Genomic DNA, 123,333 nt, shown 5'->3' on the forward strand with positions numbered 1-123,333 from the left:
TTCTAATCCACTCTCCTACATTCCATCTTTTCATTTCCATTTCTTAAATTAAATCTATATTTACCCCCGTATCATATATATTTGCACTTTTAGTCCCCCTACTTATGGATCCAATATTTTTAACCTTTGTTTTGTACTAAAACAAATTTTTTTTCCATTTGTTAGGACCCATCACCATTATATTTTAGTTATTTTTTTGTCCCCAAACTAGCAATGATCACATGAACTTTAAATTGTTAAGTTTAATTTTTCTTATGTTCTCTATGTTTGAATTATTAACGAAATTTTATGTATTTGGCAAAAAATTGCTTCTCAAACTACTACTTGTCACTATATTTACATTAGAAATGAAATTTTGTCTTTCTAAGTATTTTTTGGCTAGTCCCGGGTAACTTTAAATCCTGCCTCCGCCCTTGGTGATGGGTGGGGGAAACAGGACCTTGCATTCCCATGGTTTGGATGGATATGCATGTTACTTATTTTTGAAGTCATTGGCTTGTGCATGGCAAATCTGTTTTTTTTTTCTCTAAAAAAATGTTATTTTTTACCACATTATGTTAACTTGATATTTAATCAAAGGTTGTCCGATAATAATTTCATTTTGTCATACTTGTGGGTATAAAACTACTGGTAATTAGGACTATTACCATGTGTTATCTAGATGAGTTTATGTTTTCCAGGTCGAAATTCAAACGCATATAATTTTTGCATATGATATACCATTGCATTGACAAACTATAATGCCTTGCGAGTTGATTGTATCTCAAGTCCGAATAGGACTAATTCTATATGAAGTGTTTCCTGGACTCGTGGGTTACTTTTTATTGAAGTCCATACTTGTAACGCCCCAAGCCTTAGCAGTTGCCGATATTGTCCCCGCTTTAACCACCTCACAGGTACGGGGTTTTGTCCTTAGCGAAGACACCACAAGCCTACCCAAAAGGCCTCGGTACTTACTAAGCTTGAGCTTACACATATAGCCCAGTCTCTGGACACTCTTGTGAGCAATGTGGGACTATTACAATCCCCCACTCTCAGCGAAGAGCCGTCCTCGGCTCTGATACCACTTTGTAACGCCCCAAGCCTTAGCAGTTGCCGATATTGTCCCCGCTTTAACCACCTCACAGGTACGGGGTTTTGTCCTTAGCGAAGACACCACAAGCCTACCCAAAAGGCCTCGGTACTTACTAAGCTTGAGCTTACACATATAGCCCAGTCTCTGGACACTCTTGTGAGCAATGTGGGACTATTACAATACTCCATTGAGACCATCTATAGCAATTATATTCGCAATTGACTTAAACAGATACTTACAAAATCTATAATTGAAAGAGACAGAACATTTGTTCAGACAAATGCTCAAATAGAATTTCAACTCTAACTTTATATTTTGAGTGTCATTGACTCCATGCTAAATAACCCAAAAAATTCATATTTTGAATTAAAACATGCTAAGTGACTAAGAAAAAACCTGATCACAGTCCAAAATTGATTCATTCAATTCTCACTAATTACAGAGAAAAATAGTCTGACTAATAAGAGCTGACTACATCTTCTCCGTACTGGCGTTGACTCTATTTTTGGGGCTATTTAGCAATGGTCACTTAGGGGGGGTAGTGGATCAAGACATTGGGGGACATTTTCATGTCCCCCAATGTCCGTGTTATTCGTTGGGGACATTTGAAATGTCCCCAAATGTCCGTGTTATTGGTTGGGGACATTTTAAATGTCCCGAAATGTCTGCGTTATTGGTTCGGGACATTTCAAATGTCCCGAAATGTCTCCAAATGTCCGTGTTATTGGTTGGAGACATTTCAAATGTCCCGAAATGTCCGTGTTATTGGTTGGGGACATTTTAAATGTCTCAAAATGTCCGTGTTATTCGTTTGGGACACGAATTTGGGGACATTTCAAGACAAATTAGTTTTGGGGACATTTGGAGACATTTTAGTGTAAATTTGGAGAGCTTTTGGAGAGAAAATGTCTCTCAAAATATGGAAGACATTTGAGGAAACTTGGGGACATTTCAGTGAGGAAGAAAATAAAAATAATTATTATTATCAAATTAGATTAAATAATATATAATAAATAACATATAAAATATTATCATATTATTAAATTATACTATTATACTATTATTATCTTATTATTATATTACTATATTATATTATTATTATATTCTCTTATTATATTATTGTATTATTATATAGTATTATATTATAATATTATTATTCTATTATAGAATAATGATATTATTATCATATTACTATATTGTGCTATTATTATATTATTATATTATTATAATATTACTTTATTATTATATTACTATATTTTATTATTATAGTAATATAATATTATTATATTATATTTTATTATTATATTAATATTTTATTATATTATATTTTATTATCATATTATATTATATTATATTATATTATATTGTATTATTATTATATTATTATATTATTATATTATTATTATATTAAGTTATTTTATTATTATATTATGTTATTTTATTTTATTATATTATTATTATATTAATGTCCACAGATATCTACAGATGTCTATCAATGTCCACAGATATCTACGGATGTCTACGAAAGTCTACGAAAGTCTACGAAAGTCAAAAAATATATTTCAGATTAGTGGTACAAATATATCATTTCATATGATTATATAATAATGATAATATTAAAATAATAATAAATGTCCAATTGTCCATCAATGTCCTCAGATATCCACGGTTGTCTACAAAAGTCTAAAAATATATTTTTGAAATATGAGTAAAAATATATTATTTCATAATTCATATGGTTAAACAATAATAATAAAATTAAAATAATTGTCTACCAACTGTCCTTCAATGTCCTCGGATATCCACAGATGTCCACAAATATCGAAAAATATATTTTTGAAATATGAGTACAAATATATTATTTCATATGGTTAGACAATATAAATGTCTACCAATTGTCCTTCAATGATGCGATAATAATAATAATAATAATAATAATAATAATAATAATAATAATAATAATAATAATAATAAAAATAAAGATAATAATAATAACAATAATAGTAATAATAATAATAATAATAATAATAATAATAATAATAATGATAATAATGATAATAATAATAATAATGTCCACTACACATTTGGTCTATGGATTCAGTATGTTGAAATGTCCCCGGAACATTTTGTCCGTGAACCAAATGTCTTGAAATGTCTCTTAAGACATTTTGTCTATGAATCAAATGTCTTGAAATGTCTATAAAGACATTTTGTCTACGAATCAAATGTCTTGAAATGTCTATAAAGACATTTTGTCTACAGACAAATGTCCCGAAATGTCTTGAAATGTCCACGGAACATTTTGTCTCTGATTGTCCCCTAATGTCCCCCAATGTCTTGATCCACTACCCCCCCTTAAGTTTACCATAAATTTCTTCATTTGCAAAATTCTATATGGATTGACCCCACCTAACCCTTTTTAAATTAAACCGCAGATTACGGGTCTTTTTTAAGACTTTCCTCATAAGCAACGTTAGAGAATACTCCATTGTGAACAGTTTCTCTCTCTAACTTCACTCGGGCTAGGTTTTATGCTCTTCAAACCGCACCCCACCGTGACGCACCGTCCTTTCTCTCTCTCTCTCTCCAAAATGTTCGCAACAAGTTCGCGCCCTCTCACTTTCTCTCTCTAAAAATATATTAGGAAATTTACAGAGCAACCACCCCAAAAAGCCGAATCGAAGAAGAAACCGCTACGAATTTTCCGTAAAACGCTTCAAACAAAATCACAACTCTCCGTTCCATTTTATTAATCGTTTTTTTCTCTTCTGGGGGATCGGACATTGATATTGCGTGCTTGAGAAGTAATAAGTTTCTATACTAGTAATTTGATTAAAGTGGATTTTTAGGGTTTCAGAGTTGATGCTAGGGTAACTTTTGGTATTTGACGATGATGAAGACTGATGATAGTTCGGATTTTTGGTCTAGTAGTGATTTTTTAACAACAAATGACGATTGGGGTGATTTTTCTATTGATATTGATGCATTAAATGCAATTCTTGCGGAAGATTTTGATCCGCCTACTACTACTAAACAATCACAGGTATGTTTTATTCGTTTCAAGTTTAGGTTTTCTCATGTTCTTGAATTTGAGAAAGGGGTTTGTTGATATTTGGGTGGGTACTCCATAATTTGGATAAGAACTATTTTAGGAATTTGTATTTAGCTGGATCTTATCATTGGTTTAGAAAAAATAGCAATTCCACCTTGTTTAGAACTTGACAAGTAGAGATTAGTTAATGGGCATTTGGAATGACTTTCATGGATTTCCTGTCTCAGTCATTGCTTTCTTGGCTTTTGGGTGTTTACTTTTCCCTGTTCTTGTATTCCAGAAATGATTGTTTCGTCTCCGCAAGATGATAAATTTTAGCATTCAGATTATTCAGTTGTTTCTATAGATACTATCTGATACTCTTAAGAATAAGGTTAGAAGCCTAGAACTATATATTATAGCACACTTAAGAAGCTGATAGCATTGACTGCTATGATGCTATTCACAGAGAAAGCTCATCAAGGGTCGTCCTCGAAACTTTAAGAACCAAGGTGCTTTAGTCATGCCACTTGCTGAAAGCTTATTGAATTCCTTAAGCCTCTGTAGGCCAGATAACGTTTATGCTAGTTTAAACAATCACTGATCATTCACTGTTTTTTTTAACTTCAAAATTCAAAACATCATAACTATCTATCCAAACACCGTACTAGCCGATAGTAATTGATAGGGACTTGTCAGCTTGTCTAGTGGGATCTTATCCTTTATAGACCAGTCTTATGAAGCCGTATGACATATAACTTGATCTACTTGCTAATAGTTCACAAATCATAGACCGAGTAAAATATTGTTCTCTAAACTTGGAAACTGCTGTCCTAATTCGTACTGTGTAAAATTATGAAAACCTCAAATTATATTATGTGATAATTAATCTGAACAGCTGCCGGTAAAATTAGGGAATAGCCATGCCCACTGCATGCTAGTCTGTTAGTTAGAGAATCTATCTGATCAAACTATATGCTGTATTTTCTATGGATTTTATTCATATTAACCTCAACTTAATTTAAGCTTCGTATATCAAACACCAACGTTACCCTTTTAAAATAACGAGTTTTGGAGGTCGGATATGAATCTATGTGTACACGATTGTTATGAGATTGCATTTGCATATAATATATGAGATTCAACCTTTTACCGTGCTTTATATGTACACTAAGGTGTAACCTGTGCCCATAGGGTCCGGACAATTCTATCTTGCACGTTACACTATTTACTGAAGTCAAGCAAATTCTACGTTTGTGCGAATTATCTCCCCAGAGTGCATTAAGGGAGCGTGCAGGTGTGCAACTACCTCGACTATTCACTTAAAAGAAATAAGCTATTAATATAGACCAAATCACTCTCTCTCTCTCTCTCTCTTCTGCCTCTATCCCCTTCACCTGAGTGAGAGAGAGCGGGAGGTACTGAAGTAGCGAAAGGGGGGAGCAAGAGAGAGGAAGAAGAAAGAGATGAAGGAGAGAGCGAAAAAGTGTTTCACCAGTAGATAGTCGATTGATGAATTTTAAGAAGGATGGAGATTGATGTCGTTTTAAAAGAAAAAAAAATGAAAATGAAAATCAGAAGTAAAAAATTTACTGACCCATATAGGTCATCTTTAGGGTCGAAAATTAAATTGATCTTTTTGAGAGAGGTCCACGTTGTTGGCATAGCGATTGGTTCACCCATCAAGCCAATGCTAGCCAACGTCTGATGCTAGGTCGACGTCAGACGTGGGTGGTCAAGAATGTTTATAATGCTGTTGACTTCGATTAGGTTAAGTCATTTTCACAGAGTTTGGACTTCATTCTTGTCTTCCCTGCGCAAATGACCGAAACTTAGGAGCTTCCTCCATTTGAATTCCATTTTTTTGTGCAAATGAGAGGAACATTCAATTTGCTCAGAATTGTTGAAAAGGAAAAGAAGATCATTCGGTTGTTTTTGGATTTCTGCGACAGTGTGACTTTATTTCTAAATCAATCAAGAAAGACATTGTTGTAATACAAGAATCTAATTATATAGGCATTTGCAATTCATACACTTCTATTTCGATTAAGTTTTTTTTCCCGTTTTAATTGCAATATTTTGAGTTGTCGAAGGTTGGTGGTACCTGAAGTCTACTCGGACTTCGGTTGCAACATTTTTGTTTTTTGAAAGATCGATGAGAAAGGGAGAAGAAAAGAAACCTTGAGTTCGACCTCTTTCATTTGAGAAGAAAGATGGGAGGAGTGGGGTTCAACTGACTAAGATAGGAAATGAGAGAAAATTTTCTCATTTTGGGTTTTACTTATGTTCATATCTTGATCGTTGAATTATATTATTGTTTAAGATTACTAATTTCGTACTGGATTTTAAATTTTTGTGCTTAACTTGTGAGAAAAAAATATCTGCATTTAGGATTTTACCCTACGTTATAATCTTAGCTGTTGAATTAGATCGATGGTCAAGATTACGAATTCCGTATTTGGTTTTATCTTGTTGTCCTTAAATTTTTCTAGAAATACAGTCAAGTAAGCTAGATTTTCAATGATAGGCGTCAAAATTTTTTTTTTTTGGAAATTTTTAAATCAAATCTGAGCCAGTAGGTATGAAGGATAAAAAGCCAAACCTATCTTATTCTTTTTAATTTCACAAAAAAAATTTAAATGTAATAAAAATATGACCGATTAATATAATTTGTCCATCACCTCTGTTATGATCATGTAGACCTTCCACTTTTAATATTGGAACAGTGTTCTCTCAAAATGACTTCTTATCAATTATATCTGCCCCGGATAAGCATCATCATTGTCAGCTCTTCTTAATGTTGGATGATGAGTAACCTACAATGTTATTTACAGAGTAGTCCAGATGATTTATCATGTGATAGTTTCCAAGCCAATTCAACTGCTGGTGACGCCAACCACGAGCGAGATTTCCATCCTCAAAATGGTAAGTTGGGTTATCATTCTTTTGCCTTGGTTGTATCAGATATCTAAATAGTTTTGTCTCATGAATAGTGAAATTGATGCTGGTTAAATTTTCCTGATGGCTTTTCTATGATAAGAGTTTTCATTGCTTGTCTTTTTATTGCATTCAGGTACTCAAGAAAGTGAAGAGGCATATCAAGTTGCACCAGTTTTACCAGTATCTTCTCTATGGTGTCCTCCAGAATACCCGAATCCGTCTTTTCAAAACATTGGGATGGATTCAGAATGCTTCTCCGTATCTCCTGGAAACTTTGGGGGTATGATATTCGATAATCGGAAATTGGAAATTTCATCGCATATTCAATCACCTGTTAATAGTTGCTCTGCCAGTCTTACTGATTGGTTACCAAATGCTCATTTGGAACATGACATTTGGTCGGGTGAAAGGATCGGGGCTTCTATGATCGGACCATTATATAACAACAATGATAGTAAAAGATCAAACAGTACACCAAGTTGTAGCGCCACATTTAATTTTGCTCCCGAAGATGCTAACAGATCTCTGGGTTATATTGACCATGCGAGTCCCGTGCATGCGGGGAATGAGAACAACAATGCTGAAGAATTTGGGCAGCTGGAAAGAGATGTTCATCTCAGATGTAAGTCAAACTATGTCATAGAATCATTCAATGTGTGTTTCTATTGGTTTTAGTGCATCTAAATTTTGAGTTGCAAAATAACTTAGGCTCGCAACAAACTGCAGGTCCTTCAGAATTCAGGAAGATGGAGAAATCAGGTTTCAGTTATGAGAATTGTAATACTATTAATGGAAGTTGTGCTGAACGTATGGGATCACTCAAAAGAAATCCATTTACATCTCAATACGAGTCTCATTTTGTGGATGCACATGTGTCTGGAGAAAATCATCTCGATCCTGATATTTGTGACAATTGGTGTTCTGGTATCAAATCTGAAGATGGAATTTTCTTCCCAGATTCATTTTATGGTCTCCCAAGCACAGTTACTAGCAATGGAGCTTCTGTTGCTCCTGGAGAACTTCTACCAGATACTCATGATTTTCCTTTCGAGGCAGTCAAGAGAGAGTACATGTTTTATGCTAAAGATGCAGTGGAGGATACTGTGCTTGGGTATCAGAATATTTGCATCAAAAGTAAGATGGATCGAGAATCAGAAGAAGCAATAACTAGCACATCCGTCCAAGATGGGGTTGAGATCGAATTCACTGATGGAAATAATAGTCAGGGTACAACTGTCAAATGCGAAAGTGCTCAATGTTCGGTAGTGAGAACAAATGGATTTCACACTCATGATGCCTCAAAACAATCATTGTCGGTTAATTCATCATCTTCAGCGAGTAAGAAGAACATGAATGCTATGGAATGTGGAAGAGCAAAGAAACTTCGTGCAGCATTCGTCTTCAACGAAGATGTTAATGGCTATTGTTCACCAGCTGATATGACGACTCTGTGTGGTGATGCTGGTGATGGACCTTCTGATTACCAGGTCTCTAGTCACTTATCAGCTGGGATTCTGCCAATGACTTCAAGTAGGGAACAAGCAGTTTGCACCAAGAATTTAGAGCAGAAACTGTTTCCGCCTAGGAGCTTGATTTGCCACTCTGTAGAAGTTGTTCAGAGCAGCAGTTCAACTAACAAGATCTGTATTGATGATGATGTTGACATATGTATCCTTGAAGATATTAGTGACCCTGCACAACCAGCTCCAGTTGGGGCGCATGGAAAGTCCCTTGTTACTGCACAGCGGCCCGGCTTCAGCGACCCGCTTTTGGGAACGGGAGGCACGAGGCTCAAAATGAATGATGAAAGGCTAACTTTTCGGGTTGCGTTGCAGGTGATCCTTTGTTTCATTACTCACAACTAGTCATACTCTTTTTTGTATCTTATTGCTTTTAACGTGTAATTTCTACCGGCTCCAAGTGTTTATCTAGTGTGTCTTGTGAAATCTCTAGATCCATTTGATGTGACAAAGTGTCGAAGATATCGTGTTCAAATGCATTGGTTTGTCCTCCTTGGTTGAATTTGTAGGGTGAAGTGTAACTCTTACCATTTAGGGGGCTTGTTTACATTCTGCTCCTAGATTTCCAGATTTGACTTTTATCATGCTTGGATCCAAAATTATTGTCATCTTCTTCAACTAGATCATTTTTTGCGCAGGGGAATTTTGTGTTTTCCTATGATTTTCCTTCTCGTAGCTTTTGTCATTTGAGACAAGATCATGTTGATTCATCTTGAAGACCTGTTTCAAGAAAAAAAAAATCTTCAGTACCATTATAGCAATATGTTGTACTATAGTCGTTTCTTAGGATATGTTTGGTGGAGGATGCATTGTTTTTCCTGTTTTCATTTTGAAGGAGGTAATTCCTTGCTGTGAAAAAAATTGCTGGGGTTTTGAACTATTGTGAGTTGTTTGCAGGACCTCTCTCAGCCCAAGTCCGAAGCTAGTCCACCAGATGGTGTTTTGGCTGTTCCCCTCTTGCGACATCAGGTATGTGTTATGTTCTTGTTTTCAATGTTGTCTTGGACGTTTGGTGGAAATGTTTTTTATGCTTGGAATACATACATGGCGGAGGCACGTAAAATTGTGTCTTGTGGGCTTACTACATGTTATGGTCTTTTCACCGATCTACATCTCTTATTTCATGCAATAGAACCAATATATTACTGAAGTATCTTTTTGGTCAGCGGATTGCGTTGTCGTGGATGGTTCAAAAGGAGACATCCAGCTTACACTGCTCTGGAGGAATTCTTGCAGATGATCAGGTTAATTTAACTATTGACCCATACTGACAGTCCCCGAGATTGCGTTGTCGAGAAATTTGACTGTTTCATCATCATCTGTCAGGGGTTGGGAAAGACAATATCAACAATTGCATTGATACTGCAAGAAAGATCTCCATCGTCTAAAGTTAGTGCCATATCTGTCAAGGAAGAGGAATCTCAAGCTCTAAACTTGGATGAAGATGAGGGGGGTGTTATGGACCTTAACAGAATAAAGCAAGATAGAGATTCTGGTCATGCTAAGGTTAGCAAAAATCTAAAATGTGAGAATGTTTCTATACTTGCGAAGGGAAGGCCAGCTGCTGGAACGTTGGTTGTGTGTCCTACAAGTGTTCTTCGGCAATGGGCTGAAGAATTGCATACCAAGGTTAGTAAAGAAGCTAATCTCTCTGTTCTAGTATATCATGGAAGTAATCGCACAAAAGATCCTTTTGAGCTGGCCAAGTATGATGTTGTGCTCACGACATATTCCATCGTGAGTATGGAGGTTCCGAAACAGCCACTTGTCGACAAAGATGACGACGAGAAGCTGAAATCACAAGAAGATGGAATATCTCATATGGGCCTCTCTTCTAGTAGAAAACGGAAGTATCCTCCAAGTTCAGAGAAGAAAAATCATAAAAATAAGAAGGGTGTGGATCGTGGCTTGCTTGAGGCTGTTGCTCGCCCTCTGGCAAGGGTTGGATGGTTTAGGGTAGTATTGGATGAAGCACAAAGCATTAAGAATTATAGGACTCAAGTTGCTAGGGCCTGTTGGGGGCTTCGAGCTAAAAGAAGATGGTGCTTGTCTGGGACACCTATCCAGAATGCAGTTGATGATCTTTATAGTTATTTCAGATTTCTCAGATATGACCCTTACGCTGTCTATAAGTCATTCTGCTCTACCATAAAGATTCCGATTAGCAGGAATCCAACAAATGGGTACAAAAAACTACAAGCTGTTCTAAAGACGATAATGCTACGCCGAACAAAAGGTCATATTGAGTATATGATTCTTGCATGTTATCTTATAAGCTATAGTTTTTTTCTAGTTGCCATCTTTTAGCTCAGTTTTTACCAATGCTTCTGTTACGAAGTCGGTTCTGCCCATTTCCTTCATCTCTTTCCATGTTCTTAAAGTTTAGGTGGATCTAGACATTATACTTCATCGGATCCTCAGAGGGCCTTTTGCGGAGGTTCTGATGGCATAAAAACATAATTTTCTTACAGCAGTGTAGAGATCGAATTGAAGTCTTGCATCTTTATTCTTTAGGAAGCCCCTTTATATTGGATTCAGTATTATTTTACATGTATCATTTATTTGTTATGAGGGAACTACGGATATATTGGTTATCTTCCTGATTTATAGAGCTATGAAGTAGATTTATCTGTTTGGGATCTGTGCATTTCCCACAAAATGGGTTAGACTTCTTTCCATGAGGCTCAGTGTTCAGATAGTTGACGCTGTAACCAACACACTTCTAATTTATTATCATGTTCTAATGACATTTCATAAAAAAATTTATTCTTTTGCAGCATGGGTATTTGTTCTTGCTGCGAAGTTCTGTTGAACTGATAATTGTAATGATTGTATCTGAAGCTTTATTTATTTAGCGAGCAAATTTTAAGAACTTTAGGACATCGAAACCATAGATATGTTGTTTCCTTAGATGATTAGGATGTCAGGTACTTAGATATATAGATTTTACCTTTTCTTGATTATTCAACAATTATCTACCATATTCTTGACACCCAGTCTCAAGGTTTTATTTCTTTTCTCCTACCAGGTGTTCCAACAGATTGGCAATGTTTGATACATTTGTCAGTTGAGCTTGTTTTCATCTGTTGTTGCTCAGTTTTCGTTTGCTCCTTTTACGGGAAACGAATCGCACAAACAATATTATTGTGGCTGGCAATTAGGAATACACGTTGTTGTGAATTCTATTTTATTGATTCTTTTGTTGTAATTATTTTCTGCAGCATCAGTTATTGACGGGGAACCAATTATTAACTTACCGGCGAAAACTATAGAGCTTAAGAAGGTGGAATTTTCAGAAGAGGAACGAAGTTTCTATTCCCAGCTAGAGGCCGATTCACGTGCTCAATTCAAGGTAAGAGAGTTTTACGTACACTATCCAGAAGTAGTGTGAGTGGCTCATGATAAATTGTTTGTTTGACCACTTGTCTTTTAGTCTTAAAACTGCAATGTTCTTGTATCTAAACTGACTCCAATATGTACTTTTGTTGCTTCAGGTTTATGCAGCAGCTGGAACTGTCAAGCAAAATTATGTTAATATTCTATTGATGCTATTGCGCCTCCGTCAGGCTTGTGATCATCCACTTCTTGTCAAGGGATATGATTCAAATTCTCTTTGGAGATCCTCAGTAGAGGTGGCAACGAAACTTCCTAGGGAAAAGCAAATGGATCTTCTAAATTGTTTAGAAGCTTGTTTAGCAATTTGTAGCATTTGCAATGTAAGAAAACTCAACTTTCTTCCCTTGAGGGGTACTCGTCTTAGTTTATTTTTTCGAATTATTCAGTCGTAGTTTTTATTTATAGGTTGCCTATAGTCTTAACTATCAATGGAAATGCAGATTAGATGGAAACAAAAAGAAAAGATCAAGCCTGATATTTGCGCCACGGGTATTGATCTTAAGTGGATGATGTCTTAGATTTGTTCTCCATTACTCTTTTGGCTGTCTGTTCTTGACTGCTCCTTATAACTTAATCATCAACGAAATGCAAATAAGATTGCAACGAAAAGAAAAGATTAATTTTGATATTTGCACCATGGGTGTTGATCTTAACTGGCTGTTGTCTTGGATGTGTTCTCCACTCCTCTTTTGGATGTCTGTACTTGACTGCTCTTCATCACAGCATTGTCAAGTTCAAGATGAAACTTTTAATCTTTTTTGCTTTATTTTTCATAAGAACCACCAGTTATACAACGTTTACAAGTTGGTTGTTCCGGTAATAAAGCGATGCTAGTTTCCATTAAGATGCCTCCATTAATAGGCATTACGTATTTTTCGAGAAAATAAGCATTGTTTGCTGATAGTCTGGAACTTTATTTTGATAAGGTACACCTTATGGTGTGATGTTCTTTTAAATTTATATCTAGCTTCAACTGTAGCCAGTCATGATCTCTTGGTACCGTTGGCTAGCTGTCCTGAATTTGAACAAACTGATTTTACTTCCTCATAAGATGTAAATATGATATCTGTTGTCAGGAACCTATGTTTTTTCTACGAACAATTTTCTTAAATGGGCGACCTATTACCGTATTATTTGGTAGAATTAGTTTGATTAGTTTTTGACTTTCCGTTGGATAATGTTTAACAGGATCCTCCTGAAGATGCGGTTGTTACAATATGTGGCCACGTTTTCTGCAATCAATGCATTTGTGAGCACCTCAGTGGTGATGACACACTATGCCCTATGGCTCAGTGCAAGGGCAAACTCAGTGTAACGTCAGTCTTCCCGAGAGCGACACTAAAGCATTCTCTGTCTGACCAGCCTGGTCCTGAATGTTCTGTTAACAAATCAAGTCCCCAACTTATGGAAACCCTTGAACCTTGTTCCCCGGGTATCTCAGATTCATCCAAAATTAAAGCGGCTCTTGAGGTTCTTCAGTCACTATCGAAACCTAGGCATTCTGATTTAAAAGACAGCTCATTGGAATCTAATGATGTGGTTGTTTCTGATTCTCTTTGCGTGGAATCATGCAAAGATGTAAAAGTTGTTGATGTTAAAGAAGGTAAAAAAGATGAACTAGTCACCAAATTACCGGAGAAAGCAATTGTCTTTTCCCAGTGGACAAGGATGCTGGATTTGCTTGAGGCTCGTTTAAAAAATTCTTCTATACAGTACAGAAGACTTGATGGTACAATGTCCGTTATTGCGAGAGATAAAGCCGTCAGGGATTTTAACACTCTTCCAGAGGTTTGTTTATGATTCTTTCCATCATTCAGGAATTATTTTGTGTAACTTCACAGAATTTGTGGATTAAAATTTGTGGATTAATAGAATCACATGAATATGTGATACAATGAATATATGCTAAAGCAATCGCAAAATTGTTTTGGCTTGGGCGACTTTTAACACGTGATATTTCGTAAGTGGGAGAAACTTCTCAACCGAACTCCGATTATTTTTCCTAGCTGCCCAACACATTGAGATATCCATTCTTTTTGCAGGTTACTGTTATAATCATGTCATTGAAGGCTGCAAGTCTAGGTCTGAACATGGTTGCTGCCTGTCATGTTCTTCTTCTCGACCTTTGGTGGAATCCTACTACAGAGGATCAAGCAATTGACAGAGCACATCGTATTGGACAGACCCGTCCTGTTACTGTTTTGCGGTTAACTGTTAAGGATACAGTTGAAGATCGAATACTAGCTCTTCAGGTAATTTATGCTCTCTTCGTTTCTGTTCTTCACAGCTTAGGACTTGATACACCTCAAAGGGTTCTTTTTCTTCTACTTCTTATTCTTTTTTCTTTCTTTCATCTTAACGTTCTTTCCTTTCAATCAAGACGTATTTGTATTAGCTCGTTAAGTTGGTAGTTTTATCAGTATAACAACAAGACATGTTTTCTTAAAATTGATGGTAGAAATATATGGAGCATTTGCAGGAAAAGAAGAGAGTGATGGTTGCATCTGCATTTGGAGAGGACGAGGCAGGTGGCCGCCAGACCCGTCTTACCGTTGACGACTTGAAGTATCTGTTTATGGCATAGTTCTGCCTATTCTCAACTCAGTTTTGGCACTTAATTGTTTCATTCAAAATCTAAAGAGGATCACAGAGACCAACTAGCTCATATGCTGAAATTTTTTCTTCGAATTTCGAAAGCAGCAGGTTGTACAGGTGATATATCCCAATATACCATTCTTTTCTGCTGTGAGCAGCAAAAGCTAGAAAGATAAACAAGAAAACATTCATTAACAATAGATTTAGCTGAAGACAACATGAAAGAAGCGAGCCGATGATGTGAATACATTATTTGAAGAATGGAATTTGCACAGTTTTTCATTCTTATGTTTTGTTCCATAGCAATTACTCTTTCTCTCTAACCACATTGTTTAGGGTTCTTAATAGCATAACTTTTTTCCTCTAACGTTGTAGCTTTTAATCCTTTTCATTCTAAAGGTGTAAATCAGAGACAGTACATTCTCATTCTGATTAAAATGGAAATTTAAGTTTTGGAGATTTTAGTGGAAATCAATATTGACTTGTTCTTGTATATTGTGAATTGCATTATTAACCGTATGAGAGTGATTTCCACAAGACAATATTCTTCAATTAGGGCAGCAATATGAGGTGATCAGAGTTATGTCTCCTAAGTGTTCTCTCTCTCTCTCTCTCTCAAACTGAGAAGAAAAGTTGGAATCCAAGTCAGGGTTCAACAACAACAAATTTTCTTAGTTGTTAGTTTCATTCCACCTCAATCACCACAATCACAACCACATTGAACGTGTCTAAATCCACAGTCAGAATCCACAAAATTCTCCATAAACAACCAACCTATTTTCCAACCTATGATGATGTGATGTCCCATAGACTAGATAGACAAACACCTTCTATAATAATCAAATGCCAACATGGATGTCCCCTTCTCTCATTGCATGCATGTCATTTCCAAGGCATGACAAATGTCAAGAATGGTCCATCAATATTATTGGCCACTAGATCTAAAACAAATACCAATGGGGTTGATTGTTTTAAGTTCTCACCCATCACATGACCAATATGTAAGCAAGTTGATATTGGATATGATTTGATAGCAACATGATCTACTATAACACATTTGTATCAATTGTGACTTTTGGAATACACAAAGGGAGGCATGAGAATCAAAATGGGGTGATTGAATAGTTTTGGCTCTTTATTTTTCACGTAGATGCAGTATCTTCTCGGTGTCGATGTCTTAAAAAGGAACGGTATGGATTTAATACCCCAGTCAAAAGGGCAAGTTAAATAACCGTATCCCGTAAAACAGTCCTCTAGTACTTAACTTGGTGGCCATAAACAAATATTATCTAATAGCATTTACTACCGAAATTGCTAAATCTAAATATTAGAGTAAGGGAATTGTTAACAGGTTAAGTAACACGAGAGTTACGCTTAGCAAAAAAGGTATCTACAGGATTTCTCAATATCACTATTAGTAGTTGCCATCGAAGTATATCTAAGCCAAAACAAAAAGTTAGGAGCGATATGGGTGTTGCGGCAAATAAAATGGAGGAGTCCATCCATCCATCCATTCATGATTTGGGGAAACATAGGTATAGCTTAAATTCCCATCCTCAAGGACAGAAAAAGGGAGTACATAGTAACACAAGTGTAGAATCACATTATAAATAAATATGATTAATGCATTAATCTTGAAAGGTTAGGTTTCCTAAAATCTCTCCCTCTCTCTATAGATGATGAAAATATACTTTACAATCTAATAATTAATTATAAATATGTATATAATATATGATTCTAGCAACCCACAAACATAACAAATGGAGCCTCCACTTATCCACTCACTTCTACCCCCTACAAGAAAACATGATCTCCCCATTAATCTTTCCATAAATCCACCTCAGATGCCACAAATTGCCAACCCCATCTTCCTATAAATTAGCTAGATGGGTGTTTTCTTGGAACATCAAATATGAAGACTTTTGTATTAAAGAAAGGGGTGGGTTTTGCTCTAGTAGTGGTTCTTGTAATATTTTTGTTGGAAAATCTAAATGTTGAGGCAACAAGACATGGAGGAATAGGAGGATCTCATGTGAATGATGGGTTATTAGGAAATGATGAGAATGATCTTGTCACTGAGTTGCCTAGTCAACCAGTTGTGAGTTTTAAACATTATGCAGGTTATGTTAATGTTAATGAAGAAAATAGTAGGGCACTTTTTTATTGGTTCTATGAGGCAACCACTCAAGCTGATAAAAAGCCCCTAGTCCTTTGGCTAAATGGAGGTGAGTTTTGTTTTCATTGGTTGATTACTTTTTGAACACTTTTGAAGTTTCATTTGGTATCAAGAAGAGTCTAGGGCTAGGATTGTAGTGCTATGTTCACCCTCTACTATGTTGAACAACACTAACATGACTGAGAAGTTCAACTATTGTTTGGGCCTTTCTTTTAGATCATTTCTGACGCAACACTCAATCTAAGAAATTCTAAGTGACGTAGATTTTTTTTTTTAATTTTATCTAATGCAAATCTGATTTGAATCTCGAAGATGATGTAGCGGTAGTTAATCTTAGAGATTTCAAGAAGAATCTTCTTGGGATATCTCTAATATCCAACTCAACATTTTTAATATTTAAACCAATAAAACAGTCTTTCCTAAATCTATAAAATAGCTAATTGTATTTCTACCAAATAAGTCGTGCCATATAAGTAAATAAAGTAACTTTAGACGTTTGACGATTACATACCATAGGATATATTCAGCTAAAGGTCTTATATTTCTACCAAGATATAATTCCTTTAACGAGTGTGATTGTATTAGATACATTCAGTTCGATTTAGATTTTAGTTGTTTCATTATAATGACATGTCAACACCAATCACACTCGCTAGTTACGTATTTTATAACTTTTTTAGGTGTAAAAACTGGTTGTTAACATATATCAATACTAATTATTTTAAAAATTTCAGGTCCTGGGTGTTCTTCAGTGGGGTATGGTGCAACACAAGAGATTGGTCCTTTCATTGTGGATAAAGATGGAAATGGACTCAAGTTCAATCCTTACTCATGGAATAGAGGTCTAAACATAACACCAACCTACCAAATGTTATTTGGCCCAAAAGTGGGAGTTGTCACAGACCAAAGGATAATGCGTCCTCCGATTGGTCTGGTCTTATGTAGAGAGAAATGTCATATCAATGAGACCCAACCACATCGGCCTTCTGCTTTTGGGCCCCAATTTCGAGCTAAATATTATTTCTCATATGTACATATATGACCAACTAATAGTATGATGTTTTTTCAAATGCAGAAGCCAACATTTTATTCCTAGAATCACCAATTGGAGTTGGCTATTCATACACCAATACAACTTCTGATTATGCTCAAATTGGAGATGCATTTACAGGTAATAAACTAGTGAATTTTTTTGTATCTATTCTTCATAAACTTTTTTATATATAACTAGTTTCTAATGAATAATTAACACATTGTTAATTGTTTTAATTAGCAAATGATACCTATAATTTTCTTCACAAGTGGTTCCTCAAGTTCCCTTCATATAGAAACAGAAGTTTCTTCATTGCTGGAGAAAGCTATGCAGGTAAAAGTCGTAAACCCTAAACCTACTTTACAATGGGTAGTCTCTGATGATAATCAATTTTCTTCCATGACATGAATCAAACAGGAAGATATGTTCCTGAATTGGCTGAGGTCATATATGACATGAACAAGAAGAATCCATCTCTTTATATAGATCTCAAAGGTTTCTTATTAGGAAACCCGGAAACATCGGGCGGGGATGATTGGCAAGGTTTGGTTGATTATGCTTGGAGTCATGCTATTGTGTCTGATGAAACTCATAAAATAATCTTAGACAATTGCGATTTTCATCGAGACGATACATGGGATAATAAAAAATGTAGTCATGCAGTTGATGAAGTATTCAATCAGTATAAAGTGATTGATATTTATAGTATTTATACTCCAGTTTGTAACACTTCTTCTACTCATGATTCTGGATACAAATTCATGTTTCATCCGAAGTCTAAGATGGTAAGACAACATATCATTGGTGTTCAAAATTAATTAGGGTAAGTTATAATTAGTGTTGTGAATTTGATGAAAAAGAAATATGGGTTTGATCATATAGATACCAAGGATAATGGGTGGGTATGATCCGTGCCTCGACAACTATGCGAAAACATTCTACAATAGACCGGAAGTTCAAAAGGCTCTTCATGTTAGTGATGGTCATTCTCACCTCAAAAATTGGAGTATATGCAAGTAATTCTCTATCTGGTGTTTTTCTTTTCTTCTGAATCTAATTCGTCTCAATCTGAATTGTCTAGCTCAAACGGACTCAAAATAAGTCCAAATCAGCCACACGGACGAGTCAGATTTCATATCTGACTGAAAAAAAAACACTATTTCTCTAAATTGTCTAAGAAAATTTTGTGTGGGTGCAGTCAAACACTGTTTGAACATTGGGGAGAATCAAAGCCAACTGTTCTTCCAATATATAAGAAGCTTCTTGGAGCTGGTCTAAGAATATGGGTTTACAGGTAAATATTAATTAGTACTAGTTTTCTCAAATCTCATACTTAATTTATAGGGATTGTTTATATAATAATGGGATGCATAAACAGTGGGGATACAGATGGAAGAGTTCCAGTGTTGTCAACAAGGTATAGTTTGGGCTCTTTGGAACTACCAATCACTAAAGCATGGAGGCCTTGGTACAACCAGAAGGAGGTAATATCATCTAACTCCTACTATTACCATTTCACTCAACCCCAATTTTTAATACTCAAAATATATGTGATCAATGTCAAATATTTTCATGTATTATCATGTACCTTAAAGGCACACAATATAAGGACCCTTTAAATATTAGATGTTATATTCCCATCGGCCACATAATTGCTCGTGTCTGTCTTCTTTGAACCGAAACTAGTTATATGTAAGATCTAAGTATGAAAACTTCATAATGTTATTAGTGGGTTTAAAATAACCGCTGTAGTTGTTTTGAGCCCAGACTGGTCCTGTCTAAATATCCTGACGTCCTTTTAAATAATACGTAAGAGCACTTTTGCTTTTAAAATACCATAAAGATGAGTTAATATAGTTTATGTAAGTGCAAACCCAATCAATTTATATGGTTTTGTTTGTTATGGATGATTACAGGTAATAGGGTGGGTGCAAGAATACAAGGGAGGACTTACTTTTGCAACATTTAGAGGAGCAGGTCATGCTGTTCCTATTTTTAAACCAGCAGAGTCTTTGGCTCTTTTTTCCTCTTTCCTTTCTGGAAATTCTCCTCCCTCATCTGCCTTCTAAACTACTCCTTTTTTCATAATAATAACCTAACCCTAAGTTGTTCATTCAAAATGTTAGGGACAAATTGATTTCATAATACAATGTTTATTTACATGCTTCTATATATCATACTTGGTTGTGTAAAATTTTTGTTTTCTAATTACAATTGCAAACAAGAATGTAGAAAAAAACGTCATTGATTGTTGATGAAGAAATATCTTATTTGGTGAAGAAAAATGGTTGCGGAAACGAGAACAAGATGAAAATTGAAAAATAAGAGAAACAAAAAGAAGGATTGGATAATGAATCATTCAATTGCATGTGTTTCGACCCTCATTAGACCCCTTGTTTGGATTTTAGACTCTTAGTAAAGCTTTGTCTTGGATTCAGTGTTCTAAGTCTAGCTCAGATCCAAAACTCGTGTCCAGTGACACGGTTGCGAAGATTAAATTCTAACTTCTATTAAATAAAATTGATAGTTTTTAAATCTTCCACGCACCACCATAACCACAATGTGCAAGGGTACAACCTGGCACGTACACTTTAAAACTTGGCAAAGTTTGGAGCCATATATCGTACACTCTAAATGAATAAATACTACTCCACTCTAAATGAATAAATACTAGAAAATTGGCAGAATAGATGCGGAAAGTTTGCTAGAGTTGTTTAGAAAGAAAGTGATGGCGCCCGACATTCATTTTTGTGGGCAATTTCATTCATGACTCCATCATTCTGTAATATGTTATCAGCATAATCTACTCAACCATAGTTGTGCCAGTAATAGTCCATAAAACTAGTGATTGTATTGTTTTTGTGGTGGAGCCCCTACATATATTTGTGTGTTATGGTTTCAAAATTCTCAACCATTACTTAATCTTGTGGACACTACAATTTTCATCATCCTCAAACCCAATTACTCACTATTATACATCGCAAGCCACCATTTTAACCAACAAACAACTTAATAGCCGCTCAAGACATACCACTGGCTAAATCTTCATTAGTTGTTAAAGATCTAATGGTACATAAGCTTAGTCGCACTTTAATAAATTGCTTCGCAAAACACTACATCACAAGGTAGTTAAACTTATAAAATTGCTCCTCTCTGTACTAAAAATTGACTATTTTCTCTCTCTCTTTTCTCTAGTTTTCTTAGCCACCAACCATGGCTTCTGTAAGTAGTAGCTTCACAACCCAGAGATTTAATCCCACCATAAAACCCATTAGAGAATTAAAACCCATTCTTAAAATCAGTTTTCCTATAAAGGGTTTTTGTGGTTCTTCACTTGAAAATTTCTACAAATCTCAAAACCCAAAAAATTGGATTTCCTCAAGAGGAATTAAACAAAGAAGAAATTGGGTTGTTAAATCAGTGAAAGATGAAGTAGATGTGATTCCAGTACAGAGTATTGATTCAATTGACCAACAAGATGGATTGGTAGCTTTAATTGAAACAGAAATAGAAATTGAGAAATCAAACCAGGTTGATGTGTTTGTTAATGAAGGAAGAGTTCTTTCATTTGGAGGTCCTGGGGAATTAGATGGGTTTTCTTCTTCTTCTTCTTCTTCTTCTGAGGGGAAAGAAGAAGATGAAGATTCTGAGAAATTGATAGATAGGTCAATTAATGCTACAATTGTTCTTGTTGCTGGGACTTTTGCCATTACCAAATTGGTCACAATTGATCATGATTACTGGCAGGTGATTATTCATATCCGGGTTTATTTGTATTTCTTAAGTTCAATTTTAAATTTGATTTGTGAGATATCTATTATATCCATGTTGGTAATTAATTGAAACCCTTGTTGTTTCCTCTTAAAAAGAACTCTCAAATTGGTTTAGGGAAGTTGAAGATTGATGATAAGAGTTAACATGCTTAGTTTGTTTGTGAATTTGAAGTTCATAACTTTTTATATTTTAGTCACTTATTTGGTCAGTGATTTAGGATATTCTTCAAATACTATGTTGGTTTTAGGATTATGCAAAGGAGTTTAGGTATAGGCAATTGCTTATTTGTGTATTTAGGATTGTTTGCTTGTTAGGGTTCTAATTCTAGATGGTTGAAGCTCATAGTAAGCTGTTGGCTTTGTTTTATAGACTAAGAGCAAGTCCAACCCCAGCCTGTCTTAGGCCGAAAAAACCACTTTTTCACCTAAAATTATTGGCCTCAGCTCAGCCTCTAAAATTCAGCTCCAACCCCAGCCTCTCTTGAGGCCGAAAATTTGAATTTGAAATTTGAATTTCCCTCTTTTCTACCATATTAAATATTATTAACTATCCAACCACCATATTAAATATCTCATATTTCTCTATAAATACATCTCCCTTTCTCTACAAACTCATCAAACTTCATCTTCTTCTTTCTCTACAAACTTCATTTTTTTCTTTCTCATCAAACTTCATCTTCTTCTTTCTCTACCATGGATCCTATGAATATTATGAATCCCATAAATCCTTTGAATCCCATGAATTCCAATTTTAATTTATTAATGTTGATGTTTGAAGAAGATGAATGGGCTCGACAAAGAGATGACGATGATCGTAGAATGTTAGAAGAAATGGAAAATAACACTACACGGAAACGTTCTCGTCATGTTGGTTCTGTTATTGGTCACCAAACTATAGATCGTAATAGACAACTCGGTCATGAAAACATCATGAGAGACTATTTCAATGAAACTCGAACTTATGATGACACATTGTTTCGCAAACGCTACAGGATGAATCGTCCTTTATTTTTGCGTATTCTCAATGCTGTTGGGGGGTACAACCCCAGATTTACTGAAAGAGTTGATGCATTTGGGCAAAAGGGTTGCTCACCTCATCAAAAAATAACAGCTGTAATGAGGATGCTTGCATATGGATGTGCGGCCGACGCACAAGACGAATATTGTCGGATTGGTAAGTCTACTATCATTGAATCTTTAAGAGAATTTCTAATCGGAGTCATCCATGTGTTCGGCCCTAGATACTTGAGAGATCCGAATGAGTTAGATATATCTAGACTCCTAGCACTTGGTGAATCGCAAGGATTTCCTGGAATGCTAGGGAGTATTGATTGTATGCATTGGGAATGGAGTAAATGTCCCGCCTCATGGCACGGATCCTACACTGGCCATGTCAAAGCCCCAACTATCATCCTAGAAGCAGTTGCATCGTCAGACCTCCATATATGGCATGCATTTTTTGGGATGCCCGGATCCTGTAATGACATTAATGTTCTTGAACGTTCACCGGTTTTTGATCAACTGTTAAGCAATGAGAGTCCCCCAGTTAATTATGTAGTTAATGGCACACAATATAATATGGGTTATTATCTTGCTGATGGGATATACCCTCCATGGGGTACTTTAGTTAAAACTATTGCTAATCCACATGGTCCAAAAGAAGCATATTATGCCAAAAGACAAGAGTCGGTTCGAAAAGACGTTGAACGAGCTTTTGGTGTACTGCAAGCTCGTTGGGGAATTATTCGGGGACCGTCACGTTGGTGGGACGTAAAGACCATGAGTGACATTATGAAGGCATGTATCATAATGCATAACATGATTGTTGAAGACGAAGGTCCAAATGCTACAACCAATATTGAGGGATGTGAAATGGCTCCGATAGAGCGTGGAGAAGACTTATCGGACGAAGTGCTTGAACGTGTAGGTCGAATTAGAAGCCAAGATACTCATTCCCGGTTGAAGGCAGATCTTATCGAACACTTATGGAATACGAGATCAAACGATGACAATGAATAACTTTTGGTCGTTGGATTATTAGTAATGTGTTTTCTATCGTCGGATTATTAATTTTGTGTTTTGGATCGTCGGATTATTAATGCAAAAGTCGGTTTGTATTAATATAATTTCATTATTAAAAGTTGTTTTGATTTTTGTTATTTTTTAGCTTTTTTTAAATTTTATTTTAATTATTTAATGTTTTTAATTTATTTTTAAAAAAAAAAAAAAAAAAGGGGAGATCTGGCCGTTGGATAAACCAACGGCCAGATTTGAGGCCCCAAGTGACCGTTGGAGGCCCCAACGGTCACTTGGGGCCTCCCTTCAGTCGCCCCTAATGTTAGGGGCGACTGAAGCTCCGACCCCAGCCTCCGCTCCAAGCGGCTGGGCTTGGAGCGGGGGGCTGAGGCCAATAATTTGAATTATTGGCCTCAGCCCGGCTGGGGTTGGACTTGCTCTAAGGTTGTGTTTGATAGATGGTTGTAATTTTATTTCTGAGCAAATGTGGGCCCATTAACGTAAAACTGTGGCAAAAGTGTTGCTTTTGAACACTTTTGTGGAGTACACTTCTCTGATTGCCCCATGGAATCAATTTTACGGAATTTGTTGGAATATAGACACTTCCACGAACATATTTCCTTGCTATCAAACACAACCTAATAGATGTGAATCTAGTCACCTGAAGGACTTTTAGTTTCTTATAGCCTAATCGGTATCTTGGATGAAGAGCTTCAATAGTGATAAGAATGTATCTTGTTGTGTTGCTTACTTCTTCCCGATGTGTTTTTTAGGGATGGACACTTTACGAGATAATAAGATATGCTCCCCAACACAACTGGTCGGCTTATGAGGAAGCTCTTAAAACTAACCCAGTCTTAGCTAAAATGATGATAAGTGGGGTTGTCTACTCTCTAGGAGATTGGATTGCACAGGTAAATTCCCTCATCTCAAACTGAAGTGTTATTTCTTGGTCATTTCAAATTTGTTGCTTTTGCTCATTTCGTACTGTTTTATACTTTTATAGTGCTATGAAGGAAAACCACTTTTCGAGTTTGACCGAGCACGTATGTTTAGATCGGGCCTTGTTGGTTTCTCGCTTCATGGCTCCCTTTCTCATTATTACTACCAATTTTGTGAGGTTGGCATCTTTTGTTGGAATTTATACTTTGTGTACTTAAACCTATTTGCTGGTGTCGACTTGAAATCTGACACAAATTCTATTTGGTCCAGGCTGTTTTTCCTTTCCAGGACTGGTGGGTGGTCCCTGTGAAAGTAGCTTTTGATCAAACTGTATGGTCAGCTGTTTGGAACAGCATATATTATACTGTATTAGGGTTGCTGCGTTTTGAATCCCCTGCCAGCATTTTTAGAGAACTAAGTGCGACGTTTTGGCCCATGCTGACTGTAAGTTCTGCTAAATCCTTGTATTTTTCTTTCTGTCTCAAGCTTTCTCACAATGTTTGAATGCTTAGATATGATCCTTCGTGTTCTCTCTATGGGTACATAGGGTCAAGGACCTTGTTAAGTTGTGAGCATCCTCAATATATGTTTTTCACTTCAACTCCTACGATCCGAGAAGCTAATTATCCCCAAAGGATAAGCTGTGTTATCTTAATTTGCTATATATTAGCATACGGAGTGTATAGATTGCTTTCACGTCAAACCATATCATGTGAAGATGCAAGGCTATCAGCTCGGACCAAATCATCACAGATCAACTGGTTGAGCCCAGGGTCATTGAATTGTTTTTCTTGTGAAGAGCTTAGGGATGAGGAATTTGAATTCTTTGAACTTGCTTAAAAGGGGGAAATGGAGACTGAAGGATGAAAAATCGTCTGAAGCTTGCACTGGCCATAAACAATTCTTAGTGTAAATCTTGAACATGTACCCTTGATTTACTCAATATTAGCCTTCCATTCAGGAAACCCTTTTCAGTCCAGTCAACAGGTATATACATGCTTAGGAACAATTAAATTTTAAGATAATTAAAGACAGAACGGATAGTACTTCGAAGAGACCGAAAGATTACTTTTGGGGTGAATAAGTCATTAAGTTGTATAACCATCGTTCTATAACCATTAATTCTCACTGTTAACATGGTTCCTTGGCATGTTCTGCTTTGACAGGCGGGATGGAAGCTCTGGCCTTTCGCTCACCTAATCACATATGGTGTCGTTCCACTAGAACAAAGGCTTCTTTGGGTCGATTGTGTGGAGCTCATTTGGGTTACTATATTGTCTACGTAAGTACATAACTTATACATTATATATATATATATATATATATATATATATATATATATATATATACGACACACATATCGTCTCAACCCCACATCGAACAATTGATTCTGGCATCTAAGTATTCCTTGTTTTCCCCCTTTGATAGTTATTCAAATGAGAAATCGGAAGCAAGGCTAACTGAAGAAGTGGTAGAGATAAACTCAACATCTCAACTAAACGATCATTCTGAGGTAAACCACCGAACTATGTCATTCTACTCCTTGGATATTGCAAGTAGCAATTCATGATCAACAAACTATTCAATAAACTGTCAACAACCCTTTGTCTGAAGTGGTTGTTACCAAGTTGGTTTTCACCCCTCTAGGTCTTGGATGCCTGACACGGACTCATACCCCTTAAAGTATGCTAACATTTCAAAAACAAAAAATGATTAAGATTTGAATAAGAGGAACCTTGTTCACTAATTTGCTCTCATTCTTCGGCTTCTTCTCAGGCTCAGCAAGAGTAAAAAAACGTGCAAATGACCCATTACTAAAGCTTGAATACGTCTGCTCAGAAGTCTAGCCAGAGAGTAAATACACTTGTGCCGATTGGATAGACAGGGAGTTGTTCGCCGCAAAATGATAATATGGTTCAGAAATGAGCTCACAACGATCACCAGTTGTACCTGTATGTATGTGATTGTAACCCTAGATATCAATATACTGTAAATCTTTTCCTTCGATTAGTGCAAAGATCTGTTCCAAATATTCGACCTGTAAACTTGTTTCAAATGTTATACTGTAGTATAACATTTTTATATGCTCTTTTACTGATTTCTTGATAAGGTGAATAAAAGTTCTAAGTAAAAAATTATAAGAACATAGAAGAAGTTATGAAACCCCAATGAAATAAGAGAATTGGTGCATGAGATCCTACTTGGGCCTACTCATGGAATTTCCATCACCATGGATTCCATCAGACGATGGAGCCATTAACTGTCCTTGCCCAAGCCCAAGACCCTTGGCTGGAGTGGTCAAGAACTTCGACACTAACCCTAATGTCAAGGCCTCAAGGGTTCGAGGTGCAGTGGGTTCAGACTTCCTTCAACTTGCTGACTTATCCGCAAAAATCCCATCCATGACCTAAAATACAATTGTTGTCATCGTTATCAGTCATGTTCAGTGTCAGTTTTCTAGGTGGTGGTGGTTATAAATTTACGCCGGTTGGTGCTCAAATCTGGCAAATATGACATCAATCCTGTTCGTCACTTTCCTTCTAGTACTGGTTGATCATCTCCTATCTATCGGACTTTCAGATATTTGGATGTTAAATAGAACTTTTATGAAAAGTATCTGATGAGTTCCTTCCTTAGATCTGTTTTTGACAGACTATGCTTCGGACGAAAAAAAAAGTACCTTATATTGTTGTATACTTTTCTCGAACATTTCCTAATGAAATAGTATATTTTTTTTTTGACAATTTCAAAATATAGCCTAAGCACTAAATGAATTTATTTATTTAAGCATGTCAATAAAAAGGACAAATGAGATTTTATGTTTAATTTAGGAAAGCTCTATTAAATAGTTTCAAGGGATCATAAAGTGATAAGATGATATTTACCAAAATTCCTTTTATCAACATAAACCATGGGCAAGTACCATAGTTTGTTAGGTAAGTGGAGCTTTAATATTGTACCCAAATAGTGCAACTTTAAGATATTTTTTTATGAAATTTTTCAAAAATGAAGTACATGTCACCTACTTCTACTTGAGTTAACTCTTAACAAATTGGCCCTTAAAAATTAAATATTGGAAGTTTAAAATTATTTTTACCCTACTATATTTGCAATTTAACGGTTCTTACTCATTTTTAAATACCATATGAGAACATTTTAATAAACATATCCTAAAATACTCTTTTAAATTTGATGTAGAATTGCAATTTTTTTGGACTGAACTCGACTAATAATGGGATGAATAATACAGTTGTATAATATATATATATTAAGAACAAATAATGAAAAGTACTGTATACGAATAACAACAAAAAAAAATAGAGAAAATGATTTTTCATTGAAATAATGAAACATGAAAAGGATAATAATTAATTTGTTGGTGAAGTGAAAGCATCAATCATGTGAGATTAGGATAATATTGCTTTATCATATCTTATATAACCATCAAGAATGAATATGAAATCCATTAAAGGCATTTTGTTTTCTTGTTCAAGAATGGCAAACAGATTTTAAGGTATCAAATATAACTTTATTATTTTCTTATTCTTAATTAATGCCTTAATACATGGTTTTTTTTTCCCATATCAAATATATATAATTTAAAAGGAGTATTAATTCTTATGAAATTTAACTTGATTGAGATATATGTGGTGTACAATACTCGCATAGTCAAATAAAGTAGAGACACCCACTTGTGAGGTTCCTATGTTGTTGTATTTATTAGGTTTATTTTCCAAATATCTCCCAATTTTATGACCAACTTCTTGCCTGACTCCCTAATTTAGCAAAAATATTCATATGACTCTCTTTTTTTATTATCTTTAACTTTTCGTTACTCTCTCTCTTCCATCTAATTTTTTTCTCTGCCACATCATTTGAACACGCCACATCATCATCTTCTCCGACAGGAGTCGTCGGCCGGCTAAATTTCCGGTCGGCGACCTTCAAACATAAAAAAGAAGTTTTTTTCCTCTCTTTAAATTTTTTTTTTCCCTTTCTCTCTCTAGATCTGGTTCACCATGAACTAGATCTAGGTCTGATTTAAACAAACCTTCATTGAAGGTTTGTTCGTCTGAAACAGACCTTCAATGAAGGTCTGTTCTGTTCTGATTCGATCAGACCTTTGACGGTATGTTCGAATCAGACCTAGATCTGGTTCATGGTGAACCAAATCTAGAGAGAGAGGGAAAAAATTTTGTTTTTTTTAGAGAGAGAGAGGGAAAAAAATTTATGTTTGAAGGTCGTCGGCCGGAAATTTGGTCGGTCGGCGACCCCTGTCGGAGAAGATGATGATGTGGCGTTTTAAGTGACTTGGAAGAGACAGGAAATTAGGTGGAGGAGTGAGAGTAACAGACAGTTAAAGATAACAGAAAAAGCGGACCATATGGAAATATTTGCTACAGTAGGGGCTAGGCAGGAAGCTGGTCACGAAGTTGGGAGCCATTTGGAAAACAACCCTATTCATTATTGTCATGGGTAATGCATTGATAAGAGGCCCATGGGTCGACCCTTTATGACCTTGACCCATATTAAAGGTTTGAGCTCTATAATTTTATACAGAGAGAAGTGAATCACAATTTAGTTGGTAGTAACATTTACATATGTTCTGTGATGGAAAGAGTAGCATTGGAATCTTTAAAAAAAAATTAAGAGAGAAATACTGTAAAAAGAAAACCAACAAAATAGCCAGTTGTCTACAAAAATGACAAGGTTTAGCAAATAAAGAAGTCACAATCTATAATCTTCTAGCTTCTACTATATTGAGTTCTTTCATATACTCATTTTTTTCTAGCTAAATGTAAATAAAGTATTTTTTTATGAAAGTAAATAAAGTATTCTTCACATATATCCAAATTCATTCACACATATAAAGTTAAGTTTTTATCTTTCTTCCAAGCAAGTATTAATTGATAATTAACATCTGCCATTAGTTCTTCTTTGAAAAGAATATGAAATAATTAAGGCAAAGGAGATAAACTAATTTGTTTTTTTCTCAAAGAATTTCACAATCAAGTTTAAGTCTTTGTCATACGAGCTATAATACGACAAGTTTTGATTGATATAGATGAAAAAAATACATGATAATTATGTTACCATTCGCTTTCTAAAAGCCAATAAGAAATAAACACAAACTAGAATCTTTAAACGACCATTTATCGTGCAATCGAAAATATATTCTCCATCTACACTGTAATTTTCGACCAATACCCACTTGCAAGTAACATCATTGTAAGGAAATACGTGAAAGTTGAAAGATAATACATCAATAATAGGAAATATGGTCCCATTACAGATGTATACAGCTTTTCTGCAGATGTATGTAGAATCTTCAATTATTTTCAACAAGACCCAAGTACAAATATTGGCCCATTAGGCTTTTTATTAAATCAAATGATTAGTAGGGTGCTCGTCGATCCAAGTTACATTTGTTGTACATCTCCGAAAAATAAAAAGGGATACAATTATCTTATTTTGTGGTCATTATTATATTTTGCTAAAAGTTACCCTCAAAATTTCTGTCTCTCTCGTAATCTCGTATATAATATTAGAAGCAGTAGGATTCGAAATCTAATGTCTCTGTACATATATGAAAATGTCACCACCCCACTGAAGTGGGTGTTACATATACATGCATAATTGTTTATCATGGAGCCATGCAAGGAGATATGAACATATAACTATATAATAATAATCGTAAAGAACTACATTAATCAAGAAAATTAAGTAATAATAATTCTACAAATAGGGTTTGTTTTTCTCTGGATCATACATTCATAACATTCTTCTTAGTTTCACTATAACAAACAACATATCAATTATGTCTCTTTCTAAATATAATATACACTAAGACATACACACAGACATATATAATATATATATATATATATATATATATATATATATATATATATATATATATATATATATATATGTATATGTTTTAATCTCCCTTATTATCTAAGTTTCATTAACAAATATTTGTATAAAAAAACTATAATATATATAAGAAGGATAATTAATTAAGGATCTCACCTGAATTTGTTTACTAAAATTAAGTTTAACCCTTTTCTTCTTTATTAATTCCGTACACAATCTTCTCCTCTGACAAACAGAATCTCTGTTATCCAACGTGGCAATCTATCAAGGAAATCTAACTTGGATTTTCATATAAATTAATCCTGATTAATTATGAAATAATTAATCAAGGTTTAATTTATGATAATTAAGATTTAAGAATTCCAATTCATGCCTGAAAGTTGGTAAGATTGTGAGCCGAAAATTCTATCACCCAAAGACCCAAGAAGTGTTTGTTGCTGAAAATGAGGTGGTAGTTGTTGTTGTTGTTGAGGAATTTGATTTAGAAGAGCTGAAATTGTGTTACTACTACTACTGTAGTAGTAGTAGTATGAGAAATGGGTTGTTCTTGAAATATTGTTTTCTTTGATGATGGTGGTGGTGGTGAAAGATTATTACCTCCTTGGTTATAATAAGGTGGTTGTAAGCAGGGGCGATGCCACATAGGGGCATGTGGGGGCACGTGCCCCCACAACCCCTGTGGCTTTTACTGTTTATTTACCCAGATACACTGAATATATACTTGTTGGCGCAACTTTCAATTCAAATGAGCACTGCAGCTTAGTTGGTAGAATGGGAGGACCTGATATATTTAGAGCACTAGGTCATGGGTTCAAAACCCTGAGACCTAAATTTTTCTTTTTTGTTAACCTTGTTTTTTTTTTAATTCTTTTTGTTAACCTAAAATGATACATCAAGGTTCGAAACTCGGCACTTCAAAACTTTTTCCCTTCTTCCTTCATAATTCTTAACTTAACTTAAAATGATCGACTTAGGCTTTTAGTGCTTATTAACAATTTAGCGTAAAATATTTATTTCAAATTTTCTACCGTACCTACTCTTTTGTTTAAATATCTGTGTGTCGGTCGCCTTTCTTTCAAATTTAGTTTGCGCTTCAGCTACGTTGATGTGGTATAAATAAAAGTATTTATTTGTTACTCTAGGTATTTCATATTTATATATCATAGATCCACCATTATTTGCAGATATGAACATTGTCAAAAACTAACTACGATATTGAATAATAAATGTATAGATGAATGCTAACTTGCGCTTATGATGAGAATGATATAATAATTTGATAACTATTATAATGATGTAGATTCGTCTTGTACGATTGTAAATATGTATTGGTTGGATGAACCACTAGATGTATATTTTCGAGTAAGTATATTTGATTATTTCGGAAGAACTATGACTAAAAAGTGCCCCCATTGGTATAATTTTCTGGCCTCGCCACTGGTTGTAAGTTTCTTTTTAAAGAGAGAAAGTTTGTAGATGAATCTTGATTTTGTTTTGAAGTACTTGAAGAACCCAATTCTTGATTATGATGGTGGTGATCAGATAAGAGATCTTCTAAGAAGGTATTATCGTCGGTTTCGATTAAGGCAGCAGAGTAATTAGTCATTATCTGTCTTTTTGATGTTTTGGGGTTTATGAATTGTTCATGAACATGATGATGACTTGTAGTTGATGATGAGTTTGGTAATATTGATGATGATCCTGAAATTAATTCATCCATTGATGATGAATCTTCTTTGTTTTGATCCATGGGTCTTTGATTTGAGTTGTTCTTGTAAATTCGACATAAAACCCACTCATCAAGCTACATATATAAAACCATAAAAAAAAGTCATTAGGTTAAACCCATGATTCATTAGGTTCTAATACAATTTTCTAATTATTTGATTAATAATTTAACCAAGAATCTAAGTTAACTAGTCAATAATTAAGTATTAATGAAATAAAATATATTACGCTCGCGAACCCTGTGCTAGCAGGACAATAATATAATTTTAGAAATCCTCGTATAGTCAAGAAATTGAATAACTAAAAGAATAAATGATAAAGTAAGGACTATTTCAGTTCTGAAGCAGAGTCCGTCATCCACGGAAACATGAAACATTAAAAGTATAATGCAAGAAATGATATTTTGTAAGAAATATACTAAAATATACTCCAATCATTTAGTTATCAGAAAAAGTAAGTAATTAATCATATCATCATCCATATTTCATATCACCCATATGATAAAAACATTCAAAAAAGAGTATAAAACATAGTATCTCGTCGAAAAAAAGCTAAAAAACTAATACAAAATGGATAGAACGTCTAACAATATTCATCTTCCGGTTTGTAAATGTTCACCCAGGGAAACAATATTTGCTATCCAATCTTCCAATATTTGAAGTCTTTCACTTATAGAGGTTAGTCTTACAGCCATTTGGTTGGACAAGTGACCAACTTGGTTGTTGATTTGAGATCTCCCCTTTTCTAGCTCAGTAAGTGGAGTATATATAGAAGAAAAGGTAGCAGTATCATTACCCGAAGAAAAGGTAGCATTATCATTACCCACTTGACTATGAGGTGGGAAACCGAGACCAGTAGCTCTTTGCGAGAAACTGTGAGAGGGATGAGCTGAAACGACCCCCGATTGGGTTTGCATTGGCCCAGCACCAAAAACACCATAAAGGGGGTGAGCAGTTTGAAAATAACGAAACGAATGCATAGGTCCAACACCAGAATCATTAAAACCATGTAAGTCCCCAGTAATGTTCCAATCAGTAAGATCCAGACCAGAACGTCCGTCGCCCGCTGACTGACCGCCGGACGACGTCTGACTGCCGGCATATGAGTGAATAATACCGGGTGGGTCAAGGATATTTTCCATAGCAACAAACTGATTGACTACTGGAGGGTGACCATGACCACCACCTACGACCGGAGTTCTTCTGAAAACTTCATCCTCAGGGAATGCTTCAGCTTTAAAAGATGAATTCACCTTACTGTAGTCCAATGTATCTTGACGGAAAAAAGGGTGGTATAGAAAGTATTCTGATCGGGTAAATGCGGTCTTCTTTTCATAATTATATTCTATGAAACCAGCCTTCCTCATTCTCCTCAGTAAATCGACCAAAACATCCCCAAACTCAAGTTTAAAATTTTCACTCCGTATGTACACAACTCTATGTTCGATAAAACATATAGAACCTGCACTCCTATCGATGAAAAACAACAGCTCATAGGGTAATTTAGTAGAAGGCTTCTTGAAGGTATTCATCGAAGATGAGGGGGAAGAAGACGGCGGAGATGAAGAGAAGAAGAAGATTTTAGGGTTTTGAGGAAATATATACGCTTTTTACAGAGTTATAGAAGTTTCGTGAAATAACGAAAAAGGGCATGCTAATTGATAGTGAAAAGACGAAGAGGTCCTCTTAGTTTCCGGAAATAACGAAAAAGGTCATCCCTAAAAGTCGCGCGAAAACAAGAAGCTCTGCCGGTGGTAAATCTCTGACAATCAAGTTTCTTCGATTACACGAATCAAACCGGAAGATATGTTCCTGAATTGGCTGAGTTCATATATGACATGAACAAGAAGAATCCATCTCTTTATATAGATCTCAAAGGTTTCTTATTAGGAAACCCGGAAACATCCGGTGGGGATGATTGGCAAGGTTTGGTTGATTATGCTTGGAGTCATGCTATTGTGTCTGATGAAACTCATAAAATAATCTTAGACAATTGCGATTTTCATCGAGACGATACATGGGATAATAAAAAATGTAGTCATGCAGTTGATGAAGTTTTCAATCAGTATAAAGTGATTGATATTTAGGTATAGGCAAATGCTTATTTGTGTGTTTACGATTGTTTGCTTGTTAGGGTTCCAATTCTAGATGGTTGAAGCTCATAGTAAGCTGTTGCCTTTGTTTTATAGACTAAGGTTGTGTTTGATAGATTTCATTTCCTTCGTTATATGTGGTTCCTAAAGACATAGGTTACTTTTCCATTGTTCCATTGTAATTTTATTTCTGAGGAAATGTGGGCCAATTAACTTAAAACTGTGGCAAAAGTGTTGCTTTTGAACATTTTTGTGGAGTACACTTCTCTGATTTCCCCATGGAATCAATTTTGCGGAATTTGTTGGAATAGACACACTTCCATGAACATATTTCCTTGCTATCAAACGCAACCCAATAGATGTGGATCTAGTCACCTGAAGGACTTTTAGTTTCTTATAGCCTAATCGGTATGTTGGATGAAGAGCTTCAATAGTTTTAAGAATGTATCTTGTTGTGTTGCTTACTTCTTCCAGATGTGTTTTTTTAGGGATGGACACTTTACGAGATAATAAGATATGCTCCCCAACACAACTGGTCGGCTTATGAGGAAGCTCTTAAAACTAACCCAGTCTTAGCTAAAATGATGATAAGTGGGGTTGTCTACTCTCTAGGAGATTGGATTGCACAGGTAAATTCCCTCATCTCAAACTGAAGTATTATTTCTTGGTCATTTAAAATTTGTTGCTTTTGCTCATTTCGTACTGTTTTATACTTTTATAGTGCTATGAAGGAAAACCACTTTTCGAGTTTGACCGAGCACGTATGTTCAGATCGGGCCTTGTTGGTTTTTCGCTTCATGGCTCCCTTTCTCATTATTACTACCAATTCTGTGAGGTTGGCATCTTTGTTGGAATTTATACTTTGTGTACTTAAACCTATTTGCTGGTGTCGACTTGAAATCTGACACAAATTCTATTTGGTCCAGGCTCTTTTTCCTTTTCAGGACTGGTGGGCGGTCCCTGTGAAAGTAGCTTTTGATCAAACTGTATGGTCAGCTGTTTGGAACAGCATATATTATACTGTATTAGGGTTGCTGCGTTTTGAATCCCCTGCCAGCATTTTTAGAGAACTAAGTGCGACGTTTTGGCCCATGCTGACTGTAAGTTCTGCTAAGTCTATATATTTTTCTTTCTGTCTCAAGCTCTCTCGCAATGTTTGAATGCTTAGATATGATCCTTCGTGTTCTCTCTATGGGTACATAGGGTCAAGGACCTCGTTAGGTTGTGAGCATCCTCAATATATGTTTTTCACTTCAACTCCTACGATCCGAGTAGCTAATTATCCCCAAAGGATAAGCTGTGTTATCTTAATTTGCTATATATTAGCATACGGAGTGTATAGATTGCTTTCACGTCAAACCATATCATGTGAAGATGCAAGGCTATCAGCTCGGACCAAATCATCACAGATCAACTGGTTGAGCCAGGGGTCATTGAATTGTTTTTCTTGTGAAGAGCTTAGGGATGAGGAATTTGAATTCTTTGAACTTGCTTAAAAGGGGGAAATGGAGACTGAAGAATGAAAATCTTTTGAAGCTTGCAATGGCCATAAACAATTCTTAGTGTAAATCTTGAACATATACCCTTGATTCACTCAATATTAGGCTTCCATTCAGGAAACCCTTTTCAGTCCAGTCAACAGGTATATACATGCTTAGGAACAATTAAATTTTACGATAATTAAAGACAGAACGGATAGTACTTCGAAGAGACCGAAAGACTACTTTTGGGGTGAATAAGTCATTAAGTTGTAAAACCATCGTTCTATAACCATTAATTCTCGCTGTTAACATGGTTCCTTGGCATGTTCTGCATTGACAGGCGGGATGGAAGCTCTGGCCTTTCGCTCACCTAATCACATATGGTGTGGTTCCACTAGAACAAAGGCTTCTTTGGGTCGATTGTGTGGAGCTCATTTGGGTTACTATATTGTCTACGTAAGTACATAACTTATACATTATATATATATATATATATATATATATATATATACGACACACATATCGTCTCAACCCCACATCGAACAATTGATTCTGGCATCTAAGTATTCCTTGTTTTCCCCCTTTGATAGTTATTCAAATGAGAAATCGGAAGCAAGGCTAACTGAAGAAGTGGTAGAGATAAACTCAACATCTCAACTAAACGATCATTCTGAGGTAAACCACCGATCTATGTCATTCTACTCCTTGGATATTGCAAGTAGCAATTCATGATCACCAAACTATTCAATAAACTGTCAACAACCCTTTGTCTGAAGTGGTTACCAAGTTGGTTTTCACTCCTCTAGGTCTTGGATGCCTGACACGGATTCATACCCCCTTAAAGTATGATAACATTTAAAAAAAAATGATTAAGATGTGAATAAGAGGAACCTTGTTCACTAATTTGCTCTCATTCTTCGGCTTCTTCTCAGGCTCCGCAAGAGTAAAAAAACGTGCAAATGACCCATTACTAAAGCTTGAATACATCTGCTCAGAAGTCTAGCGAGAGAGTAAATACACTTGTGCCGTTTGGATAGACAGGGAGTTGTTCGCCGCAAAATGATCATATGGTTCAGAATGAGCTCACAACGATCACCAGTTGTACCTGTATGTATGTAATTGTAACCCTAGATATCAATATACTGTAAATCTTTTCCTTCGATAAGTGCAAAGATCTGTTCCAAATATTCGACCTGTAAACTTGTTTCAAATGTTATATAACATTTTTATATGCTCTTTTACTGATTTCTTGATAAGGTGAATAAAAGTTCTAAGTAAAAAATTATAAGAACATAGAAGAAGTTATGAAACCCCAAGGAAATAAGAGAATTGGTGCATGAGATCCTACTTGGGCCTACTCATGGAATTTCCATTACCATGGATTCCATCAGACGATGGAGCCATTAAATGTCCTTGCCCGAGCCAAAGACCCTTGGCTGGAGTGGTCAAGAACTTCGATACTAACCCCAATGTCAAGGCCTCAAGGGTTCGAGGTGCAGTGGGTTCAGACTTCCTTCAACTTGCTGACTTATCCGCAAAAATCCTATCCATGACCTAAAATACAATTGTTGTCATCGTTATCAGTCATGTTCAGTGTCAGTTTTCTAGGTGGTGGTGGTTATAATTTTACGCGGGTTGGTGCTCAAATCTGGCAAATATGACATCATCTCCTATCTATCGGACTTTCAGATATTTGGATGTTAAATAGAATTTTTATGAAAAGTATCTGATGAGTTCCTTCCTTAGATCTGTTTTTGACAGACTATGCTTCCGACGAAAAAAAAAAGTACCTTATATTGTTGTATACTTTTCTCGAACATTTCCTAATGAAATAGTATTTTTTTTTTTTTTGACAATTTCAAAAAATAGCCTAAGCACTAAATGAATTTATTTATTTAAGCATGTCAATGAAAAGGAGAAATGAGATTTTATGTTTAATTTAGGAAAGCTCTATTAAATAGTTTCATGGGATCATAAAGTGATAAGATGATATTTACCAAAATTCCTTTTATCAACATAAACCATGGGCAAGTACCATAGTTTGTTAGGTAAGTGGAGCTTTAATATTGTACCCAAATAGTGCAACTTTAAGATATTTTTTTTATGAAATTTTTCAAAAATGAAGTACATGTCACCTACTTCTACTTGAGTTAACTCTTAACAAATTGGCCCTTAAAAATTAAATATTGAAATTTTAAAATTGTTTTTACCCTACTATATTTGCAATTTAAGGGTTCTTACTCATTTTTAAATACCATAAGAGAACATTTTAATAAACATCTCCTAAAATACTCTTTTAAATTTGATGTAGAATTGCAATTTTTTTGGACTGAACTCGACTAATAATGGGATGAATAATACAATTGTTTAATACATTTATTAAGAACAAATAATGGAGAGTACTGTATACGAATAACAACAGAAAAAATAATAAAATAGAGAAAATGATATTTCATTGAAATAATGAAACATGAAAAGGTTAATTAATTAATTTGTTGGTGAAGTGAAAGCATCAATCATGTGAGATTAGGATAATATTGCTTTATCATATCTTATATAACCATCAAGAATGAATATGAAATCCATTAAAGACATTTTGTTTTCTTGTTCAAGAATGGCAAACTGATTTTAAGGTATCAAATATAACTTTATTATTTTCTTATTCTTCATTAATGCCTTAATACATGGTTTTCTTTTTCCCATATCAAATATATATAATTTAAAGGAGTATTAATTCTTATGAAATTTAACTTGATTGAGATATATGTGGTGTACAATACTCGCATAGTCAAATAAAGTAGAGACACCCACTTGTGAGGTTCCTATGTTGTATTTTTTAGGGTTATTTCTCAAATGACCCCCAATTTTGTGACCAGCTTCTTGCCTCACCCCTTACTTTAGCAAAAATATTCATATGACCCCCTTTTCCGTTATCTTTAACTTTTCGTTATTCTCTCATCCATCTCATTTTCTCTTTCTGCCACATCATTTGAGCACGCCACACCATCGTCTTCTCCGACAGGAGTCGTCGGCCGGCTAAATTTTCGGTCGGCGACCTTCAAACTTACCAAAAAAAAAAAAAAAATTTCCCTCTCTCTAAATTTTTTTTTTCCCTTTCTCTAAATCTGGTTCGATCTGATTTGAACAGACCTTCATTGAAGGTCTGATTCGATCAGACCTTTGACGGTCTATTCGAATTAGACCTAGATCTGGTTCATGGTGAACCAGATCTAGAGAGAGAAAGGGAAAAAATTTTGTTTTTATTTTAGAGAGAGAGGGAAATTTTTTTATTTTTGATGTCATGGGTCATGCATCGATAAGAGGCCCGTGGGTCGACCCTTTATGACCTTGACCCATATTTTGAGCTCTATAATTTTATAGAGAGAAGTGAATCATAATCTAGTTGGTAGTAACATGTACATATGTTCTGTGATGGAAAAGAGTAGCATTGGAATCTTTAAACATTAAGAGAGAAATACTGTAAAAAGAATACCAACAAAATAGCCAGTTGTCTACAAATATGACAAGGTTTAGCAAATAAAGAAGTCACAATGTATAATCTTCTAGCTTCTACTATATTGAGTTCTTTCATATACTCATTTTTTCTAGCTAAATGTAAATAAAGTATTTTTTTTTATGAAAGTAAATAAAGTATTCTTCACATATATCCAAATTCATTCACACATATAAAGTTAAGTTTTTATCTTTCTTCCAAGCAAGTATTAATTAATAATTAACATGTGCCATTAGTTCCTCTTTGAAAAGAATATGAAATAATTAAGGGTTATTTCCCTAATGGCCCCCTACTTTGTGACCAGCTTCCTGCCTGGCCCCCTACTTTACAAGAAATACCCATATGGCCCCCTTCCGTTATAACACCGTTACTCTCTCTCTTCCATTTCTTTTCTCTCTCCTCCAGTATGTTTTCTCTCTCTGCCACCTCGTTAAACCAGCCACATCATCGTCTTCACCGGCAGGGTCGCCGGTCGGCGACCTTCAAACTTTTTTTTTTTTCCTCTCTCTTCTCTCTCTCTCTAAAAAAAATTTTAAAAAAAAATTTAAAAAAAAAATTCTCTCACCTCTCTCTCTCTAAACTCTGGCGAAGGTTTCCCTTCGCCGGAGTTTAGAGAGAGAGAGGTGAGAGAATTTTTAAATTTTTTTTTTTTTTTTTTTTTTAGAGAGAGAGAGAGAAAAAAAAAATTTGAAGGTCGCCGGCCGGCGACCCTGCCGGTGAAGACGATGATGTGGCTGGTTTAACGAGGTGGCAGAGAGAGAAAACATACTGGAGGAGAGAGAAAAGAAATGGAAGAGAGAGAGTAACGGTGTTATAACGGAAGGGGGTCATATGGGTCTTTCTTGTAAAGTAGGGGGCCAGGCAGGAAGCTGGTCAAAAAGTAGGGGGCCATTAGGGAAATAACCCAATAATTAAAGCAAAGGAGATAAACTAATTTGTTTTTTTCTCAAAGAATTTCATAATCAAGTTTAAGTCTTTGTCATACGAGCTATAATACGACAAGTTTTGATTGATATAGATGAAAAAAATACATGATAATTACGTTACCGTTCGCTTTCTAAAAGCCAATAAGAAATAAACACAAACTAGAATCTTTAAACGACCATTTATCGTGCAATCGAAAATATATTCTCCATCTACACTGTAATTTTCGACCAATACCCACTTGCAAGTAACATCATTGTAAGGAAATACGTGAAAGTTGAAAAATAATACATCAATAATAGGAAATATGGCCCATTACAGATGTATACAGCTTTTCTGCAGATGTATGTAGAATCTTCAATTATTTTCTGTAAGACTCAAGTACAAATATTGGCCCATTAGGCTTTTTATTAAAACAAATGATTAGTAGGGTGCTCGTGGATCCAAGTTACATTTGTTGTACATCTCCGAAAAATAAAAAGAGATACAATTATCTTATTTTGTGGTCATTATTATAATTTGCTAAAAGTTACCCTCAAAATTTCCGTCTCTCTCGTGATCTCGTATATATTATAGAAACAGTAGGATTCGAAATCTAATGTCTCTGTGCATATATGAAAATGTCACCACCCGACTAAAGTGGGTGTTACATATACATGCATAATTGTTTATCATGGAGCAATGCAAGTAGATATGAACATATAACTATATAATAATAATCGTAAAGAACTACATTAATCAAGAAAATTAAGTAATAATAATTCTACAAATAGGGTTTTTTTCTCTGGATCATACATTCATAACATTCTTCTTAGTTTCACTATAACAAACAACATATCAATTATGTCTCTTTCTCTCCCTCTCTAAATATAATATACACAAGACACACACATACACATATAATATATATATATATATATATATATATATATATATATATATATATATATATATATATATATGTATATGTTTTAATTGATCTCCCTTATTATCTAAGTTTCATTAACAAATATTTGTATAAAAAAACTATAATATATATAAGAAGGATAATTAATTAAGGATCTCACCTGAATTTGTTTACTAAAATTAAGTTTAACCCTTTTCTTCTTTATTAATTCCGTACACAATCTTCTCCTCTGACAAACAGAATCTCTGTTATCCAACGTGGCAATCTATCAAGGAAATCTAACTTGGATTTTCATATAAATTAATCCTGATTAATTATAATCAAGGTTTAATATATGATAAATTGATAATTAAGATTTAAGAATTCCAATTCATGCCTGAAAGTTGGTAAGATTGTGAGCCGAAAATTCTATCACCCAAAGACCCAAGAAGTGTTTGTTGCTGAAAATGAGGTGGTAGTTGTTGTTGTTGTTGAGGAATTTGATTTAGAAGAGCTGAAATTGTGTTACTACTACTAGTAGTAGTAGTAGTATGAGAAATGGGTTGTTCTTGAAATATTGTTTTCTTTGATGATGGTGGTGGTGGTGAAAGATTATTACCTCCTTGGTTATAATAAGGTGGTTGTAAGTTTCTTTTTAAAGAGAGAAAGTTTGTAGATGAATCTTGATTTTGTTTTGAAGTACTTGAAGAACCCAATTCTTGATTATGATGGTGGTGATCAGATAAGAGATCTTCTAAGAAGGTATTATCGTCGGTTTCCATTAAGGCAGCAGAGTAATTAGTCATTATCTGTCTTTTTGATGTTTTAGGGTTTATGAATTGTTCATGAACATGATGATGACTTGTAGTTGATGATGAGTTTGGTAATATTGATGATGATCCTGAAAGTAATTCATCCATTGATGATGAATCTTCTTTGTTTTGATCCATGGGTCTTTGATTTGAGTTGTTCTTCTTGTAAATTCGACATAAAACCCACTCATCAAGCTACATATATAAAACCATAAAAAAAGTCATTAGGTTAAACCCATGATTCATTAGGTTCTAATACAATTTTCTAATTATTTGATTAATAATTTAACCAAGAATCTAAGTTAACTGGTCAATAATTAAGTATTAATGAAATAAAATATATTACGCTCGCGAACGCTGTGCTAGCATGACAATAATATGATTTTAGAAATCCTTGTATAGTCACGAAATTGAATAACTAAAAGAATAAATGACAAAGTAAGGACTATTTCAGTTCTGAAGCAGAGTCATCAGATACAGAATTGCTATTGAATATAATTACTGAAAGAAAAACGTACCCTTAAAGAAGAACTTTTCTTGCTAGTAACGTCCGTGCCACTAGGAGGTCTCATGGTACTAGTACCATCAGTAAGCCGATATTCATGCATAATCCAATTAGTCTTAATTCCCTTTGGTGGTTTTCCACCATAAAAAACGAGTGCTTTCTTAACTCCAACTTTTTCCGTTCCGCCCGAAGTTAAAATAGGTTTATCAGTTCCAGTTGCTTTCCAATACCCAGATGTTGCAGCCCGATTAGGTCGAGCACCGTTGGGATATTTCCGATCCCTTGGACTAAAAAAATACCATTCTTGTTCTCCAAAATTCGCCTTTCCTGTTAATTTAATCACAAAGTCTTAATTAATTATCCTTAATTAATTAAGGGGTTGATATGGTTTTAATTAAAAAAAGTACCTGGAAGTTCCCATGGATCAAATTTGTAGAGATCAACTTCGGCAATTATGGTAACGGGTAACGGGACAGAAGCGGCTTTTTTCTTGAGGTAGTGAACGACTAGTTCTTCGTCAGTCGGGTGGAACCGAAAACCAGGTGGAAGGTTTGGTTGTTGATGTGAGGCCGATGAGGAATCGGCGCTCTCCATGACCTTCTTCTCTTTCTTATTCACTAACCACTGTAGAGAAAGAAAGTTTAGAGAGAGAAAGCAGAGAAAGAGAGAGAGAGAGAGAGTTGAAATTGTTGTAGGGATGGAAAGAAGTTTGTTTTAAATGGAGTATGAAGGAAGGGATAGGGGGAATGTTGACAGACTTGTGATGGTAGTGATTTGGCTGAAGTACCAAACTCTTAGCCAGTTAATGGATGACACGTGTCCATTGGAAAGGTGGAGAGGTGAGACTATAAAGACAAGAAAATGTCTACTGCCGGGAACATATCGCGACGAACATCACCACTTATAATGTTACTATGTCCGACCTTTAGTCTAGCTGAATTTAGACCAGCTTAGATAGACGACCAGAATTAAGAGAGAAGTGAAGTTTGATCGTATCTCTGAATTTTGTCTGTCTTCTTAAGTTGGTCACGATTCTGTATATATAGGTGTTGGACGAGAAAGATTTTTCGAAGATGAAAATAGACAAATGGCATAGGGAGGTAGAGTGAGATATAGGGGGCCACATGTACTGATGTGTACATAATCACACAAGGGGACAAGAGAGAGAAAGAGAAGAGAGAGAAGAGAGAAGGGGAAGTTTAGGGTCTGAAACTGCCGGAAGGCACTTTTGATGTCACACTTTTCTTATGTTGTAGACATACACAATCCCTTTTCTGAGTTCTCTTTTGTTTATAGCTTTTTAGAGCTCCTCATTCCCTCATCTAACTCACACATGTGGCCCCATATGCACGTTCTATTCTTTTTCTAACCTAAACAATTTTGTGCATAGATGTGGGAAGAAAGCCCCTAGGCCTTTTAATATCCGATCGAGTGAATTTGTGCATAGATGTGGGAAGAAAGCCCCAAGGCCTATTAATATCCGATACGTTTCACTCGAGTACGAAATTTAAGGCCGTAAAGCATGGCTAAGGGATACCTTGAGATGACCCAAGCCCCACCCCTTAAATAGTCGCACTGAATGGTGCTTGTTGGAAAAAATATCCTCAGTATATACATTATCTTCGTCTGTTAGATTTGGGATTAGATCATAAATCAACTGACACTTGAATGACAATCTGATCTAAATTCTAACCTTGTTTGTATCATATCTAATTCTTTATTCACGTAGTCAGCATTATGTTAAACGACATAGATACATAATAATTATGAAGTATACGTATAAACTATCATATGTTATCAAGCATGTTCATACTACATAATGTAATAATTCTTACAAAAAGTACCAATTAAACAATTGGCAATAAATATCGTCGAAAGCCCAACTAGTGAACCCTAATGTCAGCCACGAAAAACTATATTTACTTTTCCTTAAAACATATGTAGAAACAAATCTTAATTGCGCATATACTACGATTTTAGACACAAACTTGAACCAGACATTTCATGATTTTTTAACTAGAGAAGATCCACAACTAATTTATTACAGACTCCATATTCAATCCTGAATAGTATAAGATTGTCTGAAGTGTAGTTACGACTTCAAAATTGGTACAACCATTTTACATTTTTATGGATAACATTTTTATTATCTCATCGGTTATTGTCAAACGAATTAAAAACAGACAACTAAAAGAATTTTGAATTCAAATTTCAAAGTAAAAAAAGTGAACCCTAACTTTTTCTTTTTGGTCATAGGTAATATGTTTGATAGTAATTGAGTGAAGGTGGGGACTAATGGTTGGTTGTAATATAGACCAGATCCCTATCAAAAGGTCACTTCCTTGGACACTGATTCTCATCACTTACTAGCCTGCCCACATATATGGATACATCACTTTCTCTTCTTGTACTCTTATCTCTCATTCATACAAAATATCTAATTGATTTTATATGGGTTATTTCTCAAATGACCCCCAACTTCGTGACCAGCTTCCTGCCTAGCCCCCAACTTTAGTAAATATTCTCATATGGCTCGTTGTTTCCATTATCTTCAACTGTCCGTTATTCTCACTCCTCCACCTCATTTCCTCTCTCTGCCAAGTCACCTAAAATGCCACATCATCATCTTCTCCGGCAAGGGTCGCTGGCCGACGACCTTCAAATCTAAAAAAAAAAAAAAATTCTCTTCTTCTTCCTCTCTCTCTCCTGTTTTCTCTCTATTCTTCTTCTTCCTCTCTCTCTCTCTTCCCCTCTCTTCTAACTCTCTAAAGCAAAAAAAATTAAAAAATTTTCTCTCTCCTCTCTCTCTCTAAACTTCGGCGAAGGGGGTTTCCCTCCGCCGGAGTCTGTCGAACAAACCATTGAAAGTCTGTTCGCAGATCTATGGAGGTCAACAGACATTCATGGATCTGTTTGCAGATCTTCATAGGTCGGCGAACAGATCCATGAAGGTCTGTTCGACAGACTCCGGCGATGGGAAACCCCCTTCGCCGGAGTTTAGAGAGAGAGAGGAGAGAGAAAAATTAAAATGTTTTTTTCTTTAGAGAGTTAGAAGAGAGGGGAAGAGAGAGAGAGGAAGAAGAAGAGAATTTTTTTTTAGGTTTGAAGGTCGCCGACTGGAAATTTGGCCGGCCAGCGACCCCTGTCGGAGAAGATGATGATGTGGTGTTTTAGGTGACTTGGCAGACAGAGGAAATGTGGTGGAGGAGTGAGAGTAACAGACAATTAAAGATAACGGAAAAGGGGGTCATATGAGAATATTTACTAAAGTAGGGGGCTAGGCAGGAAACTGGTCACAAAGTTGGGGGTCATTTGAGAAATAACCCATTTTATATTGTAATTACCATGATGAAAATAAAAGAATTATTTATCACCAAATTACAAATAGAGTAGGCCTACCTACTCGAACCGCTTTAGTAGGGTCTTACGTTGGTCTCGCGCAACCCGCCTAGATAGCAAGTCCAGGTCGGCCCACCCTGACGGTCAAATGACAAGGCATGTCAGGCTAGCAAGCCTTATGCGAACTAGGCTTGGTCGGAACTCGCGTAGCCTGACACAGTTGGCACCAATACTAAAGAACAGTTTTTGGATGGTTGGACTCGGCTAATACCCACCCTAGAGGGAAGCAAGTAGTCCATAAGATCCTATGAACTCAGAATGGGCTCATGGACCATTTACAAAGCCCAAGTCTTCCAACCGATTTTGGTTGGTCACAAAAGGCACCACGTGGTCGAACCCCCATTCAGTTGGACGTAATTTTCTATTACTGGCACCCAATCATTGTTAGTTCGTTTTTGTACACCAATCGTACACCCTATAAAATACGTGCTTGGCACGTGAGTTATTCGACCCCAAGATCAGTCCATAACCTGTCTAGGGGTTTGAGCGGATTCATTTAAATTTTTTAACTTCCTAATTTTGATTGATTTATCAAACAAAAACTTTGAAATCATCTTGAGATTATGTTAGTTTGATAGGTATAGTTCTAGTCTGAATTAGCCAATACATGTTCGATTTTGGGACATCTAAACTTACTCTAGAAAAAAAATGTTTTGATCAATTAGATTTGATTAAAAATTAATTTGTTTGTTTTTACCTCATAATCTTCATGTTCTATCTTTCCTCCGTCGACCATAACACACGTTTGTTCGTAAAAAACCTCCAAATTAGGTCAACCCGATCTGATTTGGGATAAGTTGTTCTCGGGGAAAGTAAGCCCTGGCTAGAACAGAAAGAGAGTGATGGTTGGCCGGAAAATGTGATGCTTACGCGGTGTCCTACGTCAACATTATTGGACACTTAGTTATCCACTTGGCAAGAATTTAATATTTCTTGTGTTGTCCTTATCTAAGGTTTGTTTGGCAGAAGCTATCTTTTTCAATTTTTTACTTTTATTACTTTTGCTTATTCCTAAAGCTTTATGGAGTCAATGATAAGGTTAATGCCAAAAATAGAAAAATCCTTACTAGACACTCTTCTTCTTTATGATCTTATCATTCTCGAAATAGTATATCGATGGTGCCTCATTATACTATTCCGCGTGTTTTCTGTGATTAAAAAAAAAAATCACTGTCGTATTCAGAAAACGTGACGTTAAATACATATATACGTAATCTGTGAGAAAATTGTTAGTCTTTACACTAATATATTATGTCTTTTGAATGTGGATAGATTGGATTGGATTTATGTGTACATAATTCAAACTCGTGCTTAAATATTAGTTCGGTGAGTCAGTGATCGATCAATATCTTTGTTACTCGGTATCATCTACTCGTGGACTAATTAAAACCATATGTGCTTTCTATCTCCTTTAATTTATTGTTTCTTGTTTCTTATCTATATCTTGTTGGATACTATTTATTTTGTTATGGTTAATGTTGGAGTAGTCGTCGTGATCATCATCATGTATGTCATATTTATTTATACTATTCATTTCGAGCAGGTTCTATGATCTACAATTGTGTTTTTGTCATTCTCATACTTTAAGATTGCAGCAACACATATTAAACATGTGTTTAGTTGTGCGGTTTTTTATGTCAAATCAAAAGATTTATTTGAGACCTAGGAAAGTCCTTTTCAAGTGTGATCCGATTTGAATTAGATTTTATATAGGCGGAAACTTACTTGCATTTTGAACTTGAAGTCCAAAAGACAACCCTAAGGGAGATCACCATTTTAACCCCAATGTGAATATTAAATTTGTCACCTTCCAAGACAAAATTTTCAGCCAATACTAATTGCTCTGGGGTCTCATTTTAGAATTCCATATTATTTCAGAAATTAGTTTAGGTTTAAAGGACTTTTTTATATGGGAGGGCACAAGCACTTTCACTTGCCATTTTGTAAGTCAAAACAAAATTAAATAACTCACAAAAGTAAGAAAAAGGTAAAGCTTATTTTATCACATTTGACTTGGAAAGTATATATTTAACAACAAAAATAGATTTGCAACAAAAAAAATAGACAAATTTTAGCTTTATTTTTTTAAAAAATGAAAATTGGTTTTGGAATATTATTAACCATTTGAATTTGGGATTAAGTGAGGTTTCTTTTGTAAAAATTAAGAGACAACATTGCAATGTGGTGTTTCAGACTCACCCCATTGTTTATAGAGGTTTGATTCAATAACAGTTTTTACCAAGTTGTACGCATTGCTACCCAAGACCATTAACTTTTCTCGATACATACCCGAATTTAATATGTTTTTCTTTTGCATTGAAATTTAATATGTTGATTCATTCAAAATCTTAGATATTATATTCTTTATCCTCCATAGTACTAGCTCATTCTTTTTCTCTTCGTCACGCTCATTGCATCTCCCTCGAATACAATTGTTGTTACGCTTAGTTGTAGTGTTAGTTGGGTAAATGTCAACTAATTTAATTGGTAAAATGTTGTAGATGTTAATATTACGAATTCTAATTTCAGTTGCAGAAGAGAGAGAGAGAGAGAGAGAGAGAGACATAAAGACAAGACGTATGACACAAAATTAAGAACAAACGCATGTATGAAACTACACATACTGATTATATACCAAAGAAGTTCCTTTGGTTTTAAGTTTTTAACAATAGGAGACTTAAATTTTAGTCACACTCAACTTAATCATATATCCATATTAAGGTACGTGAAACCTCAAGCATGGATATCTTGGTCACTAACAGTTGGAATTAAGAATTTATTTGCTCTAAACTCAAGAACTCGATGAGAGAAACACGATGATATGTAACACTACGCCATTATACCAGTTGAGCTTGCTTGAAACATCACAGTTGGTACCGATTCAACTTTACGTTTAAAAAGAGTCCCTTGTGTCACACCTCCACCACATGCCACTGCTGACATGATTTTCGTATGATATAAAAAAGTTCACAATTTTTTTGAAGAGGTTAAAGAACGGCTGAGGTTTGAATACCTCATTCGGTCGTTCCTCAATTCAAATCAATACATAATATCACCTAGCTAAGTTGAACTTTCTCTGATTTCAACAAAAAAAAAAAAAAAGTTGAACTTCTCTAAACTTTAAACCATACCATGAAGTAGAGATAGGTTGGCTATAAGCACCCCGAATAGGACTATAGCCACTTTTGTACGTGTTTGACTTTAGAAGCTCAAGTTTTAACTTGGATGTAGCCTAAGCTCCATCTAGTGAAATAGGCCCGACCTCACTTGGTTGTCCCCATAAGCTCAAATCGAAGACGCTTGATAAGATTTAAGGTGCCTATAGAATTTCTCGTTTCTAATTAGAAGAAAAGATTTCTTGCATATAATGTATATTTTGGTGGCATACTTGTGACCTCAAAACAATTGAGAGTTGAAGAAGTTGAATATGTGGACATGGTGGCAAAAACATCCAAATAAAAACCTCATTGGGCCTTTTCTCATCCAATCAAACTTCAAATAGGATAAGAAGATAAGGCCACATGGCAACCCTTAACACCTCCCTTACTCTCCTTTTCTAATTACTATCATTCTCTCTTCTCTCTCTCTTGATTTCATTTGGTAACAAAAAAAATATGGCTTCCCCTACTCTCCTAACCCCCACTTCTAAACCAAAAGTTCCCATCCGATCCAAACTCAACACCACTTCAACCACCACCACCACCACCAACACTACTACATACTCCACTACCTCGGCGACAATAACGGGTCGTCGAGAATTTGTTGCATTGGTAGCCGGAATTCTCTCTCCTGCATTGTTTATTCCGGTCTCTCCGGCATCCGCAGCTTCAGACGAAGAGTATGTTAATGAGACAAAAGAGGTAATAACCAAGGTGAAATCAACTATTAACATGGATAAAACTGATCCTAATGTAGCAAACTCAGTAGCTGAACTTAGAGAAACTTCAAATTCATGGGTAGCTAAGTATAGAAGAGAAAAGAATTTGTTAGGTCGAACATCTTTTCGTGATATGTATTCGGCACTTAATGCTATCTCTGGTCATTACATTAGTTTCGGACCGACTGCCCCCATTCCAGCTAAACGTAAGGCAAGGATCTTAGAAGAGATGGATACTGCAGAAAAGGCTTTACTAAGAGGAAGGTAGAAGAAGAATTTTCTTTTTTCTATATGGGACTATTCTGAGCGATTTTCTTATAATTACCTTGTCATTCGATGTTTGATAATGTGATACAAAATTAGGGTTTAATTATGAATTCTTAATTTCATTTTAAGAGAGAGGTTTAAGCATTTAAACCTTGTCTAATTATGTATTTTTAGTTATGAAACGATGATGATGAGCTATGTATCTATATGCATCAATTGAGGAATTTTATATAATGTATATCTTCATCTTCATATTATTTCTTTAGGTATAACAAAACCTCTTTATTCTCCATACCTCTTTACTCCTCCAATTATGATTAATTTGCTTTGGGACGAAGAATAAGTTAGAGTTATTTTGTAATATGCGCAAACATAAGTACGGGGTGATGAATTTGGGACAAGATTTTTTTTTATTTATTTATTTGGGGCATCATTTAACTTTTGTTTGTCTCACACGCGAAATGCCCTAAACACTAGCTTTCTTCTAACCTTTGATATCTCAAATACTAATTTTTCAAATTTAGATTTCACTCGTAAATTCATCACAAAACATCAATTCAACAAAAAAATCATTCCTAATCTCCAAAAATCTAGAACAAATCAATCAAAACAAGGAATGAGACAACAAATCCTATCTCAAGAGTTGAAAAGTGAAAATCAAAACTCTAGATTTGATTTCATGATAGCACGAAACAAAGAAAAGGTTGGGAGAACACTGCCTAGTATAAAGAAAACAAACTCCAAGATAACTCCATCGGTCTCAACTCTCTGTCACTGGAATAATGGTTGGAGAAGATGACCCTCCTTTCCTCTTTTTGTTCACGCAGGAAGATGAATGACAATTTTCACTATTTTTTAGTTAAATTAGTATTGTTTTCAGTTGGGTCACACCGAAGTTAAGAGGTAATGGGAAACACGTAATTACTTATAACATTAAGGGAAGACAATTCGTTGAATATCAAAACAGTTTAATCTATGTCTCGAACTCAAAAGAACTCAAAGTCATGCCCCAAACTCATCACCCGATATTTATGTTTGCCCTTTTTACAAAATATCAATGAAATAAAATTAGAGTTATTTCCCAAATAGCCCCAATTTTGTGTCCAGCTTCCTGCCTAGCCCCCTATTTTAGCAAATATTCTCATACGGTCCCCTTTTTCCGTTATCTTTAACTTTCCATTACTCTCACTCCTCCATCTCATTCCCTCTCTCTGCCAAGTCACCAAACATGCCACATCATCATCTTCTCCGGCAGGGGTCGCCGACCGACTAAATTTCCGGTCGGCGGCCTTCAAACCTAAAAAAAAATTCTCTTCTTCTTCCTCTCTCTCGTGTTTCTCTCTCCCGCCTTCTCTCTCTTCTTCTTCCTCTCTCTCACCTGTGTTTCTCTCTCCCGCTTTCTCTCTGTTCTTCTTCCTCTCTCTATCTTCTCCTCTCTTTTCACACACTCTCTCTCTAAAATGGTCGGCGAAGGGGGGAACCCTTCGCCGGTCGTTAATCTGGGAGACCAGACCGACGACCGGCGAAGGATTTCCCCCTTCGCCGACCATTTTAGAGAGAGAGAGTGAGAAGAGAGGGGAAGAGAGAGAGGGGGGAAGAAGAAGAGAGAGGAAGAAGAAGATAGAGGAAGAAGAAGAGAAAGAGAGAGAGAGGAAAACTAAGATTTTTTTTTTTTAAGTTTGAAGGTCGCCGGTCGAAGATGATGATGATGTGGCGTGTTAGGTGACTTGGCAGAGAGAGGAAATGAGATGGAAGAGTGAGAGTAACGGAAAATTAAAGATAACGGAAAAAATGGTCCATATGGGAATATTTGCTAAAGTAGGGGCTAGGCAGGAAGCTGGTCACAAAGTTGGGGGCCATTTGGAAAATAACCCATAAAATTAATATCAAATTTAAAACATTATATCCTATAACATTATCAGTATTGTCAATTGAATGGGGGTGTCTAATAAGAATATGTACTTCCTTTAATTGAAGATATGGTGATATTTCATTTGTTTGATAATTAGAACTTCCACCTTTAATTGAAGGTCTAATAAGTATGGTCGCGCCAATAATTGTTAGCTCACTTGGTAGTGCACATACTCTAAAATTTTGGAGGTCCCATGTTCGACTCGCTTGAAATTTTTGTCAGATCTAAAAGAAAACTTACTAAAAATGATAAAAGAAACTACTAAGGGTCTGTTTTGAGGGTTTAAACGGTAGGATTTGACCCCCAAAGTGGGCCGATGTGTGGAACATTATGTCGTGTATGGGCCAAAATACGTCACCGAGAGCGCCCCTAAAAATTCACGATTAATGGACTTACACGGTGACCAAGTCCATTAATTAATGGCTAATGGGTCTGACCCATTTATCTTCGGACACCCCGAAGCAACGCCAAAGTGCGGAAGCACTTCCAACCTAGATAAAGAGGTCCGCCCTCACCACCCCGAAGCAATGACAAAGAACGGAAACACTTCCAGCCGGAATAAAGAGGTCCTCCTCACCTCCTCAGCTGACCAAGAATATGGAAGCACATCCAGCTCGGGATAGAGAGGTCCGCCCTCACCTCCTCACCAGACCTCCAACTCGGAATAAAGAGGTTCGTCCTCACCTCTACGACACTTCTGCTACTTTCATCGTCTTATTCTCTCTCTGTCATCAATCAATCTAACGTCCATTAAAGAACCTACGACTGATCAAAAGGAGGTCGACCTATATTTTTCTTTGTCGATGATCACTCATCAAAGGAGGTCGACCACTCATCAAGGGAGGACGACCTATATTTCCCTCTCCCGACGACCTCTCATCAAAGGAGGTCGACCACTCAGCAAAGGAGGTCGACCACTAATTAAAGGAGGTCGACCACTTATCAAGGGAGGACGACCTATCTTTCTCTCTCCTGAAGACCACTCATCAAGGGAGGACGACCTATCTTTCTCTCTCCTGAAGACCACTCACCAAGGGAGGACGACTTATCTTTCTCTCTCTAGACGATCAAAGTAACCAAGCTACTTTATCTCTCTTGGAGGTCAGGTCTTCTTCACTTTGCCCACATGAATATTTATGAGGGTTGCCTTAGTCAAGGACATACTTCTTAGGCTGCCGCAATCTCTTTAAACAAGCCAGCCTACCCGTAGAGATCGAGCTCCGACCACTCAGCGAGCCGGGCCTAAACTCCGACCATCATCCATACAATGGTAACATTCCAGGGGTATCATTCACGTATCTATTACTTCTCTTGCAAGCTTGACTTGACCGTCGGAACCCCCTTAGATCGCCACCATCCCGGTGTCCCGCGGATCTTACGGTCGCGTGTGTTCTGTCTCTCTTGTCACGTGTTAGGCCCAAAGACGTCGTCGGTGCCCGCAAAAATATTAACAGGTGAAGGTGTGACTTCCAGTCAACGGCCCGATCCTCTTGACTCGCGAAATCGACCCCTCACATGTCGCACCTAAATTCAAAATGTTGTCCAATTGCGAGACTCGTAGCTTCGATTTTAGTCGTCTGCCTGTATTTTTGGTTGCATCGACTTCTTCCATGTACTTTTCAACTAATTCTTCTACATCATCTTGGTTGAGGCCAAGGCTCAAAAGAAGGTTCAAATCCAGCTTAAAGTTATCTCAAGTGTTGTGAAGGGGTCGAGTTCGCCAACCCCATCGCTTACCTCTTATAGGTGCACCGATTGGTCGCTGCTCTATAGCTAAACCTTAAACACGATATATGAGTAATCATGTGTCTTCAACGAAAACATGGAACCCCTTTAAAACTAACCTCGTGAAGAATGCCTTTAGATTTTAAGCCATTACTTATTTTATATTATAGAGGGAGGGAGAGGGAGGAGAAGAGAGAAAGAAGAGAACAAAGAGAAGGTAATCGTGGTTGTGGTGGTAAAGGAAGGAAAAGAAGAAGATACAGAAAAAATGTTTGAGTTTTATGGTACTAGCAGGCGATCGTCTGTCAGCAACATTTTTCGACTAAAAGAAAGATAGGAATAGATTTTTTTTTTGGAAACAGCAAAAGATTTTGAAATGAATGACAAACCGGAAAAGAAAACATCGCCAATTAACTTGGACTAAAACAATTATTGTCGGAGGACCAAATTAGAGTCATGGAGAAATATAAGTACCAAAGTTTATAGTCGGTCACACTTGGTGGCAAAATTGGTAATAAATTTCATCAAAGCGCCGGCCTTCTGTTCTCTTCGTTTAATTCTTCTACCAGTTAAGCGATCATGATCTTCGTCAAAACTTTCGACAACGAAACCCTAGCTCTTAACGTAAACCCTAATTCCACCACCTTCGAAACCCTAAAACTCCAAATCCATCAACAGTCAGGCATTCCGATCAACTATCAACGTCTCTTCTTATCCCATCGTCGATTGTTGGGTGATGATTCTCTCACTCTATCTGATTTAGGGATTCAATCCAACTCTTTCATTTCTCTTCATCTCCCCCTTTTAGGAGGGATGCAAGCCCCTGTCGCTCCTAAACCTCGTCTTGAATTCCTCAATTCTAAACCGCCACCGAATTATGTCGCTGGTTTAGGTCGTGGTGCTACCGGATTCACTACCCGGTCAGATATTGGACCGGCTCGTGCTGCACCAGATCTCCCTGATCGATCTGCAAACGCTATTGGCGGTGGCGGTGCGGCTGGTTCGTCTGGAGCTGGTCGTGGAAGAGGTAAAGGAACTGGTGGCGAAGAGGAAGAAGATGAAGAGGCTGAGGAAAAAGGTTACGATGAGAATCAAAAGTTTGATGAATTTGAAGGTAATGATGTTGGTTTATTTGCTTCTGCTGAATATGATGAAGATGATAAAGAAGCGGATGCAGTTTGGGAAAGTATTGATAATAGAATGGATTCTAGACGGAAGGATCGAAGAGAAGCTAGGTTAAAAGAGGAAATTGAAAAGTATAGAGCTTCAAACCCTAAAATTACAGAACAATTTGCAGATTTGAAGAGGAAATTGTATACTGTTTCAGCTGAAGAATGGGATAGTATTCCGGATATAGGTGATTACTCATTGAGGAATAAGAAGAAAAGGTTTGAAAGTTTTGTTCCTGTTCCTGATACTTTGCTCGAAAAGGCTAGGCAAGAAAAAGAACATGTTACAGCATTGGATCCAAAGAGTAGGGCAGCGGGTGGCACCGAAACTCCATGGTCTCAGACACCCGTCACCGATTTAACCTCGATTGGAGAAGGAAGAGGTACTGTTATGAGATTGAAATTAGATAGACTTTCTGATTCTGTTTCTGGGTTAACTGTTGTTGATCCAAAAGGATATCTTACGGATTTAAAAGGTATTAAAAATGCAAGTGATGCTGAAATTTCTGATATAAAGAAAGCAAGATTGTTGCTTAAATCTGTTACCCAAACAAACCCTCATAAAGCAACTGGGTGGATTGCTGCAGCAAGGCTTGAATATACCGCAGGTAAACTTCAAGATGCTAGGCAATTGATTCAGAAGGGTTGTGAATTATGCCCTACTAGTGAGGATATCTGGTTGGAAGCTTGTGGGCTCGCAGATCCTGAAGAAGCTAAAGCTGTACTTGCTAGGGGTGTTAAGGCGATCCCACATTCTGTTAAATTGTGGATGCAAGCTGCAAAGTTAGAACAAGATGATGTAAAGAAGAGCCGGGTTTTGAGGAAAGGTCTTGATCATATTCCGGATTCTGTCAGGCTTTGGAAAGCAGTTGTTGAACTAGCTAAGGAAGATGATGCAAGGACTTTGTTACACTTAGCTGTTGAGCGTTGCCCTTTGCACGTTGACCTTTGGCTTGCTCTTGCAAGATTAGAAACTTATGATAATGCGAAGAAAGTTCTTAATAGAGCAAGGCAGCATCTTCCAAAGGAACCAGCTATTTGGATCACTGCTGCAAAACTCGAAGAAGCTAATGGGAATATGGGCATGGTTGGGAAGATCATAGAGAGGGGTATTCGTACTTTAGAGAGGGAAGGATTAGAAATTGATAGGGAGGTTTGGATGAAGGAGGCTGAGGCAGCCGAACGAGCAGGTTCTGTTGCAACTTGTCAGGCGATCATTCATAATACAATTGGTGTCGGGGTTGAAGAAGAAGACCGAAAAAGGACTTGGGTTGCTGATGCCGAGGAATGTAAGAAGAGAGGTTCAATTGAAACTGCTAGAGCAATTTATGCATATGCCCTTACTGTGTTTCTTACCAAGAAGAGTATTTGGCTCAAGGCGGCACAATTGGAGAAAAGCCATGGTACGAGGGAATCACTTGATGCTTTACTTCGAAAGGCCGTTACTTATAGGCCTCAAGCTGAGGTTTTATGGCTAATGGGAGCCAAAGAGAAATGGCTTGCTGGAGATGTTCCTTCTGCTAGAGCAATCCTTCAGGAAGCTTATGCAGCAATACCCAACTCTGAAGAAATTTGGCTTGCTGCTTTTAAGCTAGAATTTGAGAATCATGAACCTGAAAGAGCTAAAATGCTTCTTGCGAAAGCTCGAGAAAGAGGAGGAACGGAGAGGGTGTGGATGAAATCAGCCGTTGTCGAGAGAGAATTGGGGAACACTTCCGAGGAGAGAAAATTACTTCAGGAGGGGTTGAAACTCTTCCCTTCATTCTTCAAATTGTGGTTGATGCTTGGACAGTTAGAAGAGCGACTTGGTAACTTGGAGAAAGCTAAAGAAATTTACGATGAAGGTATTAAGCATTGCCCAAGTTGTATCCCTCTTTGGCTATCACTTGCCAATTTAGAGGAGAAAATGAATGGGCTGAGTAAAGCTCGAGCAGTTCTCACTATGTCCAGGAAGAGAAACCCCCAAACCCCCGAACTTTGGCTTGCTGCTATTCGAGCTGAATCAAGACATGGCAACAAAAGAGATGCAGATATTTTGATGGCCAAGGCATTACAAGAATGCCCCACCAGTGGAATTCTTTGGGCGGCATCAGTTGAAATGGTTTCTCGTCCTCAACGCAAAACCAAAAGCGGTGATGCACTCAAGAGATCAAACAATGATCCCCATGTAGTAGCTGCAGTAGCAAAGCTGTTTTGGCTTGATAGGAAGGTGGACAAAGCTAGAAGTTGGCTAAACAGGGCAGTCACTCTTGCACCTGATATTGGGGATTTCTGGGCTTTATATTACAAATTTGAACTTCAACATGGGACTGAGGACCAACAGAAGGATCTCTTGAAGCGGTGCAGTGCTGCAGAACCAAAGCATGGTGAGAAATGGCAGGCCATTTCGAAAGCTGTAGAAAACTCTCACCAGCCCGTAGATGTCATATTGAAGAAAGTAGTTGTTGCGTTGGGGAAGGAAGAGAATGATGCGGAGAACGGTGGAAACTAGTTTACTTGTAAGTTTGCATGTATTGTGGCTAGTCCTATTTCATGGTTTTTTAGATGTACTTATTTCTAGTGCTTAGTCGGTAGAACTATGTGAGGATATTAAAACTTGCTTACTTCATCTAATCAGACATTAATATCTTGATCTCTATTTCTTGTTCCAGTTTTTGTTTTATGGAGTAATATTTATGATTCCTTGTTTCTTTATCAAGTTTGTTACTGTTTTCCTTACATGACGGTAATTTAGCTTTTCTGTCCGACACCAATAATACATAATTTTCACTTCCACTCGAAACTGCGAGCTTACTATATCAACGGTCTTAAGTGATGACTTGTTTTATTGATTTAATCCACTAAAAAATTTCAGATGTCACAAATAGACACATTATAAGCATGCTAGCCTGTCTTGCACAGTTTGCATGTGCTTGTATGTTTTGCAGGTCTCTCCTCTGATGTCAATGATATATTCCTCAGGCCAACCCGACAAGCTTCTTGACGACTTCCCACACCTTTTATGCCGTTTTGTCTTTGCTAGCTTCCTCAGAGGGCAGCTTCTCACAAGTAGCTGACTCCTTGTTCCAGCTCCAGTAAGCACCAGACTTTGTTAGGCTTGGATCTCTTACCACCCGAACCAATTGTAAGAGTTAACTTCATGTGTTGCTTATTTTACTAGACTAATTCACATCTCTGAAATTATGTCATATTTTCTTACCTGAGCAAGCCTAATACCAGATTCTTCTTCTGAGTTCTGAGACGAACTCCCGTGTAATGTACTTCTGAAATGGAGGGTATAGCAGTTCGAATGATGGAATGTGCTCTCTGAGCAAGCCTTTAGTAGTGATACAACCAGGGTAAAGAGAAGCAAATGTAATTCTAGTTTCTTCATGGTAACGCCTGTGGAATTCTTGTACTATGAGCATATTAAACAGACTTCGCTATCCTCGTAGGCCATGGCTGAATTATTCAACCCATACAATCCTCCTAAACCACGGAGATCCCGAGGTTTGTCTTCGGAACCTCGGAGGTATATATCCCGCCATAGTATTAGTGTTACATGCAAATCCACCATTTTAAAAAGCTAAGCTGATGTTTGTATCTCTCTGAATAGTTCTGGAAGGTATGGGATCTGAATTGGCTCGAGTCTGATTTTGGAATGCTTATTTTTCGTTTGGCTCGTAATCTTGACTCGCCTGAGTGTCTGAGTCGGGCTAATGTGTCTATTTGAGTCAGACATAAAATAAGTCCAAGATAAGAGCCTGCTGTTTGAAATAACTATTTGCCCCTTGTCAAAATAAATGTGGTCCGGACGACTAAGAGTATTCAGATGATAAAAAACAATAAACACCACATCATCTGATGCTCATTGTTGATTCCTTTTAAAAGAGCAAGGAAACACCAGTTATGGACCCAACATTGATTAGCCGTTTAGATGGGCAATCAGATTTGTTTAGATCGTCAAGTATAGCAACCAATTTAGTAGGAAATGTCCAAGGTGGTTAGTCTACGCACCCTTCAGCAGTGAAACTTGGTTCTTTGACACTGGCTTGGTAGACAGCCCATCTACCAGATTGCCTGAAGTTATTGATGAATTGCTTGACACTATCAAGTGAAGAGAGATCCAGGTGCATAATGGTGTAATTCTCCTTGGGCATTCCATTGGATTCAGCTGCTCTTTCACCGTTAAAAGAAATCTTTGCATGGCATAAGTACGTGCCATTTCCTGTCTCTGCTAGAGCTTTTGCTGTGGCTAGACCAAGTCCGCACAGAGCTCCTGTAATTACCACACTGCCCTTTCTCAAGGATTTCTTGCTTTTTGGCTGCAGCATTATTAGTAGCTGGAGTTACTGATGCTGTCGATTGATCCCTCATGCCTCCTATTTTCTTGTTAAGTTCTGTATGCCCCGTAAAGCATCACATACAGATACAGTAGTTGATAAGAGAAACAGTGGTAGTCTTTTCTCGGTCGACATTCTGAACTTGCGTCTCCAATCTATGGACAGGCGATGCATCCGACTAGCTCGAAATAGAGGTATGAAATCTGTCTCGTTAGCTAATATTTTCCTGAATTGTAGGTATCCTCTTGTGGGTTAAATAGGAAATGGTTTGTGTATTCTACTTTAGTTATAGAAAGCTCAGATTCTCAGAACCAAAAGGGGTTTAGAAGTTTTAGTTGTGCCTTGTTCCTTAGAATGGTAGGATTGAACTCAAACTTCTGATACTTAGAAACACAAGTGTCCAAAAAACTTGTTACCTTGAGTGACACAATTGACCTACCCTGTCAGAATAGTAGAAAACCCAGATTAAGATCGGAACCTTGAAGTATCAAGAAATGAACAGTTGGAGAAGAACTACAGATTACAGAATACAAGTTCCATCTAGAGAAGGAAAAATCATCTTTTAAGGTACTCCAACTTAATTTTCCTTTATTGGTCATATGGACAATGTTTACTATGAGGAGAAGTGTTATTTTGCTTGAAAAATGTGGACGACCACAGGCTGAAGAGTGATGTGACTGGCACTCGTTGGACAGGCTATTTTACTCTCTACATGGCCTGCACAATACGTGCCGGCCGCATATGCCTTCTGCTTGTGATCGGCGGGCCAAATAAATATGAGTTAGCTTTCAAAACTTGTTTACTTTTTCTGGAGAAAGGGCTAAGGGACAGGGTTAGCCATTGACGACAAATAGTTGTGCCCCATTGGGGCTTGTTCTACCATACGTGCTTGATAGCTAACTATTGTAGACCTGAAAAAGCTTGTCTTGCTTGGTTATAGGACAGATCACATATCCTATATGTAACTAGTGGTAAAAACCTGTTTATTTATGAACTCTTAACCATAATTAAACATAAATTGACATTGTTTTTTGCAGGCCTATAGATTCAAACGCTTTTAGTCAAGAGATAAATTTATTAATATTTATAGTTTCCGATTTGTATTGTAGAGACTAATCTTGTTGTGAGAACTAGTGTAACTAATCATGAATAGTAAGGGTTGTTTCAATTGAGATTATTGTAATGACAAATGCATAATTTTTTTTCCACTTGATTGAAGTATTTATTTTTTATTTATTTCTGAAAGGTTCTTTCCAAGAGTTAGCATAAACCACATCTTTTCACCCTAAATATCTGGGTATAAACGAGAGAATATTCACTCTGGGTTTGTTTATAGACGTGCATGATGCCCTCTTGATAAATTCTAGACAACAATATACAAATAATTAGTGTTAATATTTTCATTATTGTTCGAGTCTGAATTTAATTAGATTCATGAAACCTACCAAGCAATTCTCTTAAAATACTTAATATATTTTATATATCGGTACTTTGCGAGCATATATTGTTTGGTTAAAAAATTAATACTTGTATTTTGTTAGTTAAAAAATCTTATATTACTTGTAACATTTTGGCAAGCAGATGCAATCTTTTGCTAGCTGTTGTAAGTCTTTCGCAAGAGTTGAATTTTTTTTTGTAAACTGTTGCAATCTTTCTGCTAGATGTTGCAAAACCTCTTACAAGCAGCTATAAATTAAGAAAATATCTAAGGAGCTGAATACTGAGAAAATTTAAGTAAATTTTTTCACCAAAAATTTATAAGGAATTTTTGACAAATTTTTTTATTGATTCTATATTATTAGAATGCCATAAATAAATAAACATGTAAATCTACTGCATGATATTTTTGGTGGACTTTTGACATTGACTATGAAGTTAGAAGTTTGATGGAGCTAACATTAGTACACTGATTCAATCATGGGGGGCACATACTGAACGAATTGAAAGAGGGAGTGGGGGAGTTGGCCCTCCAACTACTCTTTTTCTTAATTATAACAAAATCTTAAACTTCCCCACTTTTGACTTGCTAGTTCCTTCATCCAAACTTCACATTTTCTCATCCCAAAGTCAAACCTCTTCCATTTTCTTACTCCACTTCAATTTTATTATTATATCTCCTAATAACAATTTATTACTATAAACCATTTAGACATATTAATTGAGACATGACATGTTCCATATTTCGTGTCTTGTGGGTTAGATACTTAGATTAGTTAAACTAAAAGAGTAAATAGAGAGCCAAAAAAGCTCATGTGTGTAATGTGTACTTTGACTAGTCTAAAATGTCGTATGTTTTAAAGATTGTGTATTGTTGGTAGTATTGTTGACGTATCAATTATGTTGGACAAATAAATCAATAGTACATGTTGATTTTGAAAACCTAAACGTACATGAATTAAACAAGCAAGCCAGCTAGTAGAGTACTTTCTTCGGCAAGTCTTATCCGTTAAATGTGTTGAATATTTAGAATCAAGTAAAATTAGTTATGCTTCCAAAATCTTAAACTTCTCTACTATTTGAGAACATGTAGGTTTATCAACTTTACATAACAGATATCACAATCCAACAACATTGTAACCTTTCGACAAGCCAGTCTGCTTGAATCCACAGTTGTGTTGCAAGGCTAGAGTTAACCATCACATTGAGCAGAGTATATCATTTTACGTGGCGAGATCACATATATCACATTTTTTTTTTTGTTCAAAGATCACATTAAAAGTAAAAATCTAGAAAGAAAAACAAGAAACAAAATTTACCTTTGACAACAACAATTAAAAAAAACAGGAAGCTTGGGTGAAAAATCAACTTTTATCATATGGACTTTTTGGTTTTTATGACTTTTTCCAACAAACAAATGGACTTCTTCTTTTCCTTCTTAAAGTTGGTAGTTAAAAAGTTGTATATCTGAAAGTAATTTTATAGAGAGAGAGAAAGAACCAAGTAACTTGAGACATTGTTTCATTAGTCCTGAAATTCTTCCATCTTTAAGCGTAAATTTTGGGTTAAAGAATTGTTTTCAAAATTTTGAGTAGAAATTCAAATTAATATGATTTGAAGCAATGGGTCGGTTTGAAAACGATTGAAATTAAAAAGTTATAATTTTCTATCTAGTAATTGAAGATTTGAAGGAAATTAAATTCAAGGTATAGTTGTCGTTTTCTAATTAAAAAAAATGGAATTTTAACTAAGGGTATTTTTCAATTTGTGTTGAAACAAAGTTTGATTTAAGAAGAAAGGGATACCTTAAATCGTGCTTAAAGAAACAGACTTGAAAGTCTTATTAGGGTTTTCTTTAAGATTGAAAAGTAAAGCAAACGAAAAGAAACAAGAACAAGTTTTAATTTAGAGAGAGAGAGAAGAAAGTAACTTATACAGTTTTAGAATTTCTTAATTTACAGGGTATCTAATAAAAATTTCCATTTTTTTTTTACAAAATACCCATTGAAATTGATTGATGTATGAAGATGAATTTTATCAAAAAAAAAGGATGGGAATTGAGAAGTGGTGAATAACTTTGTTTGATTCTTTCTTTTCCACTTATATAATTAATTAGCTGTCAAAATTTAGAATTTTTGTGGACCGAATTCTTCTCTTCTCCTCTCCTTTTAAAAGCAAAGAATCCCCCCTCCCCAACTCTCTCTCTCTCTCTTTCTTCTTTCTCTCTCTATCATTGTTCATTTGTTGGTGACAAAGAAGAAACAGAGGAACCCTTTCTCTCTCTCTGTTCTCTCTTGTTATTTTGAACAGAGAAAACAGAGGAACCCTCTCTCTTTCTCTCTCTATCATTCACTTTCTCTCTCTTATTAGTCAAAGTAAAAATGGTTAATGAGAGAGAACCAATGCAATCAAATCTTGAATCTTTTCTTAATTGTACAACACCCATCATTCCATCTCAATTTCTTCCAAAGGTATGTTAGAATTTCTTCCATCATCCCATCTTTCACTTTCTCTCTCTAATGGGTTTTGATTTTGTTGTAGACTGGTATGAGAAATCTTAATCAACTTTGGCATCCATGGGAGACAGAAACAATTGAGTATTTCAATTTAAGTGATTTATGGAGATGTTTTGATGAATGGAGTGCTTATGGTGCTGGAACTCCAATTTCATTAAATAATGATGAAACTGTTGTTCAATATTATGTTCCTTATCTTTCTGCTATTCAAATCTTCACTAGCAACGCTTCGTTGATCAATTTACGGTAATCTTTCTTCCCCCCTAATTCAATATTTTGATTCAAGTTTCATATTTGATCTAGTGACCAAAATTCGAATTCGATTCTAGTCAATGGTTATTTGATCATTCATGGGAGACATAATCAATTGAGTATCAATGGGTATCTTAATTACTTAGTAGATTGATCGAAAAAATCTAGTATAAGAAAGTAGTTCAATTAGATGAGCTACCCTATATGATCTTAATTCATTGTTTGTGAATGATATTAGTAATTAAGTATGTTTTAATATAGGGAAGAGGCGGAATCGGGTGATTGTGAGACAACGAGGGACTCGTTTAGTGATTCTTATAGTGATGAGAGTGAATGCGATAAAATGTGGAGATCGGATGGTGGGTCGTTGGACGATTGCACATTCGAACAAGAGAATCATTGGCATCTTAGTGATAGATTGGGTTACCTTTATTTTCAATACTTCGAGAGATCACCTCCTTATGGAAGAGTTCCTCTCATGGACAAGGTAACCCTTTTTTTTTTCGTTTTCTTGCTTTGAATTGGATTTTAAAGCAAAATATTGAAACCTCAATAGTTCAAGTTGTTTAGACCCTAAAAAAACATTTGCTTCTTTTGCTTTGAGATAAAATATCATCCTCCCTTTTTGAATATTGTGGTGTCTGAGTCGAAGTCTAACTAATGCTCGATCGAGTCCTAGTGGGTGAAGTTGGTAAATCGATTTCCACTAGGACTCGATCGGCGGTGTCCTTGGGATTGGTGAAATTTTTAACACAATTTAAGCTAAAATCTTAATGCTTTTGTTGTCTTTGTTTCAGATTAGTGGATTAGCTAGAAAATTTCCAGGATTAATGAGTTTAAGAAGTGTAGATCTTTCACCAGCTAGTTGGATGGCAGTTGCTTGGTCTCTCTCTCTCTCTCTCTCTGTCCATAGAATTGTGTAAAATGCAGAGATTCTTGTTTAGCTCTATGTGACTAAAGTAGTTTGATTGAATAGGTACCCAATATACCATATCCCCACAGGAAGAACAGTAAAGGATTTGTCAGCATGCTTCCTTACTTATCATACCCTTTCCTCATCTTTCCAAGGTGATTCTTCTTTCAATCCATGTCTTTATCAACTTTTATTTTTATCCAATTATGCACCCATTTAGATAAGATTGCTGTTGTATTCTTCTTTCTCAATCACCCCACTTTTATTTACACCACGGTTACACCAACTATGTGCAACACACTACAATTTTAGACCTATTCCACGGTCGTGCAAGTTTAAGCTTTCTAAACCATCCATATTCATATAGAGATAAACTTAAACCAATACTAGTGAAGTTAAAAGTTTAAGAACGATGTTTTTTTTATACTGAACACAGATAATATCGATATCGTGCAGATATGATGCCTGATGAGGAAGAAGATATGGGAATCACCGAAAGGAGGAAGAAAAAAGAAGTGAAAGGTTTGGAACTCCCACCATTTGGGTTAGCAACATATAAGATGCAAGGAGGGAATCTATGGTTTTCGGGCAAAAATAGTAGAGATGAAGAAAAGTTAGTGGCACTTTTAAGTGCTGCAGATTCATGGCTAAAGCAGCTAAGGGTACAGCACCATGACTTCAATTATTTCACAGGGAATCGCCATGGATAAAGAAGAAGAATCATAGAAATGGAAGAACATATTTTCTCATAACTTGTTGGTATATCTAAACCCTAAAAAACAAGACAAACTTTAGAAAAAGAAACAAAACAAGAATCTCTTTTTCTTGCTTTAGTTTTGTTGCGAGTGGCTGACTTGTGAGGAGCTAGTTGATGTGGGTGTCACTGTAATAAGGTTGTGGTTTACTTCTTGTTTTGGGCTTCAAATGGTGGGCTCCATTATTGTGGCATTCCTACTAGTGAGTAGAGAGAGTTGATTTCATATGTCTATAATGGGCCAAGGGTAGAGACTGAGAGAGAGAGAGATGTAATCTGTTTTCAAGCTATCAATTTTATGTGGGCCATGTAAAACTAAATGTCTTATATGAAGGAAGAAGAAGAAGAGGAAAAGACTAAAAAAATGGAAAAAGATAAGCTTTTGAATTGCAGTTATGTCTTTTAAGATGATTGATTGATTTCAGTTCATTGTCACTCCTTTACTTTGTTATCTTTTGTGATGTCCATTAGTGGGATTTCATGGACTTAATATATGGACCCAGGTAATTTGATTCGTGCCACTTCTTAAATGTCGATAAGAACAATTCTCAACATTATCAGTGTAATTTTTTTTATTCTTAAGTTTTACTCTATTTTAAGAAAAGTGTTAAAAGCACTCGGAATATTGCTGGTACGATTGAAATAGTTGATTATAAATTGTATCAGAAATTCAGAAAAAAATAACAAGTAACAATATATGATCAAGATGATACATCATCAAATCAAAAGTCAAAAATATGAATATAACTATTAAAAAAAGGCAAGTTGGCCCATATATCCCTAAAAAAAACCAAAGCATGTGTTGTATTACATATAACCCTTGATTGACAAGTCCACTAATATTTGGATTTCAGTGGAGATTAATAAATTAAGGTGGGGTAGTTATTGTCTTATGGATTGATATCTTGATAATTTCATTTGGCCCTTGTGCTTGTGTTTGGAGACAGTACATGAGGGTTCAACCAAATATCCACTTAAAGAAGTTCAATCCAAAACCTAAATGTGAAAGAAAGAAAATGTGGTAGTCACATGGACTGTACTCCATGATGGGCATAGCTAATTTTTGGGTATGATAGTGAAGAGAGTCATGTCATAAGTATGAAACTTTTTCTACCCCTTTGTTGATTTTTTTGGCAAATAAGGAAAGAATGAAAAATATTTAGTAGTTATATATACCCACATCTAATAGTTGTTCTTTGGTAAAGTGTGAGACCACTATTTCATCGAAAAAAAAAGTGTGAGACCACTGCTATTTTCTTCAATTATTTGAGAATTCATGTTTTTTTTATATAGTGTAGTGATATCATTGTTATAATGTCTAATTTGTTGTCTATGTGATCTTTTCTTTCTTTAGTTAACTATAGATATGGATTCGTTGTTTGCTTACTGCTCTCATATAATTTAGGAAATACTCATAACTTTTTAGAGACATCTTACTCGTATCTTTCATAAAAAATTGTCATTCGATAGTGTATGTCTAATAGATCTCCCCTGGCCCTGAGCGAGCATTCAAATATATGTCATACAATCATCCATGAAGGTACTTTTGATGGGTTGAAGACCATATCGTTCCATCTTGTAAATAAGGCTTATCTTGTGTAGGATTTCTTTTTTTAAAACAATACCTTTATTCCCATGTCTTGCAGGGACTTTATCACCTGCTTTGATTTCATGTTTTTGTGAAATATATAAATAAATCATTTCTGAGTTATAAATGGGACCTTTCTTTTTTCGAATCCGCCTCACATCAATAACTCGACCTTTGCCACCTACAGGCAATATTAGACAAATTTCCTTTGTAGTATATATCGTAGTGACAAGTATGACTTGTAATAATATATGGATTCGTTGTTTGCTTACTGCTCTCATATAATTTAGGAAATACTCCTATTAACCTTTTAAAATAGAGACATCTTACTCGTATCTTTCATAAAAAATTGTTATTCGATAGTGTATGTCTAATAGATCCCCCCCGAGCGAGCATTCAAATATATGTCATACATTCATCCGTGAATGTACTTTTGATGGGTTGAAGACCATATCTTTCCGTCTTGTAAATAAGACTTATCTTGTGTAAGATTTTTTTTAAACAATACCTTTATTCCCATGTCTTGCAGGGGGACTTTATAGTTTATCACCTGCTTTGATTTCATGTTTTTGTGAAGTATACTTTTTTTGTGAAGTATATGTTTTTGTGAAGTATATGTTTTTGTGAAGTATATAAACCAATCATTTCTGAGTTATAAACGGAACCCTTCATTCTTTCTTTTTTTGAGTTCACCTCACATCAATAACTCGACCTTTGCCACCCATATGCAATATTAGACTAATTTCCTTTGTAGTGTATACCTTAATGACAAATATGACTCGTAATAATCTATCTTCGAGGAAATCTTATAATACAATGAAAAAACTTAAAAGTCATAATGATTATTTGTCATTTCTACTTTCAATTTCCTTTGTTATTTTTCATTTTTCCAAGTCTAGTTTAGACATAAAGAAAAAATTTTCACATACAAATGCATATTGTGTAAGTCAATCCCAAGTATAAGCAAGAGACATTCACCTCTCTTGGGTGTAATTCAAATGATCAAAACCCAAGTTTCTCCCCTAGCAAGAGGACAAAGTTCATGAAATTCCTTGGTGGGCCTATCCTATTCCACAGGCTCCCATCTATATTTATGGTAACCACTAAAAATGTCAATTACTCTAACCATTAAAAATTCAAATACCACATCCTCAATCATCATATGGACTGAAAATTTGTTGGAAAGAAGGTATTAGTAGCTCGGACTAAAAGAATACCACAAAAACTTAATAGTTCCAAAAAAGAAAAATGATGTACAAGGGATGGTGCAACTAAAAAAACGGATGCTACTATATGCAACTTCAGTTTTGCTAAAGACAACTATTAGATAAAAATAACTAAATAAAACTAACAGAAATATTGTCCTAAATTGCTAAACAACACCAACACCAAAAATCAAGTATAACCGAATTTCTCCTCCATTCTATACACAACTCTACAAAAATTATTAAACAAAATAACTAAATAAAATTAATTGAATTTCGTCTTAAATTGGTAAACCCGACACTAAAAGAAAAAAAAATCAAATATAATCGAATTTTTTCTCAAAATTCAAATTTCTATTACCATAATTAATTATTCATAAATAAAATATATTCGAACATTAAACTAAGAAGTTAACAAAATATTAACAAATAACAAAAAAAAAAACAAATATATATTTTCAAAAAAAAAAAAATCCCACGGATATTGTTCAACAAAAAAAATCCAACGGATTTTCAACAAAAAATAAATCCCATGGGATATTCATAAAATCATACTACATAAAATCACTATGTATATTTTAAGTTTAGTTTAAACCTTAATAATGTATATTTCATAAAATCATGCTACATAAAAATAATGTATATTTTTTTAAAACCTATAACACTATTTTTTTTTAGATAATACTAATACAACCAATTTTATTTTTGTTTAATAATTTAATAAAGGAAAAAAATTGTGTCTATTAAATAATTTTGGGAAGTTAACATAGTTGTATTTAGCAATCTAAGATTCAAAAAATTATTTGCTAGATAAAACCAATAAATCGATCTCTGGTGTTGTTTAGCAATTTAATAAAAAATATATGGTTGTGTCTAGCAAATAGCTTTATGAAGCAATTATGCAGCTTCATTTAGCATTTGTCTTTGCTAAAGACAACTATTAGATAAAAATAACTAAATAAAACTAACAGAAATATTGTCCTAAATTGCTAAACAACACCAACACCAAAAATCAAGTATAACCGAATTTCTCCTCCATTCTATACACAACTCTACAAAAATTATTAAAAAAAATAACTAAATAAAATTAATTGAATTTCGTCTTAAATTGGTAAACCCGACACTAAAAGAAAAAAAAATCAAATATAATCGAATTTTTTCTCAAAATTCAAATTTCTATTACCATAATTAATTATTCATAAATAAAATATATTCGAACATTAAACTAAGAAGTTAACAAAATATTAACAAATAACAAAAAAAAAACAAATATATATTTTCAAAAAAAAAAAAATCCCACGGATATTGTTCAACAAAAAAAATCCAACGGATTTTCAACAAAAAAAATCCAACGGATTTTCAACAAAAAATAAATCCCATGGGATATTCATAAAATCATACTACATAAAATCACTATGTATATTTTAAGTTTAGTTTAAACCTTAATAATGTATATTTCATAAAATCATGCTACATAAAAATAATGTATATTTTTTTAAAACCTATAACACTATTTTTTTTTAGATAATACTAATACAACCAATTTTATTTTTGTTTAATAATTTAATAAAGGAAAAAAATTGTGTCTATTAAATAATTTTGGGAAGTTAACATAGTTGTATTTAGCAATCTAAGATTCAAAAAATTATTTGCTAGATAAAACCAATAAATCGATCTCTGGTGTTGTTTAGCAATTTAATAAAAAATATATGGTTGTGTCTAGCAAATAGCTTTATGAAGCAATTATGCAGCTTCATTTAGCATTTGTCAAAAAAACCATCTCTGACCCAAAAAGGATTACGAAGGTTAGTGGTTCATTTGTTTCTTATTTCTCTTTTTTTGCGATGAGATTCTTATTTCTCTTCCTTGATCATCTATTTGGTTATATCTTAAAATAAAAAAGATCGTGTATAAGTTGTGTATTACAGAAATGGGAAACCGAATTATAACTCACGTGTAAGAGTTAGGGTTCTGAAGGAGATAAAAGACAAAGCTTCTAGGGTTTTAGTCTTCATTTCATATGAAGGGTAAAACAGTCTTTATGAAGCCCACGCAATCCCAAACTCTCAAGGTCCAACTACAACAATAATATAACTATAGAAGCACTCCGTGTACCTGAATAAAGAAGATAACAAAGTTAGTTAGTAACTAATTTTGGTAATTCTGTTATTAGTTAAGAGTTAGTTAGTTGTTATTCTCTTCATCTCTATTCTAACTCTATATAAACAAAAATGTAATTGAGTTTAGAATTCGATTGAAATAAAACCTAAAGTTCTTAAAAAAACTCACATGGTATCAGATTTCAAGGTTAGATCCAAATACTAGGGTTTTTTCTTCAAGAACTTAACAACAATCAGCAACATTCAACATCTCGTATAAAATTCAACATCAAACAAGATCAAATATTAGAATCAAATCAATATTATTACAAGCAGAAATCGTTAGTTTTCAACTTCATTACTAAGATAGAAAGAAATTTCAGATTTCAACAACAACTTACTGTTTTTCGAGCTTATCATCAGCTTCCAAGAATCTTTCATAGCTTCTTTGAATTCAGGTAATCTCCCACCTATTTCTTCTGTTACTAGCTTTATCACAGAAAGGTTAGATGATTCCAATTATCTCATGTGGAGAGATCAAGTGGAAACACTTCTCAATACTTATGATAAGCTAGGGTCTGTAAGTGGTTCTGTAGAAGAACCACCTCAGTTAAAAATAGTTCATGTAATAAAACAAGTAAACCCTGATTTTCAGCAATGGAGATCAAAGGAGAGTTCGGAATATATAGAAAAATGTTAATTCAATCAATCTTTTCTTTTTTAATAAATGGGCAACTTATTCAATCGCTTGGAATATTAAATCTTACATGATGCGAGAACAATAATGTACCCGAGAAAGAAATTTCAAATGCACACACGTCATTTTGTTACTCATACATAACTTTGACTTGGTCAACTGACTGAGACCAAGTCAATGGTCGCACCAACTGACCACGAACGACCACCAACCGAGCACCACCACTGCCAAGTTCTCTCTCTATTCCCCTGAGAGAGAAGTGGTGGTAGAGAGGAGAAAGAAAGAGATCAGTGTGATTCACGGACGTGAAAAAATTTGACCAAATAGGGAAGAAGATTGTACACTTGAATAGTAATATCGTGTGAGTATTACAATTTACCCCAATGGAGTACCATCTATAACATCACTTGGGCTTGAACCCGTTCAATTATGTGTGTAAGCTGCTCATAAAATCGGCCCATTTAACATCGTATTTGTAAGGCAAAGTAATGAGAGTCCTTGAAGGCACCACATGGTTTACCAAAGGCAACCTTCCATTACAATTTACACATCTGAATGGGTAAATAAACCCCTCTTACTATTAGTTCTTTCGATACAAAAATGAGTATTGGAGTGCAAAAATGAGACCGAAAGGTTGCTTAGGCTACAATTAACCGATTAAGTTTAAAATCTTACAGAAAAACCAGACTACTTATTAAACTAAAAATCATTTGGTATATGTTCTATACATATGTATATTTAGATAGAGGTTTTGCCACTGGATATGGGTAATGGTGGTTATAAACTATTTGGTTGGGTTGTCACTCAGATGGGTGTCTGGTGAGAGTAATTGAGATGTCTCTATTACTTCTTCAAATAGTTTGAATAAATACACACCTAACACCCTTGGATCTAAAGCAATCCCTCTATCATCACATTCTTGTATACCTAAATAAAGTCATAGTTATTTTTGGGGATATACACCATTTTATAGGGTTGAACAAAATATGCAAATGTATACGTAATAATCAGAATAGACGGATATCAGAAGTCGCAAGTTTCATGAATAGTCTAAAGATACACTTATAACAATAGCTCCTTCACTTTTGTTTGGTTATCTTTTAGGTAGACTTGAACATCTCATTTGTGTACTTCGAAGAAAATGGGAAAATATATGAGACACGATGGTCGAAATAACGGTGAGCGGTCGTTTCATTTTTAAATGACCGATTTAGCCCTCAAAATAATTTAAATATCTAAAAGAAAAATACACACATGTAGCATATAACTTCATGGAAAAGATTCAAGAGAAGCAAAAGATGGTGAACCAAATGGAGCTGTCACCATACTGTGAAAGTTCTTCTTCACTGGTTAATATGCAATTGTGTGTCTTTTGTTTGCAGAATCGAATATGATTCCTTCTTTTAGGGTATTCTTGAAAGCTTAAAGGGGGAAAAAGCAAAGATCCCAAAATAAATAAATAATACAATCACACAGATTTTTAAAAAATTAATTAAAGAAATGTTTTAAAACAGGCCAGTTCTCTTGTTGACCTCCATTTGACTATTTTATTTTGTGATTAGGCCAATAAAAAGCCTCCACCAAATAATTAAGGGTCTAATCTTTCAAGATAGTGTAGATTACATTTAGTAAGTTACGACAGATAACGCAGCATAAAAAAACTTACGGCAGATAAGTTAACGAATTTGAGGTAATCTTACTTTTGCTATCAATTATAACATGTTTCTTGCAAGAAAACAGAAACCTTATTCAAGGACACTCAAGACACGTAACTGATAAATTTTTCTTATAATTTACTCGTTTTTTCAAATACTAATGCAAATAATTTACATTGTGATGATGTTCGTATTCATTTATAGGCAGAGACCACCACACAATGAATCCAAAGAACCCTTTGATTGTATACACACACTTTAAATCACTATTTCAAAGTCTCTTACTAGACGTTCGTTTACTGTTAATAGCCACAAACTGATATTAAAATTTTTAACTTGGTGTGACATCTTCAATTTTTTTTACTAAAACTCTTAAAAAAATAAAAGAAAATGTAAGAAGTAAATAGTTTCTCCTTATCATGTTCTTAAAAATACACGATTACACATAAAAAAACGGCAAACTTTGAAAGCAATCCGAAGACACAATATAACAAAAAGATATTTGTCTAAAAAAAAAATTTATATGGAAAGTTGACCTTTGTACAACCTTAACTTCCAAATAAGAACAAGTTATAGTTAGAAACTTAGAATATCTCAATCTAAAATTCTAAATACAGTAATTAACATTGCACAGATCTCGAAGTTAGATCTGCCGATTAATTTCCCCCCTCTTCTAATCTGTTACTTCACCACCAATTAATACTTCAAAAAAAAAGTTAAAAACTTCAAAGTGAAGACATTGATTTGTTATATAGAGAGAGAGAGAGAGAAACCACCTTAAATAATACTGTACTAGCAAGTGGAAAACGCCTATCTGGGTTTGTGTTGTTCTCTTCTGTGCGTTTTTCTTTTTTTTATTTTAGAGAGAGAAAGAGAAGAAGGATTTGTCGGTGGATCATCAGTGCTGCTCTAAATGGCTTCTACTTGGGTTTTGGTTTTAGTTTTCGTATTTGATTTGATAGCTTTTGGTCTTGCTGTAGCAGCTGAACAGAGAAGAAGCACCGTGAGTAACCTAACCCCATTGTTGAGTACTTGAGTTGAGTTGATTTGATCTGAGTAGTAGATAGAAAAACTGTTTGATTTTGAATACCCATTTCTTAGATTTTTGTTTCTGATCTTGCATTTACAAATTAAAGAAAAGGGTATGTGTAAAAATTGAATTTTTAGTAGCCATTAAAGAGTTCAATTTGGCAGATCTAAGAACATGAGAACCCAAATTGAATTTTTCTTGATTGATTCTACATTTTCTTCTAAAAGTTTAGATACCCATTTCTGTATTTGACTTGAAAAGTAGTTGAATTTGGAATTATAACTGCAAGATCCATGTTTCTTGGTTTAATCTATTCTTAGATCTTAAAAGTTCTTAGTTTTAGAACTTTTTAAAAAGGAAGATTTCATCTTGACTCGATAGGACTGAATAGACTCGTATCAGATTTCAGTATATTTGTTTTCGTTTGACTCGTCATGTCCAACTCGTCTCAATATTGAATTCGGGTAGATTTCGGGTCCTTTTGAGTCAAATGGTTCAACTTCAGACGAGTCAAATGAGTCAGATTCAGAGTATAAGACATAAAGAAAAACGCCTTAATACTGTGCTGATAAGAGAAGTTGTATAGTTTCACCATTCTGAGGTACAAGTACTTACAGTTTGTTTGATCCTGAGCATGATGCTCAACTCGTCAAAATATTTTATTCGGGTTGATTTGGTGTCTATTTGAGTCAAATCATTCAACTTCAGACGAGTTAAATTCAGTCTATGAGGAAAAATACGACTTGGCACGATGCTGATTAGAGAAGTCATATAGTTTCACCATTCGAGGTGCTCGTACTTTCGGTTTGTTTGATCTTAATATTCATAACGAACATTTTTGTCTGGCAGGCCACTCTCGTCCAAGATCCTGATAAGAATTACAACTATTGTGTCTATGACTCTGATATCTCAACTGGCTTAGGCACTGGATCATTTTTGTTTCTCATGGCTAGTCAAGCCCTTGTAATGGTTGCAAGCAGATGCTTTTGCTGTGGTCCGTCTCTAAGACCTGGTGGTTCAAGGGCATGGGCAATCTTACTATTCATCGCTTGCTGGTAAGTACTTTTGGCAATAGATGTTAAATTTGATTATTGGAGAACGGCACAAAACTTAATTCGGTTTATCAATAGTGCTGTTCAATTGGGTCATAAGAGCCATTTGGTTAAGGCAAAATTGAAAAAAATTGTCTGATCTACTACTATAGTATTGAGAATCCTGGATCTCAAGCTTATCCCTCTAGAACTCAAGATTTAGGGCCTACCAATTTGAGTCATGAGCAAGGAATTAAATTTCGAAATGTTTCAGTCGAAATGAAAGAAATATTCTATTTTCATGTTTACTGAAATTTTAATGATACCGAATTTAACTAGGTTTCTCTTAACAACGCCTAAGTAAATAATTTTCAAAATATTTAGGTCAAAATTACAGAAATATTTCCATTTCCATGACTACCGAAAGCGAAATTTCATTCCTTGGTCATGGGCAATAGCTACCATCTGGACGCCCAAGTCCTTTCGTCTTCTCCGGTGTAACTTCATATTTGGGGTGTTAAAAAATCATAATCCATTTCAGTCGTGCCTTAAGGACATTGGCTTGTGTTTAACCCGAAATGATTGTTTGACACGGTATTGATATGACTGAGGTCTCGAATCTCAATCTTACGCGTCTTGACATCCAAGATTTATAACCTAGCAACTAGAATAACGAGCGACACCTACCATTCGAATGCCTATATCGGAAGATCCTAACGCGATTCTCTATTAGAACTTGAGGTTTGGGGTGTTAAAGTTAATAGTGCATCATAGTCGTGCCTTTCATGCTTGATTCTAATTTCTTAAGAGGCATTTCTTAGGTTGACGTTCTTTATCGCTGAGGTGTGCTTACTAGCTGGATCTGTGAGAAATGCCTACCACACCAAGTACAGCAACTATTTCGCAAACGAAAGGCCTTCTTGCCAGACACTGAGGAAAGGAGTTTTCGGGGCAGGGGCAGCTTTCGTCGTGTTCACAGGAATACTCACCGAACTCTACTACGTTTGCTACGCGAAAGCTAAAGATAGCTTCCAATCACCTTACGGAAGAGAAACCGGGGTTGGTATGGGAACTTACTAAGCTTAATCACATTCGACATAAAAGAATGAGCAAAGAATTTGAAGGTTTAGAAAAAGATTGTTTGGATGTTAGCTTCTATATTTTAGTTCTTGTTTTTGTATTACATTTTTTTTTTTTGTGAAATAACAGCAGAAGGTTAAAAAATGTATCGTTGTAGGTCAGGTTTATACACTTTGTCTGTGTGAACGGTTTCTGTCATGGATTTGATTCATTCATATCTCTATGAGTATAGATATCTTTCAGTGTGTATAGATATCTTTCAGTGTGTTGGCAGGGAAGTGGATTTGCAGTTCAATTAAAAAAAATGTTGTTACAGCCGAAATAAGGTTGTTTTCCCGTTACTGTCCCAAACTGTTAAATTTTTCCTGTTATCTGAAGGCATTTTTGCCACGTGATTGTTGGAATGGGCTCTTCGTCGTTATAACCGTCCAGTGAGAGCTTAGCAATAGTGTAGGCAAAAAATAATGGCAGATCTCCATCATGAAACTGTAACTACCAAACAGTGGAAGGAGATAGGGATCTGACCGCGTGCTTGTTAAAGAACGAGCGAGCGACTCTTAGACACCACCTTGTCAAGGGAACTGATGCAAGGAGAATATGCTAAGCTCTCACTAGACGATTATGACGAACAAGGATTACAACAATTATAACAATCAACCCTCACTGTCTCTCTGTCTTCACTAAATTTTAAGTAACCCAACTTTGACAAATATTTCACGCCCCCACTAAATTTTAAGTAAAACTTGGACAAATATTTCACGCTCGAGCCCTCCATAATTGTAAGGCCCAGAATACGAGGGATAATAGGGTGAGGCCCAATCTTAAATGATATTGAGAAAAAAACTCAAGTTGTAAAAGTACCGCGTTACTCGTAGTTACACAAAATCATCCCCATAGAATCCCGCACGCTTTTCCATCCTAATTTTGGTCAGACTTTTTCTTTTCCCAAAAATCTAGAGAAAGGAACTCAAGTAATCACCTTCTCTATCTTCATTCTTTTCCAAACAACTCTAAATCTTCTTCTTCTCTCTAAATTTTAACACGGGACTTGGGCATCTTCTTCTTCTCTTTCTATACCTTCTTCATAAACTCATTCATTAGCATCATTTCATTCACAAGTAGTTAGTTTTGCTATTAAATCCAGGGCTTTTGTTTTTAAGAGTTAGGTTTTGATCTTAACTGTAAGTTTTTGTTGTTAAATCATGAAATATTTTGGAAAAAACATATAGTTGTTGGCGTTCTTGTTTATTGTTAAACAAATTTGATATTTGAGAATTATGGAAGAGATCTTCGGAAAAATTTGACTGTGTTTTCAAATAAAAAATTTGGAAGAAATAACCATTAAAGTTTGTTTCTCTTTTCAACTTTTCGGTTCTATTTGTTTGCATAGCGAAATTTGCTCTTATTTCTCAAAAATATATGTCTTTAATATTTCTTCGTCTGTAGACGACTCAGAAAGATGACGACACTTTTCTATCTGTTCGTTGCAGAGGCATTGGTTTGTTGAACATTTTCAAAAATATTTTAGTACAAAGGTTGGGTTTTTGACGTGGGTGTTCAGACTGAAACAACAAAAAATTTATGAACTGAAGGTCGCTAACAACTCTTAACAAAAAAAAAAGAAGGTCGCTAACAAATGCAAGAGTTTATTTGTCGTGAACAAATTAGAATATGTTGAAGCTCCACCCATGTTTCTCTGTCTACAAAATGTTTTAAGTGTTTCCAAAGTTTGGTGGAACTTTTCTCTGTTAGTTGCAAATGCATTGGTTTGGTGAACATTTTAAAAAATGTTTTAATACAAAGGTGGGTGTCTGACATGGGTGTTTACAACATAGATAGTTATGGTTCTTTCGAAATTTGAGTGTTCTCTGATGTTTGATAATGTTGTGAACATTTCTGAAAATGTTTCAAAGAAACTTGTATGCTTTTATATTGAGGCGTGTTTTCAGCATTTAGCATTATTTGTTTACATATTGTGATTGCTCTAAGTTTTTTTTTTTTTTTTTTTTTGTTGAAAGTGATTGCTCTAAGTTGGTTTTTACTTGTTGTGAACATTTTTGTAAATGTTTTAGACTAACCAAGTTGGATGCATTTTTTTTATTCGCATTAGTCATTTTTTAAATTTGTTGTAAACATATTTAAAATTTAGGTTTGTTCCCCAAATGGCCCCCAACTTTGTGACCAGCTTCCTGCCTAGCCCCCTACTTTAGCAAAAATACCCATATGGCCCCCTTTTTCAGTTACCGTTAACTTTCCGTCACTCTCTCTCCTCCATCTCATCACCTCTCTCCACCACATCATTGATCACGCCACATCATCGTCTTCACCGGCAGAGGTAGCCGACCAGCCAAATTTTCGGTCGGCAACCTTCAAACATAAAAAAAATCTTCTCTCTCTCTAAAAAATATTATTTTTTTCCTTTCCTCTCTCTCTCTAGAACAGATCAAGAGAGACAGAGAGGATTCATCACAAGCAGAACCCGAATAGACCAGATCTGGTATGTTCGTGATGATTCATCTCTCTAGATCTGTTCTAGAGAGAGAGGATAGAAAAAAAATTTAGAGTGAGAGAGAAGAATATTTTTTTTGTTTATGTTTGAAGATCGTCAGCCAGAAATTGGTCGGCCAACGACCCCTGTTGGTGGAGACGATGATGTGGCGTGATCAATGATGTGGTAGAGAGAGGTGATGAGATGGAGGAGAGAGAGTAACGAAAGTTAGCGGTAACTGAAAAAGGGGACCGTATGGGTATTTTTGCTAAAGTAGGGGGCTAGGCAGGAAGCTGGTCACAAAGTTGGGGGTCATTTGGGAAATGATCCTAAAACTTTTAGTATTTTATGGTGGCTCTTAATGTTGATAGCTTTTTACAATATTGAGGAATATGCGGTTGCCTATTCTGCATTGCTTTCGGTAAATTTGTACTATTGTGAACATTTTAGGAATATTATAGTCTAATATTGCATGCTGAGTTGTTTGGAGATAAATATTTTTCAAACACTTATGATTATTTGTTTGCATGTTTGTAATTGCTCTAAGTTCGTTTTTAATTGTTGTGAACATTTTTTACGATGTTTTATTGTAACCTGGTCGGATACATTTTTTGGGTTGGGTGAGTTTGAGAAAACTTGAGAAAATCATATGAACATATAGTTTGAGAAAACCATATGAACATATAGGAATATGTCTAATTTTAATAAAGTTTGAATATGACACAATAATAAATTCTCCAAACATAAAAGTCACTTTCTAATTACAACAGAATTTTGGATTGTTACACGGAATATGGTTCTTCTTGGTAAATTTGTAATTTTTCTTTGTAGCTATTGTATATAGCTCGTGAGCCTCATGAAAAGTTTCTCTACCGCTGGTTAAAAATCAGTAACAAAAAAAAGAAAATCAGTAACAAAAAAGAAAACTATTTCGATAACAAATCATTATATGCACAGAAAAGTACGAAAAGTTTACTAAACATATGTATGCATGTCAATACCAATATTGTGAATGCTATAAAATATAATGGTTGATCTCAGATACACGTTTTCTCGTATATATTAGAATTGCACAAACAAAGAATTTTGCTGCAAATAAATGTCAAAAAACTTTTTGAACAGAAAGCAATTTTATAATATTACCATAAACAAGTACGAGTGTCATACCAGTAGGAAGTTTATAGTATGGAAAGGAAAAAGTAAGTTTTAGTGTTAACATCTATAAAAATAAATAATTTTTTTTAAGTTTGCTCGATGTAGTAAAATCGAACTAACAACATATTTTAAAATGCTTAAAACACCAGCCCATTTGTTTGTTAAAAAAACAAAATATGCTAAAAAAATGTAATTTTAGAGAGAGAAACTTAAAAATAGATCTAAAATTGTACTTTTGTTTTCTTAGAACAAAAATATTACATTAGAGTTTGAAGAATAAATCTAAAAAGATATAAAATATTTAAGAACAAATTATATGCTTTTAAGTATGGTTTCAAAACTAAACACATTTAGAAATTGGTTAAGAAGTTAATGAAAACATGAAATCAGAAGAACATGAAATCAGAAGAATGATTATGATGGAGATTAAAACTTGAGGAAAGTAAATGAAAGAAAGTAAAAGAAAGTAAATGAAATATATGAGAAAATATGCAACATACTTGTAGTTGGTAATTAGTACCATTAATAAATCAAAATCCAAACTTGTTGCTTCCTACTTACACATCTCAACGAATCTGATTTTTCCCATAAACCAAAAATCAATGATCTAACTCTTCACCATTAAATCGAGATATAGTTGATCTGAATCTTCACCAGACTTTCAAGTCCAAACGAATCTGAAATAGGAATTATTGATCTAGATCTTTTTGGATTATGTGAGAGAAAGAGAGAAAAGTGAGAGTTTGTAAATGGAGAGATTTTAGAGAGAGAAAGTAAATCTCTTTAAGTTGAGAGAGAAACTGTCAGAGATAACTGTGAAATAGGCGTTAATTAGAGAGAGAGTTGCAAAGGGTAAAAAAAGAAGAAAAAAAAGAAAAGGCACAATTGCCAGAGCACCTTTATACTTTGGATACCACAAAAGCTGAAATTTGGACTTGCACCTTATATTTCATCTTTGTTGGGGGAGAACCTTATTAACCCTCCATTATTTGGTCTTCCAACTCATTCTTCCTTTTACAAACTATTATGAATTTGCAAATTTTGGTTTTTATTACTTGAAATAAAGTAGATAGTTGTTGGAGAAAAGAGGGAGAGAGAAAAAGGTAGAACGAAATTCACCATCGAAAAACTAGTCCCTCTCGACTTGTTCAAGGAGAGATAAAAAATAACGACTTCAGAGAGAGGATAAAAAATACCACATCTCTTATTCTCTCTGAACATAAGTCTTTATCTTTGATAGAACTAAACAATGAAGGTAATATTGATCTTAAAATAATGTGTAACTACTATCGAAATAAAAATAATAAGTAACAAAAAAGTATTCCTCGTCAAAAAAAAAAAGTAACAAAAAAGTAATTCGAAATGACTATTTTATAAGTTGGCAAAATTTAAGGGGCATTTTGTGAATAAGTTTTGTAACCTTTCTAAAAGAAAGAAAAGGAACAAAAATATGGTGCAATAGCCAAGCAGGGGGGAGGGGGGATTCAAAATCGCGACCTTGGATGCTATTGCTGGAGGCGGCAATCACTTGACCATGGATCTTAAAGAGTATATGAAGCAGCTCATTTGAAACCCTAAAAAGAGGTTGCCAAAAATCAGTGTTCCTCCTCTCTCTCTCTTGTGAAACCAGAAAAGGGAAATTGCTAAAAATCTGTGTTTCCCTCTCTTCTCCATCAAAACCGAAACCATTGGCGGCTACAAATACTAGTATTCTTCGTAGAGGATCCTCTTTTTTTTTTTTTTTGTTGTATCAGTCAGTCAGGAGGGAGGGAAGGAGCATCTAAATTAGGTTTTATTGAGAAAGCAAAGAAGAAGAAGGATCGATCCAATGACGACGGCGTCTATTTCCAAATTGATAACCTACATGAAAGAACAGGTAACTAAATTTAATTTCTTTCTTTCTTTTACAAATTTCTCCCCTCTCTCTCTCTAATACAATAATAAGTTGCTGATTCTGATTAATTTGATTATTAATAGGACGACGGGAATCATATAATTTTTGTTGGTATAGTCACCGATGATGATGGTTACAATAATACTAGGGGGGTTAATGATGATGAGGTAATTCCACCATTGAATGTGATTGCTTTGAGTTTCACTAAGGCCGCAAGAGCAAGGATCCAAAACGGAGGTGGAAAATGCGTTTGTATTCATCAGCTTCCTCTCTCCTTCCAGAAAAAGTTTTTATTTACCTTCCCCAAGGGTACAATGCTCATCTTCAAACCCAACAAAAACAACATCTCTACAACTAGTAGTATTACTAGTAACCAAACAACCATGAGGAATGTGAGAAGGAAAATACAAGAAGGAGAAAGAGGTACTAGTTGCTACTGTATCCCAACAACGACAACACCATTCATGGACAACCTAAACGACGACCTCCTCTGCGAAATCCTCATTAGACTACCTGCAAAAACATTAGGTGGATTAAAAGTTATCAACAAAAGATGGTACTCCTTCATCTCTGATCCTTCCTTTGTCTCCAAACACACTACTAGTCTTCTTCAAACAGCAGCTCGAGGAGGTCATTCTACTTTTATTTCGCGATCATATCAACGTGTTACGACTCTGTTAACTATTGATTGCCCTGCACCCAATCTCTTTACTGAAACCACCTTTACTCTAGGCATACCACCACCTGCTAACTACCGTACACCAACCTTTGTTCCTAAACCGTCAGTTGCTGCTACTGGCCGTGGCCTTCTTATTGTTGACACTGGATGCAACGCTTGCATCTACAACCCTTTAACCAAGAAAAGTAAATCTATTCCATCTCCCTACAAAATGTTATCTCCTTATTATGGAATAATCTTTGGTGGCTCCGGCGGCCAGTATGACCATAATCACTACACTCTGGTTTGTTTGGTTGAAGCATACAAGGCTTTTAAATTCATGATTTTTTCGCCAGAGAAAAGGCGTTGGAGAAACTCCAACAAGTCTTCAAGGATAAACTATGGTATTAACGGGTTGAATAAATATTCTGTATGTAGAGAGACTCTTCCTGTTTGTTATCGAGGGATTATACATTGGTTAACTGAACAGGGATACATTGTTGCATTCAATTTGGATAAAGAAGAGAGTAGGATGATTGAAATACCAAAGAGCGTTATGGCGGTTCAAGTGAACACAAATTGGTGGAATTGTACATGGCTTGGAGTTTTAGAAGATGAAGTTATTCTCCTCGTGGCTACCTCTAAACATGAAATAGTAACTTGGGTACTCCATGATTATGAAAACAACAAGTGGAAAATTAATAGAAAAGATGTGATAAATCCTGGAAGTGTTCCCGTAAATCATATTAGACCATTGTTCTTTGATGGTCAGAGATTTTTTTTAAACATCTCAACCAACATCCAATACAAGTCTGGTTGCTTTGTAAAGTTAAGGATGGTACATGATGTCGGTACTGGTGCTAGAAAATCTTTACATTCCAAAGGTAGTTCATCAGGTTCTTTACTGTGCTTTCCTATTACAAGCACTCTTACTGAGGTTTAGAGAGAGAAACCACCTTAAATAATAGCAAGTGGAAAACGCCTATCTGGGTTTGTGTTGTTCTTTTTACTTCTTCCTCTCATCTGTGTGTTTTTCTTATCTTAGAGAGAGAAAGAGAAGAAGGACTTGTCGGTGGATCATCAGTGCTGCTCTAAATGTCTTCTACTTGGGTTTTGGTTTTAGTTTTCGTATTTGATTTGAAAGCTTTTTGTCTTGCTGTAGCAGCTGAACAGAGAAGAAGCACCATGAGTAACCTAACCCCATTGTTGAGTTGAGCTGATTTGATCTGAGTAGATAGAAAAACTGTTTAATTTTGAATACCCACCATTTCTTAGATTTTAGTTTCTGATCTTCCATTTACAAATTAAAGAAAAGGGTATGTGTAAAAATTGAATTTTTAGTAGCCATTAAAGAGTTCAATTTGGCAGATCTAAGAACATGAGAACCCAAATTAGTTTTTTCTTGATTGATTCTATATTTTCTTCTTAAAATTTTAGATACCCAATTCTCTATTTGACTTGAAAGTAGTTGAATTTGGAATTATAACTCCAAGATCCATGTTTTTTGGTTTAATCTATTCTTAGATCTTAAATTTCTTAGTTTATAACTTTTCGAAAAGGAAGAGTTCATCTTGACTAGAGAATTGAGTAGACTTGTGTCAAATTTAATTTGACAGAATATTTGTTTCGTTTGACTTGTGATGTCCAACTCGTCTGAATATTTAATTAGGGTAGATTTTTGGTCCATTTGAGTCAAATGATTTAACTTCAGACGAGTCAAATGAGTCAGATTCAGACTATAATAAGAAAAGAACACGAGTGCGTATCTGATAAGAGAAGTGATAAAAGTTTCATCATTCGAGGTACAAGTACTTTCAGTTTGTTTGATCCCGAGCGTGATGTCCAACTCTAAATATTTGTTTGGGTTGATTTTGTGTCTATTTGAGTCAAATGATTCTACTTCAGATGAGTCAAATGAGTCAAATTCAGTCTGAGGAAATAAACTTCTTGGCACGATGCTGATTAGAGAAGTCATATAGTTTCACCTTTCGAGGTGCTCGTACTTTCGGTTTGTTTGATCTTAATATTCATAACGAACATTTTTGTCTGGCAGGCCACTCGCGTCCAAGATCCTGATAAGAATTACAACCATTGTGTCTATGACTCTGATATCTCAACTGGCTTAGGCACTGGACCATTTTTGTTTCTCATGGCTACTCAAGCCCTTGTAATGGTTGCAAGCAGATGCTTTTGCTGTGCTACGTCTCTAAGACCTGGTGTTCAAGGGCATGGGCAATCTTACTATTCATCGCTTGCTGGTAAGTACTTTTGGCAATAGATGTTAAATTTGATTATTGGAGAACGGCACAAAACTTAATTCAGTTTATCAATAGCACAGTTCAATTGGGTCAGAAGAGCAATTCGGTTGTGGCAAAATTGAAAAATCGTCTGATCTACTACTATAGTGTTAAGAATTCTGGATCTCAAGCTTATCCCTCTAGAAATCAAGATTTAAGATCTACCAATTCGAGTCATGAGCAAGGAATTAAATTTCGAAATATTTCGGTCGAAATGACCGAAATATTTCTATTTCCATGTCTACCGAAATTTGACAAAGTTTTTCTTAACATCGCCTTGTTAAGAAAATAATTTTCAAAATATTTCGGTCAAAATGACAGAAATATTTCCATTTCCATGTCTACCGAAATTTCATTCCTTGGTCATGGGCAATAGCTATCATCTGACACCCAAGTTCTTTCCGTCTTCTCCATTGTAACTTCATATTTGGGGCGCTAAAAAATCATAATCCATTTTAGTCATGCCTTAAGGACATTGGCTTGTCTCTAACCCGAAATGATTGTCTGACACAATATAGATATGACCGAGGTCTCGAATCTCAAACTTACGCGTCTTGACACCCAAGATTTAGAACCTAACAACTAGAATCACGAGCAACACCTACCATTTATTTGAATGCCTAGATCCTAACGCGATTCTCCACTATAACTTGAGGTTTGAGGTGTTAAAGTTTATAGTCCATCATAGTCGTGCCTTTCATGCTTGACTCTAATTTCTTTACTCGGCATTTCTTAGGTTGACGTTCTTTGTCGCTGAGGTGTGCTTACTAGCTGGATCTGTGAGAAATGCCTACCACACCAAGTACAACAACTATTTTGCAAACGAAAGGCCTTCTTGCCAGACACTGAGGAAAGGAGTTTTCGGGGCAGGGGCAGCTTTCGTCATGTTCACAGGAATACTCACCAAACTCTACTACGTTTGCTATGCGAAAGCTAAAGATAGCTTCCAATCACCGTACGGAAGAGAAACCGGGGTCGGTATGGGAACTTACTAAGCTTAATCACATGCCACATAAAAGAATGAACAAATAATTTGAAGGTTTAGAAAAAGATTGTTTGGATAATCTTGGTTGATGTTAGCTTTTATATTTTAGTTCTTGTTTCTGTATTAAAGTTCTCTATTTTTTTGGTGAAAATAACAACACAAGGTTAAAAAATGTACCTGTTTGTAGGTTGGATTGATACGCTTTGTCTGTGTGAACGGATTCTGTCATGGATATGATTCATTCATATCTTTATAAGTACAGATATCTTTCAGTGTGTTGGCAGGGAAGTGGATTTGCAGTTCAATGAAAAAAAAAGCTGTTGTTACAACTGAAATAGGATTGTTTTTTCGTTACTGTCCTAAACTGTTACGTTTTTCTTGTTATCTGAAGGCGTTTTTGCCACGTGATTGTTGTAATGGGTTCTTCGTCGTTATAAACGTCCAGTGAGAGCTTAGCAATAGTTTGGGGAAAAGAAAATAGTGTAGGCGAAAAATATGCGGGATCTCCCTCATGAAACTGTAACTACCAAACCGTGGAAGGAGATTAGAGCATCTCCAATGGGACACTCAATCTCTAACACTTAGAGTGCCACATAGATTTTTTGGAGTTTTTGTTAAAAAATCATCTCCAATGGAACACTTAATTAAACACTCTAATATGAGGTGGACACATTTATTATAGAGTGTCTAGAGAGAGAAACTCTAAAATGAGTGTCTACTTGAGACACTCTAAGTGTTACTTTTAAATTTCAACCAATAAAAAATCTTGCTTTTCAACTACTTTTTATATATTGAATTAAAGAAGGGCATGTGTATTAAGTATAGACACTTTAGAGATGTCCATTGGAGACCAACAAAAATTAGAGTGTCTCTATATTGATATTTTGGAAAGAGAATCTCTATTGACCCTTGACAACTAAGTTCATAACTGAATGGGATTATTGTGTAGTGGTCTGGGACTGGGCCACTATGAGGCCCAAAACATTCCCTCAAACTGGAGCAGTCCGACCCTGAATGTTATGGGCCAAGAGAAATTTGGGGTGCGCCTATAAAGATGGACCCCTTAAAATTTCCCCAAGGGGGGGTGCACGGATAACCATGGATCTTAAAGTACATGAAGCCCATTTGAAACCCTAAAAAAGAGAGTGCCAGAAATCTGTGTTTCCCTCTCCACTTACAAAGGAGGTACTAGCTGCTAGGGTTTATTATTCTATTCTATTCTATTCTATAATATACATACTTTATTCTTCTCCCATGATTCATTGATTATCCTATAACTTGTTTTCCTCTCTTTCTCTTTTTCTTTGCAGAATATTACTACCGTATCCCACCAATGACAGGACTGGTCATGGACAACCTACACGACGATCTCCTCTGTGAAATCCTGATAAGACTACCTGCAAAAACATTAGGTGGATTAAAAGTTATCAACAAAAAATGGTACTCTTTCATCTCCGATCCTTCCTTTGTAAATAAACACACTAGTCTTCAAACAACTCGAGGTCATTCTACTTTTATTGTAAAATCATGTGGCTCTCTTCCCACTCTGTTATCTTTTGATTGCCCTTCACCCAATCTCTCTAGTGAAACTACCTTTACCCTAAGCTTACTACCTTATAAATGCGGTATAACCTACGGTTCTCATCCTTTATTTTATGCTAGTGGTGGTGGACTTCTTATTGTTCAGACTGGATGGAACACTTACATCTACAACCCTTTAACCAAGAAATATAAATATATTCCATCTCCCTCCCAAAAGTTCAAATGTCATTACGGGATAATTTTTGGCGGGTCAACTTCCTCTGGCCAGTATGACTATAATCACTACACTCTGGTTTGTTTGGTTGATGTACCCACGACTTTTAAATTCATGATTTTTATGCCAAAGGAAAGGCGTTGGAGAGACTCTAACACATGTATAAACTATGGTATTAACGGGTCGAAAAGAGATTTTTTATGTAGAGATACTCCTCCTGTTTGTTGTCGAGGGATCATACATTGGTTAACGGAACAAGGGTATATTGTTGCATTCAATTTGGATAAAGAAGAGAGTAGGATGATTGAAATACCAAAGACCATAATGGTCGTTGAAGTGGACATAGCTTGGTGGGAATGTACTTGGATTGGAGTTTTAGAAGATGAAGTTATTCTTGTCGTGGCTACCTCTAAACATGAAATAATAACTTGGGTACTTTATGATTATGAAAACAACAAGTGGAAAATTAAGAGAAAAGATGTGGTAAATCCTGGGAGTGTTCCTGTAATTCATATTAGACCATTGTTCTTTGATGGTCGGAGATTTTTGTTCACCATCTCAACCAACATCCCCGACGAATTTGGGTGCAGGTTAAATTTACGGATGGAACATGATGTCCGAACTGGTGTTTCAAAACCTTCACCTTCTGAAGGTAATTCATCTTTTGCAGGTTTTTTAATGTGCGCTCCTATTACAAGCACTCTTACTGAGGTTTAGAGGGGCAACCGAAATTTGGTTAGGAACTTATCATGAAATTTAGGTGTTTACTTTTGTGTCAAGATCAATTTTTTTTTGTTTTTTTTTAATTGTACTGGGTAAGTCTATTTTTTTTAAAGTAGCATAACATCTACTATATATTAGTAATAGTGTTGTTTACAGAGATGCTATGATGAGACAAAAGACAATTAGGAATACAAGTAGAGGTGTTAGAACCTTCTTTCCTAGTATTAATAGCAAGGGAATTAGCTGCACAGTTTAACCTTCAATTAACATATAAAAAACTGATATGTTCAAAAAGTAGAGCAGACGTTTTGATCTTCTTGAGACTATGCTTAGCCGTCCAATGAGTTGTATTAGAGAAACCATTCAAAAAGTTGTTTATGTTTATGGAATCTCCCTCTCCAAGGTAAGTTTTCTGACTCCATGCTTCGCAGCCCAAAAAACTCCATGAAGGGCTGCCTTCCCTTGTCCTTCGTCTACAGTTCTTGATCGAGTGATGATGGAGTCTCTGGCAATTTGTGTACCTGTCTGTTGGGTCATAAACCACAATAGCTAAAGCTGAGAGTAATGTGCTTTCAATACAAGCTGGGGGGTTGAGAGCTGTGTGAGAGGATAGATAGGTTCTTAACATGAAGGTTTGGTTAATGATGTAGCTTTTAATGGTTACAACCACACCAGGTTAGCATTATCAAGTGGTTTCCCTCTGAATATCAGATCACACCTGCTCTTCCATATATGCCAAAGTGCAGTTGTTAAAGTTTCTAGTAAAACTTAAGGAACTAGACAAGTCACATTCTTTATCCTGCATGTGCATATAATTAAACCAATCTTGAAACTTGGCATGGGCTAAGCTTTTGAGACATAATTCCCAGGATTCTTTTGACTATGCTCTCAGTTTTGAATTAAATGGAGAGTAGTTTCCTCTTCTAGGTGGCAAAGAGGACAAATTAGGGAGATATTTGAGAGGTACTCCCCCTAATTTTCTGGTTAAGAGGAAGAATGTTCTGGGCCAGTTTCCAGATGAAAAGAAGAATTCTTGGGGTGAAAAACTCTAAGGGTACAACACCATGACTTCAATTATTTCAAAGGGGATCGCCATGGATAAAGAAGAAGAATCATAAAAATGGTAGAACATATTTGCTCATAACTTGTTGGTATACCTAAATATAAGGTTGTGGTTTACTTCTTGTTTTGGCTTCATATGGTGGGGTCCATTATTGTGGCATTCCTACTAGTGAGTAGAGAGAGTTGATTTCAAATGTCTATAATGGGCCAGGGTAGAGAGAGAGAAAGATGTAATCTGTTTTCAATCTATCAATTTTATGTGGGCCATGTAAAATTGGATGCCTTGTATGAAGGAAGAAGAAGAAGAAGAAGAAGAGGTGGAAAAGACTAAAAAATGGAAAAAGATAAGCTTTTGAATTTCAGTTATGCCTTTTAAGATGACTTGGTGTCGAGGGCGCCCTACTGGTGCGGTACATTCCTTTTGGCTAACGCTGTCGTGTCTAGAATATGAGGCATGAGAATGTACCTCATAGTGATTGACTACTCTCATTGGTGTGTATATATCGGGATTATACATATAAACAGACGCTTATGCGTCGAGAAATTCATCTTTACACCATCCAACACTATACATGGAACTGTCTCTGTCTAATCCTAGATGGTCTAGAAATGTATTTTCCGATGCATAAGGGTGATCGAGGTTCACATTAAGGTTTGTTAGCATTTTCCATGGACGAAGTTTAATCTTATTATAAGGGCAGCCGTAGAAGCCCGAGAGGTAGGAGTTCATGTTATTGGACGAATCTTTAATTTCTGCATGTATTATATTATGGCTAGATTGTATAATAGTTAGGTCTAAATGGTGCTTCCAGACTTCCAATAAAGCAGACCACCAGCTCTGTTGGATGGCTCGACAAAGTGGCTGGCATAGGTTTTACTAATGGGAAATTAGATGGAACTAATTACCTGGTTTAGAAAGATCATGTCGAGACAGTCCTATATGATGCAAACCAAGTCGAATTTGTTGATGGTTCAATCAAAGCTCCACCGATTATGATCATGGTTAATGACAAAGAAATATTGAATCCAGAATATCAACAATGGAGGAAACAAGATAGTTTCGTTAAATCTTGTTTAAAAGCTACGGTTTCTCATGAAATCAAGTCAGATGTGCTAGGTTTGAAAACAACATCTCAAATCTGGTCATATCTTGATCATACTTACACGGAGGAGTTAGAAGCCAAGAAAGATCTTCTTAGAGTTCAACTTCAATCGATCAAGAAAGGAAAATCTTCAGTCAATGAGTATCTCAGAAAGATCAAATCATTTTCCGATGCTCTCACAGCAGTTCATGATAAGGTAACAGATCAAGAACTTTTTCGAATTACTTTATTTGGATTAGGTAAGGAGTATAACCAATTTGTGATTTCTATTAACAATAGAGAAGGTCAAATCTCCTTTCCTGAACTTAAGTCAAAGTTATTGCACCATGAACAATGGGTATTGAATGACACATAGGAAGAAAGTGAAAATGCTTTCTTTGTTAAATCACAGTATGAACACAAAACTCATAGTAATCACAAACAAAGACCTCAAGGTAGGTTTATAAACATCATAGTAAGGCCACACAAGGTCAGATTCATGATCAGGCCAAATCAAACATCAACAATGGAAAATCATTAAATGATAGGGTTATTTTCCAAATACCCCCAACTTTGTGACCGGTTTCTTGCCTAACCCCCTACTTTATCAAAAATATCCAGATGGTCCCCTTTTTAAGATTCTGTTATAACGCCGTTAACTAGTCATCACCTTCTCTCCTCCATCTCATCACCTCCATCTAAAAACGAAGAAGATGATGACTAAAGATGATGAAGGTCGCTCAAACCAGTTTCGATTTCTTCAAAAACAAAGGAAGATAATGAAACGAGACTAGATTTCTTTCCAAAACGAGAAAGAGATATGAAGAGGAAAGAGATATAAAGCTGGAAGAGATTTTAGAGAGAGAAAGAGATATGAAATTCCAGTTTTTAGAGAGAGAGAGAGTCGGTTTTGTAGAGAGTGAGAGTGGAAAATTGTTGAGTATATATATAGGAGAGTAAAATAGGCAATATGAAACTATAGAAGGTTTTAGAGATGTGTTTTTGGGAGGGATGGTGTCTAGAGATCCGTATTTGGGTTCGATTTGAAAAAATATTTGAGTATTGAATTTTAGTGGGTTATTATTCTGGGCTGGGTTTTATTTTCTATTTAGGCCCAAAATTTGGGTTTTTTACCAAAAATTTCTTAAAGAAAAGGATATGTGTAAAAATTGAATTTTTAGGGTCGGTTTGAGTCAAATGATTTAGGTCGGTGTTACGGGGAAATAAAAAAAATTTCGGGGTTTGAAGTTTTGGGTGGAAACAAAAAAAATTAGAATTTTTTTTTGCCCCAAACAACCAACTCCTTATACCTTTTCAGCTTCTTCTTCCTTTCACCTACCACCACCATCTCCGGCGAAGTCCACCATTTCCGGCGACAATTTTTTTTCTCCTCTCCATCTTCGGCGAAGGGGAGGAGCCCCTTCGCCGGAGCTCTGATTTCCAGACGAGTCTGGTTGTTCAAACCAGACGAGCTCCGACGAAGGGGCTCCACCCCTTCGCCGGAGACAATGAGAAGAAAGAGAGAACAAGAGAAGAGAGAAAAGAAAGAGAGAAGAAAGAGAGAAGAAAGAGAGAAGAGAGGGAGAAGAGAAGAGAGAAGAGACAGAAACAAATGAGAGAAGAGAGAGAAACAACAGAGATAAGAGAGAGAGAGAAGATTGCGATTTTTTGCCGGCGACATTTAAAAGGTGTGTTTGGTTTAATTTCTTTTGTTTTCCACCGTCTTCCCCGGAAACTATTTTGATTTCTCCAAAACGCTGGCCAATGATTCAACATAAGAGGTTTCCCTCTCTTGAAACCATAAACGGGAAAGTTTCTAAAATCTGTGTTTCCCTCTCTTCTCCATCAAAACCGAAACCATTGGCGGCTACACAAGTAGTAACAAGTACTATTAATAATCAATAATTTTCTTTGATGGACTTGGTTATTCATTCTATCAACGAGAGATAAACCATAAGATCTTATCATTAAGAATCTATTATGTTTCTCCTCAGGAGCACACTAGTTGAATTTCATCTTGTGTTTTGATTTTAAAATCAAAGATGTTTTTTCAAGATGGTCTTGACAAGAGATGAACACATTCTTTTGTCCTCTTTTTCTTCTACGTACAACTGTACTCAAATTGGAGAACATATGTTGACTCACCAATATTTTGGAGATAACCATTTCGTTCTTTAGACCTTTAGTCATCTCCATCATATCCCAACCTAACCGAGATATTTCAATCAACCTTTAGTTCATTTGAGTTTTCCAATAATCTCTTCTTTAATTAATTTGATTTTCCAATCAATCTTTGATTTTCTCATATCAACCTTCACGGGCTTGATTTTCCAATATCCGTTTGATACGTTAGAAAGTCTGAGTAAGAAAACCGTTTTTTTTTTCTGATGGGAAAGAAAACGACTTTCTTTCCTATGTGAAATTCAAATTCTAGTGTTTGGTTGGTTGTGGGAAAACTTGGAGCGCCTAAAAAAAAAATCCTGAAAACTCAAACCCTATTTGAGTTTACTGAAAACTCAAACCCTCAATTATTTCTCTCCATTTTTAACTTTCTCATCCATGCCTAATGGTACACTCTTGGAACCTTGCCCAAAGAGGCTTGATATCCAGCCTAATTTGGTTCATTTTTCGTGTATTCGATCCTCAATCTTACATATGTGTGCAACTACGGGTTTCCAAACATTAATACACTAACTTAAATAGGCGGTTGCACATTTATAATCCTTATTGTGAGCCTTTCTGAATAACTTCTATATAACCAAAGTACAAAGAATTATAGTATATGCACATGAATTACAATGAACTGTTTCCCTACTAGGGAACTTCCCTCGGACCAAAAAGGTTAATGACTATTCGACATCGATTATATGTGCATTTCAGCACAGTTGTTGCTCCAGTAGAAAGAATTCGGTGTTCCTTTTTCCTGTTCGCCGTTTTCACATAATAAACTACCGAAGACCAAACTAGTTCTCTAATTGGATCATTGTTGACTTCAAGTATCAACGAGACAGACTCCTGAAGAAGTTGAAATTTCTGAGAAGTGGCGATGTTCAAGAACATTGTTTTGCTACATGGGCGGCTTTCACTTGGTTGCATTTGATGCGAATCAGGTCCTGCAAATGATAGAGACGTTCTCTTTGCCGGACTATTTGGAGAAGAGCATACTCATTACTTCACGATCGTATGGCTGCCCACATTGAGGAAGAGCACATCGCCATTCACAAATTGCCTTATTCATAAATCTATATCTCTGCAATCATTGCAGTAGCAGCAACAAAAGAATTAAATTAATACAACAAAATTCTCAAAAGCTGCCACTGGAAAATAAGTATGATTGAATTTCTAGTTTCATAACTCGAGAGTTTACATTACTTCTATTTTGGATTTTGGAATCTAATCATATAACATCTACAAAATCTCATTCTAAAACTTAACTAGGCCATGATTTCTACATTTGAAACTCTATACTAAAAACTGAAAAACAATCCCAAAGGGTTGTCTAATAGGGTCATGGTTGTGATCTCATTCATTCAATAAGAAATCAAGAAATTCTTAATATGAAACTCAAACCACAAACAAACTAATATAATTGATAGTATCGACCTTTAGTTTTCGTTCTTTCCTTGTTAACTCTTTACCACTTACAAACTCATCGTCATTATCAACTTCCTAATAGAACATCTACAAAACAACCCATGAAGGAAATTTGATGAGAAGATTTTGTTGAAAAACATGCTTCATAAGATTAAACGTAAGACTACCACCAATAGAGGTTTTTAACCACAGGGATAACCTCAGTCCAAATAAACTCATGGTTTTCTCTGCTTCATCTTCTCTCATGAATCGCATAATATCTTCCATATATTATGCAAACTAGAACAGCGCAACAACATGGTTGGTCATAAACAAAATCCAAATACTACAGTACATCAAAGTGAGATCTTCTTGTTTCACTAGTGACATTTCTAACTTCTAAGTCAGAGACAAGGCCACACTACAAAAAAAACGCTCAATAGGGACATACATTTTTACGTCTGTCCCTAATATTTTAAAGATAGGGACAATTTTTTACTATTTGTCCCCATTAATATTACAATAGGGACAATTTTGAACACAACTAGAAAAATGGCGCAAAATTTCGGCCACATAAAAAAATGGCCCAAAAAAACTCTTCCCTCGTTTTTTTTCCCCCCAAAAAAAATTCCTTTTTATTTGTTTTTCTTTTTCTTTCCTTTTTCTTTCCTTTTTCTCCCTCTTCGTTTCTCCTCACCACCACCACGAACAGAGACGAAGAGGAACGAGTTCTTCAGCAAAGAAAGGAGATTTCTCCTCCTGCTTTTACATTTAATTATAGGGTTTGGTTTCTTTGTTCGATCTCTTCTTCAATCTCTCTCTCTTGGGCGTGGGTTGTTTCTCTTCTTCCACTTCTAGGGTTTGCACAGGTATGTGTTCCTCCTCTTCTTCTTCTTCTTCTTCTAGGGTTTGCTCATACTAGCTGATTACAAGAACTTATTTAGGCCGAAAATATTACCCATTTCAAACTTCAACCCATTACTACAGTAGCTTTCTCTCTTGTCTTCTGTACCAATTTATAAAGGATCATTCATTGTTGATTGATTGGAGCCATAAGACACATAATTTTGTATTGGAATAAAATTATCCATCAAATTAATAGGTAGAATCACATTATCTTCCCACAAATTTGATTGTGAATTTTGGCAGATGGTAGAAAAGTTTATAAGATTTGATTGAAATTGTTCTACATTTGGGTTTACAAATTGGCTAGGAGCATTTGAAAAAGGAGTAGTGGTGGTGCAAGCTTGTAGTTCTTGAACTTGGTTGGACTTAAACTGGAATTGGTTTTCGATTTGATTAGAATTGAAAAGCAAAGTTTCTTTAAGAGTTGGGATAATAACATCGGGGTTTTGATCATATTGAGATGAAAAGAGAGTGGTAGCTAAATTTAGAAGCTCTGGTTGGTTAACCCCAAGCAACCTTGAAACATTGAATTGAGATGAATTTAGAAGTGAAGAGATATCTAAAAGATCGAAACGGGGACTATGTGATACTGGGTCTATTCCCATACGAAGTAATCTTTTTCTAATATTGGTATTCCAGTAGTTCTTAATTTCGTTATCAGTTCTTCCAGGTAATCGAGCAGCGATAGCAGACCATCTGAAATTAGGGCAAAAAAGAACAAGTTCAAAGTTAAATTATGAAGATATGCTATAAACTTAGAATATATAGTCTATATTAGTGGAAACTAGTCTTACTTGTGGTATCAAAGTACCAAACCTATTAAACTAGCTAGCTAGGGTTTAATGAAGTTATGGGTTTCTTTCAAAAACGAAATATAAGTCATGGGTTATGTGTATAGATAGATAGAAATAAGTATACCAGCATTTTTGGTAGGGTTCTCCAACTACCATGACCATGTTTCTGAATATAATCCATAAGCTTTTGATCTTCTTCTGGTGTCCATGGTCCTTTTTTCAGACCAGTTTTATCACAACAAGGTGCTATAGCCATCTTTTATCTAATTCAGACCAAACCCTAAAAGAGTTATAAAAAGCAAGTGTGGGGTTAAGTTTAAAGTTGTTGGTAGTGATCTGTTGTTGGTAGTTTCAATCAATGAGTTATAAAAAACCCATTGATTGAAACTAGTAGTAGAAATTAGTAGTAGTACTCCACTTAAACAAAGTTGAAGATTCACTTAAACAGAGTTGAAGACCCACCACCCCTTGTAAATTGTAATTTACTTACTATATACGAAGTTGGAATCGTACTAGGGTACTATCAGCTATTTTGTTAACATTTACTTATGATTTCAAATGCAGAACTTGTAGCGGATCTCAGAGTTGTAGAGTTTCGCCGTAGGAGTTTTAATCGTGTTTTCTGGAATTAATTAGGTAAAAATTCCCATCTTCCTCTTCAACATGTTTATATTTTTGTTATCTTCATGTTACTACTATTATCAAGAGATGTTTAGATTGAATTGAGGTGGTGGTGGTGGTGGTGGTGGGTGCGAGGGTGGCGCTTGATATGATCTGTGGGATGACCTGGGCTGCAAATTGGCTTATTGGGCATGAGGCTTAGGTTTGATCGAGATGGGAAACAGACTAGGAGGTCTGCTGGTGGAGCTTTTCTACCTTGTCTTCCCTTCATTCTCTCTCCATCCCCCCTCTCTAAAAATATTTATGTGGTGTATATATAGGATTGTGGGGGGCCAGTCTTCCTAACTACTAGAGATAAGTGGGTTCCATATGGTGAAGCTTCCAAACTAATACTTTCTCCCTTAAGAAGTTGGAGAAGAAATATCTCCAAATTCAGTTTTCTGAAAAATAGTTGGAAAAATTGTGCTTTAGTTGTTGGTGTAACCCCTACTCTTGTTTAGCTGAACACTGGTTAACCATACTCAACTAGTAGTTCCTTAAATAAAAAGCAGAGATTTTGTGCATGGTGTCAGCGTAATTAACTCCTATCTATTCATATAGGTTCTTCAGAAAATGTTAATGATGAAAGAAAGAAGTACTTCTTTTGCATATTTTATTGCTCCTAACTCCCTGTACTACGGAATCACCATGATTAAACACCTACAGTCATAAGGAGTTTAGCATAAAGAGGCTAGTAGTCCTGACGAAATTACTGTGTTGATTCTTACTTTCTGATTTTTGAAAGAGTAACTCCTTCAAAAAGTTTGTTTATAATGAAAATAAAAGTAGGAAGACCTCAGCTTTTCTCTCTTTAGAACCAATCACATGTTACTTTAGTCTTTCAGATCTTGACGTGCTTTCGTGCCCATATTGATAGTGTCATTAATACGTTAATGCTTATGTTACATTCGTGTCTCATAGCTTCATAAGTCCTACTTGTCTCCCTTATTTACTAGCATATAACGGAAAGTTAGTAGAGAATATTTTTCTGAAAATGCTAAGTGTTATATGTTAGTGGATGAAAGACAACCTACTCATCCTTAATTCCTCATAATGAAATGGTGCTCGATCTATTTGTGTATTAGTACTACATGAACTAGTGTATAATGAAGTTCAATCTTTATACTGAAAAAGAATATTTACAAAAATCTCCTTGTTTGCTAATCCATATACAGTATACTTATCACCATATTGCTTCATGTATGCATCTCCTTGACATGAATTAAGCAACATGGATGTGTGTCCTATTTCATAGAACCCGAAAATATGGGATATCTAGAACTATGTGATTTTCTGTTTTATGTTAACCAATTACTTGGTTCATGATGGAACAGGTTATTTCTTCTTGGGTTGGATAAATACGGAAAGGGCGATTGGCGAAGTATATCCAGTAACTTTGTTGTGAGAAAAGGTCATGAGAAATCCACTTCCATTTGTAATCAGTGGATTTCTTGTCAAGAGGCGAACAAGTCAGAGTCCAACAATAATTTTTTTGTTGTTGAAAAAGTCCAATAATACTTGAGAGTCGAAACTTTCTTGACCTTGGCTTCACGATAAACCGGAGATGCCGATGCAGTCTATAAAATGTAGCTTCTTCTGTGACCAAGATAGAAGTTAGAAAAGCTTTATGAAAAGGGCTAAACTAGTTGAAATCGATTTGCGGAACGAAATGACATCAGTTATGTAAAAAATATAACATAACAAGTTTTGCAACAAAAAATGCGTCTTGTTGTCAAATAGTATGCCTTCATTGATAGAGTTGACTCTCATGACCTTTTCTCACATGTTGCTAAATTGTTGTGGTGTGTGTCCTATCCTTATTTCTATTTGGTGATGGTCTTTGCATCTATCTACATGTAAAGAATTTTGCAACAAAAAAAAAAAGTTGAAGATTCACTTAAACAAAGTTGAAGATTCACTTAAACAGAGTTGAAGACCCACCACCCCTTGTAAATTGTAATTTACTTACTATATACGAAGTTGGAATCGTACTAGGGTACTATCAGCTATTTTGTTAACATTTACTTATGATTTCAAATGCAGAACTTGTAGCGGATCTCAGAGTTGTAGAGTTTCACCGTAGGAGTTTTAATCGTGTTTTCTGGAATTAATTAGGTAAAAATTCCCATCTTCCTCTTCAACATGTTTATATTTTTGTTATCTTCATGTTACTACTATTATCAAGAGATGTTTAGATTGAATTGATCGAGAAATCGATAGGAAATTCCTGCTTTTACCATTTTTTGTTATCTTCTTGGTTTTTGTTATCTTCCTATATTTTTAGTTATCTTCAAATTAAGAAATCGATAGAGATTCATGGTCATAACTCTGATTTAACCATCACTACATACCGAACATCGATCGTTTATTTATGATAGGGTTCATCTATATCTAAATTTTTGGTGTTGTTGAGTTCTTTTTATTTGGGTTCACCTATATCAGTAGGGTATTAGTACATGGTAACGAAGTAGTCGAGTTTAAAGAAAACTATTTCATGAACTTCTTTATAATTTGGTTGATGTTACTGAATTGAAATTTATTTTTTTTTGTTCTGAAATCTGAAATTTGATATATGTTATTTCTTGTTCAGTTTTGAGAATTTTCAATATGTTGTTTAATGAAGTTTAGAACTTAATAATCAAAATCCAACTAGTTTGTGTATGTCTGGCTTCAATGAGCCCAAAATCAGTTCGAGACTTCAATCAACCATTGAGACGAATCACGATGCATGATTTAGATGAGGAAACATTTCGCAATTAGTTTGCTTAGTCACACCATACCAGTTAGCTTCTTAGTCTAGGGCTGATCATATTGCAGGACTGGCTGGACATACCAATAGGCTGCAGCTGCTGCTGCATCGCAGCATGCCAATAGGCTGCAGCTGCTGCTGCGTCGCCGTACGTTTCGGTGTTATCTTTTACTGAATTAGACCATTGTTCTAGAACTAATGCAGTATTGATCTTGACACCTAATATGAAACAATATTATGTAAAAGAACTCCAAATACCCATGAGAGTATGCTCGTTAGATTGCAAGAACAGTAAACACGAACTTATTATGAAGCTACCGCTTTTAAGAAGATTTTGTGTGTGAATGGTTGCTCTTTTAACAATTTTATAGAAGTTTTAATATGTTTGTATTATTTGCCGTGTCTTAATTTAGAAAAAGGGAATAAACTAATAGCTTTCGCTGTCTTTTGTTTTTGTCCATGACATAGGGATTGGATGGAGCTCTACTGGATGGTGTTAGAGTAGTTTATGTGAATATGTTATCTTCCTACAACGTGAGAAGCAAGATGGAGGATGAAGTTAGGGTAGTTTATTTTTAATAGAATTTTATCTTCCTATGGAAGAGGTATTACTTTATTCTCTTATTTTGGTTTGACCTTTTTTCTCGTCCAGACTTGTGGATATGTTCAGGGGACTTCTCAAAACATGTTTGATGTGAATATGTGATTTATTAAATATTGGTTCTAGTAAAATTTTCCCTCTTGTATACACTAACTATTGTATGGGAAACTCCTATTCACATTTGTAGGGACGAATATTAACTATATTACGTACATGAAGTAGAAAATTGCCGCCAATCTTATAGGGATGGATATTGTCTGTCCCAAATGCAAACGAGAGGCAATTCCCGCCAAATTTTTAGGGACATATACTAATTGTCCCAAATACTAAAGAAGAAATTCTCGTCAAATTTTTAGGGACAGATATGGATTGTCCCAAATGGTGAGGAGGAGAAATTCCCGCCACAATTTTAGGGACAGATATTAATTGTCCCAAATGCTAACAGGAGGAAATTCCCGCCAAATTTTTAGGGACAGATATATGCCGTCCCTAATAATCGTCGATACAGGGACAGATACAAACCGTCCCAAAAATAACTTTGGGACAGATGCTATCCGTCCCCATATCTGTCCCAAATAGTATTTGGGACGCCGCTTTTGGGGACAGATGAAAACCGTCCCCAATACTCTATTAGGGACGGTTTTCCTATGTTTGGGACGGTTTTTGGCCGTCCCTAATAGACCTTTTTTTTGTAGTGCCAAGTTACATATAAGGCAAATGTTTTGAGTCATAACAAGATGAATAAAACCACTAAATCAGAGACTAGGTCAATTTAAGGATTAAACTCTTCTAGTCAAGTAAAGAAAATACACTTTGACCTATAATCGAAGTTTTTCTGAAGCTAAAATATTCAATTTTTTGGACTAATTAAGATCATCATTTATCATAAGATTGCAGATTTTAAGCAACCAAAATCAAGAGATAATGTTGTAAAACCAGATATTAATCTGAAATTAACACACATACCTTAAAATGAACTCTAAGGGGGCTTTGCAAGCTGAAAGAAGGAAATTTCAAAAACAAAATCAGATCAACCCACATAAATTTGAAGAAAATCAACAAAAGCCCTAATATGAAATTAGAGAAGTTCACTCACATTTGGTGGGATTATCTGGTTCCTTTGAGTACTTCACCTGAAAAGATTCAAGATAAGATATTAGAAGATTGAATCAAAGTATAAGAAATTACCAATGAAGATTAAGAGACAAATTGTTACGGAGATTGATAGATACCATCGCTTGATTTGAAATTTCTTCGCCTCATCTTCTTAATCAATCACAGACTCGTTAACCCATCTTCTTCTTAATCAATCAGAGATTCGTTAACCCATATTCTTCTTGACCCATCTTCTTCTTAACCCATCTTCTTCTTAATCAATCACAGATACATTAGTTTCCTTCTTCTTATAATTCTTCCACCATTGAAAATTACTCAGTTGAAACCCATTAAATCCATCATCAAGAACCCGATTCTAGACTTCATCTTATCCTAAAGTAGGTACGTTCTTCTCATCATCAGTTCATCACTAACCTTTGAAATTTTGAAAGTAGTTGTAAGGGAAAGACGGGAAGAGAGACCGGAGAGAAAGACGGAAGAGAGAGAGCGCGCCCTTGGTGTGTGAAAACGGTTTTCACATGTATTTTGTGGGAAAAGAAAGTCAGACATTTTCCCACTTTATTTTACAATGGGAAAGTCGTTTTCTTACTCAACTTGACCAACCAAACGGTAGAAAGTCAAACATCATTTGATTTCCTCAAATCAACTATAGCTTTGTTTTGTAATTATCTGCTCCTTATTGAATCACTCCTAATTATAAGACTGGTACCACGTACCCAAATCTCAAATTTGAATTATTCACCTAAAAATAAATTAACAGATATAATTGTATAATTGTTGATTTATCCATCCAACCAGAGTCGTGTTTGAGAGGGGTGGGCAGGGCATCCACCCTGCCCCCCCGTCTCAAAAGGGCCCACTCATCCAAAGGCTTTGATGCTCTACCCCCGTCTCTAAAGGGCCCACTCAAGGCCCACTTGAACATGTTAAGAGATTTAGACTGTGACCTTCAATCATAAGATTTATGTAGCTTTAGCAGTGGCGTCCAAAGACTATTGATCCTGAGATTAGAGGTTTGACTCCCACCACCCTGAGATTAGAGGTTTGACTCCCACCTTCAACAACTAATTTTTTTTTATTTCAGCTTTCTTATTTAATGTACCCCTCTAGATTGTCTTAAGAAAAGTAACTTTAAATTAACGAAGTTTATATTTTTGTTCTAAAATTTTCAAATTTTTAGATAAGATATTTTATGATTTTTATGACCATATTAGAAGTAGACCCAATGGTACAAGATTTGTATAATATCAAAAATTCCGATTTTGATTAATTGTTTAAATTTATTTTCACAAAAAGTAGTTCGATATCTTACGGTAGTCTTAAAAAAGTTATAACACACACACACACACACACACACACACATATATATATATACTAGGGTATAGCCCGTGCCCTATGGGTACGGATTTTTTATAATTATGTTATGAGAAGGTAATAAAAATAAAATAAAAATGGTAAAGAATTTTAAAATAGAAAGATTAAACAGTAAAGAAAATTCTTTCAAAAAGAGGGAAGAAGAGAAGATGATTGTTTGAAAACTAATTATTTCTACATTTTTTTTGGTCATGGGTATAGAGAGATACTTATGGGTGGGGGAGAGATTTATGGGTGAGGAGAGATTTTAGGGAGATGAAGATGTGCGCAGTTTTCAAATAGGAAATGTGTTTGTGGGTTAGAAAATTAGTTAGAAAATTAAGGAGTTTTTTTTAGTAGTCATAAATCGTGAGATATAGTGGGTTTTTGTGGTTGGTTATAAAAAAAAGTGGGAGAGAATTAAGGAACTTCTGATTTAGTGGGTTTGAAATTCAATTTTAGTCGTTAGATTTGATAAAACTTGATGAATATCGGATGGACGTGAATATCCAAGACATAAATCTACGGCTCACCTCAAAAAACACCATTGTGTTGTATATAATAGATATATATATATATATATATATATTATATACAACACAATGGTGTTTTTTGAGGTGAGCCGTTGATTTATGTCTTGGATATTCGTGTTCGTAGGATTTAACTTGATCATCTTTCTATCCAACAGTTAAAATAGATGCCACGTCCTTAAAAACTACCTCTTTTCTCAAATTTGGAGTAGAAAATCGTGGGAGAGGTAGCAATAGAAGGAATAACTGATCCAAATTAAGTTATGTTAACTACCTGTCCATGTGTCACTCATTTACAAGGAGTTACATACCACTTCATACTACTCCCCAATTTTCTCGCCCTTGATTCTCTCTTCATCCAAACCGATCCAATAACCACCTTCACGATAGGAGAGATAAATGGAGCCCCTCATGATCTCATCAAATGTGATGGGTTCTCAAGGTGACTTCTTCATGCCATCAATTAAACCTTATCAATGATCGAAGTTCCATTATTCGATTTTTCTTTTCCTATTTATCTAATGTTCTCTGTTAGTCATTGTTTATATGTTTAGTTTGTTTCATCGTTTCTTCTTTTAAGGTTGAGTGTCTAGGTTGTATACTGTTGTTTTTTTTTGTAGAGAAATAAAGATGATGATCTAATTAGACAAATTATTGTATATTAAGACTTTCTGTACTTCTTCAAATGTAAATTTGTAATGGACATCCATATTTGATTCAATCTCTCATTTTCCCTCTCTCTATCTCTCTAGATTATTGTTTCCTTAATTTCATTATTCAATCTCTCATTTTCCCTCTTCCTATCTCTCTATATTATTGTTTCTTCATTTATAACTTTCTCTCCAAATCTAACAACAGTTAATCTCTCATTATGTTTCATTTATAACTTTCTCTCCAAATGTAAATTTGGTATAGGAAGAGCACTTTTTAGCATAGGCAGTGCATTAGATAGGGAGAGCACTCTTTTTAGAATAGGGAGGGCTAAACATTTTTTTTAAATATCTCAAATTTATACTTTGGTCCCTCCCATCAAACTATTTTGGACCAAAAGAGAGAGAAGAAAGTATCTTCCTGTTCGACTAAAAACCTTCGAGAGAGAAGAGAGAATCTTGTTCGACCTAAAAGCTTCGATCAAATCAAAGAGAGAGAAGAGAGATAAACGTCCTGAAAAGGGGAAAAACCCTAAATCTATTTGATTCTATCAAAAAGAGAGATATAGAGACAGAAACCTAAACCCTAGATGACTAACACAATACTCATCTCTATAGAGAGTTTGTAATTCTTGTTATTGCTTGATTTCTCCATAGATTTTTAGGGTTTTACATTAACTAAAGTAACTTTTGAAGATTTCATGTATCAATATTGCAATGAAGAATATAAACAAGGATGTAACTCGAAAAATATATAAGTGACATTTACATAAAAGAAATTTCGCTTAGCCTAAATAAAAATTCACGAATAACAACTGAAAATTTTTAAAAAATTCGGTCAGAGCGGTTGAAAAAACAGACTAATTTCAGCCATCTCAGCCGAAATTTATTACTATTTTCAGCGGGACCGACCGAAATTTGTTATCTTTTTCAATCGACTTAACCGAAATTTGTCGTCTTTTTCAGCCATTATGACCGAAATTTGTTGTCCTTTCCAGCCGACCCTACCGAAATTTGTTGTCTTTTTCAGTCGATCCAACTGAAAATTCTTTACGAAAAAAACGACCTAAAACCCTAAAACGTTTGTTCAACCATAGAGGAAGACCAAAAATGATATTTCTTTACCTGAGACATATTATTTTAATTATAAATGTCTTTGTTTAAGTCGATAACTTCGTTTAAGTCGATGTCCTTGTTTAAGTCGATGGTTTCGTTTAAGTCGATGTCTACATTTAAGTCAAAGGAATCTTCTTTCTTGATGTAGGTTGCCTCCTTCATTAACGGTGATTCCTCATTCATGAGAACTTGAGGCATCATTAAAAACTCGAAACTAAGACTATAGTGATGATAAATTTTGCAAGTTTTTTAATAGCAATGGTGATGTTGATAGTAGTGACGATATTAGGGTTTTGGTTGTTTACGTGAGAGAAACTACCAGTGAATAAAATATTAGATTTATTATTAATTTTTATCTAAGTCCTTCTATTTTGGCACTATTTATTAAGTGATCCTTATAACGCCCTCCTTAAACTGATTTGGTAAAGGAAGAGCAAATACATAAATTGACATTTCTAACGCACTGCCTTTACTAAATAGTGCTCTTCATATACCAAAAACCTAATTATATTAGTTAATTCTCTCCTCGATCTCCTTAATTTTTATAAATTGGAATTTAGTTGATTGTCATCATCATCGGTTAAAAAGATGTTGTTAAAAAAAGAAATTATTTTATCACACTTCCAATTTTATTTTTGTTTTAAACTCTTTTAATCTTTTGATGGCTGATAAGAGTGTATATGTAAATGATGGATGATCATATTTATGGTAATCTTGGTATCTCTCTAACCGGCTCAATCTTTATCTTTCTAACTCCCTCTAAGTATGCCTCTTATTGGGATAATTTCTAGAAAGGTCAAAATAATATTGAAAATGAGTAGAAAAGCACAAAACATTTGAAAATTATTATTCAGGTAAAAAAGTGTGCAAATACTAAAATACCCCTTTTTGTCATTTTGTGTAACTAAAATCTTTTATTTTTTATTAAACTTTAAATCGATATAACTTTTGTTTGAGATGTCGGATTTCTATAAAAATTATATAATTAGAAATGATTTTTCACTAGCTTTCTAACAAGATCCACTTTCAATACTTTTTTTTCAAAAAAAAAACTCAGAAAAAACGGCGTTTTTTTCCTTTACGTTTTTTCTGCAAACGTGTTTGCAACAATCTGTTATGCAAACGTGTTTGCAACAATCCGTCATGCAAACGTGTTTGCAACAATCCGTCATGCAAACGTGTTTGCAACAATCCGTCATGCAAACGTGTTTGCAACAATCCGTCATGCAAACGTGTTTGCAACAATCCGTCATGCAAACATGTGTTTGCATAATGTAAACTGCAAACATGTGTTTGCATTTGCGATATTGCAAACTCAGTTTGCACATGTTTATGAGAATGAGAATGATTAACGTTCTCTCTCTCAAGTTTTTTACTGTACATTATTCATCTAACTCATTATTTGCAACATGATTGCGAAAGGGACGACACACCAAACAACACTCTGATCTATACTTCTTCATTTATCTAACTCATTATTTCTACCGTTATGAAGAAAACTTTAAATTGTCTTGTAATGACTAATTGAGATGGTTAAAAAACTTCCCACAGATCACTAATACAAACAATAAAATGTGACACAATACAATAATTAAGTAATATAACCTTTCCAAAAGTTTAAGCTAAAGTAATCTATTCAAAGTTTCAAACCATGTGTCTCCATTATTTAATAAAAAAATGTGTGTACCACTCAATGGAATATGATGAGCCGAAAAGATGAGCTTCACATTAATATAGGTATAACTCATATACTATAAGATCACAAAACATGCATTATTTTGAGCTTTTTTTACTGCCCATACATCCTTAAATACATTCATCCTTTCATTACTCCCATTTGCTTTGAATCTGATTGACATGTTTGTAATCCCATATTAGCACCAAGCTCCCATCCGTTCTTCTTAAAGCAAACCTTTCCACCAACACAAAACAACCAAATTTTTTCCACCCATCTTCTCCTTTAAATTCCTTCTCCACCAACTCATATTCTATAATGTTCATTACTCCTCCACCTCTTCTTCTTACCCATCCTCATTTTTCTTGAATCCAATTCATCTTCTCAACAATAGCTTCACTCAACCCTAAAATACTGCCATCACTGGAAGACTTATCCCCTCATTCTTTACTATTATTATGAGCTTGTTTAAACCATATAAATCCATTTTCATGAGTTTCACCAATTATAGAGTCATAATCCTCCACAGTTTCCTCTCCAATGAGCTTAATTGACTCTTTCTGCACATTCGCACTCACACTCACGATGTTACAATTACCTGATTTTGAAGTGAAATAATCACTTTGGCATCCATAAATCTCTTCCCAAAACTGCTCTAGAGTCATTTGATAAAACAATGAATTTTTCTTCATCAAATGATATTTCCCCGTTATTCTTCCTTCTCTTATGAACACAAGAGTTACCATTCCCCACAACCACAGTATTGGTATGGATGAGTTTGAGTCGGCGATCTCGTAGAGATACGTCTAAACCCCAAGCTTCACCTATCTGAGAAAGATTGTATGATGATTTTGTGTTAAATACCTTCCACCCATTTTTTTGAATTTCCTAGGAATGTTAATCAGAATTGATTCGCGAAAAAACTCATTTGAGACAACAACAAAAAAGCCTTTTAGGCATTTCGTCAAACACCTGATGAGCTATGTTGGTATAACCACACTTCCCATATGCAAGGTCTGTATTTATAAATTAAATCAATAGAAGAACATCAAGATGGATAATAAACCCAAGTTAAAGATGAAGAGAAGTACTTACTAGGTTAACAATAAAGAAGATGAATGTTAATATGAAGGTTAGATGATGAACAAACGAAGGAAATACGATACCTATATAGTCAGAACTTAGGCAGAAAAATTTGGTAGATTACTTCAAATAAATCGAACAATAACAGAAGGTCAAGACTTAGAACAACATATTCATCAATGGAGAAAGATACCAAGACGGAGAAATTGCAAATTAGTTGGAAGAAATCTCCATCTAGGGTTTCCAACGAACAAGGTAGAGAGATGAAAGTTTCAATCGAATCAAGTAGAGAGAGAGGAAAAAAAATAAAAAGGGTAATTTTGGTATATAGAGAAAACTGTTTTAAATTTTTGACCTGAATAATAATTAACCAAATTATTTTAAACCTAATCTGTTATTAACCCTAATAATTTGATAACTAATGATTAATAAAAAATTAAGTAGGCTTTTTTTGTTATATTGATATCTTTTTGAACTCAAATAGTCATTTTCTCTTATAATTAATAAAGAAATAGTCTTTAATCTATTAATTGTCTTTTTCTAATCTACACGAACCAGTTTTATCAAAAATTAAATTAACTTGAGTTTTTTTTTCTTCTAATAACTAGGTGTCCACCGCGTCCTACGGACGCGGTAGATCCCTTTTGGCTAACACGACAGCGTATTCATTCGAATACGTCTCAATGGTATGCATAAGTCGGAACCGTGCATATACACAGACGTTAATGTATCAAGAAATTCATTTCTGGACCATCTAAGATCAAACAAGACCTGTGATTCGCATAGCAAATGCGAATTACAGGTCCACGTATAATGTTGGACGGCGAAGAAATGAATTCCTTGACGCATTAACGTCTGTGTATATGCACGGTCCCGACTTATGCATACCGTTGAGACATATTCGAATGAATACGTTCTCATGCCTTATACTCTAAACACGACGGCGTTAGCCAAAAGGGATTTACTGCGTCCGTAGGACGCGGTGGACACCTAGTACATGTATATATCATAATTTTTTGTTGATTTTGCAAGGTAACTAGATTTAATAAATAAAATTTAAGAATAACAGCAGTACATTTTAATAATTTTTGGTCGCATGATTATTAGAAAGAATATGTTTGAGATACTAATACTATAAATGGGGCCCCGCTAAAATTTGACCCCCCAACTCCCAATTTCTCAGCCACGACTCTGCATCGAATCAATTGTTAAAAATAAAGAAAATATAATATATTTTAGAATGTTGCTTATAGAATTTTGCTTCATCGCATCCTCACGAACATTATGGACCATTGTGAATACAGTTAGAAACAACAAATGTGAAAGGGACTCCAATAGTACCAAGTCTTGGTCTTTCAACTATATATATATAATTAGACAAACTATGATTAACAAGACCACCATTAGATACATTATTTTCTTTTCAGACATAAATCTATGTCCATTCATCTTTCGGCAAACATACCTTCATTGTCTATTACTTCAAATAACATGTTTTAGACTTCTCCTTTATAAACAATGACAATGCATGAATTCAAAATAAAAACAACTCATAATTATCATATGAAAAAGATGATGTAGACGCAGCGGAATAATTAAAGAACAATAAAATAAACTACGAATAATTAAAAAAAACTGTAAGAAACGATAAAATAAACTTAAATTCTTAATAACTTCAATGGTTTTTCTCTTCAAGGTGAATAATAACATAGACTAGATCCCCTTTTATAAGATAATAAACCTTCCTAGATAGACTCAAACTAGGATTCCTAAAATAATAAACTACTCAAACATAGAAACTTTAAAATAAAGAAATATCAAATTATAGTAACTTCTTTTCTACTAAATAAACTACTATTATGACTTAATAGGGTGTGGGCACGCGTGGACGTGGGCCCACACGTTTATGCGCCTGCATCAGCACCCCGTTCCCCAGAAGGTTCGTCCCGAACCTTTTCGATGAAGAAAACAATTTGACGCAACCGCATACGATGAATTTCGCCATACCGATCCTTAATTCCCATTTTTCACGAAAGTTCCTGATTCGAAGAAGACAAAAATGGACCAAAACTTTAGATATTTTCCCTCGTTCATCTTCGTGAAGCTTATAAACCAAAACTTCATCACAAATTGTCACGTTTGGAACCACCTTAGCCAGTATATCACAAAAATTCAATGTTGTAGTAGAAGTATTTTGTGAAGCAAGAACCGGTGTCCTATTAACTTCTTCCTTGAATGTAAAGAATCGAGTAGGTGAAACCCCATCAAGGGACATTGTATCGAAGACGTGATCGGTATATTCCAATTGGTTCCATGAAGACAACCTAAAAGTTGTAATAAGTTCATGATAATGAGGAGGTAACACCAATGACGACACAATTTTGTGATTCGAAACAACTAATTCTTCTCTCGAAATTATATACGAATCAAATAAATTGCCGGAGCTTGTGTTATTTAATTGGACCTCTTCTTCTTTATTTGTCTCAACGAATTTCTCTTCATCCCTCATTGAAAAACTAGTATTTATTTTAGGAAGAAAATTTCTTTCAACAGTATCGACCATGGAGGTTGAAGGGTTTATGTATGTTAGTGGGAAAACCGGTGATAGTGGTGGTGTAGGGTTGATGTTAATCGGGGTTGTGTTAGGTTGTCCAAGTAGGGAATTTGAAGTTGGTGTTATGGTTGGAAGTGATAATGATGCTTGAGTGGAAGTAGTAGAAGGAGTAGTGGTAAAAGAGGGAGACTTACATATGCCTTCGAGTTGTTTAGATAGCTTCATGATCGAATCATTGACTTGATCGAATTTTTCCATAGTTTCCTTCTTGTGATTTTCGAATTTTTCCATAGTTTCCTTCTTGTAATTTTCGAAAGCTTCTTCCAATTTTGTAACCGAGGATAACTTCTTGTTGATGTTGTCCCATTCGGAAGCAAAAGTTGGTGTCTTCTCTTTGATTGTTGGTGTAGGAACGGTAGGATTAACCATTGTGATTGGTTAAAAAAATGGCTCTGATACCACTTGATGTAGACGCAGCGGAATAATTAAAGAACAATAAAATAAACTACGAATAATTAAAGAAAACTGTAAGAAACGATAAAATAAACTTAAATTCTTAATAACTTCAATGGTTTTTCTCTTCAAGGTGAATAATAACATAGACTAGATCCCCTTTTATAAGATAATAAACCTTCCTAGATAGACTCAAACTAGGATTCCTAAAATAATAAACTACTCAAACATAGAAACTTTAAAATAAAGAAATATCAAATTATAGTAACTTCTTTTCTACTAAATAAACTACTATTATGACTTAATAGGGTGTGGGCACGCGTGGACGTGGGCCCACACGTTTATGCGCCTGCATCAAAAGAACAGAGTCCAGAGAAAACATAATCCACTCAATTTCACCATAAATAATGGCAATTACTATGACCAACTAAAATATGGCTTTTCATATTTGATATAACAACAAATATATACACGGATTTCAACAAAAAAAAAACAAATATATACATGGTCTTCAATACAGTATTGTTTTGTTTTGAAACATCTAAATAATTATTCATGTTCGAGATTTATGGTAAATCTATATAACAAAACATAATGATTGTGACTAGGACAAAATAAATGTTTCTAGAGGCTGAGTTGGGAGATAAATATCAATCATTCCCTCTTTTAATCTGGGCCATACAAACCTCACATATAATCAAAACCCTCAACTCGACGACTGAATCTAATCAACGGTTGATTCAAGGCCGACTGTTGTCCCTCGTTGAAGCTCGATTCCTCCCCCACTCTCATCTTCATCACCCTCAATCATTGCTTGTTGTTTCATCGTCATTATTACAAGGACCATCCCAAATTCAATATAATTGATTTCATTTATTATTTCCTTGCCGTTTCATCTTCATATTACAATGGTGATTCATCGTTTTGGTTTTCCTCCCATTCATTCATATTTAAATAAAACAAATAAATTTTTTTCTCTCACTACGCTCAGGTCTGGTATCTACAATTCTTGCTTCTGAACACATTTTTCTGGTATTATAATGCACAATTTGTTAAATTCATTATGAATTAGATATATTGGTGATCATGAACATATTGGTTTTCTAATAGTTTGATTACAACGAAAGTGGGCACTGAAAGAATCGCTAGAACTGATTTCCTTGCTGCTACTGCCGGTAATAACTAAAATATTTAAGTGTTCCATACAATCAATACATTTCTCTATTTCTAAAATTGATAAAACTTCTCTCTTGTGTAACTCTTTATAAAGAACTTATCTAATAGCTAGGAAATCAATACAATCAATACATTTCTCTATTTCTTACAGAGGTCATCACATTATCCTTTTTTTTATAGTTGAGAGATTTTACTAACCAGATTATCTTTCTCTGTCTGCTTTATCTATCTTCCCATTTTTCCATCGACATCACTATACGACTCTCATCTTCCCAATTATTTTCACCATCCTTCATAAATCATATCTTCAATGTGTAGTAGAATTCATCGTCATCATCAGATCTGAAATTAGAAATGATTTTTCATGAGATGAAGATGTATTTCTTTATTTGACTATTTGACTTGCTAAGGAAGTTTCCTTACAATTTCAATCTCAAAGATTTGTTGGATGTTTCAAATCAAATTTTAGAGAAAAAAGGATGATCTGAATCAGGTGAGATTCCAATTCCATGAAATTCGAATTTGCTTAGTAAAGTTCTGAGTCTTTTTATTTTGGTTTGCAGTGAATAAATTAGTTCTTTTGTGAGAATGTAAATCTTCAATTTGCGGACTAAATCCTTGCAGGTAAAAATTTCTTCAAACTTTTCAATTGTTTCGAGATGATCTTCTAGATGAAAATTCGAAATTTGGCAACTTCCAGAAAATCAAATCGTCAGTATCGATTAAAGTTAAATTTCTAGGTTAGTTTTTTGAGTTTACACACTTAAATTGCTTTTAAATTTGATTCATAAGAAATTTATGTTTATTTGGTTTATCGATTATTGTATCTGTTTCTCTTTTGGTTTTGAGTTTGATTGTTTTTGTATTGGATGTTTCGATCACGATGATGATGATGTCATTAACCTTTAAGGAAGATACATATATATATATATTGAAGAAATTGATGTGAGGCCACGAAAGAGAACATTCTCATCGATGACGACTTAGATATCAAAGTCCATGTACTTATTGCAGTATCGGTTCAACATTTATAGGCGTCACCGACCACTTCAAACAATAATTTTGAATGTGGCAAATCTGTCTGGTCTTGCAAATTTCAGAACGTTATACTGAACAAGTTAGTCTTCATTCATTGTTATCATAGTTGGTATGATCTTTTTTTCCTTCGATCCATTTAAAATTATGGTTTAGTTGTTTTACCATAAACCAACTTGTAATTTGTCGATTTTCATTTCTTTCCAATATTAACTCTTATTGTTGATTTTCAGTCGCGAATGTGGTAGTTTATTATCTTGAAGGTTCTTCCCCAGCTCTGGTTGATAAGCCCAACGGGTCCTTCTCTTCTAAGAGGAACGTCATTTTGGGTAGTTCCAGACGACTTCTAGTTTTCAATGCAAGCTACTTACTTAATTACTAAAAGGTAATTTTATTTTTTCTTCATTTTATTGATCTGTAACAGATATCAATATATTTACCTCTTCGTATACGACTTCTGGTCATATACTGATTTTAATCTCATTTATTTATCTTCAATTTCAATATAATCGCTTGAGTACGTGTCCATTTTTCCATTTCTCTATTTTGTGAATTATATCTCTTTTCAACAATTTGTAACTTTAGCAGAGTTTTGAAGCAATGAAAGGATCTTCTTCTACTCCTAATAATCTGAAAAACTTGCTAGAGCGTTAATCGTCTTTATGTAAGTGAGTAAACACTTTTCCTTATTATCATTTTGAATTTACTTCATACTTACGCTGATTTTCATCTATTCCGAGTTCTTTGGTTTTCATAATGATAGGGTAGTGGTTTGAAAAAGTTCAAAGAGAACCCTCCTGATAATAGTTTACTTACTTTAGTAAAATCTTCAAATTTGACTCTAGTTATTCATCTTTTTATGCATCTGCAACAAAAAATCTAACACCGGCATATTCCTAATATCCTATATCATATATTTTACCTTTATTGTCCCACGTAACTATTTTGAGTGTTAGCACGTGCTTTTCTCTAATGTCACTCTCTAATTTGGTTTATAGGGATGTTGTCAGTTGCGATGCATGTCAATATGTAGCAAGTAATCCCAAACTCCTTTTTGTCTCATAACCAACCAATATTTACCTTTATTCTTGTGTTTTGCACACTGCTCATGAATATCATGAAAAGCAAGCATAAATATTGGGTATTGACCTACAAAAGTTTTCAAGTTTTGGATTTCATACCAATTATTGCAATTGTAGTTAGCTAGACTAATTTACTTGTAGTTGAGTTTATTTTATTTTCATGTCCTAGGAATTCGATCGTATGAACAGTTAGTGGCGTCAATGTATAACTTCTCTACTGGGTCACGATCGTTGTTAGTTGTCTTATGACCAAGCACCATATTTGTTTTGTTTTGCTTATCAGGTTTCAAAAGAATTTTACCAAATCTTCAATAATTGACATGAAAAGCAATATGGAGGTTAAGTTCACATGTAAAACATGTTTCTGTGTGCGAGCGTTTGCTCTAAATGAGAACATTAAGAAGCAATATATCCGTAAAATATGTAGGGGCAAGGACAAGAAACGAAGACAACAATTGTTGTTCGTGGAAGTGCAACCGAAAATAATAATCATCCATCATTAACGTCTATACGAACAGACGACACAAGCTTGATGAAGAAATTACCTTCAACTGGTACTAAATCAGAAAAAATATAATGGCAAAAAAGTTGAATTTTTGGGTGTATGGCCCAAAAAAGTGGCCCTAATAGGACTTTTAGTCCTCCCTAATCCCATAAAGGGTATAAAAACCAAAATAATATTAGAAATAGATATCTAATCCTTTTGGTTCAATCTAGAGAGCAATCACAAATCCCTAGAATAATTATACTTTATTAATACCCAGACTAACCTTTAGTCCTATATCTAAACAGTTATAAGATCAAAATCCGTTAAGATATTTTCCATTTTTATCTCACTGTTTCTCTCTCCAATCACGTTTTATATTAAGCAACCGTGATCTTCATTAGCTTTCTATAACCGAAACCTTCTGGTTTTGTCTCTCTCTCTACATCTTAACCGAAACCTTCTAGTTTTTTTCTCTCTCTCTCTCTCTCTCTCTACATCTTAATCGAAAAATCCTCCATTAAATCAGAAACCTTGTATCATATTCATTTGAGTTGCTGAAATCATCTTCATCATTGTTAATCAGGTAAAACAAAAATCAATTTAAAAGTTTTCTAATCCTGTTTCAGTTTATTATAGTTGATTTTCTCTCTCTCTCCATCTTAATCGACTGAAAATCTTCCATTAAAACAGAAAACTTGTTTCATATTCATTGGAGCTTCTGAAAATCATCTTCTTAATTGTTAATCAAGTAAACAAAATTCTTCTTTACTGATTCTGTTTCAAATCGAGTATGTTATTATTGTCTTTCTCTCTCTCTTAAAGTTTCATTAATGTTTTTGATATTGATGAGATAATCCTTCATTACTGATTCCTACAAATCGAGTATACTTATTGTTGCAATCAATCATCATATCAGATAACTTTAGATTTGCAATTTACGCCTAATGATATTCACACTTTTTCTTCAGATCTGGTTTTCAATCTGTACGGATTTATGAAACGTGCGTTTTTCGTACGGTTCCTAATAACAGAATTAACATTACATGTACTTTACCATAAATTATCATACTTTACAGTAAACTATGCAAACATCCCCCGTACGAGGTTTTTGAAAATGAGAACATGATATATGTATTTTCTAACAAATTATATATACTTTATCAGGAATATCATGAAACTTATATTATTGTCCATAAATTATGCGTAATGTATAGAACATTACGTATGTTTTAATCTCAAAACAGTACTCGTTTCATTATTAGAACAACTTCGCTTTATTTATGCAAATCTAGTGTACTTTGAAATAAATTATATATAATTTACATAAACGTTCATGTCATTTATTGTAAAAAATATGCTTTTCTATAAAATTTATATGTATTAATCTCTCTCCATTTGTTATCACAGATGGAGTTTCAAGTGGAATCATCAAATCAAAAAAAGCAAATCACACTGAAATCAGAGGGGTTGGATAAGATATTTACAGATGGAGTTTCAGGCAATATAGAATCAACACAGGGCATGATTTCAAATTCTTAAAAAATGATTTGAACCGTGTTACTGATGTGTGTCATGTTGAAGATAGCAAATGAAGCGTGCATGTGGGCACCATTGAAATGCGAATCCATGTTCATAACTGATTTTATTTCTTCGGTTACCGCATCTACTATGTACTTCCGGTTCTATTTTTGACAATCTAATGAATAAAATTTTATTATTTTTGATAAATGTATCATTATGTTTCGTAAAGTTTGCATAATTTATTCTAAATTAGTCAAGTGTTTTCTTTTGTTTTCCCTTTCTTGGTGGCTGAGCTTGCTCCGACCTGTAATAAATATAAATGTTGCATAAAGCATAAACACTTAGATACAATATATATAACATTATACATAAATTATGCATTCTTTATCATAAATTACAAAAAGTAAGATTTTCAAATAAAACCCTAAACCCCCAAAATTACATTACATGTTTAATAAAGTATGCGTACTTTGTTACTGAAATTTGTCTAAATCTCAAACAAAAGTAAGATTTTCAAATAAAAATTAGGTTTTTACCGATTATAAACCATTACCAAAACGATGAAATACATTGTTTTCTGATCTATTCAAATTCGATTATTTAGGGTTTCGGTTTTGAAAAGATTTGAATCTGGATTTTGATTCCGAAACGGTTGAGAAAAGAGAGAAATGATTGATTCTATACACAGATTTAATAAAAGATGGAGACAAAGGATAGTATTTCATCGTTTTGATTCGAATTCGATGTGCGTACGATTGTTTAGGGTTTCGGTTTTGAAAAGATTTGAATCTGGATTTTGATTCCGAAACGGTTGAGAAGAGAGAGAAAGGATTGATTCGTTGCTTTTATCAAATCCCATAAATCACGCTGGAAAAAGATGGAAAATACGCTTTAACCCCCGACTTCATTAACACCCGCGTGTTTTGAACGAGGGACATGGACGGTATGTATTTTGTAAAGTATGGATAATTTCGTCCATTAAGCAAAAGGACTAAATATCCATGTTTTGAGAAGATTGGATCATAAATCTTTTTAGAAGATTATTTTGGACCTTATACCCACGGACCCAAAAAAGTTGGCAATTCAAACTTTGTGGTGTCTCGGGGAAAAGGAGGATAGTGATGAGACTGCGCGGGTTCAGCTATTCAACATCCTTCTTAGAGGTAATGTATATTCTAATCCTTCAGGGATGCTCATAGTTATTGTTTCAAGTGTATTTTCAAAGGGAAATGATAAAGTTACAAAAGATTTTGACAAAAAAAGGTTCCCAGCTGATGTGGCGGGTGTGGTTTCAAACTTTGACCAAATCTAGGCCGTTAAGAGATGAAAATAACAACCGCCACATCAGCTGGGAACTTTTTTTTGTCAAAATCTTTTGTGATTCTAGCATCTCTCATTTTCAAAAGGAAACTTTTGGAGCCCACTTTTGATAATCTGGCCACATATGGGTTAGGGCGAATCCATGGTTGAAGAATTACTTGACAGATTGGATGCCAAAATTTAAGGCCATGCAAAGATTCTATTCTTCATCATTCAGTCACCACAACCATTGTTTGAAATTGATGTTGATATTCTCATGCTTATAAGATATGGATGCATCAAAAGATGAGACTGACACATACCAACAAGAATCATAATACCACTCTAATATCCATGAAAATAAATCCTGACTAGCCATGTTAACAAAGGTCATAATGAGTTGAAGATATATTATTTACTCCTCATTTGCCTCGCTAAGAGCATCTCCAATGAGTTAGAGGTATACTTTAGTAATTATTTTCCTCGACTCTTTTATGACTCAAAAAATTGTCCGTGCCGGAGGCACGGGTCATGCCTAGTACCATACAAATGTCCTTTTTGACATTTCAAGAAACAGATTGGTGACTTACTAATGGACTCAACCACTAATGTCAAATACCATTAACACAAGAGTACTGACTAACATGAAATTTCGTATGAACAAACAAACGAGCATTCATTTCAATTTTAGTTCTTCACAAATTATTTATAAATTCATGTTATAATGCAATATTTATTATTCTTTCTGTCTACCTGAGTTTACCACTCTAATATTTTCATATTGTAATTATTGTGTTTGATCCGAAAATATAATATATTTACGATATATTGTCTTAAGATTGTTGGTCTCAGTGTTTCATTATAAAACAATAATCTTTGCTTGATAGACTTGGTTATTCATTCTATCAATGAGAGATAAACCATAAGATCTTATCATTAAGAATCTATTATGTTTCTTAACCAGATACTAGATTTATCTCCTCGAATCAAGCAAAATTGAAAGAAAAGATAAATAAATAAAGAAAAGAGTGAGAAGATTTACTAACTCCGAGTCGAGGATACCTCTTTCCTTAAGACGATATACACCTTGTATACAGTACCAACAACGATGGTGTTTGTCTCTCAAGATAAAACGGAGTACACTGGTAGGTCTTGTTATAAAAAGTCTGACGAACTCTTATAAATAATATGAACTTTTTGGAAGATAATGATCCATTAACTTGGATTGATTATATTTTCTTAGTGTTCTGGAATGGACTCTTAATGAGTACGAATCTAACGAAAAAAACAGAACCCTATTCGGATATGTGTTGAGTCATATTTATAGGAATCGAATAGGTACATGTTTTTGGGACATGTTTGTTGGATTTGGGACACAAATAGTGATGGTTGACTAAAGAGAGGCGATGGTTGAAATAAGATCTGTTAGATTTTGAGTGCAAAGGGCGGGCAAACGTCATCCGTTGGATGATCCCGAATTGTGCCCACCTATCGCCTAAATCAAGTCATAACTCCATCAAAACTTTGATCGAACATATCTCATTCACCCGAAATCGGATTTGAGCGGTTCTTGACTCTAAATTGAAGAGCTCGACGAGACGAATACAATATGTGTCCATCGTCTGAGTTTGACTAGTAAAACCGATCTTAAATCGGCTTTGATTCCAACACCACAAATGCTCAGTCCTTCAAGAACATTATCGTGACTGCGTGACTCTCAGTGTGTTGTGAAGAATCAGAATCAGAATGAGTTAGATACTGAAGTTGAAAAAGTTGGGTTGTGTACTTAACAATTTGGCACATATCAAGTTTATTTTGTACTTCGATTTAACCTCCGCAGTACATCCATGCCTTCGGGACCTAACTGATCCTTCGATAAAAGATCCACGATCATACCCGCGACACTTGCTACAGGCGAATAGCCCTTCCCAGTCAATTCGTGTAAAAGCGGCATTGCCTTACCAACCTTATTCTTTCGAAAATATCCCAAAATTAGAGTATCGAATGTGTATTCATTCGATGGGTAACCTTTCTTTGTCATTTCTAAAAACAATTCATTAGCCTTTTTCAGAAACCCCTCTTTACAAAACCCGTTCATCATTATGTTGTATGTAACAGTGTTAGGCTCCAACCCTTTCGTAGAAATTTTACTAAAAAGTTCCTCGACCTCTTGAATTTTGCCTGCCCTGCACATTCCGTCAATCAGAATGCTATAGATTTTGACATTTGGTTACATGAAACTCATTTCCATCTCTTGAAGTAGTCCTTCTGCCTCACAAAGGCAGTCATTTTTACACAATCCATCTATAAGTGTTGTGTAAGTGATGATATCCGGATAATGACCACGTAACTTCATTTATTTGAAAAGTCCTTAGCTTGGATAACTCTTCCCACCATCAATAGACCCCCAATAAGAGTACTATAAGTGACGCAGCGAAAAAATCCGTAAAAGAATTAGATCTCCGTCTAAAACTTTAAAACCTAGAAAAGAGTCTTAGAACTTCGTCTAAAGACTATAGAACCAAAATAAAAAACAAGTAATACTAAAATACTGAAGTTTTATTGATTTCAATGAATGAATAAAACAACTCCTATATCCCCTTTATATAGACTTAGGATTTCCTTAACCTAATCAAACTCAAATAACAATTTCTAATAAATAAAATACTACTTTCTTAAACCTTATCAAATTCTAATAACAACTTCTAAATAAATAAAATACTAGAATCTAAAACCTAAAAGGATTCCTAAAAATATAGAACTGCTAAAAATAATAATTCTCTACGAACAAAAATATTATACTACTAAAATAACTAGATTTTAAGATATCCAAGATACTTGGAATATCTCATGAAATCTCCCTGCATCAGTCTCCTCCACTTCAAAGAAACTCGCCTCGAGTTTACTGATTGATTGGAAGGTCGTCTTGATGGCACACACATAAGAAAACTTTGTCGTGAATTGTGCATGGGAATCACCAAACTATTAGATTTGACGGGAGACTTTATTAAGTCACAGAAAATTTGCTGACTATATGTGATGTGATTCAAACTCCGTTTTCACTCCAAAACTAAACTTGTATAGATCATGAGTATAGTGATTGAAACTTACGAACTTCGATGAAGACTTTCTAATAAAACTACTTATCCATCCATGTGAAACAATTTGAGATTCGCAAAATTCTGAGAACGGATCTTCGTATGAAGGAAATTCAACTGGACTAAAGTCTAACTTGGGAAATTTTTCACCTTCTATTGAATCAATTTTCTTTAACTCAATTTTCTGAACAACTTTCTTTGACTCAATTTCTTGAACAACTTCTTTTATCTCAATTTCCTGAACCAATTCTTCAGAAACGATTATTTTATTGTGTAAATTGATATTAGGAGACTTATCCTTGAACACAATAACGTCGGATTTTGCTTCATGAACAATATTGTTTGGATCGTCTATGGTGACAATTCGTGGTGGTTCAACATTCTCTAAGGGAGTCGTTTTTACCATTTTAATAGTTAAGTGAGGTTGTTCTTCCCTTCGAAATCCAAACTTCCTATATTCCCGTTCCTGAGCTTCATTTTGTAGGGTCAAGTTGTACGCATCTTGAATAGTTCATACTGTAACTATCCCCATTTTTTCTCGCAAACTAAATTTTAATCCGCTTAGAAATCGATTTGCTACAACATCTTCATACTCTATAATTTTCTCCATATTGTTTCTTTGAGTCGGTTTTGAAGACTCCTCATAGTACTCACCCACCGAACGCAACCCTTGTCTGCAGTTCTGATAAGTCATAAACAAGTGGTGTTGATAATCAGGGGGTAAGAACCTCTCCATCAGGTTTTCTTTCATAGACGTCTAGTTCTGGATTGGAGCCCTTCCTTGCCCCACTCTTTGACGTTGTAACTGATCCCACCAAACAGCAGCACTTCCTTTGAGTCTACAAGCAATAATGTCTACCATATGTTCGCCAGGAACAGTATATGACATATTCACTTTTCGCTCAACCTCATGTAACCAATCAAGGAACTCTTCGATTGACAAATAACCATTGAAGAGTGGTATTTCTTCCTTGATTTTGTACTCATCATAATCTCTACGCGGATATAATTGGTTAGGATAATAGTTACCTTCGTTTTCTTCCTTGCCAGCATATTGTTGAAGTGGTTGTGCTCTGCCTTCGTTTCCATTAACAGCTTGGTTGTGGGTGAATCCCTCAACACGTTCTCTGTTAATAGGTTGCCTAGGGTTTGTATTGACATTCAGGTTGTTAATCATCTCCATCACTTGGGATAGTTGATGACTCAAACCGTCAATATTTACCCACATAGCATTGTTACCTCGTTCACCGCCGAGGGTTGTGTTTCTAGCCTTGTCTTCTATCATTAAGCCAAGAGAAACCTCGCTCTTGATGCCAACTGACGCAGCGAAAAAATCCGTAGAAGAATTAGATCTCTGTCTAAAACTTTAAAACCTAGAAAAGAGTCTTAGAACTTCGTTTAAAGACTATAGAACCAAAATAAAGAACAAGTAATACTAAAATACTGAAGTTTTATTGATTTCAATGAATGAATAAAACAACTCCTATATCCCCCTTTATATAGACTTAGGATTTCCTTAACCTAATGAAACTCAAAAAACAATTTCTAATAAATAAAATACTACTTTCCTAAACCTAATCAAATTCTAATAACAACTTCTAAATAAATAATCAAATTCTAATAACAACTTCTAAATAAATAAAATACTAGAATCTAAAACCTAAAAGGATTCCTAAAAATATAAAACTGCTAAAAATAATAATTCTCTACGAACAAAAATATTATACTACTAAAATAACTAGATTTTAAGATATCCAAGATACTTGGAATATCTCATGAAAATCTCCCCGCATCAATAAGTAAAGACATTACGGTTCAATCCATTCCCATACATTTCTTCATTATTATTTTTTTTGAGTAAAACCATAACTTCATTCATAAGTGATAACGATCACAATATTACATGGTAGATAATTGTTATTCCTCTTCGAGCTACATGAGAGTTACATAAGTAAAGTTCACAGAACTGTCGATTGTAAACTGCCTCATGAAGGGAAAAGAAATTGACGAGACACAGACTCAAAGAAAAGACCCTGAAGGTCCACAAAAGAGATCCTTAAGATCGAGAATGAAAGACCTTAAAGGTCGACAAATTATTGTACTAAGCTTATAAGTGCCCCCTACCGAGAGAACCACCGTCGCCATTAACGGGAAAGCGCCGCCGCCACTGAAGAGCCGCCGCCATTACGAGGGAAGCCATTGTCACTGCCGGAAACCTCCATGATCCAAACCACAAAACCACCACCATATCATACCACAAAAACAAGACTCCCACCATCCCCAATTCCCCATTGTAAACCACCACCATATCATACCACAAGACCACTGGAAATTAACCACAAAGAAATCTAATCAAGCCACCACCATCTCTATTATTCAATGCCACCACCACCACCATCTCTATTATTCAATGCCACCACCACCACCAAAACAACCACTCAGAGCCACCACCGTCGCTTTCGTTCAAACCCTTCGCCACCACCATAACCCATAAATCGAACCACCACAAAACACCACGACCACCACCTCATCAAGAGCATCACGGCTACCACGCCGATCTAGGACCCTAGAAACTATTTATGGAAGTAAAAAAAATTACTAAAGAACAGTGGGTTCTGACGAAGGAAGGACCCTTCGTCGGAGGAGAAACTCAGATCTGTGGAGACGGTTGTATAGGGAGAGAGGGAGGGAGAGAGATGGTTGTAGAGAGAGGGAGGGTTCTCGTCCCATTTCCAAAGGTAGATTTTGTCTACAATTCTTCATTATGGCCTCATCTATCATCTTTTTCTTGCAGTACCCATTAATCTGTTAGTTGTACGTAACCACGTTAAGTGCATGTCCCCCATGCACCATTGAATAAAAACTTTAACTGCCTCGGTCATACGGCCCTTTAAACAGTATCCATCGATTAAGAGAGTTAAGGAGGGTAGTTATATTTGTAAATAAGTAGGAGATTTTTAAGAATAGTTAAAAACTGAATTTGTTTTGGAAGGTGTTAAAAACTGATTTTGGAAAGAGGAATCGTGAGGTGAAGTTGAGGAAGTTATTTTTAAAATGACTCTCATGCTTTTCCACTTAGTTGTATCTGTCGTTGGATCTAAACTTTCGATAAGAAATATACGTCCAGACTTATATCTTGAGTAACCGACCTAGGTGTTTTGATATAGTAATAGGGTATAGCCCGTGCCCGTAGGACACATAAATTTCTATATTTATGTTATACAAAATAATCAAATATTTTGGTCTTATACAGATATTAAAGTAATAAAAATATATTAAAAATAATAACCGAGATTATATTGAGTTGTTTGAAGGGAGAAAAGAGGAAAGAAAGAAAAATAGTTAGAGAGTTTACTGGGAGTGGGTAGTTATTCAGACGGTTAAATATCTATCTTTTCAAAAACTCTTTAAAGGAAGAGTCATTTTTTACAAAAGAAAATTGGACGACCGAGATTTATAAACATAAGTTATGACATGACACCAAAACCTATGTCATTTGTTATATATATATAATAGACGTAACTGTTGCATATCATCTTAGTATCTTTTCATATAGACGCTTTAATTCAATCTCGAAAATTATTTATTATAAACTACGATTCGATAATATGAAGAACTTTATTCACAGCTTAATTATTGGTTAGAACTTAGAATCAAAATTTATACTATGTTTTATGTATACACTGTTTAGAATGCTTGTAGAGAACAATAACCTATTTTTTTAAGCTATCAATTGTATATCTGCCCTTAATCATGAAGGCCAAATTATGATTTTGTTGTAAAAAATGTGAGTATAAAGGATTGAATTACTGTTGTTTTTATGTCCTTATCGTAAATCGTCAATCAATTTTATATTAGAATAGATTATCCTAAATTACGGCCCAATCAATAGCTTATGCCTCATGTGTTGTGGACTCTGACGAAAATTACTAGTGGGAGGCATCCTCATAACGTGGATGAAATATTAAAGATCTAATTCGATGATTAACGGCTGACACTATTCCACCAAAACCTTAATCGCTTGAAAGTTGAAACCCTAGTAGTATATATTAAATACTGTAGTGTGTTCTAACGCTTAGCTCATCCTTAGAAAAAAAATTCCTTGAAACTCTAAATTCAACAAACCAGCACCTTCTCCAATGGAGGAACCAGCACCGCCTCCACCTAACCAACAACATCATCATTTATTGCCTCAATCCTTGGGTATATCGATCGGACAAAAACAAACTCGATTGCTTTTGTAGCCAAAAAGGATTATGTATGTCAATACAGATCGATTTGAGCTAGAATTCCACAATGTTCCATTCTCAGAGGTTAGACGGAAACTGAAGGACAAAGGATTTACGGAGCTAGATAGATGGACTAAAGGAATCCCGAGCGATGATCTTAATAGTAAGGAACTAAAGAAGGTAACAAAATCACGAAAATCTGACTTCCCTCTCGGACCCTAGTTCACAACCCCTCTACTTTTTAACGAT

General features: G+C 35.1%; 14 protein-coding genes, 2 long non-coding RNA genes and 2 pseudogenes across 38 annotated transcripts; 14 read left to right on the forward strand and 4 right to left on the reverse strand.

Annotated features, from left to right (window-relative positions):
- Nucleotides 1-3,444: 3,444 nt before the first annotated feature.
- On the forward strand, nt 3,445-15,028 carry LOC147550699 (helicase-like transcription factor CHR28). Its single transcript, XM_086666625.1, has 12 exons — nt 3,445-4,118; nt 6,941-7,031; nt 7,180-7,668; nt 7,773-8,881; nt 9,464-9,535; nt 9,733-9,810; nt 9,893-10,802; nt 11,788-11,918; nt 12,061-12,282; nt 13,151-13,750; nt 14,005-14,214; nt 14,442-15,028. Exons 1-12 carry the CDS (start codon nt 3,966-3,968, stop codon nt 14,544-14,546), a joined length of 4,170 nt encoding a protein of 1,389 aa, XP_086522751.1. The 5' UTR covers nt 3,445-3,965; the 3' UTR covers nt 14,547-15,028.
- A 1,135-nt stretch (nt 15,029-16,163) lies between these two features.
- Nucleotides 16,164-19,960, forward strand: LOC147550700 (serine carboxypeptidase-like 32). Its single transcript, XM_086666626.1, has 9 exons — nt 16,164-16,782; nt 17,468-17,575; nt 17,809-17,904; nt 18,007-18,099; nt 18,184-18,551; nt 18,649-18,782; nt 18,965-19,060; nt 19,145-19,250; nt 19,683-19,960. Exons 1-9 carry the CDS (start codon nt 16,470-16,472, stop codon nt 19,833-19,835), a joined length of 1,467 nt encoding a protein of 488 aa, XP_086522752.1. The 5' UTR covers nt 16,164-16,469; the 3' UTR covers nt 19,836-19,960.
- A 951-nt stretch (nt 19,961-20,911) lies between these two features.
- Nucleotides 20,912-26,695, forward strand: LOC147550701 (uncharacterized). The gene is made up of 7 exons (XM_086668738.1): nt 20,912-21,513; nt 24,329-24,469; nt 24,562-24,675; nt 24,768-24,941; nt 25,664-25,779; nt 25,926-26,010; nt 26,274-26,695. The coding sequence occupies exons 1-7, from the start codon at nt 20,980-20,982 to the stop codon at nt 26,286-26,288; spliced, it is 1,179 nt and encodes a 392-aa protein (XP_086524864.1). The 5' UTR covers nt 20,912-20,979; the 3' UTR covers nt 26,289-26,695.
- On the forward strand, nt 21,667-23,698 carry LOC147550702 (uncharacterized). The gene has a single exon (XM_086668737.1). It carries the CDS (start codon nt 22,233-22,235, stop codon nt 23,556-23,558), a length of 1,326 nt encoding a protein of 441 aa, XP_086524863.1. The 5' UTR covers nt 21,667-22,232; the 3' UTR covers nt 23,559-23,698.
- A 5,898-nt stretch (nt 26,696-32,593) lies between the features above and the next one.
- On the forward strand, nt 32,594-36,916 carry LOC147550703 (protein SYM1-like). 3 transcript variants are annotated; one of them, XM_086668740.1, is made up of 7 exons: nt 32,594-34,188; nt 34,683-34,823; nt 34,916-35,029; nt 35,121-35,294; nt 36,016-36,131; nt 36,266-36,350; nt 36,608-36,916. In XM_086668740.1, the coding sequence occupies exons 2-7, from the start codon at nt 34,776-34,778 to the stop codon at nt 36,620-36,622; spliced, it is 552 nt and encodes a 183-aa protein (XP_086524866.1). In that variant the 5' UTR covers nt 32,594-34,188; nt 34,683-34,775; the 3' UTR covers nt 36,623-36,916. The 3 variants fall into 3 exon arrangements, with proteins under 3 accessions (XP_086524866.1, XP_086524865.1, XP_086524867.1); XM_086668739.1 differs by having other exon boundaries at nt 32,664-34,027; XM_086668741.1 differs by having other exon boundaries at nt 32,811-34,602.
- A 3,907-nt stretch (nt 36,917-40,823) lies between these two features.
- LOC147550704 (NAC transcription factor 56-like) lies at nt 40,824-43,331 on the reverse strand. Its single transcript, XM_086671330.1, has 3 exons — nt 42,724-43,331; nt 42,330-42,643; nt 40,824-42,006 (listed from the first exon to the last, which is right to left on the reverse strand). Exons 1-3 carry the CDS (start codon nt 42,908-42,910, stop codon nt 41,377-41,379), a joined length of 1,131 nt encoding a protein of 376 aa, XP_086527456.1. The 5' UTR covers nt 42,911-43,331; the 3' UTR covers nt 40,824-41,376.
- Nucleotides 43,332-49,253: 5,922 nt separating this feature from the next.
- On the forward strand, nt 49,254-50,111 carry PSB27 (photosystem II family protein). The gene has a single exon (XM_086667861.1). It carries the CDS (start codon nt 49,330-49,332, stop codon nt 49,858-49,860), a length of 531 nt encoding a protein of 176 aa, XP_086523987.1. The 5' UTR covers nt 49,254-49,329; the 3' UTR covers nt 49,861-50,111.
- A 3,784-nt stretch (nt 50,112-53,895) lies between these two features.
- LOC147550706 (protein STABILIZED1-like) lies at nt 53,896-60,195 on the forward strand. 18 transcript variants are annotated; one of them, XR_015237310.1, is made up of 5 exons: nt 53,896-57,163; nt 57,567-57,789; nt 57,874-58,858; nt 58,976-59,181; nt 60,025-60,195. XR_015237310.1 is itself a non-coding variant. In XM_086667862.1 (2 exons), the coding sequence occupies exon 1, from the start codon at nt 54,076-54,078 to the stop codon at nt 57,154-57,156; it is 3,081 nt and encodes a 1,026-aa protein (XP_086523988.1). In that variant the 5' UTR covers nt 53,896-54,075; the 3' UTR covers nt 57,157-57,163; nt 57,627-60,195. The 18 variants fall into 18 exon arrangements, 3 of the variants coding, with proteins under 3 accessions (XP_086523988.1, XP_086523989.1, XP_086523990.1); XR_015237307.1 differs by having other exon boundaries at nt 57,885-58,858; XR_015237308.1 differs by having other exon boundaries at nt 57,885-58,774.
- LOC147550707 (protochlorophyllide reductase, chloroplastic-like) lies at nt 57,623-59,027 on the reverse strand (annotated as a pseudogene).
- A 1,672-nt stretch (nt 60,196-61,867) lies between the features above and the next one.
- On the forward strand, nt 61,868-65,251 carry LOC147550708 (uncharacterized). Its single transcript, XM_086667865.1, has 6 exons — nt 61,868-62,895; nt 62,966-63,186; nt 63,454-63,679; nt 63,990-64,075; nt 64,169-64,260; nt 64,562-65,251. Exons 1-6 carry the CDS (start codon nt 62,806-62,808, stop codon nt 64,813-64,815), a joined length of 969 nt encoding a protein of 322 aa, XP_086523991.1. The 5' UTR covers nt 61,868-62,805; the 3' UTR covers nt 64,816-65,251.
- Nucleotides 65,252-72,626: 7,375 nt separating this feature from the next.
- LOC147550709 (uncharacterized) lies at nt 72,627-75,566 on the forward strand. Its single transcript, XM_086669425.1, has 3 exons — nt 72,627-73,106; nt 73,983-74,188; nt 74,986-75,566. The coding sequence occupies exons 1-3, from the start codon at nt 73,017-73,019 to the stop codon at nt 75,242-75,244; spliced, it is 555 nt and encodes a 184-aa protein (XP_086525551.1). The 5' UTR covers nt 72,627-73,016; the 3' UTR covers nt 75,245-75,566.
- Nucleotides 75,567-80,302: 4,736 nt separating this feature from the next.
- On the forward strand, nt 80,303-85,056 carry LOC147550710 (putative F-box protein At1g32420). Of its 3 annotated transcripts, XM_086667868.1 has the most exons (4): nt 80,303-80,763; nt 80,865-82,323; nt 83,493-83,697; nt 84,473-85,056. In XM_086667868.1, exons 1-3 carry the CDS (start codon nt 80,716-80,718, stop codon nt 83,513-83,515), a joined length of 1,530 nt encoding a protein of 509 aa, XP_086523994.1. In that variant the 5' UTR covers nt 80,303-80,715; the 3' UTR covers nt 83,516-83,697; nt 84,473-85,056. The 3 variants fall into 3 exon arrangements, with proteins under 3 accessions (XP_086523994.1, XP_086523992.1, XP_086523993.1); XM_086667867.1 differs by lacking the exons at nt 83,493-83,697; nt 84,473-85,056 and adding an exon at nt 82,485-82,852 and having other exon boundaries at nt 80,340-80,763; XM_086667866.1 differs by lacking the exons at nt 83,493-83,697; nt 84,473-85,056 and having other exon boundaries at nt 80,865-82,852.
- On the forward strand, nt 83,589-84,731 carry LOC147550711 (uncharacterized). Its single transcript, XM_086668486.1, has 2 exons — nt 83,589-83,701; nt 84,473-84,731. Exons 1-2 carry the CDS (start codon nt 83,589-83,591, stop codon nt 84,729-84,731), a joined length of 372 nt encoding a protein of 123 aa, XP_086524612.1.
- An 816-nt stretch (nt 85,057-85,872) lies between the features above and the next one.
- On the forward strand, nt 85,873-87,355 carry LOC147550712 (F-box protein At1g20360-like). The gene is made up of 2 exons (XM_086667869.1): nt 85,873-85,906; nt 86,032-87,355. Exon 2 carries the CDS (start codon nt 86,055-86,057, stop codon nt 87,192-87,194), a length of 1,140 nt encoding a protein of 379 aa, XP_086523995.1. The 5' UTR covers nt 85,873-85,906; nt 86,032-86,054; the 3' UTR covers nt 87,195-87,355.
- Nucleotides 87,356-93,558: 6,203 nt separating this feature from the next.
- Nucleotides 93,559-98,758, forward strand: LOC147550713 (uncharacterized). 2 transcript variants are annotated; one of them, XR_015237315.1, is made up of 5 exons: nt 93,559-93,786; nt 95,182-95,253; nt 96,612-97,233; nt 97,321-97,392; nt 98,495-98,758. It is a non-coding gene; the product is annotated as an uncharacterized LOC147550713 (long non-coding RNA). The 2 variants fall into 2 exon arrangements; XR_015237314.1 differs by having other exon boundaries at nt 96,612-96,688.
- On the reverse strand, nt 93,924-94,873 carry LOC147550714 (transcription factor MYB102 pseudogene; annotated as a pseudogene).
- A 6,357-nt stretch (nt 98,759-105,115) lies between the features above and the next one.
- Nucleotides 105,116-105,879, reverse strand: LOC147550715 (uncharacterized). The gene is made up of 2 exons (XM_086668487.1): nt 105,519-105,879; nt 105,116-105,422 (listed from the first exon to the last, which is right to left on the reverse strand). The coding sequence occupies exons 1-2, from the start codon at nt 105,811-105,813 to the stop codon at nt 105,220-105,222; spliced, it is 498 nt and encodes a 165-aa protein (XP_086524613.1). The 5' UTR covers nt 105,814-105,879; the 3' UTR covers nt 105,116-105,219.
- A 4,178-nt stretch (nt 105,880-110,057) lies between these two features.
- Nucleotides 110,058-114,665, forward strand: LOC147550716 (uncharacterized). The gene is made up of 5 exons (XR_015237845.1): nt 110,058-110,826; nt 110,958-111,073; nt 111,602-111,753; nt 111,957-112,032; nt 114,345-114,665. It is a non-coding gene; the product is annotated as an uncharacterized LOC147550716 (long non-coding RNA).
- The last annotated feature ends 8,668 nt before the right edge of the window (nt 114,666-123,333 follow it).

This window comes from Eschscholzia californica, unplaced genomic scaffold (assembly GCF_041429995.1).
Source record: "Eschscholzia californica isolate CP2 unplaced genomic scaffold, dmEscCali1.0.p SCAF_3, whole genome shotgun sequence".
NCBI classification, from domain to species: domain Eukaryota; kingdom Viridiplantae; phylum Streptophyta; class Magnoliopsida; order Ranunculales; family Papaveraceae; genus Eschscholzia; species Eschscholzia californica.

Bases quoted from the DNA above. Each gene is read 5' to 3' on its own strand.
- LOC147550699 (XM_086666625.1), top strand. From the start codon at position 3,966: ATGATGAAGACTGATGATAGTTCGGATTTTTGGTCTAGTAGTGATTTT. The intron at 8,882-9,463 runs GTGATCCTTTGT...AGTTGTTTGCAG, and splicing joins CTTTTCGGGTTGCGTTGCAG to GACCTCTCTCAGCCCAAGTC. The intron at 9,536-9,732 runs GTATGTGTTATG...CTTTTTGGTCAG, and splicing joins TTCCCCTCTTGCGACATCAG to CGGATTGCGTTGTCGTGGAT.
- LOC147550700 (XM_086666626.1), top strand. From the start codon at position 16,470: ATGAAGACTTTTGTATTAAAGAAAGGGGTGGGTTTTGCTCTAGTAGTG. The intron at 16,783-17,467 runs GTGAGTTTTGTT...TAAAAATTTCAG, and splicing joins AGTCCTTTGGCTAAATGGAG to GTCCTGGGTGTTCTTCAGTG. The intron at 19,061-19,144 runs GTAAATATTAAT...ATGCATAAACAG, and splicing joins CTAAGAATATGGGTTTACAG to TGGGGATACAGATGGAAGAG.
- LOC147550701 (XM_086668738.1), top strand. From the start codon at position 20,980: ATGGCTTCTGTAAGTAGTAGCTTCACAACCCAGAGATTTAATCCCACC. The intron at 24,676-24,767 runs GTTGGCATCTTT...TATTTGGTCCAG, and splicing joins ATTACTACCAATTTTGTGAG to GCTGTTTTTCCTTTCCAGGA. The intron at 24,942-25,663 runs GTAAGTTCTGCT...CTGCTTTGACAG, and splicing joins CGTTTTGGCCCATGCTGACT to GCGGGATGGAAGCTCTGGCC.
- LOC147550702 (XM_086668737.1), top strand. From the start codon at position 22,233: ATGGATCCTATGAATATTATGAATCCCATAAATCCTTTGAATCCCATG.
- LOC147550703 (XM_086668739.1), top strand. The intron at 34,824-34,915 runs GTAAATTCCCTC...ATACTTTTATAG, and splicing joins TAGGAGATTGGATTGCACAG to TGCTATGAAGGAAAACCACT. The intron at 35,030-35,120 runs GTTGGCATCTTT...TATTTGGTCCAG, and splicing joins ATTACTACCAATTCTGTGAG to GCTCTTTTTCCTTTTCAGGA.
- LOC147550704 (XM_086671330.1), bottom strand. From the start codon at position 42,910: ATGGAGAGCGCCGATTCCTCATCGGCCTCACATCAACAACCAAACCTT. The intron at 42,644-42,723 runs GTACTTTTTTTA...TTAAATTAACAG, and splicing joins TGATCCATGGGAACTTCCAG to GAAAGGCGAATTTTGGAGAA. The intron at 42,007-42,329 runs GTACGTTTTTCT...TTATATATGTAG, and splicing joins AGAAAAGTTCTTCTTTAAGG to CTTGATGAGTGGGTTTTATG.
- PSB27 (XM_086667861.1), top strand. From the start codon at position 49,330: ATGGCTTCCCCTACTCTCCTAACCCCCACTTCTAAACCAAAAGTTCCC.
- LOC147550706 (XM_086667862.1), top strand. From the start codon at position 54,076: ATGATCTTCGTCAAAACTTTCGACAACGAAACCCTAGCTCTTAACGTA.
- LOC147550708 (XM_086667865.1), top strand. From the start codon at position 62,806: ATGGTTAATGAGAGAGAACCAATGCAATCAAATCTTGAATCTTTTCTT. The intron at 62,896-62,965 runs GTATGTTAGAAT...ATTTTGTTGTAG, and splicing joins CATCTCAATTTCTTCCAAAG to ACTGGTATGAGAAATCTTAA. The intron at 63,187-63,453 runs GTAATCTTTCTT...GTTTTAATATAG, and splicing joins GCTTCGTTGATCAATTTACG to GGAAGAGGCGGAATCGGGTG.
- LOC147550709 (XM_086669425.1), top strand. From the start codon at position 73,017: ATGGCTTCTACTTGGGTTTTGGTTTTAGTTTTCGTATTTGATTTGATA. The intron at 73,107-73,982 runs GTGAGTAACCTA...TTTGTCTGGCAG, and splicing joins CTGAACAGAGAAGAAGCACC to GCCACTCTCGTCCAAGATCC. The intron at 74,189-74,985 runs GTAAGTACTTTT...GGCATTTCTTAG, and splicing joins TTACTATTCATCGCTTGCTG to GTTGACGTTCTTTATCGCTG.
- LOC147550710 (XM_086667866.1), top strand. From the start codon at position 80,716: ATGACGACGGCGTCTATTTCCAAATTGATAACCTACATGAAAGAACAG. The intron at 80,764-80,864 runs GTAACTAAATTT...GATTATTAATAG, and splicing joins TAACCTACATGAAAGAACAG to GACGACGGGAATCATATAAT.
- LOC147550711 (XM_086668486.1), top strand. From the start codon at position 83,589: ATGGCTACTCAAGCCCTTGTAATGGTTGCAAGCAGATGCTTTTGCTGT. The intron at 83,702-84,472 runs GTACTTTTGGCA...GGCATTTCTTAG, and splicing joins TATTCATCGCTTGCTGGTAA to GTTGACGTTCTTTGTCGCTG.
- LOC147550712 (XM_086667869.1), top strand. From the start codon at position 86,055: ATGACAGGACTGGTCATGGACAACCTACACGACGATCTCCTCTGTGAA.
- LOC147550715 (XM_086668487.1), bottom strand. From the start codon at position 105,813: ATGGTAACTCTTGTGTTCATAAGAGAAGGAAGAATAACGGGGAAATAT. The intron at 105,423-105,518 runs GTAAAGAATGAG...AAGAAAAATGAG, and splicing joins TAAACAAGCTCATAATAATA to GATGGGTAAGAAGAAGAGGT.